Consider the following 144179-nt stretch of genomic DNA (forward strand, 5'->3'; position numbering starts at 1 on the left):
ATCCTTGCTTTGAAAAGGCTGGCAAGTACATGTGAGTTTGCACGATTTCTTGATGATGCTCTCCGAGACAAGTTTGTATGTGGTCTCACAGGTGAAGCATATCACAGAAGGCTCCTGTCAGAGAAGGACCTGACCTTTAAGAAAGCCTGTGATATAGCACTTGGACTCGAGCTTGCCCACAGGGATACTATTGAGCTATCGGGACATGCAGAACGTCAGAAAGGTGTTCACAAGGTCAGTGATGCACGTGGTGAAAAAGCTCACAAAAGTCACACTTTTTCAGTCCCGTCCTCAAGGTTACACAAGAACAAAGCAGCCCACATCTCAAAGGTCTAAGCCAAGTTGCTACAGATGTGGGGGAGATAATCATCAGCACAGTGAATGTCGATTCCAAAAGGAAAAGTGCCACAATTGTGGAAAGGTTGGACATTTACAGAGAGTGTGTAAAGCCTCGAAACGCACAGCAAGAGCGCACAAAGTGTCAGACGCAGCACAAGAAGAGGAAGGTACAACTGAAACAGTAGTGGAACTGTTCACAGTGTACATAGCTCAACAACTAAAAGATGGAATCTATCTCAACATGGAGTTAGCGGGAAAACCAGTAAAAATGCAGCTGGACACCGGAGCGTCTGTATCTCTGGTTCCAGAGAGACTCTACAAAGAAAAACTGAAAGAGTGCCCTCTTCAGCCCGCGTCCATCCGCCTTTCATCATACACTGGTGACACTATTCCTGTGTTAGGGCAGATCCAGGTACCAGTCCGGTATGAGGGGAAGGAGTGGACGCTACCACTTGTCATTGTTAAAGGAGAAAAATCAGCCTTGCTAGGCAGAAACTGCATACAAAAGATCAAGTTGAACTGGGGAGAAATCTTCAGTCTGAGAAATGACAAACCAGTGAGTCAGGCTACACTCACTAACGTGCTGGAGAAGCACAAAGAACTTTTCAAAGATGGCTACGGTGAAATACAAGACTTCACAGCAAAAGTCAGAGTGCAAGAAGGAACCAAGCCTATCTTTCTTAAACCACGTCCAGTTCCCTATGCTCTTAAGGAAGCAGTAGAGAAGGAACTGGACCGCCTACAGAAGAATAACATAATAACGAAAGTAGCGAGGAGCGACTGGGCCGCTCCGATTGTGGTAGTCCCAAAGAAAGACAAGACCGTCAGAATGTGCGGTGACTACAAGGTCACAGTAAATCGCTGCATACTACCAGAGGAATATCCATTACCAGACGCTGAAGATCTGTTTGCCACTCTAGCTGGTGGGAAGGTTTTCAGTAAGCTGGACCTGGCATTCGCTTATCAGCAACTGAAGCTGGATCCGGAGTCAGAACAGTATCTGACCATCAATACACACAAGGGGCTATTCAGATTCAATCGCTTGGCCTATGGAATCTCGACAGCTCCAGCGATATTCCAACAAACAATGGATCAGATCTTGGACGGTATAGACCATGTTGTGTGCTTCATGGACGACATCCTCGTGTCAGCACCAACCATTGGAGAGCACCTTGTAGTGCTGGACAAAGTGATGTCAAGACTGGAGAAATACGGAGTGAGAATGAAACGCAGCAAGTGTGAGTTCCTCCAGGACTCAGTGGAGTATCTCGGATACAAGATTGATGCACAAGGCCTGCACCCAACCAACAGCAAGGTGGAAGCAATCGTAAACGCTCCAGCACCCACAAATATCTCAGAGCTGAGGTCATTTTTGGGGCTCCTGAACTATTACGGAAAGTTTGTGGCAAACTTGTCCACATTGTTGCATCCGCTTCACCAACTGCTGCAGGCCGATACAAAGTGGAATTGGTCCCCACAATGCGAAGAAGCATTCAAGACTTGCAAACAGCGTCTGCTAAAGAGCAAGTGGCTTGCCCACTATAACACAGAGATGAAGCTGAGACTCGCGTGTGATGCATCTCCATACGGAGTAGGAGCCGTCATCTCACATGTTCTACCGTCAGGTGAAGAACACCCTATTGCATTTGCATCACGGACTCTGTCACCAAGTGAGAAAAATGATGCTCAAATTGAGAAGAAAGCTCATGACAGACACTCAAAGACTGTCAGAGAATTCAAAGAGGAAGAGAGGGTGATGGTACGTGATTTCAGACACCCCAAGGGCCTGTGGAACTCAGGTGTGATCTTGCAACGCAGAGGACCTTTGACTTACCAAGTCCAAATTGGTCATCGCCAGGTCAACGTTCATGTGGATCATCTACTACGGTCCAACGCCCCAGCAGAGACATACCGAGAGAACAAGAACAATAACGATCCCCAGGACTATTCTCCTGACTGTGGTCGTACGGAAGAGACAGAGCCTGACCTTCCACCCGAACCTGGCCCACCACAGGAAGCCCAGGAGGAGCGGAGATATCCTATTCGAGAGCGAAGGGCACCTCAAAAGCTTGACCTGTGAGTTGAGCTGGTTAAGGAGGTAACGGACAGTTAAACAAACACTGTAATATGTCCTAGATAAAAGGAAAGAAAAAGGACATTACCTGGGTTAGTTATTAGGACAAACTCCATCTTCGGGGCAGAATAATCCCCTGGATTTGTGCTGGGCTCTGAAAAGTCTGCTTCAACCCAGTAGTTGAAAAATGTTTAAGAATGCATTGTTCAGATATTGCATTAGTAGTTACCTAACATATTTACCTTGTTCTCTGGGAGTTAAACACTATGGGGGAGGAGTGTAGTATCTGGGATCTACATCTGTTTATATTAGTTACTGTGCTGTTACTAAGCAGTAATGCATTACGGCAGTGTTACGTTACTACACCTAATAGGAAATGCACATGCGCACTGGAATGCGAACTGTAGAGCACGAGTTTTTTTTTGACCAAACGACAACTAACTGTACTCCCGTCTCCTGCCTGGTCATTTCTCCACAACATAAATATTACAACATTGAGTAATGTTTTAGGTTAATTCGATATATTTTGAATATTAAAATGGGTGATAGTTTATTCTGATGTTGTAAATATGAGATTACACATGGAAACAATTGTATTTTTATTACTAGTAAATTATTAATTATTAGAAATGGTTAAATCGACTATACGATCACAATGACTTGATAGACATTTTTATAGGTTTTTTTGTTAGTATATTATACACCAGAATTATGGAAAATTGCTGTGGGAGTGCTATTTATATCCTGTCGACTACTGATAATTTATCCATACTGTGTGTGACCCATGATTGCAGCTTTGGAAATAATATATATATATATGCAAAGAGGTAGGGCTATGTTTAGGTTTTGTCATGTATCAGCAGGTCTGTATCAATTTCCGTAGCCTATTCTAATTGTATTTGTCACATGCGCGGAATACAACGGTGTAGTAGACTTTACAGTGAAACGTTTACTTACAATCCCCTTAACCAACAACGCTTAAAGAAGTTAAGAAAAATAGGTGTTAAGTAAAAAATTGAAAATTAAAGTAACAAATAATTAAACAGCAGCAGTAAAATAACAATAGCGTTATGTACAAGTAGGTAGAGTTAAAGTGACTATGCGTAGATAATAAACAGAGAGTAGCTGCAGCGTTAACGATGGGTCTGGGTAGCCCTCCTAATCAAATGTAGGCTATAGAGCACAAACGTGTATGGCCGAAAAAACTATTAAAAAGCCATTTCAACACCAGGGTATGCTAAACCATTAATTTAGAACATAATGGTTTCATTATTTAAAATTCTAACCTCTGACCCACATACAGCAGAGGACACAAGGCTCAACAGAAACCGCTCTCATTTCCACTCTGATTGGACGAAACGGGCCGCTCGGGAACGCGCAAACATTGCCGCGCTCCCATGTGTTTCCAGGAGATTTTCGTTTCCCCTTTGACCTCTAGTGCGCGTGCCCGCCCAAATCTGGACTCAAGCAGGGAGATGCGCGTGGCCGAATTTGACGAGATAATTGGGAATAGAGGACGTTAAGCATAGGACTAATACAGTAGATACAATAATTGTCCAAACGTTTGTCACATTATTGTCAGGGTAAAATATGAAAAAATAGCCTGGGAAGAATTGGAAAGGTGCAAGCTACCATGGAAGGGGATTGCGGTTTGCAAAGCGCACCGGCACTACACATCTAGATCACCATTCCGCTAGACGATGAGATTAATTACTTGGGTTTTATATTGGGTTGAAGCATTGTTTTGCAGACTAATTTAGCATCTCGATGGACTGTAAACAGTATTGCAAATTGCATGCATTTCAACGGATGATATTCTGAATAGGCAACAATGCCATTAATTTATATAAATTATATTTCTTAACCCATCTCTGGATCTGCGCACAGTTGAAGGATAAAATATAAACTAAAAGTGCGACTATTTGTTGTTTTTGTCGTTGTCCTCTCGCTAATGTGTTTACGTGTTTCATCTGATGGATTAGTTTAACTGTCGACTGTAGCCTATGTAGCTCGAAGGGAACTGTAGCCTTCACCAATATTTTGGGGGAGATTCATCGGACTTGCCATATCATGTATGCTGGACGTAAAAGGAGAAAACCAGTCCAGAGAGCGTAAGTACAGTTTATTTATACGAATTGAAAGGCCTTTTCGCAAACAGAAATAGCCAAATGTTCAAAGCCCTGCATCCATACCAGCTCGCCCCGTTTAGCGCTCAATCACTCATCTTATATTTGTGCAAATTTAAATAGCATATTTCACCTGAATTAAATTGATAATGTCGATGACACACGATAGGACACATATTCAGGTGGGCCACCTCCAGTCGTCAGGGGCCTGATTGGTATCACACTTGCCCCAGCCAGGCTAATACACCTGACTTTCAAAAATTAACTAATCATGATATGCAGTTTAGTATGCAATTAGTTTAATCAGCAGTGTTTGCTAGGGATGGAGAAAAAGTGTGACACCACTCCGGCCCCGGAGGACTGAAGAGACCCATCTGTGGATGAACTAGTTCCTTCGCGCCCTGTTTGACAGGCAGAAAGGCCTCGACCGGGCACTCGCATTGTAAAACAGTTTATTTGACTATAAGACTATTCATTTGTGAAAATATATATATATAGGCTACCTTAAATCAATAGTACAACTATTGTGTGATCGTGTTTTAAAAAATGATTTCGCAGTAAGCTAAAAGTTGCGTGCGCTCCAAAGTTGCACTTGTCGTCAAAAATAGTTGCTGCGTTTGTTATTTCGTTATCACGTGAAGCCATAATTTACTGTTAACGTCGTTGCATTATTTTTGTTCAATTTAAACCAACATAAACAACGTAAACATTTGTATTTTGAAATAATGTTTATACATCCAATTGGTTGATGATGCAATTCTACCACATAGCCGCAAATATGCTGCGCCATTTTAGGTTAGTCAACACGCCCCTTTATTGACTGTGTAACATACATTTTTGAATTAAACAAATGGCTGGGATGTCCAATGTTTGGTGGGTCGCAGGTGCATAAGGCCAACACTTTCTGATATTTGAGCGCAATCACCTTGCACCTGCTGAAAGGACACTGGAAGGATGTAAAACCATTCAAATTTTCACAACAAATGGCTTTGAAGTATTATTATGTAATAATTATAGTATTATTATTGTTACATTTTAATTTTTAGCCTGTGTATTATTATTTTGAAATAAGCCTATTTTATAATTGACTAATTCACTAGTGAAAATGTACCTAACATGTGTTTACATAAATACATCTTTGTTGAACCAACAGTATGTATGTTGTCAGTGGAGAATGTGTATGTTTATGACATAATTCTAGAAGTGCATTCAGTGCTCTGGTGCATTTATTTGCATGATTTGTTAACTCATGAGTGGATTGTTGAAGGAGTTCTATAAATTATGACTCAAAACATATTTACAATTTAAAATAAAATAAAAACATTGTGTTATTCACATGACGCAAATCAGGTTTTAAATTTAGCATTTATTTTTTGGCTGTTTTAATCATTTCAATTTGACTCTACTTGTTGAAGTATTTTATTAATGATTAATTTACCTATATTACAGGTATCATTACAAATTATACTTTTGTATTAATAATGCTAATAATGAATGAGAACTATAATCAACCGAAGACCCTAGAGTTTTATGTAAAACTGTCAAGTTAAAAATAATGATTTCTTCTCTCCTTGCAGCGTAAAACCGCCACAATCAGAAGGGGCCAAGTCGAACCCCTCGAAGCGCCACCGGGACCGTCTGAATGGAGAGCTGGAGAGGCTGGCCAGCCTCCTCCCCTTCCCTGAGGAGGTCACCACCAGCCTGGACAAACTCTCCATCCTCCGCCTTAGTGTCAGCTACCTCCGGGCCAAGAACTTCTTCACCGGTAAGAAGTGGTCCACAAAGAACCCTATTATTGCTCTGGAACTATTGCTTGAATAGGGCCCTTAGTTTGAGGTCCTCAATAGAGTGCTTCCTGAAATGTTGTGCTTCCTGTGTAGACATAAGGTCCTTGTTTTGTAAACAGAGGTCCAATGATCCCTCGCTGTGTACAGCACAAGGGTGTGTTAGCATAGCACACGGCCACTACAGTATGTAGCTGAAGCCTATCCTAAAAATATGCTCTACTTAAAGAGCATCAGAGCAGGGAGCTATCAAAGCAGTTAGCCTGATCCCCTTCTAGCATCCCTGTGCTGACTTGCTGTCTTGTCTGTACAGTTAGTAGATGGAACAGAGCAGTATGGTAGTTGCTATGCATAGTCATGGGAAGCACTGTGAGGAGCCACTGGGACTTTATAAGCCAAGCTTCCATCCCTAGAACTCTTATGAAGATGTCAAAACAGTAGAGAACCTGGGTCTTTCATGGCCTGTATTTCCTGACACCTTCAAAGTACATTTAATCAGCTGTGAAAGCCAGCCTCACTCAGCCAGCCAGCCTCACTCAGCCAGCCAGCCTCACTCAACCAGCCAGCTTCACTCAGCCAGCCAGCTTCACTCAACCAGCCAGCTTCACTCAGCCAGCCAGCCTCACTCAACCAGCCAGCTTCACTCAACCAGCCAGCTTCACTCAACCAGCCAGCTTCACTCAGCCAGCCAGCTTCACTCAGCCAGCCAGCCAGCCTCAGTCAGTCAGCCAGCCAACTTCACTCAGTCAGCCAGCCAGCCAACTTCACTCAACCAGCCAGCTTCACTCAGCCAGCCAGCCTCAGTCAGTCAGCCAGCCAACTTCACTTAACCAGCCAGCTTCACTCAACCAGCCAGCCTCACTCAACCAGCCAGCTTCACTCAGCCAGCCAGCCTCAGTCAGTCAGTCAGTCAGCCAGCCAACTTCACTCAACCAGCCAGCTTCACTCAACCAGCAAACTTCACTCAACCAGCCAACTTCACTCAACCAGCCAGCTTCACTCAGCCAGCCAGCTTCACTCAGCCAGCCAGCCAGCCTCAGTCAGTCAGCCAGCCAACTTCACTTAACCAGCCAGCTTCACTCAACCAGCCAGCCTCACTCAACCAGCCAGCTTCACTCAGCCAGCCAGCCTCAGTCAGTCAGTCAGTCAGTCAGTCAGCCAGCCAGCCAGCCAACTTCACTCAGCCAGCCAGCCTCAGTCAGCCAGCCAATTATTTCATCCTGGAGAAGAAGGGGCCTCAATTTTTCATAGCTGTGACTCTGCCTTCATTTGTAGTTAAGGATGGAAGAGAAAGCAAGGGCTCCATTAAAAACAGAGGAGAGTGTGTTTGGGGAACAAAATAATTGCATGCAAAGAGGACGGATTTGTATTTTTTCTCTCCTATGTTGTGGGGAAAAGATGCTATTTTAGGCAGAGCTCTTTAAAAGAGAATGCTGCAATGCGGGCGATGGATACTCTGGAAGCATTAATAATTAAGAGAAACCCCAGAGTTTAAAGAATTTATGAAATGGAGGGAGGACAGTGTTTGTTTAAAACTGTGGCTTCTTGAAATGGCTGTTTGGGGTGTGACAACTGTATCTCAATCCGGGGCCTGTGCTACCAGTGTGTTGGGGGGGAGATATTGCAAATGCGTGGCTTTTTTTGGTGTGAAGGGAGAGGACATGTACAAATACTCTGTGGGGAGGAATGGAGATGCTGGAAAGGGGTGGGGGGAGAATCCAGTCTTTAGTTCTATGGGACTAAATAGTCAGTAGCTTTAATCGTTTGAAAAAGCCATATTATTTGTATTATATATATATATATATATATATATATATAATATAATAAAATATTATATATATACACTTTGTTTTTACATTTGAACCTTGATAAATGTAGTAATTTCTTGGGTCGTCGAAGGGTTGATTCGTCTCTGAAATTGTGTGACTTTGCTTGATTGGATGCATGATTGGCACTATGAATATAACTGATTGTTGTGTTATGGGTCTAACAAATCTCGTCACCCTGTCAAAATATATTGTTTATATTGTATTGCAACGTCACAGGTCAAAGTGTCCTGCCAAGCCCTCGTGTCCTTGTTGTGTTACTGCATTAGCCTAGTTCCTTCCCTGACTGCACAAACAGTGAGTAATTAACAGGCCTCACGTTCAGGAAGTACATGATGAGAGAGTGAGCCTTAACCTGCAGCCTTATCAACACCCCTATCAGCCCATCATGTATGCCTGCCTGCCTGTCTGACTGCCTGAGGGCGGGCCCATGGCCTCCGTCTCTGTGTCTCCCATCATCATTTGTTGTATGTAAACAGAGCTGCTGCTCAGTGCGCTGGGATTAGGCCCAGGTACAGTGTTGGACGGGTGATTTATGAAGAGGTGGCTCAGCTCTGCCTAACCGTCCAGGTCTCGGTCTCTATGGTGGCTAGTAGGCCATTTAGCCACCACCATCATTACCCAACCACTTGCTGTTAATTAGCTGAGTTTGCCTACCGAATGCTGTGTAGTGTTGGTTTAACAACCACAGTGAACTAGCATTGTGCTCTGGTAGGGACACTATGTTCTGTATTTTTTAAGAATACCTCAGATGCCCTCTATTATAATATGTCTCTTTATTTATCTGGGTGTGTTGTACCATAGGCCAGTGTTGTTGCTATGTGTGGAATTAAATGTCTTGTACAAGTTGAACAAAGCCTATCAGAGCCTGTTTAATCCGTCTGACAATATTATCCATCCCAGCTGCCTCCTCTCCTCCTCCTCTTCAGGCCTACTGGCATCCGTCCTCTGCCAACCTGAAGGAATGAGAGCAGGAGTGCCTAAAACCTAAAGCACAGTAAATACCAGATAATTGTACAGTATGCATAGGCATTTCTCCCCGATAGGCAAAGCCACATTAGACAGTATTTGGTTTGTTCCATGCTAATGCCTCAGACAAGGACATCACTCTATGTTCTGGTCCAAATGTCCTGGGTGCTTAAGGAGGAGATTCTATCCTGCACCATGCCTCCTGTACTTAGCCGGTTACATGTACAACAATTCACTCTCAGGATTATCAGTAACCCGGGAATGAGCACTATACAACCACCAGGATCTCATCACAGGGAATCATGGGAGGCTATAACATCCTGGTCTCTGATGGGAGGCAGCTACCCACTAGGCACAGACATCAATTCAATGTCTATTCCACATTGGTTCAATGTAATTTCATTGAAATGATGTGGAAACAACGTTGATTCAACCGTGTGTGTGTCCAGTGGGTAGGCTGTTTTGTCCAACAAGGCACCCTATTCCCTATGTAGTGCACTACTTTTGACCAGAGCCCTATGGGCCTTGTAGTGCACTATGTAGGGAATAGGGTGCCATTTGGGATACCTGTGTGAGCTCTGTGACCCTGGGGTCCATGTAACACACCATGGTGGCCTCACACGCAAATTTTGGGTGCGGGAACGTTGCAAAATAAATGTTGTTAAATTATTTCAGCCATTCGCTCGTCTGCATCAACGAGCGCCTGCGTAGCCAGGCGCTAAAATATAACTGGGTTCTGTTTGAGCCGTTCTGCAAGTCCTCTATTGGATATCAGGAAGATACAGACCCACGTGGATACTTGAAAGACCAAGAAGGTGAGAATAATTAAAGATAACTGACTAGGTTTCCCTTTTTATCTGTGGATTAATCGTCGGAGTAGATCAACACAACATTTTGTATGACTCTGGGTCAACATTCTACAAAGAACCAGATAAAAAAAAGGAACATATGCATGTCAAGTAAAAGAACAACCCAATGTTCATCTCCTAGCAACAGCAAGCTAGCTAAATGTGTGTTTCGACCTCCCAAATTAGTATAGTTGTTTCACAGTTGGTTTTGATAGTTTAACCTGCATGTGATGATCGCGTCTGGTGGGGATAGACTAAATCAACATGCAGTCAGTATGTTCGGTAATCAGGATTTTGTTTGAATGTTAGTGTCCACAGAATGTGTTTCTGTGTAATGTGTCATGCACTTCTGTTGATGGCATTGTCTTGTGCTAGATATTTACTGCAGCGTAATGTAACGCTCAATGAGTGAATGGGTGTGGAGTCAGGCGCAGAGAGCAAAGGATGTGGGGAAAAACACGCTTTAATGTCCAAAATCAAAGGAACAAAATAGTTATACCGAACACAGGCGTAACTATAAAAACAAAATAGTACCCTTAGGTAAAATACCAGGACAGCGAGAAAACAAAACACTAACACCTCTCACAAATACCGAAGAACAAGCCCGCACAAACAGAAGTGGGCTAAACGAACTTAAATAACACCACCCTAACAACCAAACAATGAACAGGTGAAAACAATTAGACAAAACCAAACGAACACGGAACAAAGGATCGGTGGCAGCTAGTAGACCGGCGACGACGACCACCCGAACAAGAAGGGGAGCCACCTTCGGTAATATTCGTGGCACGTAAACGCTTTACTCTCAAACTGTCATAGTTTTGCTGGTGGCTTTGGAACTTTCTTTTTCAGTGAGGTCAAATCTCTATTCGAGCTGGAAACTTCGCGTCTGTGTTTTATTGTCATGGATAATTCACCCTGGAGAATCAATTATATGCTTATTAGTCAGCTATTGTGCAATCTTTTCCCCCTGTGTGTGTGTGTGTGTGTGTGTGTGTGTGTGTGTGTGTAATGTACTTAAATAAAATTACTTTAAAGTACTAAATATTTTTGGGTGTCTGTACTTTACTTCAATAGATTCCTAAGGAAAATAATGTACTTTTTACTCTTGACACCCAAAACTACTCGTACATTTTAATGCTTAGCAGGACAGGAAAATGGACCATTTATCAAGAGAACATCCCTGGTCCTACTGTCTCTGATCTGGCGGACTCACTGAACACACATGTTTTGTTTGTAAATGATGTTGGAATGTGCTCTTGGCTATCCATAAATTAATTAAACAAGAAAATGGTGCCGTCTGGTTTGCTTAATGTAAGGAATTTGAAATTATTTCTACTTTTGATACTTAAGTATATTTAAAACCAAATACTTTTAGACTTTTATTCTAGTATTATTTTACTGGGTGACTTTTACTTGAGTCATTTGCTATTAAAATCAACATTTTACAAAAAAATTACAATTGCATACTTTTTCCACGTGTGTGGGGGAGGGAATCATTGTGACACACAGTAACATAAAAACACACTATGGCTTTCCACGGCTGCTGTAAGAATGCAGCGATAAGAAGTGTGTATATATCTGTTCTGAAAGAAGCCCTCTCAGAGCTCTGGCTCTGGTCTCTAATGTTGCCAGTGTTTCCTCTGTTAATGGGCCACTCCCTCTGTGATGGAGGTCCCCACACTAACAACCACAGACAAGCCAAGCTCCAGTTGTGTTTCCTCTGTTAATGGGCCACTCCCTCTGTGATGGAGGTCCCCACACTAACAACCACAGACAAGCCAAGCTCCAGTTGTGTTTCCTCTGTTAATGGGCCACTCCCTCTGTGATGGAGGTCCCCACACTAACAACCACAGACAAGCCAAGCTCCAGTTGTGTTTCCTCTGTTAATGGGCCACTCCTTCTGTGATGGAGGTCCCCACACTAACAACCACAGACAAGCCAAGCTCCAGTTGTGTTTCCTCTGTTAATGGGCCACTCCCTCTGTGATGGAGGTCCCCACACTAACAACCACAGGCAAGCCAAGCTCCAGTTGTGTTTCCCTCTGGCTGGCAGGCAGTCAGATTATAAACATAGATGAGGACACAAATCCAATGCACTCATAATATTTTGTGCAATGTAAAAGTGTAAGCCCTTCATTTAGATGGGACAATAAGAAGGCTGAACTATATAGAAGGCTGATTAACTCCGTTGACATTACACAACCCCCCGTGTATCAACCCCCCGTGTATCAACCCCCAGCATTAGAAACCGCCTTCCACATTTTATATGACACTATTTAACAACACAATGCCCTAAATTTGCTTCCACCGTAGTTTTTTTCATTCGGTCATTCCATTTTTTTTCTTTCTTTTTTCTTCATTTTTACAAAGAGGTTTAGGGGCCCCCTGGGAGCGAGGAATGGCCCTTCCATTGTGAGTTCTTCTGTTGTAAAGACGGAAGGGTGAAAGGTGCCACCTTTATCACCACGTTTCTCCTGTGAGGTGGAAAATGCCAATAACTAAGCTAATAAGAGCGCTCCTGGGATTCCTGGAAGAGCTGTCTTTACCAGCAACCAACCAGGAACCTCTCTGTTGCGCAACTTCCTGGTCCATAGATAGCTAATGACCCAGTCCCTTTTTAAATGGAGTCATGTGCTTTTTGCTGTGAAGCTTAGTAATATCAAATGTTATTGGTCACATACACGTGATTAGCAGATGTTATTGCAGGTGTAGCGAAATGCTTGTGATTCTAGCTCCGACAGTGCAGTAATATCTAACAAGTAATATCTAACAAATCACACAACATATACCCAATACACACAAATCTAAGTAGGATTGAATTAAGACTATATACATACGGACGAGTGATGTCAGAGTGAAACGGACTAAGATACAGTATATACATATGAAATGAGTAATGCAAGATTTGTGAACCTTAAGTGACTAAGATACCGTAGAATAGTATTAAATACAGGATATACATATGAGATGAGTAATGCCAGATATGTAAACATGATTAAAGTGACTAGTGTTCCATTCCTTAAAGTGGCCAGTGATTTCTAGTCTATGCCTATAGGCAGCAGCCTCTAATGTGCTGGTGATGGCTATTTAACAGTCTGATGGCCTTGAGATATAATCTGTTTTTCAGTCTCTCGGTCTCAGCTTTGATGCACCTGTACTGACCTCGCTTCTGGATGATAGCGGGGTGAACAGGCAGTGGCTCGGGTGGTCGATGTCCTTGATGATCTTTATGGCCTTCCTGTAACATCGGGTGGTGTAGGTGTCCTGGAGGGCGGGTAGTTTGCTCCCGGTGATGCGTTGGGCAGACCACACCACCCTCTGGAGAGCCTTATGTGCAGTGTAGTCATTTGACATCATGACCAACATTCATAAATCTAAAATTGAATGTGCAATTTACACATCTCAACAATTAGCTGTTTCTTATCAAAATCTGCTTAAAGAGACTGTGTTGGGTATGCAGGTTCAGGATAACCGATGCAATCCAATTACAATATCATAGGGATATGTATGGTTGTTGTGATTGGGGGTATGGTTGCACTCTGACCTTTGGCCTATAATTGCTGTATATATAGATTTGAGATTAGAATGAATAATCTCAGTGAATTCTGAAAGGGTTCTGTTTGCTTTGGAGGGTTGTTCGCCAGCTTGTTCAGACTAATACTGGATTAGCAAGTTACTTCTGCTCCATGCATCGCTTCTCAATCACTACTTTTAAAATCTTGTTTCATTATCTCAACTTTCAACACCGAGAAAAAAAGGGGAGGGGGGGGTTTAGTAAGAATATCTTGAGGGTCTCTCTTGAACGGCCGAAATTCTTTTCTTTTTTTCTTATTGAGGTCATTCCTGTGTTCACCACAGTGAAAGGTTCTGATTGATGTCAAAGGCCTTACTCCTTAATATCCTCTCAGTTCTATAACTAAAACTATTCGCCTCTGGTTCAACATAGTAGTGTGAAGGAAAGAGATGTCAAGTACTATTGAGTAGGATAGGTTTGAATCCTGGTCTGTTGCTTAGTGGATCACACTGGAAAATAATGCTTGAAAGTCATGTGTTCAGTTCTCCCTCTTTTTGGAGCAAAAATACAGGAGTTTACATTCAGTATGTAGATAGGGGCGGCAGGGAGCCTAGTGGTTAGAGCGTTGGGCCAGTAACCAAAAGGTTGCTGGATCAAATCCCCGAGCTGACAAGGTAAAAATCTGTCGTTCTGCCCCTGAGCAAGGCAGTTAACCCACTGTTCCCCGGGCGCCGAAGACTTGGATGCCGATTATGGCAGCCCCCCTCACCTCTTTGATTCAGAAGGGTTGGGATAAATGCGGAAGACACATTTCAGTTGAATGCATTCAGTTGTACAACTGACTAGGTATCCCCCTTTTCCCCTTCCCTAGATAGGTAAGCCATGAGAAAACAATAAATGGATGGCTGAGAGGATATAAAAACACATGTCCATGTAGGTGGCCCATTCTATCCAAAGACAAGCTTAGAGTGGCTTTAGTATAGAAATAGACACAGGCAGCAATACTAATGGACATGTAGAACTAGGAGGACGTTATGCGACTCTCCATGGATCAGGACAGAGATCCAGATCATAGCCATATCCTCCAATGGGATAGCCGTGTTGTATGCATTCTCGTTAAAAAGAGTAGTTCGTAGAATTCTATGCTGCTGTATGTAAACAGTTGAAATGAGTTCAATATGGATTAGGTCAGCGCTTTTGCTTCACGTGTTGCTATAGGATACATCTGTACTGAAATGTGTTTGATTTAAAATCAAATCAAATGTTATGTCACATGCGCAGAATACAACAGGTGTAGTAGAGTTTACAGTGAAATGCTTACTTACAAGCCCTTGACCTACAATGCAGTTTTAAGAAAATGGAGTTAAGAAAATATTTAGTAAATAAACTAAAGTAAACATTGAAAATAAGTAACACAATAAAATAAAAAATGAGGCTATATACAGGGAGTACCAGTACCGAGTCAATGTGCGGGGGTACAGGTTAGTTGAGGTAATTTGTACATGTAGGTAGGGGTAAAGTGACTATGCATAGATAATAAACTATGCATAGTAAATAGTAATGCAAATAGTCTGGTTACCATTTGATTTGTTGTTCAGCAGTCTTATGGATTGGGTTGTAAACTGCCTGTTATTCAGGCCCAGAAGCTAGGATATGCATAGATTGGTAGATTCGGGTAGAAAACACTCTATAGTTTCTAAAACTGTTAAAATAATGTCTGTGAGTATAACATAACTGATATGGCAGGCGAAAACCTAAGGAAAATCCATCCAGGAAGTGCCATTATTTTGAAATGGTTGTTTTTCCATTGAAAGCCTATCCACCCTATAAAGGGATATGACCCAGATTGCGTTCCCTATGGCTTCCACTAGATTTGAACAGTCTTTAGACATTGTTTCAGGCTTTTATTCTGAAAAATGAGGGAGAATGACCACTTTGAATGAGTGGACAATGGAAAGTCCCAGAGCTGTTTGGTGCACACGACCTAGAGCGCTCCTGTAGTTGTTTTTCCTTTATATTGACGTTATATTGACGCTTTTGTGCGGTTGAAATATTATTGATTATTTAGACAAAAAACATCCTGACGATTGATTATAAACATCGTTTGACATGTTTCTACGAACTTTACTGGTACTATTTGGATTTTTCGTCTGCCTGTTGTGACCGCCTTTGAGCCAATCGATTACTGAACAAAACGCGCCAACAAAACGTAGGTTTTTGGACATAAAGCGGGACTATAAAATAAACAAACTTTTGACTGGTACTGTATATCATCCCGTATGTACGACTAATACAACGTCCCTATCATCCACTTGTAAATAGCTCATTAAAAACTGTCAAACACTTGCTAAATATTGTTGGTGTTTTGAAATGGGTTCCTACGGTTTTGCTGCAAGCAAGCCTGCCTCTCTGTCGGACAAATCCCAAACAACATAGCTGGATCAGGTCATGAGCTGTTCTCTACAGAAAGTGTCAGTAAGCAATGTGATGCCTCTATGCGGATGGCTTGGATCGCTCCCAATATGGCTTCTACCCATCAGTCCAGAGAGGGGATGGGGGAGGGGATGTTTGATGCCCATAGTTGGAGCTCGTCTCTCAGTCCCAGGTACCTCAGCAGTATAGAACCATATTTCTACCTTGCTGTTCTCACCAGGACTTCAACCCCCCCCACCCCCACTCCACTTCTCCTACCACACAAGTTAGAGTCCATTGCCCTTTCACAAGCTGTCAGATTTTCAGGGACACTGCTTATTTGTCAGGTTTGCTTCATCAAATTCTCAGCCTGCCTCAGCCTCACACATGAGGAGAGGGTGGCGATAGAAGACCGGTTCTGTCTAGTATTGCTGTAGCCTATAGGCTTTAAAAATGAGAACTTCCCCAGAGACAGTTTTATAAAAGAAGGCTGCAGGGTTGTGCAGTTTGGCTCAGCAGCGGTTTACCGTTCCAAAGGAGCATTTCTATTCAGTGGTAGTGTTGTACGTGCTGCATCATTATCGCTAGTTCCTCCGAAGCACATTGGTGGAGCCATAAGTCTGACAGCCAATCAATAATTCATATTCTGATTTAAGCTTAAAATCATGTATTTTGACTTAAGTGAAATGTTCCATTTATTCATAAGGCAAGGAAATATCAAGTAGTAGTGGAAGTAATGTGTCCCTCACAAAGAAAGCACATACATTCGTCTGGAGATCCTACAATGGTTTTGGGTGGAAACAGTGGTAGGACGAGGCAGTGGTAGGACGGGGCAGTGGCAGGACTGGGTAGTGGTAGGACGGGGCAGTGGTAGGACTGGGTAGTGGTAGGACGAGGCAGTGGCAGGACTGGGTAGAGGTAGGATGAGGCAGTGGTAGGACTGGGTAGTGGTAGGATGAGGCAGTGGCAGGACTGGGTAGTGGTAGGACGAGGCAGTGGCAGGACTGGGTAGTGGTAGGACGAGGCAGTGGCAGGACTGGGTAGTGGTAGGACGAGGCAGTGGTAGGACTGGGTAGAGGTAGGACGAGGCAGTGGCAGGACTGGGTAGTGGTAGGACGAGGCAGTGGCAGGACGGGGTAGTGGTAGGACGAGGCAGTGGTAGGACGAGGCAGTGGTAGGACTGTGCAATGGTAAGACGAGGCAGTGGCAGGACTGGGTAGAGGTAGGACGAGGCAGTGGTAGGACTGGGTAGTGGTAGGACGGGGCAGCGGTAGGACGGGGCAGTGGTAGGACTGTGTAGTGGTAGGACGAGGCAGTGGTAGGACTGTGTAGTGGTAAGACGAGGCAGTGGCAGGACTGGGTAGAGGTAGGACGAGGCAGTGGTAGGACTGGGTAGTGGTAGGACGGGGCAGTGGTAGGACTGTGTAGTGGTAGGACGAGGCAGTGGTAGGACTGTGTAATGGTAGGACGAGGCAGTGGTAGGACTGGGTAGTGGTAGGACAAGGCAGTGGTAGGACGAGGCAGTGGTAGGACTGTGTAATGGTAGGACAAGGCAGTGGTAGGACTGTGTAATGGTAGGACGAGGCAGTGGTAGGACTGGGTAGTGGTAGGACAAGGCAGTGGTAGGACGAGGCAGTGGTAGGACTGTGTAATGGTAGGACAAGGCAGTAGTAGGACTGGGTAGAGGTAGGACGGGCAGCCTGTGAAATATGAAGCATGTATTTTGTTGTTTTTATTACTTGTTTCCTTGTCTTATCAATAAATGGAACATTTCACTTATGTCTAAATACATTATTTCTCCATTATGCTCAGTTGAGTGTATTTGCCCAACTGAGCTGTTAAATTCCGCTTCAGCTAAATTCATGCCCTCAGATATTGCTGGAGCGCTATACAAATGTCAATCTATTGAGTTGATCTATAATTTCTTATAGTTCATAAGTGACAACAAAGCCCAGGCAACACCAGTAGGGCTTCAGTAATCAGTTTGGAGGGCGTACCTTTTTCCTCATGGATGCGTTGGATTGTCCACGTGACGGACCAGTACCAGAAAGCGCAGTGACCTACTACAATGGGATCAATAACATCAAAGCTTACCCTAGCAGACTGGCTGGCAAAATATCACTCAGGCCAAAGGACACGGCACTGACCTGGGGTCATACCACTGGCCACATCGCTCAGGCCAAAGGACACGACACTGACCTGGGGTAATACCACTGGCCACATACTGAGACGCTCCATTACGCAATGGATGTCAACAGACCATGAAAGGCTACTATTGCTCAAGGTCTGAATATCAATGTATGGTTACGTATTATGGAAGGAGATGCTTTCTACTTTCTGCAAGCAAGTTTGTAGCGTTGATGTGACAGTGGACTTAGACTATTTGTCTTTAGGGTAAATGGATGCTCGTTTGAGTTGGTACAGTAACGCAACAAAATCGTGGACATTGGCCAGAACTACTGAGACAAGATATACTGTAGCTGACATATTTTAAACTCACAAATACTCACAGTCCCGCTAATATGTCTGATATGAAATGTCAAACCCCTGATAGAGAGATTGGTATGGGAATTAGGTCAGGGTGTCCACTCAACGCCCTCCACCCAAGCTCCGTGTGATGGGGACAAGCCCCATCAGGTGTCTGGCCTTAGCATAGCGTCCAATCCTCTCCTACTCTGCTCTCTGCTGACCCCTCAGACAACGAAAGACCTGACCCGACCCCATTTACCCAGTCATGTCAAGACATCGCCTTAGCGGTCAGAGGTTGTTGCAGGTCACAGTACGGGTCGTCGTAAAGGTCCTATTCCCATGACATCATCAGTATTCCAGACTTTTCTTTCATTCTCCCATTTCTTCTCTGTTCGTTGGGTTCTTTTAAATTCTGCCGTTATTTCTTCTCTGTTCGTTGGGTTCGGTCATTGAATCAATGAGACACTGACTCAATGGATTGATTGAGTAGACAGCTCTCTGAAGCTGAAACGTCATGGTTTTTGCTTGGAAATCATACAGTTCTGTGTCTCTTCTGTAGAAATGTGTAGAACATGGCATGGCCCATTGTATATAAGACTAGTTAGTATAGTGTTATAGCTTAACAGTAAAACTTATGAGGTTATCAGACCAGAAGTCAGGCCAACTTCTAAGTCCCCCCACTTTGTCCTGATCTGTTCATCTATAGCTGTCCTGACCTGTTCATCTATAGCTGTCCTGACCTGTTCATCTATAGCTGTCCTGACCTGTTCATCTGTAGCTGTCCTGACCTGTTCATCTGTAGCTGTCCTGACCTGTTCATCTGTAGCTGTCCTGACCTGTTCATCTATAGCTGTCCTGACCTGGTCATCTATAGCTGTCCTGACCTGTTCATCTATAGCTGTCCTGACCTGTTCATCTATAGCTGTCCTGACCTGTTCATCTATAGCTGTCCTGACCTGTTCATCTGTAGCTGTCCTGACCTGTTCACCTGTAGCTGTCCTGACCTCTTCTTCTGTAGCTGTCCTGACCTGTTCATCTATAGCTGTCCTGACCTGGTCATCTATAGCTGTCCTGACCTGTTCATCTATAGCTGTCCTGACCTGTTCATCTATAGCTGTCCTGACCTGTTCATCTATAGCTGTCCTGACCTGTTCACCTGTAGCTGTCCTGACCTGTTCATCTATAGCTGTCCTGACCTGTTCATCTATAGCTGTCCTGACCTGTTCATCTGTAGCTGTCCTGACCTGTTCATCTGTAGCTGTCCTGACCTCTTCATCTATAGCTGTCCTGACCTCTTCTTCTGTAGCTGTCCTGACCTCTTCTTCTGTAGCTGTCCTGACCTCTTCTTCTGTAGCTGTCCTGACCTGTTCATCTATAGCTGTCCTGACCTGTTCATCTGAAGCTGTCCTGACCTGTTCATCTGTAGCTGTCCTGACTTGTTCATCTGTAGCTGTACTTTAAATGAAAAGGAAACACTGCATAATAATTTCTCCGATGCAATTATGTATTTTCCAACGTTTCGACAGCAAGTTGTCTTCATCAGGGTTTCAATACACTGCAGATCACCAGTATAGATTTTGATAGGTGTTCATAATCATGGCCGGCTATGGCCTGATATCATTGGTCAATATACAGATAATATAGAGAAATAAATGCACGAATGGATATACAATGATCACAGATGGCCTACAATTTCATCATAAATAGCCTAGTATACACATTGATTTAGAAAAGATAACAGAAATGGTTTCAGATTAAACTCAACATTCAGACTATAGGGAGCGAAGGTCTTTAAATTAAACATCCATGCGGTCTCTTGTTTTAAATTGTCACGGTCACTCCCTGTCCTAGGGAGGTGGACGTGTTCGATGCCAATATAGCGAAGGGGCGAAATAAGGTGGATCGCTTCTAAACAAAAGTGGGCAGCATCTGTGTATGTCAAGTTTTTACACCTAAAGGTGCTACGGTGCTCAGAGAATCTGACTTTTAGTTTTACCTTACTGTAGCCGCAACCACACACCCAGCAGTCTTCAATGTACTCAGTGTCTCAGCTCTCTGCATAAGCTCTCTGCATGGTTCTTCAGTTTAATGTGACCGTGGAGTTGAGACAAGTGTTTGGCGAGCTATTGCAATGGATCATATTGCGCTTAATGCTTGTTCTGCCCCTCCAGATCGGTTCTGGAACCACTAAGCTGCTGGAGCCAATGAGGATAGATGAACCGAGAGAGAGTGTGGGTGAGGGGAAGTGGCAAGGAGGAGCACGGGAGTGGGAAGAAGGGAGAGAGGGATTAGCTTGGCGAGCAGTGAAGTGCAAAGGAGTTGCCACCTCATTTCACTCTGATGCAGCGTTAATGCGAAACTGTCTCTCTCTGTGTGTTGCTTCTCCTGCAATGCTGTTTTCTGTCTCTCTGTGTTCTCTCTCTCTCTCTCAATTCTGCTACAGTATTCACAATAAATTAGGTGTCAGTGTGTTTGTTGAATATCATTGCGTGTCGAAGATGTTTCAATTTGCATTTAATTTCACTCCCCACTGTTGGACGACTTAGAATTTTCCAAAGACTTTTGTTGTGTGCTGCTACTGAAAGACTACTTTTAGAACAGTTACAGATCAGTGATTGAATATGTTTGTAACACCACATAAAGGGAAAGGGGGATACCTAGTCATGCAACTGAATGCATTCAACTGAAATGAGCCTTGAGGTGACAAACCACGTAGGGGCATTACCATGAGTCTTGAGGTGACAGACCACGTAGGGGCATACCATGAGTCTTGAGGTGACAGACCATGTAGGGGCATTACCATGAGTCTTGACGTGACAGACCACGTAGGGGCATACCATGAGTCTTGAGGTGACAGACCACGTAGGGGCATACCATGAGTCTTGAGGTGACAGACCACGTAGGGGCATACCATGAGTCTTGAGGTGACAGACCACAAAACATATGGGTGAAACATCACACTGTGAAGAATAGGCAATAAGCTCCATGCATCCTGTTATAGGAGGTCCCATCTCGCAGAACAGAGTCTGTTTAGAACGCTGAGCATGATGACCTCACATTCTTATTTTAGACCATGAACTTGCTGACGTGTTGGTTCCCAAGCCATTATGACGTAACCAGGTTAGGCAAAGATAAAAGGCCTGGATGTGGATCGGAATTTTTAAGATGCTATTTGATGAAACTTTAATGAGCTACAATCCTGTCCTGCATACAGTGCACTGAACATAAAGCTTTCTGACATTCACAGCAGTGCTTTGTAAACATTATTACAAGTCTAAAGCGTCTGTCTCTCTATCCCTCCCTCCCCTCTTTCCTCTCCTCTCTCTCTTCCTCACTCTTGCCTCTCTCTCCCTCCCTCTTCTCTTTTTCTCTCTCTGTGTCTCTCTGTCTGCAGTTGCCCTGAAGAACTGTACTTGCAGTGGTGGCAGCGCTGACAACAGCAAAGCCACAGGATTGGAGGACAGTTGGCTGCCCGAAGGAGAACTGTTGCTGCAGGTCAGTGCTAAAAGGCATGTGGAATCTTTAAAGATAAAAACAACAGTATTTGCTTTTGGTAATTAATTACAAGGCTTAATATCCAGTGATGAAGTGTTGGATATACCCCATAACTCACTGGCCTCACTTTGTCTTAAATCCAAAAATGTAACAGCTTGTTTGTATCTCCGGTTATCAATTCCCATAATACACTGCAATACTCCCATCATTTTGTCATACATTATCATTTCATTTAGTTTACGATTCTATCACAATTTCTAGGGAGCTATTTTCATGTTGTTTCTCTGTATGTGTGATTGAGTGGAGAGTGATCTAGTTGGCTGCCAGATCTCTTTTGGATAAGCCAGAGTCATTGATTTTCCAGTCCAGTTCCCCTGTTGTATGTGCAGCACAGTGGAATTCCAGAGCAGAACAGAGGAAACAGTCTGCCAGACATCCCTGCCCTATGAGCGAAGTTTCATTGTTATGATAAACCTACATCTCTCCAATGTGTTAGTAATGAAGCATGAAAGCTTATTCCGGGAAGGAGGAAATATTTTATTCAGATTGAGATAACAGCCACGGGACATTTTAAAAGACAGGGAGGCGGGACGAAAAGGCGAGGTTAGGGGAAGAAGCGGAGAAGGGGAGCGGTGAAGATTTCTCTCTTTGTGGTTCGACATCAGACACTTAGTAGTGAATTGTAGAGGAGCTGTGAGGTCATCCATTATTTACATCAGGAGAGGAGGTGGAAAATAGAGTTTTCACCTCTCACTGTCATTGTTGAAAATAGACTCAGACCACCTCTTATACTCAAAGTAGTCCCACAGAAGTCTGACACCCTCCACCATGTGGGCAAGTAGCCTGACACCCTCCACCATGTGGGAAAGTAGCCTGACACCCTCCACCATGTGGGAAAGTAGCCTGACACCCTCCACCATGTGGGAAAGTAGCCTGACACCCTCCAAGGTGCGGGAAAGTAGCCTGACACCCTCCACCATGTGGGAAAGTAGCCTGACACCCTCCACCATGTGGGAAAGTAGCCTGACACCCTCCACCATGTGGGAAAGTAGCCTGACACCCTTCACCATGTGGGAAAGTAGCCTGACACCCTTCACCATGTGGGAAAGTAGCCTGACACCCTCCACCATGTGGGAAAGTAGCCTGACACCCTCCACCATGTGGGAAAGTAGCCTGACACCCTCCACCATGTGGGAAAGTAGCCTGACACCCTTCACCATGTGGGAAAGTAGCCTGACACCCTCCACCATGTGAGAAAGTAGCCTGACACCCTCCACCATGTGGGAAAGTAGCCTGACACCCTCCAAGGTGCGGGAAAGTAGCCTGACACCCTCCACCATGTGGGCAAGTAGCCTGACACCCTCCACCATGTGGGCAAGTAGCCTGAGACCCTCCAAGGTGCTGGAAAGTAGCCTGACACCCTCCACCATGTGGGCAAGTAGCCTGACACCCTCCACCATGTGGGAAAGTAGCCTGACACCCTCCACCATGTGGGAAAGTAGCCTGACACCCTTCACCATGTGGGAAAGTAGCCTGACACCCTCCACCATGTGGGAACGTAGCCTGACACCCTCCACCATGTGGGAAAGTAGCCTGACACCCTCCAAGGTGCGGGAAAGTAGCCTGACACCCTCCAGCATGTGGGCAAGTAGCCTGACACCCTCCACCATGTGGGCAAGTAGCCTGACACCCTCCAAGGTTTGGGAAAGTAGCCTGACACCCTCCACCATGTGGGAAAGTAGCCTGACACCCTCCAAGGTGGGAAAGTAGCCTGACACCCTCCAAGGTGCGGGAAAGTAGCCTGACACCCTCCAAGGTGCGGGAAAGTAGCCTGACACCCTCCAAGGTGCGGGAAAGTAGCCTGACACCCTCCACCATGTGGGCAAGTAGCCTGACACCCTCCACCATGTGGGCAAGTAGCCTGACACCCTCCAAGGTGCGGGAAAGTAGCCTGACACCCTCCAAGGTGCGGGAAAGTAGCCTGACACCCTCCACCATGTGGGAAAGTAGCCTGACACCCTCCAAGGTGCGGGAAAGTAGCCTGACACCCTCCACCATGTGGGAAAGTAGCCTGACACCCTCCACCGTGTGGGAAAGTAGCCTGACACCCTCCACCATGTGGGAAAGTAGCCTGACACCCTCCACCATGTGGGAAAGTAGCCTGACACCCTCCACCGTGCGGGAAAGTAGCCTGACACCCTCCACCATTCGGGAAAGTAGTTCTGCAGAATGCAGACAGATCCTGTAAGTTTTGGTACTGTACCAGCATGCAAAAATGCAAAGCGATTGGGATTCTGGTCTCTTTTCTGTTCAACCAGGAAGTCTATAACCTAGTTTGCACACATTGTGGTTCTATGATTTCAAGAGTTCAACTGTGTTCATATGGGATCTGCCACTAGGGGCTTGTTACATTCATTTCACTTAAAAAAGGCTGAATGCCTGGTACATTAGACCTTGGAAGTTGGCTAATTACTTACAAGATGGTGTACAAACTATCCAAGCTGACATGATAGTGTTTATGTTTCACTGGACTGCTTACACACAGAGAGGATGTGCTGTAGATAATTGGGGTGAATCATTGATTATTAGTAAAAGAGCAACATGACATGCCTTAGTCATGGTTCAGCCCCTGGGAAGACTGAGGCTACTTTCTGTGGATGCACCCATTGCACTGTGTGTGTGTGTGTGTGTGTGTGTGTGTGTGTGTGTGTGTGTGTGTGTGGTGTGTGTGTGTGTGGTGTGTTAACAAATCAGGTGATGGATGAACATGCTAATGTCTGTTTTGTTTGAGTAAGGTAGACATGGTTGTATGTTTGTGCATTTGTTTACAAAATGTTCCTGTGTACGTGGGAGTGTGTTTAGTGGGGTGGAAACATGGGACCAGCTGTTCCTGTTTGGGATAAAACAAATGAGTGACTAATCCATCTATCTTTTATTCCTGACATTATTTGTGTCTCTCCCCAGTTCAGAACAAACCCTTCTTGCATGTAGCACACTGACAACCCCTCATCCACTCCAGGGTGCAGAGTCCACCAATATCCCTGTAGGACACCTCACAACCATTACCGTCACATGTTGCTTAAGTAATCAAAAAATGTCTCGTTAAGCTAAATTCAGTAAATATAAAACATATCGAAGTCTGTTTGAGATGCATGTTGGAACAGAACCCAGAGATATGAAAATACTCAGGAAGAACCAGACAAGGTACCAGGATAAAGGGACTAAGGGGGCAGTTGAAATCGGTTCTCGCATTGGAATTGTATTGAATTCTGCATATTTCACAATAAACATAAAGTTCAAATGCCCAGACTCTGAGACCATTGGTTAAGTGTTTTTTAAGTGACAGGATAGAGCGAAATCTGTAGCAGCACAATGGACTGCGGCCTACACACCACACGCCTTTTGGTAATGAATATAGGCTACAGGATAGATAGGGTAATTCACATATTACAAAGTCCCTATGTGAATACAGCCGTACCCACAGATGTCTTACCAAAATAATGCAAACTAAATGCTGAAAGTAATAGCCTAGTTATTCATGCATTGAAACAAACATACTGAGTAGCAGTTTGGCTTAGAATACTGACACAACTGTGATGCAAACGAATGAATGAGAACAGAATAAAGCAGCGGTACTAAATAGAAGGCCTAGTAAATAACATGTCAGATTTAAGACATGACACAATCTACATTTAGGCTAGTTACATTAACAGTAAACAAACGGTATACAAAAGATGAAAGGAGATCCAGATAACCAGAACATAGCCTACAGTGAGATGCAGCCTACAGTCTACTACAGTAAGATGCAGCCTACAGACTGCTACAGTGAGATGCAGCCTGCTACAGTGAGATGCAGCCTACAGTCTACTACAGTCAGATGCAGCCTACAGTCTACTAGAGTGAGATACAGCCTACTACAGTGAGATACAGCCTACTACAGTGAGATGCAGCCTACTACAGTGAGATGCAGTCTACTATAGTGAGATGCAGCCTACTACAGTGAGATGCAGCCTACTACAGTGAGATGCAGCCTACTACAGTGAGATGCAGCCTACTACAGTGAGATGCAGCCTTCTACAGTGAGATGCAGCCGTCTACAGTGAGATGCAGCCTACTACAGTGAGATGCAGCCTACTACAGTGAGATTCTGTCTACTACACTGAGATGCAGCCTATAGTCTACTACAGTGAGATGCAGCCTACAGTCTACTACAGTGAGATGCATCCTACTAGTGCAGAGCCTACTGCAGTGAGATGCAGCCTACAGCCTGCTACAGTGAGATGCAGCCTACAGTCTAGATGCTACAGTGAGATGCAGCCTACTACAGTGAGATGCAGCACTACAGTGAGATGCAGCCTACAGCCTACTGCAGTGAGATGCAGCCTACAGCCTACTACCCTGAGACACAGCCTACTACAGTGAGATGCAGCCTACAGCCTCCTACAGTGAGATACAGCCATGCACAGTGTCTTGCCAAACAAAAGGCCTATAAGCCCACTTTCAACCTGGAGAACCAGTCACGAGATGGACAATACATTTCTGTGCATCAAATTTTACTCGTAGTCAATTAAGTGCCAGCCTACTATTACGTCCAGTTCCGTTTACAACCACAAAAACCCCTAGGCTACCAAGAAAACCCCTAGGCTACCAAGAAAACCCCTAGGCTACCAAGAAAACCCCTAGGCTACCAAGAAAACCCATAGGCTACCAAGAAAACCATAGTAGAATGGATCTATTTCTATGATGAAACATACTGATATGTAGCTATACCCAGGGGCTTCATTTGGGTTCTTGCATTGGAATTATATTGAATTCTGCAGTAACAGTGTTCCAGCTACTCTATTCCTATGAACCAGTTGCTATTTAATGAATGTTTATGGACAGAGAACCTCTTATGATGATTCTAGGCTAACCTGGGCTGGCTCCTTTGTTCTAAGATCGTTAGGAAGAATCGGGAGGTGGAGCGCTGTGGAGCCATTATCCTTGCGGATTGGTGGGTAGACTCTTCCCGCAGAGCTAGCTGCCGCTCGGCCTGTTGCTTGGCAGCATCATGGCATCGGCATGGTGGCGGCCGGTGGAATGATGCTGCTGCTCATCTCTCTCCTTTTTGTTTGGGTACTTTGGCGAAGCCAATTTTGATATCCATTGTGGCACTGGGAAATTAGCTGGTTTGAGCTAGCTAAATAGGCTAAGGCTAATAACACCAAAGCTTTTTACAGCTAGCTAAGCTAACTAAACTCTGTAATGGTGAGGCAGAGTTGAGGGAAGGAGCTTCAATGGTAAACTTGACCCAGCCCTTTATAAATACATACAAAATAACAGGCGGGGCATATCCCTTTATTCACTGAGATGGAAACACAAAGCCTACCTAACTGCCCCGTGGCTTTCCACCCCCCTACAAACACAGCAACACGCTCTGTCCATTGTGCTGACACAGTGCAGCAGATACAGATTTTGAGCCAACCTGTCACTCAATCATTTGAAAATGATAGGGACATAAAACTAAAACAACTGAGGAGGCTAAGCCCCCTTTACCCCGTTGTGGAACTGGGTCTGCTAAGAAAGGAAGGACTAAGCCTAATGGAAAGACTAAGCCTAATGGAAAGACTAAGCCTAATGGAAAGACTAAGCCTAATGGAAGGACTAAGCCTAATGGAAAGACTAAGCCTAATGTGAGATGCAGCCTACTACAGTGAGATGCAGTCTACTACAGTGAGATGCAGTCTACTACAGTGAGATGCAGCCTACTACAGTGAGATGCAGCCTACTACAGTGAGATGCAGCCTACTACAGTGAGATGCAGCCTACTACAGTGAGATGCAGCCTACTATAGTGAGATGCAGCCTACTACAGTGAGATACAGCCTACTACAGTGAGATGCAGCCTACTACAGTGAGATGCAGCCTACTACAGTGAGATGCAGCCTACTACAGTGAGATACAGCCTACTACAGTGAGATGCAGCCTACTACAGTGAGATGCAGCCTACTACAGTGAGATGCAGCCTACTACAGTGAGATGCAGCCTACAGCCTACTAGTGAGATGCAGCCTACTACAGTGAGATACAGCCTACTACAGTGAGATGCAGCCTACTACAGTGAGATGCAGCCTACTACAGTGAGATGCAGCCTACTACAGTGAGATACAGCCTACTACAGTGAGATGCAGCCTACTACAGTGAGATGCAGCCTACTACAGTGAGATACAGCCCACTACAGTGAGATACAGCCTACTACAGTGAGATGCAGCCTACTACAGTGAGATGCAGCCTACAGTCTACTACAGTGAGATGCAGCCTACTACAGTGAGATGCAGCCTACTACAGTGAGATGCAGCCTACTACAGTGAGATGCAGCCTCTACTACAGTGAGATGCAGCCTACAGTCTACTTCAATGAGATGCAGCCTGCTACAGTGAGATGCAGCCTACAGTCTACTTCAGTGAGATACAGCCTACTACAGTGAGATGCAGCCTACTACAGTGAGATGCAGCCTACTACAGTGAGATTCTGTCTACTACACTGAGATGCAGCCTATAGTCTACTACAGTGAGATGCAGCCTACAGTCTACTACAGTGAGATGCATCCTACTATTGTGAGATGCAGCCTACAGCCTACTGCAGTGAGATGCAGCCTACAGCCTGTTACAGTGAGATGCAGCCTACAGTCTACTACAGTGAGATGCAGCCTACTACAGTGAGATGCAGCCTACTACAGTGAGATGCAGCCTACAGCCTACTGCAGTGAGATGCAGCCTACAGCCTACTACCCTGAGACACAGCCTACTACAGTGAGATGCAGCCTACAGCCTCCTACAGTGAGATACAGCCATGCACAGCTGTCTTGCCAAACAAAAAGGCCTATAAGCCCACTTTCAACCTGGAGAACCATGCCGCTCACGAGTATCGGACAATACATTTCTGTGCATCAAATTTTACTCGTAGTCAATTAAGCAATGCCAGCCTACTATTACGTCCAGTTCCGTTTACAACCACAAAAACCCCTAGGCTACCAAGAAAACCCCTAGGCTACCAAGAAAACCCCTAGGCTACCAAGAAAACCCATAGGCTACCAAGAAAACCATAGTAGAATGGATCTATTTCTATGATGAAACATACTGATATGTAGCTATACCCAGGGGCTTCATTTGGGTTCTTGCATTGGAATTATATTGAATTCTGCAGTAACAGTGTTCCAGCTACTCTATTCCTATGAACCAGTTGCTATTTAATGAATGTTTATGGACAGAGAACCTGCGGCCAGGTTATGATGATTCTAGGCTAACCTGGGCTGGCTCCTTTGTTCTAAGATCGTTAGGAAGAATCGGGAGGTGGAGCGCGCTGTGGAGCCATTATCCTTGCGGATTGGTGGGTAGACTCTTCCCGCAGAGCTAGCTGCCGCTCGGCAGCATCGTTGCTTGGCAGCATCATGGCATCGGCATGGTGGCGGCTTCGGTGGAATGATGCTGCTGCTCATCTCTCTCCTTTTTTTGTTTGGGTACTTTGGCGAAGCCAATTTTTGATATCCATTGTGGCACTGGGAAATTAGCTGGTTTGAGCTAGCTAAATAGGCTAAGGCTAATAACACTAAAGCTTTTTACAGCTAGCTAAGAAGCTAACTAAACTCTGTAATGGTGAGGCAGAGTTGAGGGAAGGAGCTTCAATGGTAAACTTGACCCAGCCCTTTATAAATACATACAAAATAACAGGCGGGGGCATATCCCTTTATTCACTGAGCCTACCACAGATGGAAACACAAAGGAGTCCTACCTAACTGCCCCGTGGCTTTCCATACCCCCCCTACAAACACAGCAACACGCTCTGTCCATTGTGCTGACACAGTGCAGCGGAGATACAGATTTTGAGCCAACCTGTCACTCAATCATTTGAAAATTGTTGCTGTTTTTATAGGGACATAAAACTAAAACAACTGAGGAGGCTAAGCCCCCTTTACCCCGTTGTGGAACTGGGTCTGCTAAGAAAGGAAGGACTAAGCCTAATGGAAAGACTAAGCCTAATGGAAAGACTAAGCCTAATGGAAAGACTAAGCCTAATGGAAAGACTAAGCCTAATGGAAAGACTAAGCCTAATGGAATGCAGCCTACTACAGTGAAGCAGTCTAATGTGAGATGCAGCCTACTACAGTGAGATGCAGCCTACTACAGTGAGATGCAGCCTACTACAGTGAGATGCAGCCTACTACAGTGAGATGCAGCCTACTACAGTGAGATGCAGCCTACTACAGTGAGATGCAGCCTACTACAGTGAGATGATGCAGCCTACTACAGTGAGATGCAGCCTACTACAGTGCAGATGTGAGATGCAGCCTACTACAGTGAGATGCAGCCTACTACAGTGAGATGCAGCCTACTATAGTGAGATGCAGCCTACAGTGAGATACAGCCTACTACAGTGAGATGCAGCCTACAGTGAGATGCAGCCTACTACAGTGAGATGCAGCCTACTACAGTGAGATACAGCCTACTACAGTGAGATGCAGCCTACTACAGTGAGATGCAGCCTACTACAGTGAGATACAGAGATACAGCCTACTACAGTGAGATGCAGCCTACTACAGTGAGATGCAGCCTACAGTCTACTACAGTGAGATGCAGCCTACAGTGAGATGCAGCCTACTACAGTGAGATGCAGCCTACTACAGTGAGATGCAGCCTACTACAGTGAGATGCAGTCTACTACAGTGAGATGCAGCCTACAGTCTACTTCAATGAGATGCAGCCTGCTACAGTGAGATGCAGCCTACAGTCTACTTCAGTGAGATACAGCCTACTACAGTGAGATGCAGCCTACTACAGTGAGATACAGCCTACTACAGTGAGATACAGCCTACTACAGTGAGATACAGCCTACTACAGTGAGATGCAGCCTACTACAGTGAGATACAGCCTACTACACCTCAATATACACATCAATATACACATCAGTACACACATCAGTACACATCAATATATACATCAGTACACATCAATATACACATCAGTACACATCAATATACACATCAATACACGAAAAGCAAAACACAATCATAGAAAACAAACACATTCTTCAGTAAAAGAGTCCTCAGTCTGCCATTTGAATTGCCATAGGGGCGCCACCATCCAATTTTAGAGAGCAAACAAACTAAAAGCTGCTTTTTCCTGACTCTTGTCATCAGTGAGTTGCATTGTGTTGTATAACAATCTTTTGTTATCTTGTGCATGTTTGACATACAGGCTCTGAACGGCTTCGTCCTGGTGGTCACTAATGACGGGACCATTTTCTACTCCTCTCACACCATTCAGGATTACCTGGGCTTCCACCAGGTACCGTACAGATTGTCCCTCCTCCCTTTCCGTACCCCCAGTGAAGGTTCTATTCCTAAAGCATGACCAGGGTGTTCTGTGCCTCAGCTCATTCATAATATACAAGCAGGCATCTGGTGAGGCAGCTGGATCGTCTCTGGGATCCTGACTGACTAATAGCATTAATTCTACTGCTGGGTCAGCCTGGTGCAGCATTCACATGCATGTTTGCAAACATTAAAGCATAATCCTCCATCGACACATGGTCATCTCTGCTTGAGGTTTTTATCATTAATTGCATGCAATACAAAACATAGAATGATCCCCTGTAGAGACACATGCCTATAGATGCTATGGCATCAAATAATTGGTTAGATTTGATCTCAATGAGACTAATCTGGATAAACCTGATTTAAATTAAAATAATATTCATTGGAGTTATGGTTGGGTTTGAGGGTTGCGTGCGGTGTCTGCTGCGAACTGTCAGGGGCCGTTGTCTGGGCCCTACCTGCTTGGTGAGGAGTCTGATTCTGCTCAGCAGGTCCACAGAGAGAGACTGGGTGAGACCAGTCTATTAATAGCTTGGCCTTTAGTGGAAAGAGACCACCAGCCGTGGTAGTGGGCAGTGGGCAGCAGCCCTGACCAGCACCACAGCATCACAGACCCTGCAGAGATGGATGGGAATATGGCGGGGGATGGGGAGATAGTGAAGAGGCACAAAGGATTGAAGCACTTCTCACACATTATGCAGTCTGCTGTATGACATTCAGGCTCTGGAGAAGTTCAGCACCCACTGAGACACTGGTAATTCAACACAATCTTGGAGAGATTTCACAGACCCCTTCAGTATAGCGATGTTCCCATAACGTCACTCCTTCAGTATAGCGATGTTCCCATAACGTCACCCCTTCAGTATAGCGATGTTCCCATAACGTCACTCCTTCAGTATAGCGATGTTCCCATAACGTCACTCCTTCAGTATAGCGATGTTCTATAACGTCACTCCTTCAGCATAGCGATGTTCCCATAACGTCACTCCTTCAGTATAGCGATGTTCCCATAACGTCACTCCTTCAGTATAGCGATGTTCCCATAACGTCACTCCTTCAGTATAGCGATGTTCCCATAACGTCACTCCTTCAGTATAGCGATGTTCCCATAACGTCACTCCTTCAGTACAGCGATGTTCCCATAACGTCACTCCTTCAGTATAGCGATGTTCCCATAACGTCACTCCTTCAGTATAGCGATGTTCCCATAACGTCACTCCTTCAGCATAGCGATGTTCACATAACGTCACTCCTTCAGTAAACAGTGCATTCGGAGTATTCAGACCCCTTGACTTTCCACATTTTGTTTCGTTTTTAGACATTTTTGCAAATTTATAAAAAGACAAACCAATATCCTAATTTACATAAGTAATCAGACCCTTTACTCAGTCCCTTGTTGAAATAACTTTGGCAGCGATTACAGCCTTGAGTCTTCTTGGGTATGACGCTACAAGCTTGGCACACCTGCATTTGGGGAGTTTCTCCCATTCTTCTTCTTTGCAGATCCTCGCAAGCTCTGTCAGGTTGGATGGGGGGGGGGGGGGTCGCTATTTTCAGGTCTCTCCAGAGATGTTCAATTGGGTTCAAGTCCGGGCTCTGGCTGGGCCACCCAAGGACATTCAGAGACTTGTTCTGAACCTTCGCCCCAGTTTGAGGTCCTGAGCGCTTTGGAGCAGGTTTTTGCATTTACCACAGGTGGACTCCATTCAAGTTGTAGAAACATCTCAAGGATGATCAATGGAAACAGGATGCACCTGAGCTCAATTTTGAGTCTCATACAAAGGGTCATAATACCTCTGTAAATAAGGTATTTTTGTTTTATTTATGTTTTATAAAAACCTGTTTTCCCTTTGTCATTATGGGGTATTGTGTGTAGATTGATGAGTATTTTTTAAACCCATTTCAGAATAAGGCTGTAACGTTAAAAAAAATGTGGAAAAAGTGAAGGGGCCTGAATACTTTCCGAATGCACTGTAGCAGTATAGTGTCTGAAGTTCCCATAATATAATTTACATAAGGATCTATCGTTTAGACATTGTTTGTGTCTGTATTGTGCATGCTTCCCATCTTTATTTTAACTGCCTCCATGTGATGGATATGTCTCTATAATCCCTCCTTCCTTTCGTACCCCCTCGCTCTCCCTACACCCTCTCTCTCCCCTCTTCCTCGCTCTCTCCCCCCCTCCCTCTTCCTCTCTCTCTCTTTCCTTCAGACTGATATTATGCATCAGAGTGTGTATGAGTTGGTCCACACTGAGGACCAGCAGGAGCTGAGGAGGAACCTCCACTGGGCCCTCAACCCACCTGCCATCATGGACACACTGGGAAAGTCCTCCTCAGGTGACTTCCTACCTCCGTGTTAGACCTTGAAACACCACCTCTCTGTTAGACCCTAAAACACCACCTCTCTGTTAGACCCTGAAACACCACCTCCGTGTTAGACCCTGAAACACCACCTCTCTGTTAGACCCTGAAACACCACCTCTCTGTTAGACCCTGAAACACCACCTCTCTGTTAGACCCACCACCTCTCTTAGACCCTTCTGAGACCCTGAAACACCACCTCCATGAAACACCACCTCCATAGACCCTGAAACACCACCTCCATGTTAGACCCTGAAACACCACCTCCATGTTAGACCCTGAAACACCACCTCCATGTTAGACCCTGAAACACCACCTCCATGTTAGACCCTGAAACACCACCTCTCTGTTAGACCCTGAAACACCACCTCTCTGTTAGACCCTGAAACACCACCTCCGTGTTAGACCCTGAAACACCACCTCTCTGTTAGACCCTGAAACACCACCTCTCTGTTAGACCCTGAAACACCACCTCTCTGTTAGACCCTGAAACACCACCTCTCTGTTAGACCCTAAAACATCACCTCTCTGTTAGACCCTAAAACACCACCTCTCTGTTAGACCCTGAAACACCACCTCTCTGTTAGAATACTGAAACACCACCTCCGCGTTAGAATACTGAAACTCCACCTCCGCGTTAGACCCTGAATCACCACCTCCGTGTTAGACCCTGAAACACCACCTCCGTGTTAGACCCTGAAACACCACCTCCGTGTTAGACCCTGAAACACCACCTCTGTGTTAGACCCTGAAACACCACCTCCGTGTTAGACCCTGAAACACCACCTCCGTCAATGAAAAAACATTAAGAGATTCAATCATAGAAATTAATGCAGAACTTTCAATAGCATTTCCTATGAATACCCTCTGCATAATGCATTACAAATGCAGTTATAACACCTTATGAAGTATGCGTAATGCATTACATAAGTATATAATAACTCATTATTATGCATTATATAAAACATCTATAATCAATAAATACTCAAACTTTCAAGAAAGGCTCAGGCCTCTGCACTGACTTAAACTCTCCACTAGTGGGTGGTGTTGCACATTTGTTCTTCCCCTGCAAGAGAGGAAGCCGTCACATGTCGAGCTAAGACGACATTAGCCTCTGCTGCTAATTACATAAGTGTATTTTCAACAGAGCCAGGAGACCACGCCCATTGAGGACAGGGCACACAGTCTGGTCAAAACAGAATACAGAGAAGAACAGTAGCAGAACAGTTAGCATTTAGAATGTGCTGAGGGATATTGAATAAGGCTTTGTTTAAAGTGTCATGACACATCTCTCAGCTGACACCCAAGCCAGACACCTCACGTCAGCTTTTCTTTCAAGCCCAAACATTCATGTCGACACACAGTCAACAATGTTGTTATTCATTTAGCTTTTTGTGTTGATGAATTCCTGTACTATCATAAAAATAATTATTATTTCATGAGATTACATAATCAGATTGTCACTGATTACCCGTTTGTATGACCATCTTAGAGAAGTTGCACACATTGTGTTCTGTTTCTACATGACTGACCTGTATGCTGTAATCTTGAGGATCGTTTCCAAATATAGTGCAATAGGTGGTTAGATGATTTTGATGATAAAAGCCTGGTCTGAACATGTCATATCTTCTGATCCATAGATGTGGAGCCGGAGAGCAGCACCACTGTGACCTATAACCCTGAGCAGCTCCCACCAGAGAACTCCTCCTTCCTGGAGAGGAACTTCGTGTGCCGCTTCCGCTGCCTCCTGGACAACTCCTCTGGCTTCCTGGTGAGTCTCTCAGCTTCCTGGTCTCTCAGCTTCCTGGTGAGTCTCTCAGCTTCCTGGTGAGTCTCTCAGCTTCCTGGTGAGTCTCTCAGCTTCCTGGTAGGTGTTATTGACACCTCACCCCGACCGAATGCCTACAACCTCCCAATAGTGTTGGTCTATTAGTATTTTAAGCTCACTCAGAGGAAAGCTCACACATTGACATAGGGTGATGTGATATACACGTTGAAATATAATTTTGATGGATGTAAATCAGATTGTTGTTGGATAGACTTTGGACAGCTATTCAAACACAGACAATCGAAGACGAAAAGATACATGTCTAAGACAAAATGTTTGCGTTCCCCGCCAGGCCCTGAGTCTGCAGGGCAGGCTGAAGTTCCTGCGTGGTCAGAACCAGCGGCAGGAAAACAGTGTCAAGGCGCCGCCCCAGCTGGCCCTGTTTGCCATCGCTACGCCTCTCCAGCCCCCCTCCATCCTGGAGATCAGGACCAAGAACATGACCTTCAGAACCAAACACAAGCTGGACTTCACCCCCATGGCCTGCGACGCAAAGTACGCTCACTTTGACTTCCCTGTTATTATGATAATGTTGTGGTGACAGTTGCAATCATCAAAATAAATAGACTACTATTACAATAGTATTGCATAGACTGTCATTTGTCAGTCATACTGCTATTGTTATGTAGTACTGGTTATTATATGATGTGAAAAATAATTGTTTATTGACATCATCCCTTTTGCAGGGGGAAAATTGTGCTTGGGTATACTGAAGCTGAACTTCGGGTGCGAGGCTCTGGGTATCAGTTTATCCATGCGGCGGATATGTTGTACTGCGCTGAGAACCATGTCCGAAGTAAGCCTCATCTCCATTATGTCTACCTAAAAATACAAAGATGGGAGTATTTATTTTGGATTGGGTTGAATTGGTTCTGTCCTCAAAACATTGGTGAGGCCGGGTCTGACCAGGTCAAAGATGGTGGTCACAGAGTTCGGACAGCTTTCCCAAGTAATCCCAGTGGATTACGGCGCAGATTGAGCAAAGCCGCAGAGCTGCTAGAGGATAGGATAGGCCACAGATACACTACATGATCAGCAGCAATAATCCATATACACTACAACAAATAGTATGTGGACACCTGCTCGTCGAATATCTCATTCCAAAATCATGGGCATTAATATGGAGTTGGTCCCCCTTTTGCTGCTATAACAGCCTCCACTCGTCTGGGAAGGCTTTCCACTAGATGTTGGAACATTGCTACGGGGACTTTCTTCCATTCAACCACAAGCGTTTGTGAGGTCGGGCACTGATGTTGGACGTTAGGCCTGGCTCGCAGTCGGTGTTCCAATTCATTCCAAAGGTGTTCGATGTGGTTATCATGCTGAAACAGGAAAGAGCCTTTCCCAAACTCTTGCCACAAAGTTGGATGCACAGAATCATCTAGAATGTCATTGTATGCTACAGAGTTAAGGAGCCTGAACCATGAAAACAGCCTCTGACCATTATTCCTCCTCCACCAAACTTTACAGTTGGCACTATGCATTGGGGCAGGTAGGTTTCTCCTGACATCTGCCAAACCCAGATTCTTCCGTCGGACTGCCAGATGGTGAAGCGTGATTCATCACTCCAGAGAACACTTTTCTACTGCTCCAGAGTCCAATGGCAGTGAGCTTTACAACACTCTAGCCGATTCTTGGCATGGCTCATGGTGATCTTAGGCTTGTGTGCGGCTGCTCGGCCACGGAAACCCATTTCATGAAGCTCCTGACGAACAGTTCTTGTGCTGACGTTGCCTCCAGAGGCAGTTTGGAACTTGGTAGTGAGTGTTGCAACCGAGGACAGATGATTTTTTACGCGCTTTGTGCTTCGGCACTCCGCTGTCCCGTTCTGTTATCTTGTGTATTTGTATTTATTATGGATCCACATTCGCTGCTTCCTGGGGTCCGAACACATTAAAGCACTTATATTACATATAAAACTAAATATAAAACAGTACATCATATAAAATTATTACACCACTACTTATCTACAATACAAAATACTACAATATTTTTATCTGATTCTACTGCTTGCATCAGTTACTTGATGTGGAATAGAGTTCCATGTAGTCATGGCTCTATGTAGTACTGTGCGCCTCCCATGGTCTGTTCTGGACTTGGGGACTGTGAAGTGACCTCTGGTGGCATGTCTTGTGGGGTATGCATGGGTGTCCGAGCTGTGTGCTTGTATTTCAAACAGACAGCTCAGTACATTCAGCTTGTCAACACCTCTTACAAAAACAAGTCATGATGAAGTCAATCTCTCTTCCACTTTGAGCCATGAGAGACTGACATGCATGTCATTAATGTTAGCTCTCCTTGTACTTGTAAGGCCCAGCCTTGCTGCCCTGTTCTGAGCCAACTGCAATTTTCCCGAGTCCCTCTTTGTGGCACCTGACATGACTGAACAGTAGTCCAGGTGCGACAAAACCAGGGCTGTAGGACCTGCCTTGATGATAGTGTTGTTAAGAATGCAGAGCAGCGCTTTATTATGGACAGACTTCTCCCCATCTTAGCTTCTCCCCACTTTTGGGCTCCCTAATGGTGCAGAGGACTAAGGCACTGCATCTCAGTGCTGGAGGCGTCACTACAGACACCCTGGTTCAAAGGAGAGTCAACCACTTATTAAATGCAAGGGTTCACGTACTTTTCCCACCCTGCACTGTGAATGTTTACATGGTGTGTTCAATAAAGACATGAAAACGTATAATTGTTTGTGTGTTATTAGTTTAAGCAGACTGTGTCTATTGTTGTGAATTAGATGAAGATCAGATCTAATTGTATGACCAATTTATGCAGAAATTCAGGTAATTCCAAAGGGTCCAAATACTTTTTCTTGCAGTAACACATATACATTTTTCCAGTAGCAGATTATTATCAATAATGTCAAAAGCTGCACTGAAGTCCAACAAAGCAGCCCCAACAATATTTTTATCATCAACTTCTCTCAGCCAATCATCAGCCATTTGTGTAAGTGCTGTGCTTGTTGAATGTTCTTCCCTAAAGCATGCTGAAATTCTGTTGTCAATTGGTTTACTGTGAAATAGCATTTTATCTGGTCAAACACCATTTTTACTAAGGGTTGGTAACAGGCTGGTTGGTCGGCTATTTGAGCCAGTAAAGGGGTTTGGTTAGCGTTAGGACTTTTGCTTTCCTTTAGGCCTGAGGGAACACACTTTCTAGTAGGCTTAAATCGAAGATATGTCAAATAGGAGTGGCAATATCGTCCACTATCATCCTCAGTAATTTTCCATCCAGATTGTCAGACCCCGGTGGCTTGTCATTGTTGATAGACAACAACGATTTTTCACCTCTTCCACACTCACTTAACAGAATTCAAAAGTACAGCGCTTGTCTTTCATAATTTGGTCAGATATACTTGGATGTGTAGTGTCAGCTTTTGTTGCTGGCATGTCATGCCTAAGTTATCTTGCCAATGAAAAAGTAATTAAAGTGGTTGGCAAAATCAGTGGGTTTTGTGATGAATGAGCCACCTGATTAAATCAATGATGGAGACGAGTTTGCCGTTTTCCCAAAGTGTTATTTAAGGTGCTCCAAAGCTTTTTACTATCATTCTTTATATAATTTATTTTTGTTTCATAGTGTAGTTTCTTTCTATTTAGTTTAGTCACATAATTTGTCAAGTGCAGCATCTGGTTGCTCCTAATTACACACCACAGACCAACAAATTTGATTTACATCATCAACATAAGAATCACTACAAAGCTTATTATATGACCTCTCCCAGAAAATATACCTCTCTGTTGATATCACATACATTATCAAGCATTTCACACGTTATCCATGTGTGGTCTAGCACTTGGTGGTCTATTGCAGCTTCCCACAAGAATGGGCTTTAGGTGAGGCAGAATAGCCTGTAGCCATATTACTTCAACAGTATTTAACATTAGATCATCTCTAAGCTTTACAGGAATATGGTTCTGAATATAGACCGCAACACCTCCCCCGTTGCCATTTCTGTCTTTTCTGTAGATGTTATAACCATGTGTTGCTACCACTGTATCATCAAAGGTATTATCTAAGTGAGTTTCAGAATATGGATGTCATATTAACTTCACAAACCTTGCTTCTTAGGCTGCATATGTTAATATGGGTTATTTTTAGCACTTTTCTGGGTTGCTTGGTTTGTTTTTAATGCTTTACTGAGAAGCTTATCAGAAGTAGACTTGTTCATGTTATTTATATTGGAGCTGATAGTGCACAGTGAGCTGCAAACGGGACTTCCTACTACAGCACACCGTCTCAGTGCTAACAGTGTAACTCTGATTCATAGGCACATGATTCATGCCTTCAATAGCTGTAGGATAAACAAGTATTCAGGGCAATTAGGAGGACATACATTAAGTTACTTACATTGTGTCTGCCAACGCCCCTGGGATAATGTACATTTGCTGCAGCATTATGACGACGAGGAATTAACTGAGCTGGTCTTGGGTCATTGATAAGTCATTGTCTCAACACAGCCTTGAAATACGTGGACAGAGTCCAGCAACCAAGATGATTTGGATGGACTCCGTCATTCCTGTCTTCTGTTTCCAGAAGGTGTCAAATGTATCTATAAAAGTGATTCCAACAGAGCTACAGTAATCTTTTAGCCAGATGTGTGGCCTACTGCTTCGCGGCTGAGCCGTTGTTGCTCTTAGACATTTCCACTTCAAAACAACAGCCCTTACAGTTGACCGGGGCAGCTCTAGCAGAGCAGAAACTTGACGAACTGACTTGTTGGAAAGGTGGCATCCTATGACGGTGCCACGTTGAAAGTCACTGAGCTCTTCAGTAAGGCCATTCTACTGACAATGTTTGTCTATGGAGATTGCATGGCTGTGTGCTCAAGTTTTGTACATCTGTCAGCAACGGGTGTGGCTGAAATAGCCGAATCCACTCATTTGAAGAAGGGATGATCACATACTTTTGAATATATAGTGCAGTTACCAACACAATATTACAGGGTACATCTAGTTACCCCCTCTGCCTTATGGAATTTGCTCTAGATTCTAGATTTCTATCTACCATTGCCTTATACTCCTTGCCAGAGTACAGAGTAAATATAACAGGCAATGGTACCTAGTTAGATATCTTCAGAGTTGATCCATGAACCTGATTCCTAATCTACTGTACCCGTTGCCACATCTGCCTACTAGGGCTGTAGCTTGAATTGAATATGAATGTGTACCCGCCCATCCTAAACAACTGTGTCCTGTGGTTCCAGTGATGAAGACAGGGGAGAGCGGTCTGACCGTGTTCAGGCTCCTCACCAAGGACAACCTCTGGAAGTGGGTCCAGGCCAACGCCAGGCTGGTGTACAAGAACGGAAAACCGGACTACATCATCGCCACACAGAGGCCTCTGATGTACGTGCACTCCCCTGGGCCCTGTCACTGTCTAGGAACAGTCGTTTTCCTTGTCAGGTCACCTGGCCAGAAAATACTCAGTCCTCATAGATGTAGGGACACAGTTATGACACAGTTATGACATCAGACAACACAGATGGAGGAAGGGATTATGTGGTCCTCTGTAGCTCAGTTAGTAGAACATGGTCCTCTGTAGCTCAGTTAGTAGAACATGGTTCTCTGTAGCTCAGTTAGTAGAACATGGTCCTCTGTAGCTCAGTTAGTAGAACATGGTTCTCTGTAGCTCAGTTAGCTCTCTGTAGTTCTGTAGTAGAACATGGTCCTCTGTAGTTCAGTTAGCTCAGTTAGTAGAACATGGTGTTCTCTGGTCCTCTGCTGGTCAGTTAGTAGAACATGGTCCTCTGTAGCTCAGTTAGTAGAACATGGTTCTCTGTAGCTCAGTTAGTAGAACATGGTTCTCTGTAGCTCAGTTAGTAGAACATTGTCCTCTGTAGCTCAGTAGAACATGGTCCTCTGTAGTTCAGTTAGTAGAACATGGTCCTCTGTAGCTGTTCTAGTAGAACATGGTCCTCTGTAGCTGTTCTAGTAGAACATGGTCCTCTGTAGCTGTTCTAGTAGAACATGGTCCTCAGTAGTTCAGTTACTAGAACCTCTGTAGCTGTTCTAGTAGTTAACATGGTCCTCTGTAGTTGAGGTTCTCTGTATAGTTAGTAGACATGGTTCTCTGTAGTTCTGTAGTTAGTTAGTAGCATGGTCCTCTGTAGCTCAGTTAGTAGAACATGGTTCTCTGTAGTTCAGTTAGTAGAACATGGTCCTCTGTAGCTCAGTTAGTAGAACATGGTCCTCTGTAGCTGGTGCTCTGTAGTTTAGTTAGTAGGCATGGTGCTCTGTAGTTAGTACATGGTCCTCTGTAGTTCAGTTAGTAGAACATGGTTCTCTTAGTAGTAGCTGTTCTAGTTAGAACATGGTTCTCTGTAGCTGTTCTAGTAGAACATGGTACTCTGTAGTTCAGTTAGTAGAACATGGTCCTCTGTAGATCAGTTAGTTAGAAGGCATGGTGCCTCTGTAGTTCAGTTAGTAGAACATGGTGCTCTGTAGTTTAGTTAGTAGAACATGGTCCTCTGTATTTCAGTTAGTAGGACATGGTCCTCTGTAGTTCAGTTAGTAGAACATGGTCCTCTGTATTTCAGTTAGTAGAACATGGTTCTCTGTATTTCAGTTAGTAGGCATGGTGCTCTGTAGTTTAGTTAGTAGAACATGGTCCTCTGTATTTCAGTTAGTAGAACATGGTTCTCTGTATTTCAGTTAGTAGGCATGGTGCTCTGTAGTTTAGTTAGTAGGCATGGTGCTCTGTAGTTTAGTTAGTAGGCATGGTGCTCTGTAGTTTAGTTAGTAGGCATGGTGCTCTGTAGTTTAGTTAGTAGAACATGGTCCTCTGTATTTCAGTTAGTATGCATGGTGCTCTGTAGTTCAGTTAGTAGAACATGGTCCTCTGTATTTCAGTTAGTAGAACATGGTTCTCTGTATTTCAGTTAGTAGGCATGGTGCTCTGTAGTTTAGTTAGTAGGCATGGTGCTCTGTATTTCAGTTAGTAGGCATGGTGCTCTGTAGTTTAGTTAGTAGGCATGGTGCTCTGTATTTCAGTTAGTAGGCATGGTGCTCTGTAGTTTAGTTAGTAGGCATGGTGCTCTGTATTTTAGTTAGTAGGCATGGTGCTCTGTAGTTTAGTTAGTAGAACATGGTCCTCTGTATTTCAGTTAGTAGGCATGGTGCTCTGTAGTTCAGTTAGTAGGCATGGTGCTCTGTAGTTTAGTTAGTAGGCATGGTTCAGTTAGTAGAACATGGTCCTCTGTAGTTCAGTTAGTAGGCATGGTGCTCTGTAGTTTAGTTAGTAGAACATGGTCCTATGTAGCTCAGTTAGTAGAACATGGTCCTATGTAGCTCAGTTAGTAGAACATGGTCCTCTAGTTCAGTTAGTAGGCATGGTGCTCTGTAGTTTAGTTTGTAGGCATGGTCCTCTGTAGTTTAGTTAGTAGGCATGGGTCTCTGTATTTCAATTAGTAGAACATGGTTCTCTGTATTTCAGTTAGTAGAACATGGTTCTCTGTAGTTTAGTTAGTAGGCATGGTGCTATGTAGTTAGAACATGGTTCTCTGTATTTCAGTTAGTAGAACATGGTTCTCTGTAGTTTAGTTAGTAGGCATGGTGCTATGTAGTTTAGTTAGTAGGCATGGTGCTCTGTATTTCAGTTAGTAGAACATGGTCCTCTGTAGCTGTTCTAGTAGAACATGGTGCTCTGTAGTTCAGTTAGGGGGGCGCTGATGAGTCATGGTACTTGAAATGCCAGGGTAGTGGGTTCGAGAAAGAGTCTGAGAACTGTCTGTTTTCTATCCTTTTAGGGAGGAGGAAGGAGGCGAACACCTACGTAAACGTTCCATGCACCTCCCCTTTACCTTCGCCACAGGAGAGGCCCTGCTCTACCAGTCCAGCCATCCAATTGGACGCTTCAACCACAGCACCCAGGGCTCCGAGAAGAACGGCAACAAGTCCAAGAAGGGCCGGATTGACAGGGTGTCCAGGGATGGCCTGGACCCGGGCTCCCTCTTGGGGGCGCTGATGAGTCAGGCTGAGTCTGTATATGTCTGCCAGCCGACCTTGGAGCCCCAGCTGTCCTTCCACGGCAGTCTGTTCGGAGACCGGGTCGGTTTCTCTGACTCCGACCCCACCGCCCTGCTCCAGGGCTGGGATGAGTCGTCCAATGGAGTGGTAGGTCCGGGCCTTCCAGAACCGGCGTCGAGCTTCGACCCTATGCTGGCGACCCTGGACTCCCTGTCCCTGGGGGGTCCGGGGGGTGGGGTGGACCGGAATGGGGATGGAGGCAATGGGAGAACTGTTCCAACGGGAACTATTTGGGGCTTTGGAGGGCCTGGGACTGAGCGCTGAGGACCTGGAGCTGCTGCTGCTGGACGAGAGGATGATCCGGGTGGAGATGGACCCTGAGCGGGTTCCCACCCTGGATGACCTGCTGACCAACGATGAAATCCTGTCCTACATCCACGACTCCCTGGAGGCAAAGACAGATGGGGCAGAGGACGGGGACCAGGTACCCTCCACTATCCCAGGAACAAATGGAGAATGGACATCCCTACACATTCTAGCCAATACAGGGGTACCGGTTGATGACTGTCACACCCCCCAGACTCTGTTAAATGGAAAGGCATCAGAGCCGGATGGGGACCATCACTGGCGGCAAGCCCACCAACGTCAACACTACCTCCAGCAGCAGCAGGCCCTGGTCCAGATACCGCTCCCTCACAGCCATGCCAAACATCCAGGCGCTATGCTCAACGGAGTGTGTGGCATTCCAAACACACACACAGAGCATCTCCCAGCTGGCAAACAGCAATGGCAGGACAATAGCTACTGCCCCCCTGGGGAAACCACCCTGAACAGTAACCCCCCTGGGCAAACCACCCAGAACAGCAACCCCCCTGGGCAAACCACCCAGAACAGCAACCCCCCTGGGCAAACCACCCTGCACAGCAACCCCTCTGGGCAAACCACCCTGCACAGCAACCCCTCTGGGCAAACCACCCTGAACAGCAACCCCTCTGGGAAAACCACCCTGAACAGCAACCCCTGTGGGCAAACCACCCTGAACAGCAACCCCTCTGGGAAAACCACCCTGAACAGCAACCCCTCTGGGAAAACCACCCTGAACAGCAACCCCTCTGGGAAAACCACCCTGAACAGCAACCCCTCTGGGCAAACCATCCTGACCAGCAACCCCTCTCGGGAAACCATCCTGAACAGCAACCCCTGCCTTAACGATGGCCAGGTACCTCTCCTCACACACACCACCGTAGACGCTTGTATGAATTACACTATGGCTGATGTTCCCACCATGGACTATACCATCAACAGATGTACATATGGGGGGAACGGGCAGCACCACGGGACCGGGGCTGCCGTTTCGTCCTTCCAGAGGATGAACCACAAGCAGCTGCAGCAGGAGAAGCTGCCCCCTCCCTTGGCTCAGGTGCAGTGCCCTCCTCCCTCTGCTACAGTAGAGCAGATCCTTGTGGTTGGACACTCTTCACTGGAGGCCAATGGCATGGTGACCTCTGACATCCCACACCACCCCAACCACAGTAAGGTGAGACCACATAGATTATATATTCATGCATTGAGTATACAAAACATTAAGAACACCTGCTCTTTCCATGACAGACTGACCAGGTGAATCCAGGTAAAAGCTATGATCCCTTATTGATGTCACTTGTTAAATCCACTTCAATCAGTGTAGATGAAGGGGAGCAGACAGGTTAAATAAGGAATGTTAAGCCTTGAGATAATTGAGACATGGATTGTGTGTGTGCCATTCAGAGGGTGAATGAGCAACACAAAAGATTTAAGTGCGTTTGAACGGGGGTATGGTAGTAGGTGCCAAGTGCACCAGTTTGTGTCAAGAACTGCAATGCTGCTGTGTTTTTCACGCTCGACAGTTTCCCATGTGTATCAAGAATGGTACACCACCCAAATGACGTCCAGCCAATTTAACACAACTGTGCGAAGCATTAAGGTCAAAATGGGCCAGCATCCCTATGGAACGCTTTAGACACCTTGTAGAGTCCATGTCCCAAAGAATTGAGGCTGTTCTGAGGGCAAAAGAAGGGGCAGGTGTTCCTAATGTTATGTACACTCAGTCTTCTAATTCTATTCCTTTGGGTGAGAGCTCCTGACAGTGGCATTAGGGTGGACTTTATGAATAGGATTAGAAATTGGTTAAGGTTCTGGCTGGTTTACGATTAATGGTAGGGTTAAGGTTAGGGCGGAGGTTACTGTAAGGGTTAAGGTTAGGGTTATGGGTCTGCTAGTTGAATATGCACTGCCTAAGAACTAGATTATTTACAGAAGGGTTCATCAGCTTTTATACATGTAGCATCTTAATTTGAGCCAGTTTGCTACAGCGGGAATTTTTTATTCTTATGTGGATTATAATGAATGGACATTTTTGTAGGGGTTGATACATTTTGTGTAAGGGAAAATCAGAAGCCTTTTTAAACCTCATACACTACACATTTTAAATGTCCTGCATTGCAGGAAAGTTATCTTGCATCTGGGTGATCAAATTAAGATTCTACATCTGTACACCTCTTCCTAAAATCTTCATATTGATTGAGGAACAGTGGCGGATACAACAAAGCTGGGACAATGGTCCCTAACAGAGGGCCTCAGAGGCCTTGCAAGCTGGACAGTGTCTCCAGTGAACATAATGGAGTTTATATAAATGGCCACTCATACAGTAAGACACAACACACAGTAGAAGCCCTGTAACGTCCACACTGACATCTGGTGCTAACTGTTCCTTGACTGATTCCTACTTTCACTCCTCCTCCTCCTGTCAACAATAACATAATTATTCCTCCCCTCATGATTATTCAACAATAAAAAATGTATAATGTAATTTTTGCACCCCTTTTGTGGCACTTGTTCTGTCTGTTCAGGGTCAGTACTCTCTTAGAAAAAAGTTGCTATCTAGAACCTTTAAAGGGTTCTTCGGCTGTCCCCATATGGATAACCCTTTGAAGAACCATTTTTGGTTCCAGGTAGAACCGTTTTTGTTTTTGGTTCCAGGTAGAACCTTTTGGGGTTCCATGGAACTCAAAAGGGTTCTACCTGGAATCAAAAAGAGTGGTCCTATGGGGACAGCTGAAGAACCCTTTTGGAACCCTTTTCTTCTAAGAGTAGCATTTAATTAATGGCCACTATTTAAAGGGAACTGACAAGCATTTGATTGTAAATGTAAGACAACGGGTTCTGTAGAGACAGTAAGGTTCCATAGTTCACACCAGGACAGGAGGTGCTATTCAGGGACGCAATGTGTTTAGATACATTACAATCACCATTCTTTCACAAATAACTTCCATAATTAATACTGCAAATCACAAAATTAATAAGCGTAAGTCAAAATGATTTTTTTAGATTGATGATGTTTGATATTGAGAATGTATCTTTCAACAGCTCTTTATTGACCTCTCTGGGATATGTGGGCTAGCGTCCCACCTGGCCAAAAGCCAGGGAAAATGCAGAGCGCCAAATTCAAATAAATTACTATAAAAATCTAACTTTCATTAAATCACACATGCAAGATAGCAAATTAAAGCTACACTTGATGTGAATCCAACCAACATGTCAGATTTCAAAAAGGCTTTTCGGCGAAAGCAAACGATGCTATTATCTGAGGATAGCACCTCCGTAAACAAAGAGAGAAACCATATTTCAACCCTGCAGGCGCGACACAAAACGCAGAAATAAAAAATATAATTCATGCCTTACCTTTGACGAGCTTCTTTTGTTGGCACTCCAATATGTCCCATAAACATCACAAATGGTCCTTTTGTTCGATTAATTCCATCGATATGTATCCAAAATGTCCATTTATTTGGCGTGTTTGATCCTGAAAAACACCGGTTCCAACTTGCGCAATGTGACTACAAAATATCTCAAAAGTTACCTGTAAACTTTGCCAAAACATTTCAAACGACTTTTGTAATACAACTCTAGGTATTTTTAACATAAATAATGGATACAATTGAAGATGGGATGATCTGTGTTCAATACAGGAAGAAAACAAACTGAAGCATGCTTTCTGGTCACGCACCTCTATCTAACAGTAGACTTCAAGTGACCCTCGTTCAAGATGGCCGTACTTCTTCATTACACAAAGCAATGATCTCAACCAATTTCTAAAGACTGTTGACATCCAGTGGAAGCGATAGGAACTGCAAGAAGGTCCCTTAGAAAGCTGGATTCCCAATGAAAACCCATTGAAAAGAGTGACCTCAAAACAAAACAAAATCTGAATGGTTTGTCCTCGGGGTTTCACCTGCTAAATAAGTTCTGTTATACTCACAGACATGATTCAAACAGTTTTCTATCCAAATCCACTAATAATATGCATATCTTATCTTCTGGGGATGAGTAGCAGGCAGTTGAATCTGGGCATGCATTTCATCCGGACGTGAAAATACTGCCCCCTGTCACCAAGAAGTTAAATTGCCAATATTGCTGACAATGCAGTCATTGGTATTTCAGGTGTCAATCTGCTGCTGGTAGTCAACCATCAACGTCATACCATTCACAAGCTGAAAAGCAGGTTCCCTTCATTGTCTCCATGTCTTCTTCCTCTTTTCTCAGATGGAAAATGGCTGCATTCTTAACGGGACCTACTCAGGAGGCTGTGTTCTGCCCAATAGGAGTGGTGCCCTCTAACGGCCAACTCCCCTGCCCTGACACTCTCCAGACCTCAGGATTTTACCTCTGACTGGGGACCTCCAGGGGACACTAACTGACTGGAGGGTCCCACCCACCCAACCTACCACTGGACCAGCTTGTTACTCTAGTTGACAACAAAAGCAACACTTAGGCCTAAATATTTTTGGTACTTTTGTTTGGTTGGGTTTGATGTTTCATAATAACATAATTATCATTTGAGTCCTTTGTTTACAATATCACGTCGGAGCGCTAAAGTTGAGTTTTATTCTGTTTTTAAAATAACTCAGAAGAAAATAATCTTAGTCTTAGAATTGTTGTTTCTGTTTTTTTATGTAAAAAAATATATATTTTTAGTCCTGGTGGAAGTACAACATGGTCATTGGTAGTCATGGAGACACCACCTAACCCTGCATGTATAGATGCTTACGGCACCATCACATTTATGATTTGTTGTGACACATGACATCATGATCGGTGTCATACAACAGGAATGGAACCTTCAAATGCAACGTCCAGTGCTCATGAGTTTCCTCTATTGGGGAACGTTAATGAATTGCTTTTAGAACATTAAGTAATGTAAAGGAAAAACAGGTCTAGAATATCCTGCACTTTATTTCAAGCACCCAGTATGCAGATACGGTAGTCTGTCAGGGAAACTAAGGTTATTTACGTCCCCAAAAAATGATAGAGATGGACCTTCTTTTACGTTTTAATATTTGAGGTTGGGAAATCTGTAACAATTGTCTTTTTGTTCTATTTTTGCGGTATTATATTTCAGGTGATCGGTTGATGTCCTCACACTTCTGTACAATTGTCATATTTTTGTTCACTTGAATTATAATTTTGTTGTTGTCGTTGACATCTTGTACCGTCCAATACTAAGGTCAACTGACTCTGAACTAGCTGAAGGCTGCTTTGAATTCAGTATTTATTCATTTGTGATTCATTCCTCTAACATACATTACAAGAAACCTTCTTGATGAGGTGGGAAGTACTGTATATCGTCAGAATCTAAACGTTGCCAGCAACTATTCCAGTCTTATGATGTTGATCTAATGACAGTTCACTGACACATCTGAAAACCAAATGATCTCTTCTGGAAGGATGCCATGTTGAATGTTTTATGTAAATACTAAATCATTTGGGCAGTAGTGCTAAATATAAGTATTTCATCATGGAGATGCTGAAAAGAGATTTCCTTGTAGTTGTTACAATAATTATCGTCATTATTTTTGTTATTATTACCATTATTGTAATTTATTGTGTTTTAAGTTGAAATGTGATACACATGTGGTTTCAGAATCAACTTGGTTTCTTTCCCCTTTCTTTTTTTACTATTACAATGTTTGATATATTTAATAATTAATTGATGTGGCCTATTAACAATATGATTAAAAAAACAAGTGTAAACAAACAGCAATGGTTTTGAGAAATACAGGTATGTAAAGTTCTGCGTCATTTCACTTGTTTTAAAACACTGCTGCTTATCGAACTCGTGTTGACTCCAGTGCATTCGGAAAGTATTCAGACCCCTTGACTTTTTCCACATTTTGTTATGTTACAGCCTTGTTGTAAAATGAATGACATTTTCTCCCCCCTCATCAATCTACACACAATACCCCATAATGACAAAGTGAAAACAGGTTTTTAGAAATGTTTGCAAAAAAATACTTATTTACATAAGTATTCAGACCCTTTGCTTTGAGACTCGAAATTGAGCTCAGGTGCATCCTGTTTCCATTGATCATCCGTTAGATGTTTCTACAACTTGATTGGAGTCCACCTGTGGTAAATTCAATTGATTGGACATGATTTGGAAAAGCACACACCTGTCTATATAAGGCCTCACAGTTGACAGTGCATGTCAGAGCAAAAACCAAGCCATGAGGACGAAGGAATTGTCCGTAGAGCTCCGAGAAAGGATTGTGTCGAGGCACAGATCTGGGGAAGGGTGCCAAACATTTCTGCAGCATTGGAGGTTCCCAAGAACACAGTGGCCTCCACCATTCTTAAATGGATGATGAGTGTGCAAATCTGTCATCAAGGCAACGAACGGGTGGCTACTTTGAAGAATCTCAAATATATTTTAATTTGTTTAATACTTTTTTGGTTACTACATGCTTCCATATGTGTTATTTCATAGTTTTGATGTCTTCACTATTATTCTACAAGGTAGAAAATAATCAACATAAAGAAAAACCCGAGAATGAGTAGGTGTGTCCAAATTTTTGGACGGGTACTGTATGTAAAGGTGATTTTTCAAACCTGTTTATGCTGTGCCATGGGGTATAGTGAGTAGATTGATGAGGAAAGATAACATTTTAATCCATTTTAGAATAAGGCTGTACAGTATGTGGAAAAAATGAAAGGGTCTGAATACTTTCCGAATGCACTGTACATGTACTCTCACATGTCACAAAAAAGTTGGACTCTTCTTGATATTCCAAAATGGTGCCATACTACTGAAACTCAATTCATTTAACATATTGAGAACTTTATTTTGAGTCTTTTACTCAGTCACATTGAATTTATTTTAACATGTGAACAGGAACAGATGTAGTTGTTATGAGCTACATTTTGACCCAAGGCCTTTGACTGCTTGTTTCAAATGTATTATTTTGGTCCTTTGAAATAAAGGATTTTTGCAATCACATTGATACAGGAAATGTTCATTATTGTGGATTAGAATTCATTAGAATTAAAGCAGATTTTTGTAGGGATTGATACATTTTTTTATTAGGACAAATCAAGTCTGACATTTTAAGTTTGAATACAATTTTGCATGGTAGGCATTTTGGGTCCATGAAAACACTATATAAATCCCAGGTATTATTATCATAATATTCACTGAGTCATCTGAAAAATAACTACTATGTCCAATGGAGACAAATATGAAAAGCATGAATCACATGAAAGAGGCAGACTAAAATAGCTCTTTATGATGGTTTGAACTTTGGCCCTTGCTCTACCACAGCAGTACTTCAGAATTATTCAGACAGGCTTTTAAAGGCATGGCCTGTTCACTGTTCTCTCCCCTCCATACTCATACTGCTATTTGGCCAGACCGCTCTCTCTCTCTGCTTCTTAATAAGATTTCAGAGTTGGCCAGGGCTGCTTTTTTCCCTATCTTATCCCCGCCTAAAACCAGACATGGTAAGTTTGAGTAGACCCCTTATTTTAAAAGGATGGCTCTAGTCCTCTTTAATTATTCTGGCAGTTTTTGACATGACGCTCCTACACTTCCCCCTTCTGAGTGATGGAAGCGGGGAGAACAGGCCATGGATCGGGTTGCTGGGGTCCCTGATGATCTTATTGGCCTTTCTGTGACAAAAAGGTTAGTGGCTAAGCAACATTCCATAATACTCCTTTCCCCAGGTTAGTGGCTAAGCAACATTCCATAATACTCCTACCCCCAGGTTAGTGGCTAAGCAACATTCCATAATACTCCTACCCCCAGGTTAGTGGCTAAGCAACATTCCATAATACTCCTTCCCCCAGGTTAGTGGCTAAGCAACATTCCATAATACTCCTACCCCCAGGTTAGTGGCTAAGCAACATTCCATAATACTCCTTCCCCCAGGTTAGTGGCTAAGCAACATTCCGTAATACTCCTTCCCCCAGGTTAGTGGCTAAGCAACATTCCGTAATACTCCTACCCCCAGGTTAGTGGCTAAGCAACATTCCATAATACTCCTACCCCCAGGTTAGTGGCTAAGCAACATTCCATAATACTCCGTCCCCCAGGTTAGTGGCTAAGCAACATTCCATAATACTCCTTTCCCCAGGTTAGTGGCTAAGCAACATTCCATAATACTCCTACCCCCAGGTTAGTGGCTAAGCAACATTCCATAATACTCCTTCCCCCAGGTTAGTGGCTAAGCAACATTCCATAATACTCCTTCCCCCAGGTTAGTGGCTAAGCAACATTCCATAATACTCCTACCCCCAGGTTAGTGGCTAAGCAACATTCCATAATACTCCGTCCCCCAGGTTAGTGGCTAAGCAACATTCCATAATACTCCTTTCCCCAGGTTAGTGGCTAAGCAACATTCCATAATACTCCGTCCCCCAGGTTAGTGGCTAAGCAACATTCCATAATACTCCTTTCCCCAGGTTAGTGGCTAAGCAACATTCCATAATACTCCTACCTCCAGGTTAGTGGCTAAGCAACATTCCATAATACTCCTTCCCCCAGGTTAGTGGCTAAGCAACATTCCATAATACTCCTACCCCCAGGTTAGTGGCTAAGCAACATTCCATAATACTCCTTCCCCCAGGTTAGTGGCTAAGCAACATTCCATAATACTCCTTCCCCCAGGTTAGTGGCAAAGCAGAGACCACATGGGGCTCATGCCCTAGCCTTTCATCAATCTTAAGATACAGATTTTATATACAAAATATACGAGTACAGTACCATATAAAGCTATGAGCGGAAGCCTCCTCCCTCTTGTCACTTTCAGCACGTAAAACACACACTCATTTTCTCTCACTCCCTCTGTCTCTGTCTTTCTCATAGGCTTAAACCAATCAACAAACACACTTAGGGAACTCTTCAAATATAACTTTTAATTGTATTGGATGGTGTTCCCCGATGCAAACTGCTGACATCACCACTGGTCTATTGCAACTGCATGGTGCATAGCCTACAGATAATGCAAGGGGAAGTGACAAGGAGCTGTCCCACACTAAGAGCAGAGGACTGCCGTGTCAGCTATGCAAAACTACTCCAGAATATCCCATGCATCCTGTGGCTGTCTGTCTGACACAGTATGGCCAAGGGAAACATCCTCTTTTTGTCTCATGTTTCATTAGAAAGGGGATGTTTCAGGTACTTTTAGGCATACAGTGCATTCAGAAAGTATTCAGACCCCTTGACTTTTTCCACATTTTGTTACGTTACAGCCTCATTCTAAAATAGATTAAATAATGTTATTCCCCAATAAGGACAAAGCAAAAACAGGTTTTTTAGACATTTTAACAAATGTATATATAATTGTTTTATTATTAAATATCACATTTACATAACTATTCAGACCCTTTACTTAGCTCTTTCCTTTGGCAGTGATTACAGCCTTGAGTCTTCTTGGGTATGACACTACAAGCTTGGCACACCTGTATTTGGGGAGTTTCTCCCATTCTTCTCTGCAGATCCTCTCAACGCTTCAGTCTGGTTTTAGGCCCCATCATAGCACTGAGACTGCACTTGTGAAGGTGGTAAATTACCTTTTAATGGCATCAGACCGAGACTCTGCATCTGTCCTCGTGCTCCTAGACCTTAGTGCTGCTTATGATTCCATCGAATACAACATTCTTTTGGAGAGATTGGAAACCCAAATTGGTCTACATGGACAAGTTCTGGCCTGGTTTAGATCTTATCTGTCGGAGAGTTATCCGTTTGTCTCTGTGGATGTTTTGTCCTCTGACAAATCTACTGTAAATTTCGATGTTCCTCAAGGCACCGTTTTAGGACCACTATTGTTTTCACTATATATTTTACCTCTTGGTGATGTCATTCTGAAACATAATGTTAAATTTCACTGCTATGCGGACGACACACAGCTGTACATTTGAAACATGGTGAAACCCCAAAATTGCCCTCCTTGGAAGCCTGTGTTTCAGACATAAGGAAGTGGATGGCGGCAAATGTTCTACTTTTAAACTCGGACAAAACAGAGATGCTAGTTCTAAGTCCCAAGAAACCAAGAGATCTTCTGTTGAATCTGATAATTAATCTTGATGGTTGTACAGTCGTCTCAAATAAAACTCTGTAGGACCTCTGCGTTACTCTGGACCCTGATCTCTCTTTTGATGAATATATCGAGACTGTTTCTAGGACAGCTTTTTTCCATCTACGTAACACTGCAAAAATCTGAAACCTTCTGTCCAAAAATGATGCAGAAAAATGTATCCATGCTTTTGTCACTTCTAGCTTAGACTACTGCAATGCTCTACTTTCCGGCTACCTGGATAAAGCACCAAATAAAGTTAGTTAGTGCTAAACACGGCTGCTAGAATCTTGACTGGAACCCCCAAAAATGTATCATATTACTCCAGTGCTAGCCTCTCTACACTGGCTTCCTGTTAAGGCAAGGTCTGGTTTCAAGGTTTTACTGCTAACCTAAAAAGCATTACATGGGCTTGCTCCTACCCATCTTTCCGATTTGGTCCTGCCATACATACCTACACATACGCTACGGTCACAAGACGTAGGTCTTCTTACTGTCACTAGAATTTCTAAGCAAACAACTGGAGGCAGGGCTTTCTCCTATAGAGCTCAATTTTTATGGAATGGTCTGCCTATCCATGTGAGAGACGCAAACTCGGTCTCGACCTTTAAGTCTTTATTGAAGACTCATCTTCAATATGATTACGTGAACAGATTATCTCCGCATGTGTGGTTCCCACCGTGAAGCATGGAGAAGGAGGTGTGATGGTGTGGGAGTGCTTTGCTGGTGACACTGTCTGTGATATATTTAGAATTGAAGGCACACTTAACCAGTATGGCTGTGACAGCATTCTCCAGCGATACGCCATCCCATCTGGTTTGTGCTTAGTGGGACTATCATTTGTTTTTCAACAGGACAATGACCCAACACACCTCCATGCTGTGAGGAGAGTGATGGAGTTCTGCATCAGATGACATGGCCTCCACAATCACCCAACCTCAACCCAATTGAGATGGTTTGGGATGAGATGGACTGCAGAGTGAAGGAAAATCAGCCAACAAGTGCTCAGCATATGTGGGAACTCCTTCAAGACTGTTATATAAAATATATTTTAATGTAGAAAATAGTCCAAATAAAGAAAAACCCTTGAATGAGTAGGTGTGTCCAAACGTTTGACTAGTAATGTATTTATATTAAAATATTAATATCATACAGTGGGCAAATAAACCAATAGGCCTTTGCATTTAATGCTCTGATACTTTTAGTGTTCAAATAACTGACAACTGAACCGTGAGATGGACAATTATTATGTTAGGCTGTACCAGGTTGGATCTGAATGCATATGGATGTCCATTACATTTCTCAAATGTCCGGTAAATGTAAATCTTCCCTGTCATGTTGTCCAGCGCCTATTTTTTACTAAAGGACATGAAGGTCAGTCATATTGTTTTTATGAAGATTAAAGAATATTCACATGAAAATCGGTCGTCAATTGAATAGAAACCTGGCTATAAGACACCTTAAATCAGGGTTCCCCAACTGGCGGCCTGCTGGTCGAATTTGGCCCGCGGGGGGTTTTCTTTGACCTCTCAAGTTGAAGTGCTCAAAGTCAGTATGCTTTATTTATTGGTTGTGTGGTGCATTGGCACAGAAAACTGTTGGTTGAAACTGTGTTGCATATATTGGATATAATTAGAAATATGGTTTCAAAATGTTGAATACCTGATTTCTCCCTAGCTAATCTGATTTCTCCCTAGCTAATCATTGTCTTCAACTGGCTCTGATCGTAGTGTAATGAAACAGGCAGGGAGAGTGAGCTCGTCTGTGGTGGTCAGCAAATCCTCAAACTTCTGGCCTGTAGCCCTGCATGGCATTGACAGTGCCACAAACACATGCTGAAGTGTTGAAGTTTATATCCAAGTTTATAAACACAGGGTCGCTACAGTTATTAACATTATTTTGAGTTAATTCTATGAGGGGGAGGGTGTTCAATTAATTTTAGAGTACAAGTGGAGGGTCATGTGAAAAAATAATACTTTGTGAGGTGGGGGCATTTATTTTTTATGACACCTTGAGTTGGACCATCCCCCCGCAGTACATTTCGATCTCTCTTAAATATATGATTTGTATCATTTTGATTTTGAATATGAGTATTTTTTTCTATTTCTATGAAAAGTAATGCTACTTTCATAACCAATGGAGCCATTATTGGTCATATTTTTGTTGTCATTAGATTTTTTAAAACAAATTATTACTTTAAATAATCAATTTTTTATCCAAAGTAATGTTGATCTCATGGAAAACGTTAGTTGAACACAGTACATTAAATCATAGAAACCAAGTGCTGTTTCTGAAAGTGTCATGGGAAGCATTTGCTCCATTTTATAAATGTTTGCTCAAATCACACCCTTTGATGCCATGCACATCTTGATCATTGATCAATAGTATTTTCAAGGCCCTGTGCAATCAGAAACTTGATTTTATTAATATTTCCACAGTATGAGGTTGGAATAATACTATGAAATTGTGAACATGATAATGCCCTTCTAGTGTAAGAGCTGTTTGAAAGGACTGCCTGACATTTCAACCTATTTTGGTGTTCGTTTTTAAATAACTGGTGACGTCACCAGGCAGTAAATTTGTCAATAAACCAATAAGAAAAAGAGTTCCAAACCTATCTTCCAATAACAGCTAGATTGCTCCCAGACAGTCCTAGAAAAATTATTTATTGAGAAACTATTCTTCGCCATTTTTGTCAATTCATTCAAACAATCACAGTAAGGTACTTAATTGTTACCCAGAAATGTAATATTGACATAAAAACAGCTGCATTGGTTTGGTTTATTCCACATTGAATTTGTAATTAAATTGAATGTTGAACTAAGTCTGTGCTTGTAATGTTTATTCCTCAATCCCAGTTTATCTTCCATGTAGATCCTTGTTAATGTGACTCCACTCCACTATTCTCTCTGGCCTCCTCTCATATCAGAAAACTCCCCGGCAGAGTCCCTGCTGCAGCTCATATAGTAATAATCCCTGTTGCTGCCCTTAGTGGAGCCCTCACAGACCCAGCTCCATTAGCAGTCCCTGTTGCTGTCCTTAGTGGAGCCCTCACAGAACCAGCTCCTATAGCAGTCCCTGTTGCTGCCCTTAGTGGAGCCCTCACAGACCCAGCTCCTATAGCAGTCCCTGTTGCTGCCCTTAGTGGAGCCCTCACAGACCCAGCTCCTATAGCAGTCCCTGTTGCTGTCCTTAGTGGAGCCCTCACAGACCCAGCTCCTATAGCAGTCCCTGTTGCTGCCCTTAGTGGAGCCCTCACAGACCCAGCTCCTATAGCAGTCCCTGTTGCTGCCCTTAGTGGAGCCCTCACAGAACCAGCTCCATTAGCAGTCCCTGTTGCTGTCCTTAGTGGAGCCCTCACAGACCCAGCTCCTATAGCAGTCCCTGTTGCTGCCCTTAGTGGAGCCCTCACAGACCCAGCTCCTATAGCAGTCCCTGTTGCTGTCCTTAGTGGAGCCCTCACAGACCCAGCTCCTATAGCAGTCCCTGTTGCTGTCCTTAGTGGAGCCCTCACAGACCCAGCTCCTATAGCAGTCCCTGTTGCTGCCCTTAGTGGAGCCCTCACAGACCCAGCTCCTATAGCAGTCCCTGTTGCTGCCCTTAGTGGAGCCCTCACAGACCCAGCTCCTATAGCAGTCCCTGTTGCTGTCCTTAGTGGAGCCCTCACAGACCCAGCTCCTATAGCAGTCCCTGTTGCTGTCCTTAGTGGAGCCCTCACAGACCCAGCTCCTATAGCAGTCCCTGTTGCTGCCCTTAGTGGAGCCCTCACAGACCCAGCTCCTATAGCAGTCCCTGTTGCTGTCCTTAGTGGAGCCCTCACAGACCCAGCTCATATAATCTACTTGCATGATTTCATATATGGCACAGAGCCAATTAAAATGTAAGGATAGAGGTTTTGGGGGAAATTATCTGGTAAAAAGATCTGAGTGTGTCCCTCTGTCTCTGCACCTCCATCCGTCTCAGGCTCGCTCTCTGCCGACCTCTTTACCTCAACGGCCATTGAAAAAATTGAATTCATGACAACATAACCAAGACCACTGCCCTCACTGTTTCCTTCCACCATTTCATCTATCATCCTCAGCAGCTCTAGGTCCTGAGTGATGACATTGTCCCTGGCAGTGGCTGGTCTAACTTGTATGGCTTCCTGGGCAAATCCACAAAAAAAACAACTGCTCTTAAACGCTAGTAAAACTAAATGCATGCTTTTCAACCGTTCGCTGCCCGCATCAGCCCGCCCGACTAGCATCACCACCCTGGACGTTTCTGACCTAGAATATGTGGACAACTATAAATACCTAGGTGTCTGGCTAGACTGTAAACTCTCCTTCCAGACTCATTTTAACATCTCCAATACAAAATCAAATCTAGAATTGGCTTTCCATTTCGCAACAAAGCCTCCTTCACTCATGCCGCCAAACTTACCCTAGTAAAACTGACTATCCTACCGATCCTTGACTTTGGCGATGTCATCTACAAAATAGCTTCCAATACTCTACTCAGCAAACTGGATGCAGTCTATCATAGTGCCATCCGTTTTGTTACCAAAGCACCTTATACCACCCACCACTGCGACCTGTATGCTCTAGTCGGCTGGCCCTCGCTACATATTCGTCACCAAACCCACTGACTCCAGGTCATCTGTAAGTCTATGCTAGGTAAAGCTCTGCCTTATCTCAGCTCACTGGTCACGATAACAACACCCACCCGTAGCACACGTTCCACTAGGTATATCTCACTGGTCACCCCCAAAGCCAACACCTCATTTGGCCGCCTTTCCTTCCAGTTCTCTGCTGCCAGTGACTGCAACGAATTGCAAAAATCGCTGATGCTGGAGACTTATATTTCCCTCACGAACATTAACATCAGCTATCTGAGCAGCTAACCGACCGCTACAGCTGTACATAGTCCATCTGTAAATAGCCCACCCATTTTACCTATGTAACGGCGTTCTTCGTTTGTAGAAAGAGAGTCGGACCGAAATGCAGCGTAGTGGTTACTCATGACTTTAATGAACAAAGTGACACATGAAATAACTTATAAATACAAAACAACAAACGGAACAAAACCTAATTACAGCCTATCTGGTGAAACTACACAGAGACAGGAACAATCACCCACGAAATACACAGTGAACCCAGGCTACCTAAATACGGTTCCCAATCCGAGACAACGAGAATCACCTGACTGATTGAGAACCGCCTCAGGAAGCCAAGCCTATACAACACCCCTACTCAGCCGCGATCCCAAATACTACAAACCCCAATACGAACCACAACATATAAACCCATGTCACACCCTGGCCTGACCAAACATATAACGAAAACACAATACAATGACCAAGGCGTGACAACCTAACTCATCCCCATACTGTTTTTATTTAGTTTTCTGCTCTTTTGCACACCAGTATCTCTACTTGCACATCATCATCTGCTCATTTATCACTCCAGTGTTAATCTGCTAAATCCTAGTTCTTCACTACTATGGCCTATTTGTTGCCTACCTCCTCACGCCATTTGCACACACTGTATATAGACTTTATTTTTTTCTACTGTGTTATTGACTTGTTTATTCTCTATTCCATGTTATTCCATGTGTAATTCTGTGTTGTTTGTGTCGCACTGCTTTGCTTTATCTTGGCCAAGTTGCAGTTGTAAATGAGAACTTGTTCTCAACTAGCCTACCTGGTTAAATAAAGGTGAAATAAAAAAAATACAAATAAATAACAAAATTTCACAACTAATTGCATTAGTACTGTACAAAGTTAGAGGTGTGTTATTTGATAGAATCCCCCGCTCCCCCTACCTCGGGCTTCCAGAGGGGAGACCTGAGGTCAACCTACCCCCGCTACCCCTACCTCGGGCTTCCAGAGGGGAGACCTGAGGTCAACCTACCCCCGCCCCCCTCGTACTTCTGAGTGGGAGACCTTCCCAGGCAGTAGCCTGCCTAGCTCACAAACTAGAATCGGGGCGTCCACTCCGACAAGGTTAATTGACCCACAGTCCCACATGGTGACATGATATCATTGACGTGACTTGCAAATGAGCAATAGAAAACCAATCGCGCAAATCTCACCATTCTGAATATTATTAAAAAATAAAAATAAAAATTGTGCGGGCGCCCTGTGCTGCACCCGGCAAGATGGCGCCCTGTGCTGCACCCGGCAAGATGGCGCCCTGTGCTGCACCCGGCAAGATGGCGCCCTGTGCTGCACCCGGCAAGATGGCGCCCTGTGCTGCACCCGGCAAGATGGCGCCCTGTGCTGCACCCGGCAAGATGCCGCCCTGTGCTGCACCCGGCAAGATGCCGCCCTGTGCTGCACCCGGCAAGATGCCGCCCTGTGCTGCACCCGGCAAGATGGCGCCCTGTGCTGCACCCGGCAAGATGGCGCCCTGTGCTGCACCCGGCAAGATGGCGCCTGTGCTGCACCCGGCAAGATGGCGCCCTGTGCTGCACCCGGCAAGATGGCGCCCTGTGCTGCACCCGGCAAGATGGCGCCCTGTGCTGCACCCGGCAAGATGGCGCCCTGTGCTGCACCCGGCAAGATGGCGCCCTGTGCTGCACCCGGCAAGATGCCGCCCTGTGCTGCACCCGGCAAGATGGCGCCCTGTGCTGCACCCGGCAAGATGCCGCCCTGTGCTGCACCCGGCAAGATGGCGCCCTGTGCTGCACCCGGCAAGATGGCGCCCTGTGCTGCACCCGGCAAGATGGCGCCCTGTGCTGCACCCGGCAAGATGGCGCCCTGTGCTGCACCCGGCAAGATGGCGCCCTGTGCTGCACCCGGCAAGATGGCGCCCTGTGCTGCACCCGGCAAGATGGCGCCCTGTGCTGCACCCGGCAAGATGCCGCCCTGTGCTGCACCCGGCAAGATGCCGCCCTGGGCAGCTGCCCATGTTGCCTATATGGAGAAAACCCATGTCTCGCTATGTGCTCATCTAGTGACCTGCCCCTCAGTGTCATGTGCCTCCACACTGTGGTTTAGAAGCTCGAGGAGGCCCTCTACTGTCCACTCCCTGCCTTTGTGTGAGTTTACAGGGATGACCATGACAAAGGCATGGGCACCTGGTTGACACATGGACATCCTGGCTTCTACGCTGCAGTGGACAGTGGTGGAAAAAGTCAAGAAACCTTAATAGAACATGTGAAAAGTCACCCAGTAAAATACTACTTGAGTAAAAGTGTAAAAAGTATTTGATTTTAAATATACTTAAGTATCAAAAGTAAATGTATAAATCATTTCAAATTCCTTATATTAAGCAAACCAGAAGGCACAATTATTATTATTTTTTGGACAGATAGCCAGGGGCACACGCCAAAACTCAGACATAATTTACAAACAAAACATTTGTGTTTAATGAGTCTGCCAGATCAGAGGCAGAAATGGTTCTGCCATTATCAGCTGACCTAAGACAATGACACCGCGGTCTCATTAGAACGACGTCATCGGTCTGAAGACAGTGTGGTTCTGCTGCATAATTCAAACAAAGTGAAAGAATAAGAATTGCCTGATTAAATCCTTTAATATTCTTAATTGTTTACTTAAAGAAACAACAGATACAAATAGACTTAGAAAAAAGACAAATGTAAGTTGAGTCGAGATGCAACTTTAACAACTTTCTTGCACCAATTTGTAAGTCGCTCTGGATAAGAGCGTCTGCTAAATGACTTAAATGTAAATGCCAAAAAAGGTTCAAATTTCAGTCTTGAATTTCTAACGTTACTTGTTTCTTTAGTTGAGAACTTTAACAAAAATAAGAAAATCAGAAATTAGTGGGATTTTTTTGCAGTACAAACCTCCAGTGTTAGAAAATGTCAAATAGTGTTAACTTCTCTGCATTTGTCCTGTTGCTCTGGAATAGATACACTATAGGCTGCGTTTACACAGGCAGCCCAATTTGGGTCGTTTCTCCACTAATTGGCCTTTTCACATCAAATCTGTTTCAGAGCTGATCCGATTGGTCAAAAGACCGACTAGTGAAAAAAATATCAGAATTGGGCTGCCTGTGTAAACACAGCTGACTGATACCTGAGGGAGTGGTGGGACTGCACCAGTGCCTGATGGGTACTGTAGTTTGGAATTACAGTATGGGAAGGACACTGAAGATGAGATAAAAACGTATGCCCCACAACTTAGAACAGGGCCCGTACCCACAAAGCCTCTCAGAGCAGGAGGGCTGATATAGGATCAGTTTAGCCTTTTAGATCAGAATTAATAAGAATATATGGAAAGATCCTAGATCAGCCCTCCTACTGTTAGACTCTGTGGATATGGGCCCAGATCTCTCTTAAGCTACTGAAGCAGTTGTATTGACAGTTGAGAGAATTAACAGGAGTTGTAACAGAGGTATCGAACACAGAAGCATCATGGGACACGGAGTCTATTACTAAAAACGGGGCCCTCTTAACTATTACTGTAACAATCAGCAGATTCTCATGGAACCCCCATATCTTCAGCCTTAACACTAACTATGCCTTATCAACTAACCCCCCCCCCCAAAATACTTGTTTCCAGGATTCTATATTGAGAAATAAACAGGAGTTATTTTTCTTTTTTTAACAGAGGGCAGATGTATGTGAACCTTACTAATTCAGTCTCCCACACCACTTGCCAATCCAAATGTACTATAAGGGGGCTGAGGAAGCGTGGTCTGCCTAAGTTCACACAATATAATGAAGCTGCACTCTGTTAAGGCTTGCATGAATCTGTCCTGGTTAAAAAAACAAACATTTAAATGCTACAATAAAATAAAATAAGAACAAAGGACATTAACAACACACGGTGAAAAGCTGGTGATGTTGTAACAGACTGGGTGTCTTCTCCAGACAAGGGATGATGACGACGACGTGTTGCTCCTATGTTTGCATGTTGCACTCGGGAAATACCAGTCACCTGTAATCTGACACCTGCTTTCATGCCAATCCCAGTTTGTAAAGGAAAGTCAGCACCCTCCCATTTACACTCATCAGAGTGCAAATAGACAAACAATGCGCGATGTGTTCAAAGCAAGTGCAGGTGTGTTGGATAGCAAGTGCAGTTGCAGTGCCTGAGCTCAGGGTGGTGCTGTAGCATGCAGGGAATAGCAGCAAGAAATAAACAACGGGGCAAAAACCTCCTTCCTGTGCAGCTCAGGACCTGGAAGCAGCTTTTAGTAACATATCGCTGGCTACTGAGATGTAGAACAGTACTGTTAAAGACGGTATTGTAAATTGCTCTGGATTAGAGCTTCTGTTAAATGACACATGTAATTGCAATTCAATAAGATCCTTTTGCTCCTGCACCATGTCAACATACACCAGGGCCTAATAAACATGCCAGACCTAACATGGAGAATATTCAACTACCCACAGTGCACCAAGACTTTGGTAGAGAAAGAGATGAGGTAGGAATGGAATTTAGTAACCAATCAAATCACCCTTGCTTAAGAGATGAGGTAGGACGGGAACTTAGTAACCAATCAAATCACCCTAGCCTAAGAGATAGGAACGGTGTAACCAATCAAACAATCACCTTAGCCGATGAGAACTTAGTAACCAATCAAATCACCCTAGCCTAAGAGATAGGAACGGTGTAACCAATCAAACAGTCACCCTTGCAGAGGCAAACATTACTAGAGTCTACAGCTGGAGAGAATCAGTAGCTAGTGCATTTCAACTATAAAAGGGTAGGTGGGGTTATAGTCTGTTTTGACTGGAATTGGTTATTATAAGAGTCACACTGACATGGAGGGTGGTTGAGCTGTGTAAAGACACCGGGAGTGGTTGAGCTGTGTATAGACACCGGGAGTGGTTGAGCTGTGTAAAGACACCGGGGGTGGTTGAGCTGTGTATAGACACCGGGAGTGGTTGAGCTGTGTATAGACACCGGGGGTGGTTGAGCTGTGTATAGACACCGGGGGTGATTGAGCTGTGTATAGACACCGGGGGTGATTGAGCTGTGTATAGACACCGGGGGTGATTGAGCTGTGTATAGACACCGGGAGTGGTTGAGCTGTGTATAGACACCGGGAGTGGTTGAGCTGTGTATAGACACCGGGGGTGGTTGAGCTGTGTATAGACACCGGGAGTGGTTGAGCTGTGTATAGACACCGGGGGTGGTTGAGCTGTGTATAGACACCGGGAGTGGTTGAGCTGTGTATAGACACCGGGAGTGGTTGAGCTGTGTAAAGACACCGGGAGTGGTTGAGCTGTGTAAAGACACCGGGGGTGGTTGAGCTGTGTAAAGACACCGGGGGTGGTTGAGCTGTGTAAAGACACCGGGGGTGGTTGAGCTGTGTAAAGACACCGGGGGTGATTGAGCTGTGTATAGACACCGGGAGTGGTTGAGCTGTGTATAGACACCGGGAGTGGTTGAGCTGTGTATAGACACCGGGGGTGGTTGAGCTGTGTATAGACACCGGGGGTGGTTGAGCTGTGTAAAGACACCGGGGATGATTGAGCTGTGTATAGACACCGGGAGTGGTTGAGCTGTGTAAAGACACCGGGAGTGGTTGAGCTGTGTATAGACACCGGGAGTGGTTGAGCTGTGTATAGACACCGGGGGTGGTTGAGCTGTGTATAGACACCGGGGGTGGTTGAGCTGTGTATAGACACCGGGGTGGTTGAGCTGTGTATAGACACCGGGGTGGTTGAGCTGTGTATAGACACCGGGGTGACACCGGGGTTTGAGCTGTGTATAGACACCGGGGTGGTTGAGCTGTGTATAGACACCGGGGGTGGTTGAGCTGTGTATAGACACCGGGGGTGGTTGAGCTGTGTATAGACACCGGGGGTGGTTGAGCTGTGTAAAGACACCGGGGGTGGTTGAGCTGTGTAAAGACACCGGGGTGGTTGAGCTGTGTATAGACACCGGGGTGGTTGAGCTGTGTAAGACACCGGGGTGGTTGAGCTGTGTAAAGACACCGGGGGTTGGCTTGAGACACCGGGGTGGTAAAGACACCGGGGGTGGTTGAGCTGTGTAAAGACACCGGGGGTGGTTGAGCTGTGTAAAGACACCGGGGGTGGTTGAGCTGTGTAAAGACACCGGGGGTGGTTGAGCTGTGTAAAGACACCGGGGGTGGTTGAGCTGTGTAAAACAGAGCGGAGACAACAGAAGAAGAGAAGTTCACTCAGGAACTGGCTAGTCATAAAATGGCATGTTAATGTGTGTGCAGACATCTACAAGCATGGGAGAAAGCGGAAAAAAACCTACATAAAATAATCATTAGTCAGAACTTGAGGGCGTTGGAACAGTGGAGTCGAATATCATGTCAAAGATAACAAAATGTGAGTAAGTAGTTAATTAGTGTGTAGTTAATGAATACAGAGCCCTTACTGTAGTCTTAACACACAGAAACCTGCCTCAGTATTTAAAACACTGGAAGTCCCATCTCTGCTGTTATACATAGCCCAGATGAAAATAAGTGCCGTGGACTTGTAGAATCATGGAAACCGCATTATATTTGATTTTGAATCTGGACAACAAATATAAAAGGGGGCGGGCTCCCACAGCAGAGATAGGAAACACAGTGAAAAAATAAACATATTTTTCTTAGAGGTTAAAAGCAAAGTGGAAACCAGGCTGAGCCTCAAGAAACTGGTTCCCATTTGAAGTCCAGTCATTTGGTAGAACGAGGGGGAGATGTACTGTATGTTGTTACAAGAGGTGAACACAAGTAAAAAAAGGACCAGAGCATGTGACAGGAAAAGGAAGTAGTTAGCTCAGAACAGGAAGTGGGCTTGTTTCTGTGTGGTGAGCTGACTAGTTGTCCGGTGGTGAGGACCCCAGTGGTCAGGAGGTGAAGGAGTGGGCGTGGCCGGGGACATCCGAGGGAGTTGTTAAGGGGGCAAAGAGCCTGGTCTTAGCCTCTCCTTCTGCCCTCTCCTACTCCACAGAGAGCTGGCTCCAGACCGTCTTCCTGTCTCTCTCTCCACACTCCTTCCATGGTCATAATGCTCTCTCTCTTTCTTTCTCCAGATCTCTCCGTTTTATCTCTAGGTGTAATGTTTTGGCCCCCTACAGATCTGTTTTATCTATCTGTAATGGTTTGGCCCCCTCTAGATCTATCCATTTTATTTCTAGGTGTAATGGTTTGGCTCCATCCAGATCTATATGTGGTATCTCTAGGTGTAACGGTTTGGCACCCTACAGATCTATCCGTTTTATCTCTAGATGTAATGGTTTGGCCCCCTCCAGATCTATCCGTTTTATCTCTAGATGTAATGGTTTGGCCCCCTCCAGATCTATCCGTTTTATCTCTAGGTGTAATGGTTTGGTCCCATCCAGATCTATCGGTTTTATCTCTAGGTGTAATGGTTTGGCCTCCTCCAGATTTGTTTTATCTCTAGGTGTAATGGTTTGGCCTCCTCCAGATTTGTTTTATCTCTAGGTGTAATGGTTTGGTCCCATCCAGATCTATCGGTTTTATCTCTAGGTGTAATGGTTTGGCCCCCTCCCCGGCGTGCTGACTGCACCTGCAGGACAACAGAATAGAGGGAGGGGAACCGCAGGAGGACCGTACAGCAACCAACAGGGGGGAAGTAGAGGTCTAGTTCTGTTTCTTGGACCCCTCGTCGCCGTAACTGGAGCCTGTCTTCTTTACCTCGGTGACACCGATCAGGCGCCGGATGGCTATGGAGGCTGAAGAGGACCAAAAAGAAAAAAACAGAGATGGCCCAAATCTCAAGAGGCAAAAAAAAAAAACTCACAAAATGATAATATTTACTGACATGTAACTTTGTTTTCAGGACCTATACACATTAGTCAACATTTCAGTTACATTCATGTGTATGTTGGAGTTAGCTACTGCATAAAGCTCATTGTTATTGGATCAAGGTCCCATGCCAAGGCAACAGTGGAGAGGAAGTGCTTGCGGCTGTTGTGTACCCTCTTACTCACCTACGATGAGGAAGAGGCTGAAGCCGAGGATGAGGAGGGGGGAGCCGCTGACCACCACCCCGCAGGCGAAGTTGATGAGGGGTGAGAGCAGCAGGGCCGCCCAGAACAGGAAGTTGAGTAGCGTCCACAACCGGCGAGGAGGGGTGATGGTGGGACCCGGGAAAGTGCCCTCTTTATGGTAGTGCTCCTGCAAAGCATCCTGGAGAGAGACAATGTCAAGGTACAGTAGGTGGCTACTACCAAACCTGGTAAAACATTGTGCTGTTACTTCAAAATAAAGGTAGGTATAACTCATCTGATATGAGTTTATATGTCTGACTTCTACAGGAAAGAAAGCATCTCTACATTTAACACTATTCAGTTAAACCTCAAGCACCAAAAGAGCCTTACCTTCTCCTGGTAGAGTTTATGAAGCCAGTTGGCACACTCCTTCTCATCCTCTGGGATCTCCTCTACAGGGAACCGCCTGCAGGCCAGAGAAGAGGAGACAGGCAGTCAACACAATGCAGGAGATAGCAGGGGGGTCTGCTATGACAACAGAATGCAGGAGAATGAGCGTCTGCTGCGGCAACAGAATGCAGGAGAATGAGCGTCTACTGCGGCAACAGAATGCAGGAGAATGAGCGCCTGCTGCGGCAACAGAATGCAGGAGAATGAGCGTCTGCTGCGGCAACAGAATGCAGGAGAATGAGCGTCTGCTGTGGCAACAGAATGCAGGAGAATGAGCGTCTGCTGTGGCAACAGAATGCAGGAGAATGAGCGTCTGCTGTGGCAACAGAATGCAGGAGAATGAGCGTCTGCTGTGGCAACAGAATGCAGGAGAATGAGCGTCTGCTGTGGCAACAGAATGCAGGAGAATGAGTGTCTGCTGTAGCAACAGAATGCAGGAGAATGAGCGCCTGCTGTAGCAACAGAATGCAGGAGAATGAGCGTCTGCTGTAGCAACAGAATGCAGGAGAATGAGCGTCTGCTGTAGCAACAGAATGCAGGAGAATGAGTGCCTGCTGTAGCAACAGAATGCAGGAGAATGAGTGTCTGCTGTAGCAACATCTCACCACCAGGGAGCAAACTGACTCAAGGTTCAGATGGGGGTTCCTCATACAGTAAAAGTAGGACTGGGCCATAAAACAAGCGTCTGTTTTTGCCACACCAGGCTACTTTTCCCATTTAACCTCACACAGGGCTCATTCATGCAGGCTACTTTTCCCGTTGAACCTCACACAGGGCTCACTCATGCAGGCTACTTTTCCCATTGAACCTCACACAGGGCTCATTCATGCAGGCTACTTTTCCCGTTGAACCTCACACAGGGCTCATTCATGCAGGCTACTTTTCCCATTTAACTCACACAGGGCTCATTCATGCAGGCTACTTTTCCCGTTGAACCTCACACAGGGCTCATTCATGCAGGCTACTTTTCCCGTTGAACCTCACACAGGGCTCACTCATGCAGGCTACTTTTCCCATTGAACCTCACACAGGGCTCATTCATGCAGGCTACTTTTCCCATTGAACCTCACACAGGGCTCATTCATGCAGGGGAGGTGTCTTGATCTGCCATCTAATAAAAAAGACAATGAAACAGAGCCTTTGAAGGTCTCTCAATGTTGTTATTCAAATGGTTTGTTTTTACACGACGCAATTAGAGATATGCAGGGCTGAAAGAAGAAAGGAAATCCCATGACTGACAATTTCAGTTGATCTCAGATCAATCGTCTGGGCTCAAGTTAATAACCTCCCCTTTCATGTCAGGAAGTCATGACCATCATGCATTTAGGCAGAGGATCATTTTGTGCATGTATCAAACTGTGAGTTTGGCCAATTCCCGTCCCCTGATCACGGGGTCTTCCCCGGGATCATTTTTATGAAGGACTGAGAAACTCAGTTCTGTTTACTTTTTAAATGGGACATTATACTCCAAAATTAAATTTAAATTAAATCATGCTGACACCATCTAAAATATAATTTCCACCTCTAGAAATGGGCCTCAATATGCATGTCAGTTGGGAGTCCCAATCATGGCCTATGGGAGTCCCAATCACGGCCGGTTGTGATACAGCCTGGAATCGAACCAGGGTCTGTAGCGACGCCTCTAGCACTGAGATGCAGTGCCTTAGACCGCTGCGCTACTCGGGAGCCCCCCAACTCCCTGTAAGAGTTGAGGTCTCTCTGTAATCTTACAGTATAGTGTCCTCCCTGTAAGAGTTGAGGTCTCTCTGTAATCTTACTGTATAGTGTCCTCCCTGTAAGAGTTGAGGTCTCTATGTAATCTTATAGTAGTGTCCTCCCTGTAAGAGTTGAGGTCTCTATGTAATCTTACAGTATAGTGTCCTCCCTGTAAGAGTTGAGGTCTCTCTGTAATCTTACAGTATAGTGTCCTCCCTGTAAGAGTTGAGGTCTCTCTGTAATCTTACAGTATAGTGTCCTCCCTGTAAGAGTTGAGGTCTCTATGTAATCTTACAGTATAGTGTCCTCCCTGTAAGAGTTGAGGTCTCTATGTAATCTTATAGTATAGTGTCCTCCCTGTAAGAGTTGAGGTCTCTATGTAATCTTACAGTCTCCCTCTGAGGTCTCTATGTAATCTTACAGTATAGTGTCCTCCCTGTAAGAGTTGAGGTCTCTATGTAATCTTACAGTATAGTGTCCTCCCTGTTACAGTATTAGTGTCCTCCTGTAAGAGTTGAGGTCTCTAATGTAGGTCTTACTATGTAATCTTACAGTATAGTGTCCTCCCTGTAAGAGTTGAGGTCTCTATGTAATCTTACAGTATAGTGTCCTCCCTGTAAGAGTTGAGGTCTCAGTATAGTGTCCTCCCTGTAAGAGTTGAGGTCTCTATGTAATCTTACAGTATTAGTGTCCTCCCTGTAAGAGTTGAGGTCTCTCTGTAATCTTACAGTATAGTGTCCTCCCTGTAAGAGTTGAGGTCTCTATGTAATCTTACAGTATTAGTGTCCTCCCTGTAAGAGTTGAGGTCTCTCTGTAATCTTACAGTGTAGCTGATGTTGTAACAGAAGCCTGATACTAACCCTGGTATTTAATGATGGTCTCCGGGATATGAGTCAGAGTCATGCTTTTCCCTGCAGCTTTTCTGTGACCTCACTGCCCTCTCTCCCTCTCACTCCTCCTGTCTTCACCCATGTGTGTTGGTTAGGACAGAACACGACTACCCCAGCAGCATTACCCATGTGTGTTGGTTAGGACAGAACATGACTACCCCAGCAGCATTACCCATGCGTGTTGGTTAGGACATGACTACCCCAGCAGCATTACCCATGCGTGTTGGTTAGGACATGACTACCCCAGCAGCATTACCCATGTGTGTTGGTTAGGACATGACTACCCCAGCAGCATTACCCATGTGTGTTGGTTAGGACAGGACATGACTATCCCAGCAGCATTACCCATGTGTGTTGGTTAGGACAGAACACGACTACCCCAGCAGCATTACCCATGTGTGTTGGTTAGGACAGGACTACCCCAGCAGCATTACCCATGTATGTTGGTTAGGACATGACTACCCCAGCAGCATTACCCATGTATGTTGGTTAGGACATGACTACACCAGCAGCATTACCCATGTGTGTTGGTTAGGACAGAACATGACTACCCCAGCAGCATTACCCATGTGTGTTGGTTAGGACAGAACATGACTACCCCAGCAGCATTACCCATGTGTGTTGTTTAGGACAGGACATGACTACCCCAGCAGCATTACCCATGTGTGTTGGTTAGGACAGAACATGACTACCCCAGCAGCATTACCCATGTGTGTTGGTTAGGACAGAACATGACTACCCCAGCAGCATTACCCATGTGTGTTGGTTAGGACATGACTACCCCAGCAGCATTACCCATGCGTGTTGGTTAGGACATGACTACCCCAGCAGCATTGCCCATGCGTGTTGGTTAGGACATGACTACCCCAGCAGCATTACCCATGCGTGTTGGTTAGGACAGAACATGACTACCCCAGCAGCACAAGACTTCAGCTGAGTTAAGCAGTCCATTGTCTCTCTCTGATAAACACCAATGTGCTTGGAACAGTGCCAACGGGGCTAACAGAGCATCATGGGCTTCCATTCTAAACAGTCCCAGTAATAATCACAGGGTCGTATCTATTGATCTGTTCCCACCTGATTCTCATATCTGCCATGTATTTCTTGCCGTTGATGATGCCCAGCAGAGTGGGGACTTGGTGGTCTTTAAAGTTCAGTGTGACGTCATACACAGCAGACACTAAAAACAGAAGATGACAGACACAAGAACAGAAAATCAGTGTGTGTGTGTGTGTGTGTGTGTGTCGGGTTCACCCCAGGATGTTTTTAAAAGGTGGTGCTGCAAAGTACAGTGTTTTTGAACAGCTGTAACTGACATTTTCTGCAATCTAGAGCAAAAAAAACAAACCTATTAGGGTATGGTGCCGGGCCTTAAATGATAAAACATTAAAATATGTACAAGGGGGCGCGGCCAGACATTACAAGGGGGCGCGGCCAGACATCACAAGGTGACGCGGCCAGACATCACAAGGTGGCGCGGCCAGACATCACAAGGTGGCGCGGCCAGACATCACAAGGGGGCGCGGCCAGACATTACAAGGGGGCGCGGCCAGACATCACAAGGGGGCGCGGCCAGACATCACAAGGTGACGCGGCCAGACATCACAAGGTGACGCGGCCAGACATCACAAGGTGGCGCGGCCAGACATCACAAGGTGGCGCGGCCAGACATCACAAGGTGGCGCGGCCAGACATCACAAGGGGGCGCGGCCAGACATCACAAGGGGGCGCGGCCAGACATCACAAGGTGGCGCGGCACCCTTCTTCCATTCTTCGGGGAGAACCCTGGTGTGTGTGTGTGTGTGTGTGTGTGTGCTTGAATGCATGCCACACCTGTGCCCTGGAGGCATTTGAGTGCGGTGGTGAAGCCTTTGGTTCTGGGCAGCAGGTGGTATTTGAGCTTGGGCAGGCCTTTACTCTCTGCCACTTCCATACTGATCTGGTGCTTCTTCTCTGTGAAGCGAGTGCCTTCACAGTACAGCAGGAACTACAGAGAGAGAGTAAGAAAGAGAGAGCGAGATACATTGAGCTTAAAAAAAAAACACACTAAGACAAACAAAGTTTTAAAAATACAAACAGATAGACAAGACGCACACAACAGGTTTAGACAACACTCCCAAACCAGTTAAGGCTACGCAGAATACTGCCCCCTTTGGAGGAATTGCGTGCCCATAGTAAACTGAAAAACAATCTGTCCAAAATTGATAATATATGCATATAATAATTATTATTGGATAGAAAACACTCTAAAGCTTCTAAAACCATTTGAAATATGTCTGTAAGTACAGCAGAACTCACAGGGCAGCCAATCTCCCAAACTATTTCTCTCATCAGGAAAGTTGGGCCAACTTTGACGTCATCGCCCCCATCCTTCCCAACCAGCTATGGATCTGGGAATATTTATGTTGTAATTTTGTGTTTCTGTTGACTCCAACATAGCGGAGAAATATTGCTTATGTCTGAGCGCCGTCTCAGATTATTGAAAAATGAACGATTTCTGTAACGTTAAAAAGAAATGTGACAAAGCGATTGCATTAAGAAGCAGTGTATCTTTCTAACTATATGTAGAACATGTATATTTAGTCAAAGTTTATGATGTGTATTGCTGTTATCTGGCGGAGTTATATATAATTTCTCCGGACATTGTTTCGCATTTTCTGAACATGGCGTCAATGTAAACGTTGATTTATGGATATAAATGGCATATTATTGAAAAAAACAAATGTACTGTGTAACATGTCCTATTACTGTCATCTGATGAAGATTTTCAAAAGGTTAGTGAATTATTTTTCTTTTAATCCTGCGTTTGTGATTGCATCTTTTGTTCGACAAAATGGCTATATATTGGCTGTGTCTTTGGTGGTGGTTTGACATAAATATGTGCTATGTTTTCGCCGTAAAACATTTTAGAAATCTGACTCGCTGGGTAGATGAACAAGGTGTTTATCTTTCATTTGAGCTATTGGACTTGTTAATGTGTGGAGGTTAAATATTTCTAAGAATATTTTTGAGTTGAGCGTAGGGGGGGGGGGGGGGTGCCCTAGGGGAACGTGGTAGCGTGAACAAGTTAAGGTGGCCTCCTCTCATCTCTGTCCCTATCAAACTCCCCAGCAGGGCCATGGTGAGTTACAGATCAAGTGCATCTCCATTAAAATCTACTCTAAATAAAGTCCTCATCTTATCTCAATCTCCATGGGGGCTGTGCTTTGGCAAAATGGGTGGGGTTATATTCTGCCTGTTTGGCCCTGTCCGGGGTATCGTTGGACGGGGCCACAGTGTCTCCCGACCCCTCCAGTCTCAGCCTCCAGTATTAACGCTGAAATAGTTTGTGTGTCGGGGGGCTAGGGTCAGTTTGTTATATCTGGAGTATTTATCCTGTCTTATCCGGTGTCCTGTGTGAATTTAAGTATGCTCTCTTTAATTCTCTCTTTCTTTCTCTCTCTCTCTCTGGGGACCTGAGCCATAGGACCATGCCTCAGGACTACCTGACCTGATGACTCCTTGCGGTCCCCAGTCCACCTGTTCGTGCTGCTGCTCCAGTTTCAACTGTTCTGCCTGCGGCTGTGGAACCCTGACCTTTTCACCGGACGTGCTACCTGTCCCAGAACTGCTGTTTTCAACTCTCTACAGACAGCAGGAGAGGTAGAGATACTCTGAATGATCGGCTATGAAAAGCCAACTGACATTTACTCCTGAGGTGCTGACCTGTTGCACCCTCTACAACCACTGTGATTATTATCATCTGACCCTGCTGGTCATCTAGGCCATGTTCTGTTATAATCTCCACCTGGCACAGCCAGAGAGGACTGGCCACCACTCATAGTCTGGTTCCTCTCTACGTTTCTTCCTTTCTAGGGAGTTTTTCCTAGCCTCTGTGCTTTTACACCTGCATTGCTTGCCATTTGGGGTTTTAGGCTGGGTTTCTGTACAGCACTTTGTGACATCAGCTGATGTAAGGGCTTTATAAATACATTTGAATTTAGAGTGGGCACAGCATTAACAGACCCAAGGTCTTCCATTTAGAGTGGGCACAGCATTAACAGACCCAAGGACTTCCATTTAGAGTGGGCACAGCATTAACAGACCCAAGGACTCCATTTGGGCACAGTAAACACTCAACATGACCTGTCCCCGTGTCAAAGTTGACCTGTCCCCGTGTCAGAGTTGACCTGTCCCAGTGTCAAAGTTGACCTGTCCCCGTGTCAGAGTTGACCTGTCCCCGTGTCAGAGTTGACCTGTCCCCGTGTCAGAGTTGACCTGTCCCCGTGTCAGAGTTGACCTGTCCCCGTGTCAGAGTTGACCTGTCCCCATGTCAGAGTTGACCTGTCCCCATGTCAGAGTTGACCTGTCCCCGTGTCAGAGTTGACCTGTCCCCGTGTCAGAGTTGACCTGTCCCCGTGTCAGAGTTGACCTGTCCCCGTGTCAGAGTTGACCTGTCCCCGTGTCAAAGTTGACCTGTCCCCGTGTCAAAGTTGACCTGTCCCCGTGTCAAAGTTGACCTGTCCCCGTGTCAAAGTTGACCTGTCCCCGTGTCAAAGTTGACCTGTCCCCGTGTCAAAGTTGACCTGTCCCCGTGTCAAAGTTGACCTGTCCCCGTGTCAGAGTAGAGTTGGTGGGGGGTTTTCGAGGGGTCACTTAATTAGCCGAAGTCCTCTGGTAGTTCCTGGTAACCGCTAACAAGCGTCAGACGTGGAATCTGCAGCCCAAGCGACAGCACGTGTCTAAACCTCTCTAAAGAGCCTTTAGGAAGAAGGCCAGAATCACACTGACCTACATTCCCGTGGTGTCTCGGCCAGTTGAATAGCACCAGAGATACAGTAACCAGACCTGATCGGGACAAGACTGAACTCCTGGACCTAGTCCAATGACTTGTTATAACAGACTGAAGCTAGGTGCGCAAGGATAAATCCTGTGTGTAGATTCACTGCCATCTGGGCCTAATGTACAATGTATTTTCAGTGTTTCAAATGGCTGTTAAGAGCCGACTGAATGACAAGAATTTGAACAATCTTGGCCAGGATAGAGAAATGTAGCCCTATGACTAAGGAGCCTGAGTAATCTGGGCCAGGATAGAGAAATGTAGCCCTATGACTAAGGAGCCTGAGTAATCTGGGCCAGGATAGAGAAATGTAGCCCTATAACGAAGGAGCTATACTCACCCACATAAACTCAGGGTAGTCTCTGAGTCTTTCTAGCCCTCTGAACACGGTCTCTCGGTCCTCCTCCCACTTCCTCTTACAGAACACGATCTCCAGGAAATACCAGGTCCAGCCAATCAGAGGCACCTTCAGCAGCTCGTGTTTGGCCAGCACCTTGGAACTCTGGGTAAACAAACATGGATCATCAGGTCAGAAAAAAGGGAGAGATGTGAAGAACGCCGGTCCACCTCAATGGTCTACAGTGGCTCCCTCAACTACTGTCCTGTTGATCTGCACTGAAAACAAGGGACAAGTCAACAGGACAGGCCAATAGAGTGACAGAGAATTGGAGCGAGCCAGTGAGGGTTGGATATCATTACTGACCCCTAGGACTCCGTATCGCTCACAGATAGTCCAGCCGCACAGGAAGTCAATCTCATAGTTGTGGTTGAGGATGATGATGACGTGTTCCTTGCCGAACTTGTCCACCGTGGCCTGATCTGTGTAGAGGGTGCACTGTGTTCCCGACCACCACTCCAGCAGCATCACCAGCTCTGTACAGGACAACAGGGTCAACACAGTCACATCTATTCACAGCTCTCTGGTCAACTTTACCCCACCAAGATCCTTGTTGGATCGAAACATTGTCCATAAAAAAAGGTGCCGTCACCACTAAATCTACTCTGTCAACATCAGGACACAACTTGCTTTCTATTACACAGTCTCATACAAAACAACTCCATGGCCAGAAATAGAAATGATTGCCTCTACTAGTCAACTGAGTCACAGTTGTCAATATCACAAGATCCATTCTGTTACAAGTTCTCCCTTTGAGGTGTGACAAATAAACTTCATATTATACACACAACGCATTACATACTAACGAGGTCACACCAGGATCTCACAAATACCTAGTCAAACACACACCCATACACATCAGGATCTTACACAGACAAGGGACAATTGCAGCGTGGTGACTCACGGCTCCAGAGGGAGTAGGAGAGCCTGGTGTTGATCCTGCGGTACAGCTGCTTGTCGATAGGCCACAGGACGCATGTCAACAACTGGATGAAGTTGATGAGGAGGCCGCTCACCACGAACACAAAACCCAGGAGGAGCTGCAGAACAAACTGGGTCTTCAGGTAAGCTACCAGGCCCATGGCTGCTGCTACTACTGAGGAGCACTCCTCTCCTCTGCACACTACGACAACCTGGGAGAGGGGAGAGGAGAGGGTGGGTGCAGGAGGAAGGAGAGAGGCAGGGAGGAGAAGGTAGGTAAGATAAAAGGTGTCATGGAGAAAGAAAGACATTAAAAAAGAACAGAAGAGGAGAAATTGGTCAAAAACGAAACAAAGCCCAGGATGCTACATTAGATGTGGTTGTAAATGCAGAAATGAAGCCCAGGATGCTACATTAGATGTGGTTGTAAATGCAGAAATGAAGCCCAGGTGGCTACATTAGATGTGGTTGTAAATGCAGAAATGAAGCCCAGGTTGCTACATTAGATGTGGTTGTAAATGCAGAAACGAAGCCCAGGTGGCTACATTAGATGTGGTTGTAAATGCAGAAATGAAGCCCAGGTTGCTACATTAGATGTGGTTGTAAATGCAGAAATGAAGCCCAGGTTGCTACATTGGATGTGGTTGTAAATGCAGAAATGAAGCCCAGGTTGCTACATTGGATGTGGTTGTAAATGCAGAAATGAAGCCCAGGTTGCTACATTGGATGTGGTTGTAAATGCAGAAATGAAGCCCAGGTTGCTACATTAGATGTGGTTGTAAATGCAGAAATGAAGCCCAGGTTGCTACATTGGATGTGGTTGTAAATGCAGAAATGAAGCCCAGGTTGCTACATTGGATGTGGTTGTAAATGCAGAAATGAAGCCCAGGTTGCTACATTGGATGTGGTTGTAAATGCAGAAATGAAGCCCAGGTTGCTACATTAGATGTGGTTGTAAATGCAGAAATGAAGCCCAGGTTGCTACATTGGATGTGGTTGTAAATGCAGAAATGAAGCCCAGGTTGCTACATTAGATGTGGTTGTAAATGCAGAAATTAAGCCCAGGTGGCTACATTGGATGTGGTTGTAAATGCAGAAATGAAGCCCAGGTGGCTACATTGGATGTGGTTGTAAAATGCAGAAATGAAGCCCAGGTTGCTACAAATCAAATCAAATTTTATTTGTCACATACACATGGTTAGCAGATGTTAATGCGAGTGTAGCGAAATGCTTGTGCTTCTAGTTCCGACAATGCAGTGATAACCAACAAGTAATCTAACTAACAATTCCAAAACTACTGTCTTATACACAGTGTAAGGGGATAAGGAATATGTACATAAGGATATATGAATGAGTGATGGTACAGAGCAGCATACAGTAGATGGTATCGAGTACAGTATATACATATGAGATGAGTATGTAGACAAAGTAAACAAAGTGGCATAGTTAAAGTGGCTAGTGACATAAGAATGCAGTCGATGATCTAGAGTACAGTATATACATATGCATATGAGATGAATAATGTAGGGTAAGTAACATTATATAAGGTAGCATTGTTTAAAGTGGCTAGTGATATATTTACATCATTTCCCATCAATTCCCATTATTAAAGTGGCTGGAGTTGGGTCAGTGTCAATGACAGTGTGTTGGCAGCAGCCACTCAATGTTAGTGATTGCTGTTTAACAGTCTGATGGCCTTGAGATAGAAGCTGTTTTTCAGTCTCTCGGTCCCAGCTTTGATGCACCTGTACTGACCTCGCCTTCTGGATGATAGCGGGGTGAACAGGCAGTGGTTCGGGTGGTTGATGTCCTTGATGATCTTTATGGCCTTCCTGTAACATCGGGTGGTGTAGGTGTCCTGGAGGGCAGGTAGTTTGCCCCGGTGATGCGTTGTGCAGACCTCACTACCCTCTGGAGAGCCTTACGGTTGAGGCGGAGCAGTTGCCGTACCAGGCGGTGATACAGCCCGCCAGGATGCTCTCGATTGTGCATCTGTAGAAGTTTGTGAGTGCTTTTGGTGACAAGCCGAATTTCTTCAGCCTCCTGAGGTTGAAGAGGCGCTGCTGCGCCTTCTTCACGACGCTGTCAGTGTGAGTGGACCAATTCAGTTTGTCTGTGATGTGTATGCCGAGGAACTTAAAACTTGCTACCCTCTCCACTACTGTTCCATCGATGTGGATAGGGGGTGTTCCCTCTGCTGTTTCCTGAAGTCCACAATCATCTCCTTAGTTTTGTTGACGTTGAGTGTGAGGTTATTTTCCTGACACCACACTCCGAGGGCCCTCACCCTCCCTGTAGGCCGTCTCGTCGTTGTTGGTAATCAAGCCTACCACTGTTGTGTCGTCCGCAAACTTGATGATTGAGTTGGAGGCGTGCGTGGCCACGCAGTCGTGGGTGAACAGGGAGTACAGGAGAGGGCTCAGAACGCACCCTTGTGGGGCCCCGTGTTGAGGATCAGCGGGGAGGAGATGTTGTTGCCTACCCTCACCACCTGTGGGCGGCCCGTCAGGAAGTCCAGTACCCAGTTGCACAGGGCGGGGTCGAGACCCAGGGTCTCGAGCTTGATGACGAGCTTGGAGGGTACTATGGTATTGAATGCCGAGCTGTAGTCGATGAACAGCATTCTCACATAGGTATTCCTCTTGTCCAGGTGGGTTAGGGCAGTGTGCAGTGTGGTTGAGATTGCATCGTCTGTGGACCTATTTGGGCGGTAAGCAAATTGGAGTGGGTCTAGGGTGTCAGGTAGGGTGGAGGTGATATGGTCCTTGACTAGTCTCTCAAAGCACTTCATGATGACGGAAGTGAGTGCTACAGGGCGGTAGTCGTTTAGCTCAGTTACCTTAGCTTTCTTGGGAACAGGAACAATGGTGGCCCTCTTGAAGCATGTGGGAACAGCAGAATGGTATAGGGATTGATTGAATATGTCCGTAAACACACCGGCCAGCTGGTCTGCGCATGCTCTGAGGGCGCGGCTGGGGATGCCGTCTGGGCCTGCAGCCTTGCGAGGGTTAACACGTTTAAATGTCTTACTCACCTCGGCTGCAGTGAAGGAGAGACCGCATGTTTTCGTTGCAGGCCGTGTCAGTGGCACTGTATTGTCCTCAAAGCGGGCAAAAAAGTGATTTAGTCTGCCTGGGAGCAAGACATCCTGTTCCGTGACTGGGCTGGGTTTCTTCTTGTAGTCCGTGATTGACTGTAGACCCTGCCACATGCCTCTTGTGTCTGACCTGTTGAATTGAGATTCCACTTTGTCTCTGTACTGACGCTTAGCTTGTTTAATAGCCTTGCGGAGGGAATAGCTGCATTGTTTATATTCGGACATATTACCAGACACCTTGCCCTGATTAAAAGCAGTGGTTCGCGCTTTCAGTTTCATGCGAATGCTGCCATCAATCCACGGTTTCTGGTTTGGGAATGTTTTTATCGTTGCTATGGGAACGACATCTTCGACGCACGTTCTAATGAACTCGCACACCGAATCAGCGTATTCGTCAATATTTCCATCTGACGGATGTGGTTGTAAATGCAGAAATGAAGCCCAGGTTGCTACATTGGATGTGGTTGTAAATGCAGAAATGAAGCCCAGGTTGCTACATTGGATGTGGTTGTAAATGCAGAAATGAAGCCCAGGTGGCTACATTGGATGTGGTTGTAAATGCAGAAATGAAGTCCAGGTTGCTACATTGGATGTGGTTGTAAATGCAGAAATGAAGCCCAGGTTGCTACATTGGATGTGGTTGTAAATGCAGAAATGAAGCCCAGGTTGCTACATTGGATGTGGTTGTAAATGCAGAAATGAAGCCCAGGTTGCTAGATGTGGTTGTAAATGCAGAAATGAAGCCCAGGTTGCTAGATGTGGTTGTAAATGCAGAAATGAAGCCCAGGTTGCTAGATGTGGTTGTAAATGCAGAAATGAAGCCCAGGTTGCTACATTGGATGTGGTTGTAAATGCAGAAATGAAGCCCAGGTTGCTACATTAGATGTGGTTGCTCAGAGAGAAGATTAAAGAAATCCATTTCAAAAAGGGAGGATGTTGGTTCTGAGAGTGATTTGAGAAGACATCAAAGTTTCTTTCATTCTTACCTAGCAAGGTGGGTTCTCTTTTATAAGTCCCTCTCGCACGGCCCTTCACTCAGTATTACAGATCTGAGACAGAGAGTGTCAGAGGTTAATATAAGGACAGGAGACAGACAAAGTCTACTGTAAACCATACAGTACGGTTGCACAACAGGAAGAGGTAACCAGGAAGCTGGTGTAGCCAACCTCATTACCAACCAGAATCTACTGAACTGGAAGCTATCAGAGACCAGAGGGGAAACTAAATCTTAATCTCACTAAATCTTTCTGGCAGAGCATGAGAATGTGCTATATTGTGTGTGTGCGCGTGCGTGTGTGTCACAGAAGAGTATGAGTATAGGTCCATCACAGACTGAAGTGACTGAGTGTTTGACAGACAAGGAGGATTACATTTTGTGTCACAGCAAATGCATGCGTTTCGGTGTGTGTGTGTGTGTGTGTACAGTGACTATCAGTCTTTGTGATTTAGACCAACGCTCACTCAAACAGAGCACTGAGTCACAACATCACGCAGCCCTCCAGTCCACCGTGACCTCCAGTGCAGGCTAGCCTGGTCCCGGATCGGTTTGTACTCCCCTGTCATTGCCAAGACAATTCCATTATGCAGCTGAAATCAGAAACAGATCAGTCTTCATGCACTGAAGACAGGATCAACTCTGAATACCAAGAGCTTCCTCTGCACACTCCACCTCTCCTTTTCATTCTATTACATCCCTCTATTCGACTAACTCCTTAACTCCTACTCATCCTCCCCTTCATCCCTCTAATCTCACATTCAACTTCCCATTACCTCTCCATCTCTTCACTTGTCTCTCATCTTTCCCTTCTGTTCTCCGAGGTGTTTAAGCTCTGGTTTGGGTTATAAGACCAGACAATGCCTGGAGGCTGCATGCTCTCATCTCATAGGGGATAGAATGTGACGTAAAGGTGTGTATCAGTGAGTATATCAGTGTATCTCAGAGGGAAAAGTATTTTGTTCCCTCACAGGACAGGACAACCACGTCGTCTCCATTTCTCAGGGACGATAAACACCAGCTAGCCAGATAGGGAGGAAGAGAGACAGAGATTGTGTGCAAGTGTGATGATATGTATGTCTGTTCGCGTGTAGAATAATTTGAACGAGTGGCAGAAATAGCAGACGGTCATTCCACCTCAAAAAGCACCAGAAATGGGACTTGGGCACCCACCATCTCAGACTGTTCTGTTAGAAACAGAAAAGATAAAACATTCCTGCAACATTATTCTGTTTAAATATAATTAGATCTCTGAGAAATGAATCTGGCTACACCCAAATTGGCCATTACATATGATAGGATTCACATAATATATATATATATATAGTACCTTGCTAGTGCTGCGTAGTCTAGCTCTCCTCTTCCCTGAGAGATATCATCATCATCACCTTCAGCTCCTGGCTTCAGCTAAATCAGACTTCTAAATACAGAAATGATTTCAGAACAATCTGAGATGGCGGGTTTGTCATGGCCTGCTGAAATGACATGGAACGACCCCAGAGTCTCTAGATGACAAACACGGTTCCTTCCGCAGTACAAATAAGTTCTAAGAATCGGTTGTCTTGCTCTGAGAAGGTCGCGGGTTGTCTTCTCACAGCTCTGAGAAGGTCGCGGGTTGTCTTCTCACAGCTCTGAGAAGGTCGCGGGTTGTCTTCTCACAGCTCTGAGAAGGTCGCGGGTTGTCTTCTCACAGCTCTGAGAAGGTCGCAGGTCTACTTGCTGTATTGAACCACCGGCTCCCGGGTGGGCGGAGCGGTTTAAGGCACTGCATCTCAGTGCTAGAGGCGTCACTGTAGACACCCTGGTTCGATGCCGGGCTGTATCACAACCGGCTGTGATCTGGAGTCCCATAGGGCGGCGCACAATTGGCCCAGCGTCATCCGGGTTAGGGGAGGGTTTGGCCGGGGTAGGCCATCATTGTAAAATAAGAAGTTGTTCTTAACGGACTTGCCTAGTTAAATAAAAGGTTAAACAAACAAAAAAAACATCACTGACCGAGTGTGAAGCTCCATGTTGAGGTTTGTCCACTACACAGCAGGTCATGGTGCTACTTGGCCTGTAAACAAATTCAAACAACCAGGGAACTCAAGGCTCATTTTTGTGTGGCTTACAAAGGTCTGGGAGGGAACTTAAGTGTTACCCTCACAATTGGCTTAGCTTAGATCACAGGGATAGGCCTAGATACCGTCGAATGTACAATAGAATGTCTGTCATTCTAGTAGATCAGGAGGGGACTACTAACAGGTGAATAATGGCACCGGAGGAAATGGCTGCCGTTTTAAGGTTTCCTAACCAGTTGTGCTATTATTGTGTATGTTTTTTTGCATTATTTGTAACTTATATTGTGCATAATGTTTCTGCCACCATCTCTTATGACCGAAAAGAGGTTCTAGATATCAGGACAGCGTTTACTCACCTCGTAATGGACAAAGTTTTTTTTTCTTTAACGAGGCAGACAAAGGATTTCCTTCAGACACCCGACAAGGCCCAAATCCCAGAGATTCGCAGGAGAAAGAGACAGAGATATCGGGGACGTAGGTCAGGGTGCCTTGTAAGGATCTGACGGAAAGTGGGTAATCTGCCACTACCATCCGTCCTATTAGAGTACACCACAATCAAAATAGACTAACTACGATCACAAATATCCTACCAACGGGACAATAATAAAAACTGTAATATTTTATTTTTCACCAAGTCGTGGCTGAACAACGACATACAGCTTGTGGGGTTTACGCTGCATCGGCAAGGTAGAACAGCCGCCTACGGTAAGTCAAGGGGTGGTGGTCTGTGTATATTTGTAAACAACAGCTAGTGCACAAAGTCTAATAGTAAGGACGTCTCAAGGTTTTGCTTGCCTGAGGTAGAACACACTATTTACCAAGAGAGTTTATCTTTATCCAGTCGAGCTAAATGACTTTATGCTCACGTCGTGGCAAGTAACACTGAGACATGCATGAGAGAATCAGCTGTTCCGGACGACTGTGTGAATACGCTCTCCACAGACGATGTGAGTAAGACATTTAAACAAGTCAACATTCACAGGGCCGCAGGGTCAAACCTGATTACCAGAACGTGTGCTCCGACCAACTGGCAAGTGTCTTCACTGACATTTTCAACCTCTCCCTGTCTGAGACTGTAATACAAACATGTTTCACGTAGACCACCATAGACCCTGTGCCCAAAGACACTAAGGTAACCTGCCTAAATGACTACCGGTCCGTAGCACTCACGTCTGTAGCCTGAAGTGCTTTGAAAGGCTGGTCATGGCTCACATCAACACCATTATCCCAGAAACCCTAGACCCACTCCAATTTGCATGCAGCCCCAACAGATGATGCAATCTCTATTGCACTCCACACTGCCCTTTCCCACCTGGGCAAAAGGAACACCTATGTGAGAATGCTATTCATTGACTACAGCTCAGCGTTCAACAAGTGCCCTCACAGGTCACCCCCAGGTGGTAAGGGTAGGTAGCAACACATCCGCCACGCTGATCCTCAACAGGGGGGACCCTTAGGCGTGCGTGCGCAGTCCCCTCCTGTACTCCCTGTTCACCCATGACTGCACAGCCAGGCACGACTCCAACACCATCATTAAGTTTACAGATGACACAACAGTGGTAGGCCTACAGGAAGGTCAGAGACCTGGCCGTGTGATACCAGGACAACAATTTCTCCCTCAATGTGATCAAGACAAAGAAGATGATTGTGGACTACAGGAACTGGAGGACCAAGCACGCCCCCATTCTCATCGACGGGGCTGTAGTGGAACAGGTTGAGAGCTTCAAGAACCTTGGTGTCCACATCAACAAACTAACATGGTCCAAGCACACCAAGACAGTCGTGAAGAGGGCACGACAAAGCCTATTCCCGCTCAGGAGACTGAAAGGATTTGGCATGGGTCCTCAGATCCTGACTGGTTGCATCACTGCCTGGTATGGCAACTGCTCGGCCTCAGACCGGAAGGCACTACAGAGGGTAGTGCGTACGGCCCAGTACATCACTGGGGCCAAGCTTCCTGCAATTCAGGACCTCTATACCAGGCGGTGTCAGAGGAAGGCCCTAAAAAAATTGTCAGACTCCAGCCACCCGTCATAGACTACCACACGGCAAGCGGTACCGGAGCGCCAAGTCTAGGTCTAAAAGGCTTAACAGCTTCTACCCCCAAGCCATAATACTCCTGAACAGCTAATCAAAGGGCTACCCAGACCCCTCTTTTACTCTGCTGCTACTGTTTATTATCTATGCATAGTCACTTTAACTCTACCTACATGTACATATTACCTCAATTACCTTGACTAACCGGTGCACATTGACTCTGTACCGGTACCCCTTGTATGTAGCCTGGCTATTGTTATTTTACTGCTGCCTTTTCATTATTTGTTACCTTGATTTTCTACTTAACACTTATTTTTCTTAAAACTTCTTAAAAGCATTGCTGGTTAAGGGCTTGTAAGTAAGCATTTCACTGTAAGGTCTACACCGGTTGTATTCCGCGCATGTGACAAATAACTAACATTTGATTTAGTGTGTCTGCTCTATCCAGAAGTGTCTGCTCATTATTTAAACCATGGCAATTAAATAACCCAACAGTAAATAGGGGTTCTAGTCCACATACTCCTTAGTGAGCAGCTCACATAGGCTACTGAGTGACTAGTCCACATACTCCTTAGTGAGCAGCTCACATAGGCTACTGAGTGACTAGTCCACATACTCCTTAGTGAGCAGCTCACATAGGCTACTGAGTGACTAGTCCACATACTCCTTAGTGAGCAGCTCACATAGGCTACTGAGTGACTAGTCCACATACTCCTTAGTGAGCAGCTCACATAGGCTACTGAGTGACTAGTCCACATACTCCTTAGTGAGCAGCTCACATAGGCTACTGAGTGACTAGTCCACATACTCCTTAGTGAGCAGCTCACATAGGCTACTGAGTGACTAGTCCACATACTCCATAGTGAGCAGCTCACATAGGCTACTGAGTGACTAGTCCACATACTCCTTAGTGAGCAGCTCACATAGGCTACTGAGTGACTAGTCCACATACTCCTTAGTGAGCAGCTCACATAGGCTACTGAGTGACTAGTCCACATACTCCTTAGTGAGCAGCTCACATAGGCTACTGAGTGACTAGTCCACATACTCCATAGTGGATTGGCTTCTTCACTGATAGGATTCCTAAATACTTTAAATTCCTCATAATGAATTAATAGTAGGCTACATTCACATCAGTAGCCAGCTGGCCCTTTGCACTAGGAGGAATCTTGGTACTGGTTCTTCCTCTTCAGACACGAGGTAGCCGAGCCAACTCGTTAGGTGACTACCCCGACAGCTGCTGAGTAGGGCCGGGCCCATGCCAGTACCGCAGTATTCCTTAGCATCGTTGCAAGGAAACAAAACACATAATATATTTAACTCCTTTAGGAAAACAGCCCTGACATTGTTGTCATCCAGAGTCAACATTTATTCATTTTCCAGGCTATAGAACAAAATATTTGACATATAACAGGGTTTTAAAGAACCAAAAAAGAGTTGCTTTATGTTTTTGCCATGGAAAAAAACATTGCGATAATGGTATTGTCACAGCCTATCTGAAGATTCCGTCTCGCTCTGGCTGGCCAGACACCATCTGGAACAAACAGAGTTACGACCATGACCCCAGAGGAAGGGAGAGTGGTGGGATACTGTTACAGAGACAGACTCTTCTCTCACACAGGCTGAAATGATCCCTTAGCCCCAATCCTGAGACACTTCTAAACCATGTGCTATAGATAATGTATTCAGAAAGCATGCACACCCATTGACTTTTTCCACATTCTGTGGGGTTACAAAGTTGGTTAGGACTTCACTAAGGTCACCGGTTGTAGTCATGAAATGACCTTCTCCTCTGCATGCAGCTTTCAAAGACTTGACCTCTCATGATGTATTGCTTTGTTTTTTTGATGCTCGAGGCACTTTGAGATTCTATGAAAAGCTCTATATAAAAATATTTAAAAATCATGTTAATGCCATATTGGTTAGGACTACCCCCACCCAATCATCTCAGATATAGGCCTACAGGAAAGGTCAAGCCCAGTGGTGTCCAAACATTAGGACTGTGTGTATCTGTGTGGGCCAAATTGGAATCTCAGTGGTAAGGCCCAGATGGTCCAGGCAGATGTAGGGGTGGATTTTGAGCATCTGTGAGAAACTGCCAGTCAAACCAGTGGGATAAAGAAAGCACGTGGTTGGGAATAGACACAAGACTGGGACCAGGTAGCCAAACAAGTCAATTCCTAGCCACTTTGAGAGAGACATCATTTGGGAGGGAATCTCCCCACGTCCCACCAGGTGAAATATAGAAAGGCATTGAAATGCAGTAATAAAATCACCTACATTCAGGGCATTAACCAGAGAGTATCAGAATGAGAGCTGCCTGTGTATGCTTGTAGTCAAAGCTTCCAACTGAGACCAAAGGACAAGGCTATGTGCTTTGAGGTGAGAGAAAGTAAAGAGCACGTTCTCTCTCTCTCACACACACACAGAGTTCAGGTGTGAACACTGGATCAATTTATTTTCCAACTCACTGCAATAAATATTGGAATAAAATGCTTCCGGTGTGCATTCGTGCACTTACAGTGAGAAAAAAATAAAATAATTGGATCACCTGAAAGAATCCACCCCCTTTGACATATTATCACATAGTTGCCATGGTAACAGACCCCGGTGTAACACACTAGGGTTATGGGTATTATATGTGATCTTTCTGCATCTTTAGCTTCCAGTTTCTCTTTCCCTCTCTACATCAGTCTGTCTTTCAAGTCAACCAGGGCTGAAAGGGAACAATGTAACACACCTTGTTCCAGGATCGGTTATCACTGCCTCAGGACTACCCTCAAAGCATCACATAGTAGGTCATCTCTATGCGAAGCAATACCAGTGGGATCCAACTCAAGTAAACAGCCAGCCTGAGCTCGGGCTCCACTCCAGCCTGAGCGTGAGCTCCACACCAGCCCCTCGCACATTCCTGGGAGAGGATGACAGACACTGGGTTAAAGTTGCGTAGGAAAAGAACTGCTGCCTGTCCTCGATCACCTGGCAGCAGGTTCACTGGGGGTTATGGTTATCTATTCTATTTAAAAATCAGTTTCAATTTTTGCCTGATTCTGTTCATTTACACCGCATTCCGTTTTTTCCTCTCCCAGGTATCTGTTTTCCCCCCATTTTTCAGGTTTCCGCTCTCCAAAACAATGCTTAAACCACATCAGGACACCACTTTTGAAATGTTGACCAATGTAAGAAATTTAGATTTTTGGGTATAGTTACCCTTTAATTTAACTGTGCCAGAGACGGGCTGGTCTGGATAGCGATATTTCTGTAGCACTCATGTGATTGCAGAGTTTGCAAAACAAATGACCACTGGTTTTATGCAAATAATCATGACTCCGTTCTGCCAGGTAGGCATAGGCTTTTGGGAAGCATTTCCATCTACCAGAAGACTGTTTATGACATTAGCATCATCACTAACGGCTACACAACGTGGTAGACACACACACACCCACACCTCTTCAGAAAGTTGCAGGAAAATACAGATCACTGATGCATTTAGTTCATGTCTTCAACACATTTAGTTCAATACATTTACTTCAATTTAACTTAAATAAATCAGAAATTAAATAAAGTAATAGATCAACTTGGGAAAATGTATGTATTTTCTAATACATTTAGTTGATTTCCTACTAAGCTATTCAAAGTAAAGGAGGCTCATCATATAGTCAGACTAAGCAGAGAGCAGAGCAACCCCTTGGGTTGAACATACAGTACCCGTGTCAAATTATGATTCACACAAGCAGGAGGCGAGAGACAGAAAGCCTGTCAAAGTACCACTGATGTGATGCACAGCTCAATAGGTGGTTCCGTTATCCTCATGACATGGGACACGTGGGGAGATGGGCACTGTCAGACAAATGCCTTGGCCCACTCCTTGAGGCTTGCTGTTGTGTCCAAAAACACTAATTTTGCTCAAAACATTTATCTACCCTAACACTTATTTAACTAGGCAAGTCAGATAAGAACAAATCCTTATTTATAATGACGGCCTACAGGGGAACAGTGGGTTAACTGCCTTGTTCAGGGGCAGAACGACAGATTTTTACCTCGTCAGCTCTGGGGTACGATTTAGCAACCTTCCGGTTACTGGCCCAATGCTCTAACCACTAGGCTACCTGTCGCCATGAAAGCTGAAATAAGTGATTTTTGGGGCGGCCCGATCAAATTCACATAGAAATGTGAGTGATAGATCAGTCACTCATTGAAGGAAAGTCTAAGAAGTGGTAAGTCTGTTCTGTGCTCTATTTCTGTTTCCCGTTCTTAAAATGTATTTTTTGCATCTTTTACTTTCAGATGTGCACACCAGTTTCAAAACAGCTGAAAACACAAAATTTTTGGTTATGTAAAATATATTTCACAGCGGTTTAGATGCTGCAATGATTTTCTACACTATAGTTGCTTGTTTTGTCAAAAACTGAAAATAGGCAAACTATTAAAATGCTAGCAACCGGGAAATAGCAGAGCGATATGACCATAGTGCACATTACTGCAGTCATTAGTGATATATTGTTTTAAAAACAGGAAAAGTTCAGAAATAGCTGGAGTGTGTCTTTACCTTTATTGTCCATAACTGTTGGTTACAAGACGATAGGATTATTGTGCCTGCCCTGTGTTTGTGTGGCTATGTCTTAGAGCGCAGTGAACAGGCTAGCTGTCCGTCTTGGCTCACCCTTTCAGTGTGCTTTCTAATTCACCACAAGGACATGCTTCGTAAACAACAGGTGTAGACTAACAGTGAAATACTTACCTTGCTTACTTACTTAGAAAAATAATAACAAGGAATAAATACACAATGAGTAAAGATAACTTGGCTATATACAGGGGGTATCAGTACTGAGTCAATGTGCAGGGGTACGAGGTAATTGAGGTAGATATGTACAGAAAGTGTCTGTTCTTTTGCCCATCTTAATTTTTTTTTTTTACTAGACACTTTGAGATATGGATTTTTCTTTGCAACTCTGCCTAGACGGCCAGCATCCCAGTCGCCTCTTCACTATTGACGTTGAGACTGGTTTTGCAGGTACTATTTAATGAAGCTGACAGTTGAGGACTTGTGAGGCATCCGTTTCTCAAACTAGACACTAATGTACTTGTCCTCTTGCTCAGTTGTGCACCGGGGCCTCCCACTCCTCTTTCTATTCTGGTTAGAGCCCGTCTGTGAAGGGAGTAGGATACAGCGTTGTACGAGATCTTCAGTTTCTTGGCAATTTCTCGCATGGAATCAGCCTCCATTTCTAAAAACAAGAATAGACTGACGAGTTTCAGAAGAAAGTTCTTTGCTTCTGGCCATTTTGAGCCTGTAATCGAAACCACAAATGTTGATGCTCCAGATACTCAACTAGTCTAAAGGCCAGTTTTATTGCTTCTTTAAATCAGAATTTTTCAGCTGTGCTAACCTAATTGCAAAAGGGTTTTCTAATGATAAATTAGCCTTTTAAAATGATAAACTTGGATTAGCTAACACAACGTGTCATTGGAACACAGGCGTGATGGTTGCTGATAAAGGGCCTCTGTACGCCCATGTAGATATTCCATTAAATTATGTTTTTTTTTTAAATTTTATATCTGCCGTTTCCAGCTACAATAGTCATTTACAACATTAACGATGTCTACACTGTATTTCTGACCAATTTGATGTTATTTTAAAATGGACAAAAAAAAAGTGTTTTTCTTTCAAAAACAAGGACATTTCAAAGTGATCCCATTCCTTTGAACGGTAGTGTGGGTAGGGAAAAAGTGACTAGGCAACAGGATAGATAATAAGCAGAACCATCAGCGTATGTGATGAGTCAAAAGTGGGGCACTGCAAATGGTTAACTATTTAACTAAATAGCGACCCGGACTATGTAGCAGTCTTATTCCCTGGCGGTAAGAAGCTGTTCAGGGTCCTTTTGGTTCCAGACTTGAGGGAAGAGGTGTTGTCGTGCCTTCTTCACAAATGTGTTGGTGTGTGTGGACCATGTTAATTCCTTAGTGATGTGAAGCCAGAGGAACTTCAAGCTCTTGACCTGCTCCACTACAGTCAATGTGGATATGAGCATGCTAGTCCCTCCATTTCCTGTAGTCCACAATCAGCTCCTTTGTCTTGCTGACATTAAGGGAGAGGTTGTTGTCCTGGCACCACTGCCAGGTCACTGATCTCCTCCTTACAGGCTGTCTCATCGTCATCAGTGATTATGTCCCCATTGTGTAGTCAGCAAACAATGGTGGTGTTGGAGTTGTGAGCGATCACGCAGTCGTGGGTGAACAGAGTACAGGAGGGGATCAAGAACACACCCCTGAGGGGGGGCCCCACCCAGTGTTGAGGGTCAGCGTGGCAGATGTGTTGTTGCCTACCCTCACCACCTGGGAGAGGCCCGTCAATAAGTCCACGATCCAGTTGCAGAGGGAGGTGTTCTGTCCCAGGGACCTGAGCTCAGTGATGAGCTTGGAGTTTCCTTGGTCTACCCCCAGTCACCATTCATTCACTTCTCAAGGGTAATGGGATTAAGCCTGGTCTTACTATCCCCCTCCGAGTCCTTCTCCGTAGGTCCGACCACCTCTCCTGCAATGACAATGCTAAAGTGGAAACGTTGGACTAATTAAACGGTCCCTCAATGTTACTTCACTCCGTGCCAAGTCCTTTTCAGTGCTACCATGACATGTTCAGCGTGTAACACACCCTACAATCCCAGAAATATAGCCTGAAGGTTGTAGCTTCAGTCAAAGGAGAAGTGTACCCAAAATCCAGAAACTATCAAGTGATTCCATACATTGAAACTAGTTCCGTGGAGTTTGCACTCTGACCCTTGCTGGATGCAAGCTTCGCTCTGCTCCGTTGCCAGTGAACAAATTAGTTTTATTGAAAGCGTAAAGATAAACGAGGTACTTTTGTCAAAAGTACTATCAGTTTTGAGTCCGGAAATAGGTACCTTTCCACCTAAAACATTTGAGTATTTTTTAATCGTTGTTTTATTTCCCTGATTGCCATATGTGCCCCTGTTGGGGAGACTGCTGTGTCAAAAACGTCACGATGTGCTCGTAGATGAAGCTTGATGTCTTTTGGGGGTGAGAAGGTGCATATGAACAAGATATGTAATCTAAAATTATGGGGACAGAAAATCGAAGGTTGCTAAGATACCGCTGTTGCTACTGTACAGCTGTTGCTATATGTCCAAATGAAAAAAATAATAATAATAATAAAACAAAAACATACATGATTAACAAAAACAATGTTGTTGTACAACAAATGTTACTAATAGGCTAGCCCATTAATGGACTAAAGGAGTCTAACACTAGTCCTTATTGTCCAAGGACCTTATGTGTTCTGTTTAGAGGTGAATTGGCTCTGGATGCCAAAACACCAAATGCTCCATCTAAACATGAATCGATTCTGGTTCTAGAAACATAAAACCCTCTCCTTTCGTATCACATCAAAATAATTTCACAAGTGCAAAATAGACACTTGTGGAACATGGTCGAAACACAGTTTCAGCCAACAGTATTTTTCAGTGACAACACGTTTGTGGCATCCGTCTTCTGTTTACACAGGTGTTCGGAGTCACAGATAGCTAAATAGCACAGGTAGTCCACTGTCTGCCGTCTGTTTTCCTTAAACATGTTGGCACATTTATCAGAACATTTTGCCATATGTATGTAGTTTAACAAGTGATTTATTTTGCTCTTCACTCCGTCGCTTAGTAGCCTAGCCTACTCCCAACCAAAAGCCTGTGATTGTAGGTAACTCCAAAAGCCCTTGAAGGTTGTGAGAAAAAAAATGCTTTCAAAAATAGAATTGCTATCAATTTCTATCGGTATTAAGATAAGACCCTTCCCTCAACATGTGAGAGGGTAGGAATGAAATGAAACATCCATCAAAAAAAGCATCAGCTTGGGCTCTGAATATCACTTTTTGATATGACAGCGATTCCACACGTTCCTGTGACAAATGTATGGGAAAAAATATTTTAAATTTGATTCTGTTATATTCTTACTATAAAATAAATGTGTGTTGACTGATTGGGGTAGGTGTGTCTTGTCTGTTCAACAAAACAACTTAATTTGGATGTAACATAATTGAACTCAAAATATGCTAGGCCTGTTTTAAAATGGGGTCGTGTCCACCGGTTTCCCCACAAGGTTGTGTGCCCTCTCCTCTACTGTACATACTAATGACTGGCGTAGCAAATATGGGAGAGCATGGCCTGTGGCAGATGACTGTGTCATGGGGGAGCATGGCCTGTGGCAGATGACTGTGTCATGGGGGAGCATGGCCTGTGACAGATGACTGTGTCATGGGGGAGCATGGCCTGTGGCAGATGACTGTGTCATGGGGGAGCATGGCCTGTGGCAGATGACTGTGTCATGGGAGAGCATGGCCTGTGACAGATGACTGTGTCATGGGGGAGCATGGCCTGTGGCAGATGACTGTGTCATGGGGGAGCATGGCCTGTGGCAGATGACTGTGTCATGGGGGAGCATGGCCTGTGGCAGATGACTGTGTCATGGGGGAGCATGGCCTGTGGCAGATGACTGTATCATGGGAGAGCATGGCCTGTGACAGATGACTGTGTCATGGGGGAGCATGGCCTGTGGCAGATGACTGTATCATGGGAGAGCATGGCCTGTGACAGATGACTGTGTCATGGGAGAGCATGGCCTGTGGCAGATGACTGTATCATGGGGGAGCATGGTCTGTGGCAGATGACTGTATCATGGGAGAGCATGGCCTGTGACAGATGACTGTGTCATGGGGGAGCATGGCCTGTGACAGATGACTGTGTCATGGGGGAGCATGGCCTGTGACAGATGACTGTGTCATGGGGGAGCATGGTCTGTGGCAGATGACTGTATCATGGGGGAGCATGGTCTGTGGCAGATGACTGTATCATGGGGGAGCATGGTCTGTGGCAGATGACTGTATCATGGGGGAGCATGGCCTGTGGTAGATGACTGTGTCATGGGGGAGCATGGCCTGTGGTAGATGACTGTATCATGGGGGAGCATGGCCTGTGGTAGATGACTGTATCATGGGGGAGCATGGCCTGTGGTAGATGACTGTGTCATGGGGGAGCATGGCCTGTGGTAGATGACTGTGTCATGGGGGAGCATGGCCTGTGGTAGATGACTGTATCATGGGGGAGCATGGCCTGTGGCAGATGACTGTATCATGGGGGAGCATGGCCTGTGGCAGATGACTATCATGGGGGAGCATGGCCTGTGGTAGATGACTGTATCATGGGGGAGCATGGCCTGTGGCAGATGACTGTATCATGGGGGAGCATGGCCTGTGGTAGATGACTGTGTCATGGGGGAGCATGGCCTGTGGCAGATGACTGTATCATGGGGGAGCATGGCCTGTGGCAGATGACTATCATGGGGGAGCATGGCCTGTGGTAGATGACTGTATCATGGGGGAGCATGGCCTGTGGCAGATGACTGTGTCATGGGGGAGCATGGCCTGTGGTAGATGACTGTATCATGGGGGAGCATGGCCTGTGGTAGATGACTGTATCATGGGAGAGCATGGCCTGTGGTAGATGACTGTGTCCTTTTTAATCGCATTGTTTCATGTTATGTGTATATCGGTTGTATGGTTGTCACCCAATTGGGACAATTACGTAAGATAACATAAGATGGTGCTGACAGAGAGGGCTGCCTCGCTTCTTCTAGTCCTTAGGAAAATGTTTTTTTAACAAGCATTTCGCTACAGTTGTAATAACATCTGCTAACCATGTGTATGTGACCAATAAAAATTATTAATTTAAACTTAAGTGCCTTGCTCAAGGGCAGAACGGATGATTTTCCCACCTTGCTAACTAACTGAATTGTTTGAAATTAACATTTAAATCTCAATAAAAACGAAAATACATTTTATTAGTCTTAATGTTTATTTAACATTTATTTAACTAGGCAAGTCAGTTATTAACAAATTATTATATGCAATGATGGCCTACCTTCTTAGCAACCTAACAAACAACAAATGAATAATGTATTTATTTTTGATGGTGTATATTAAATGGATTTACTCAAATAAAACACTCACCCACATCTGCACATCACTATTACCACTCAGCAGCACCTGCATTCTGGCATGGGCGGTACAAAAATGTGTATGCGGGCAAGAACGGGGTAAAAATGGGCCTATTTCAAAGGGTATCGTAAACAATGCCCACATTTCTTTTAAAGCAAAATACCATAAATCCTATGTGAAAACAGTATGAGAGTCACGATCAAGGGCTACAACTACCAATAAAACAAATACCTTTAATATTTACATACTTAGGAATATATCCATCCACATGGTGATGTTTCTAATAGTTAAAACACAAACAGAATGTTCTTAGTTAAACATTTCAAAAAAGTGCTTTCTTAAATTCACTCAAGGAGATTCCTTTTACTGGTGCAATAGCATAAAGGGGATTTTTACACCGTTCAGAACCGCAAAGGCACGCAGGAGAGTTTGCACTAAAGTAACCCCGAGGTGGTACGACAACGTACGCATGCCAAGTCAGCGCTACTGACACAGAAGAACACATGCCGTGTCACCGGAACCCAGAGAGTGTATCAGGAATTGCATATTATTTTAGCACGAAGATGTTTGTTATATTCAGTTTGCGAATTCTTCATCAATACACTTCGCACATAACAACCTTAGCTGCATAGCAAGCTTGAAACTCACCAGCTAGACGATTGGTCAGCAAACGTAACTACAAACATCAAATCATGATGCATGAGGAGACCAATCTAGTTAGCCAGTTATACGTCTAGGAAACTAATACGAGATTGTATTGCTGTAGCATGGAAGGTATACAACTTCACAATAAATGTTTTTCTTCTAACTATATAGCGTTAGCTAGCTACCCAACAGCAAGACAACGCTAGCTAACGTTAATTTTAACCCTTGCTGTAATACGGGGTGAAACGTTAGCTAAAGTTGACGTTACCTGATTTCGCCGTGGGTTGGATCTCCGGATTTGTTTCAGTTTTGCAGATGCTAGGATTTTCACTAGTGCTGCCACCTTGATTCCTATATAAATTATTCTCAGTAGCTAGCTAATTCACTCAGAATGGTTGCTATTGTTTAGTCGTTGAAGCTCCAGCAGTGTGTGATTGCGGGCCGCAATTCGGGGCGTTCAAGCATGTGGGCATTCCTGCATATGCAGGAACGCCCCCCCTCGAGCATCCCATTGGTTCTTTCATGAACGCCCCCTACCTCGATCATCCGATTGGTTCCTGCATGAACATCCTCATCGAACATCCCATTGGTTCCGGCATGAACGCCCCCCCCCCCTCTTTAGCAAGACATCTTCAAGCTTGTGTGACTCTTTTGAATGTGGGTCAAAAGGGAAATAAAACTATTATGGGAGTTTTTGCCCCTGCCTCTGGTATACTGGAGTCCTCCTAGCCGTTATAATACGAATCATGGAGACCGCATCCAAGGTGTTCAACTGTTGTTTTCAACGTAATCTACTCACGTTCACATACGCCAATTTCCGGACCTTCAAAATAAAATTGAATTTATCACATGCACCGAATACAACTAGTGTAGACTTTACAGTGAAATGCTTGCTTATGAGCCCATGCAGAATAGTAACTAACACACGAGGAATACAATTAAATACACAAGAATGGAGCTCTATGCAGGAAGTACCAGTACCAGATCAATGTGCAGAGGTACGAGGTACTTGAGGTAGATATGTACATGAAGACAGGGCAGATAATATGTACATATCTACCTCAAGTACCTTGTACCTCTGCACATTGATATGGTACTGGTACTTCCTGTATTTGAGGTAGACATGTACATGAAGGCAGGATAAAGTGACTAGGCATCAGGATAGATAATAATAAGGTATTTGAGGTAGACATGTACATGAAGGCAGGGTAAAGTGACTAGACATCAGGATAGATACTAATAAGGTATTTGAGGTAGATATGTACATGAAGGCAGGGTAAAGTGACTAGACATCAGGATAGATACTAATAAGGTATTTGAGGTAGACATGTACATGAAGGCAGGGTAAAGTGACTAGACATCAGGATAGATACTAATAAGGTATTTGAGGTAGACATGTACATGAAGGCAGGATAAAGTGACTAGGCATCAGGATAGATACTAATAAGGTATTTGAGGTAGATATGTACATGAAGGCAGGGTAAAGTGACTAGACATCAGGATAGATAATAATAAGGTATTTGAGGTAAATATGTACATGAAGGCAGGGTAAAGTGACTAGACATCAGGATAGATAATAATAAGGTATTTGAGGTAGACATGTACATGAAGGCAGGGTAAAGTGACTAGACATCAGGATAGATACTAATAAGGTATTTGAGGTAGATATGTACATGAAGGCAGGGTAAAGTGACTAGACATCAGGATAGATACTAATAAGGTATTTGAGGTAGACATGTACATGAAGGCAGGGTAAAGTGACTAGACATCAGGATAGATACTAATAAGGTATTTGAGGTAGACATGTACATGAAGGCAGGATAAAGTGACTAGGCATCAGGATAGATACTAATAAGGTATTTGAGGTAGATATGTACATGAAGGCAGGGTAAAGTGACTAGACATCAGGATAGATAATAATAAGGTATTTGAGGTAGATATGTACATGAAGGCAGGGTAAAGTGACTAGACATCAGGATAGATAATAATAAGGTATTTGAGGTAGACATGTACATGAAGGCAGGGTAAAGTGACTAGACATCAGGATAGATACTAATAAGGTATTTGAGGTAGACATGTACATGAAGGCAGGGTAAAGTGACTAGACATCAGGATAGATACTAATAAGGTATTTGAGGTAGACATGTACATGAAGGCAGGGTAAAGTGACTAGACATCAGGATAGATACTAATAAGGTATTTGAGGTAGACATGTACATGAAGGCAGGGTAAAGTGACTAGACATCAGGATAGATACTAATAAGGTATTTGAGGTAGACATGTACATGAAGGCAGGATAAAGTGACTAGGCATCAGGATAGATACTAATAAGGTATTTGAGGTAGATATGTACATGAAGGCAGGGTAAAGTGACTAGACATCAGGATAGATAATAATAAGGTATTTGAGGTAGATATGTACATGAAGGCAGGGTAAAGTGACTAGACATCAGGATAGATAATAATAAGGTATTTGAGGTAGATATGTACATGAAGGCAGGGTAAAGTGACTAGGCATCAGGATAGATACTAAGAAGTGTAAAATAAATAACAGAGTAGCAGCAATTGATGAGTGTAAAAGTATGTTTGTTTGTGTCAATATTCATTTTTAAACATTTTACCAGGGAAGTCAGTTAAGAACAAATTCTTATTTTCAATGACAGCCTAGGAACAGTGGTTTAACTGCCTGTTCAGGGGCAGAACGACAGATTTGTACCTTGTCAGCTCGGGGATATGAACTTGCAAACTTTCGGTTACTAGTCCAACGCTCTAACCACTATGCTACCCTGCCACCCCATATGCATGTAGTGTTTAAATGTGTTTGGAAGTGACAGTGTGTGGAAGTGAATGTGTATATAAAGTCTAGTGAGTGTGCTTGAGGTCAGTGCAAGATAGTGCAGATAGTTTGGGTACCAATAATTCACTCTTTAGTAGTTTGGCTATTTAGCAGTCTTATGGCTTGGGGTAGAAGCTGTCTCGGAACTGGTTGGTGCGAGAGCCGATGCTCAAATCAAATTTTATTGTGCAAGTTCTACATTGTAGGATTTTTAATGAATTTAAAATAAGTATTTGGTCAATAACAAAAGTTTATCTCAATACTTTGTTATAAACCCTTTATTGGCAATGACAGATGTGAAACGTATTCTGTAAGTCTTCACAAGGTTTTCACACACTGTTGCTGGTATTTTGGCCCATTCCTCCATGCAGATCTCCTCTAGAGCAGTGATGTTCTGGGGCTGTTGCTGGGCAACATGGACTTTCAACTCCCTCCAAAGATTGTCTATGGGGTTGAGATCTGGAGACTGGCTAGGCCACTCCAGGACCTTGAAATGCTTCTTACGAAGCCAATCCTTCGTTGCCCGGGCGGTGTGTTTGGAATCATTGTCATGCTAAAAGACCCAGCCACGTTTCATCTTCAATGCCCTTGCTGATGGAAGGAGGTTTTCACTCAAAATCTCACGATACATGGCCCCATTCATTCTTTCCTTTACACGGATCAGTCGTCCTGGTCCCTTTGCAGAAAAACAGCCCCAAAGCATGATGTTTCCACCCCCATGCTTCACAGTAGGTATGGTGTTCTTTGGATGCAACTTCTTTGTCCTCCAAACACGACGAGTTGAGTTTTTACCAAAAAGTTATATTTTGGTTTCATCTGACCATATGACATTCTCCCAATCTTCTTCTGGATCATCCAAATGCTCTCTAGCAAACTTCAGATGGGCCTGGACATGTATTAGCTTAAGCAGGGGGACACGTCTGGCACTGCAGGATTTGAGTCCCTGGCGGCATAGTGTGTTACTGATGGTAGGCTTTGTTACTTTGGCCACAGCTCTCTGCAGGTCATTCACTAGGTCCCCCCGTGTGGTTCTGGGATTTTTGCTCACCGTTCTTGTGATCATTTTGACCCCACGGGGTGGGGTCTTGTCAGTGGTCTTGTATGTGGTCTTGTATGTCTTCCATTTCCTAATAATTGCTCCCACAGTTGATTTCTTCAAACCAAGCTGCTTACCTATTGCAGATTCAGTCTTCCCAGCCTGGTGCAGGTCTACAATTTTGTTTCTGGTGTCCTTTGACAGGTCTTTGGTCTTGGCCATAGTGGAGTTTGTCATAAGGTGAACGCACCAATTTGTAAGTCGCTCTGGATAAGAGCGTCTGCTAAATTACTTAAATGTAAATGTAAATGTAAGCAAACCACAATATCCAGAATTCTTAGCGATTTTCAGGACGTAGTAACGCCCTTGTCGAGGTGGATCCCTTTGAGAATGGGTGTCAACAGGTAGCTAGCGTTACTCACTGGACCAGTAACTTGTTTATAAAACATCAGCTTGTGAATCACTATTTACTTTCTTTTGTGTAGACAACAGTAAAGTTTAGTCGTGGTGTGGTGCTCAGTACTTGGATGTGCAAACTACAAGCAAGCACAGGCTGCTGGGGCAACATTTAATCGGTTACCTTGCTAAGAAGTCGAGCAGCGGTAACGTAGCTAACTAGCTAGCGAGCTACAATCGTTTATCTAAACCAGGGGTGTCAAACTCAAATACCCAGTGGGCCAAAATGTAAAACCTGAACAAAGTCACGGGCCAACATTGAACAAATTAACCTTTTAATATGGACCCAAACAAGTTTTGCTTTAACATTGAATATGGAACAAGCATCGCTTATTACCATACAATATATAATTTAATAGTGGAGACATGCAAAATCGAATTTCAAATGAAAAAACACATCAATGGCATTCATTTATTAAATAAATAAAATTTAAATAAAAATTGTATGCCTCTTTTCTATTTGCAGCCTTCTGATTTAAATACCAAAATAAACTTTTTCCACTGGCTAATAATTTTACAAATAAAATGATAATAAATCAATCAACCATTCAAGCCCATGCCTTGTAGCAAGAAAAAGTGCATAAAGAAAACGTTAATTATTGCACACTGGTCTAATCTGATGTGCCCAAGCCAGATACCTGGCATCTCTTCTTGGATGCTAGTTCATCAATGTCTGGGCTCAAGCTCTGAGAAATCCTCTGAAGAAATCAGACTCAGTATTTTGGTCATCTTCATCGAGGAGAAAAGTTCATCAGTCAGACATGGAGAGCATCTCCTGTGAGTTGTTTTGGTCATCTTCATCAGACAGCTGTGTGTTATGAAAAGTTGCTCGCATAGATAATCAACCTGTGCTGCCAATCACAATGGAATGTTCTGAGCATCTGGTGGTTGGTGGAGCAGGGGGTTGGGCATTGGAAGTGACGGTTCAGCCTTTGTTGAGGCATTGTGTGGGTTATCTATTTGGGATGAACCCCAAACAGTAGCCTGTGTAAACAATAAACCGTGCAAGCTCAGGCCTCTGTCCAATTGTTCACAGCATCATACTTTGACTTCAGCGTGTCGTTGCACTGGAGTTCAATCAGCTCCATTTGGATGTTGGTTGGTGCATTTTCCACATCAACTGCGAAGGGATTACTAAGCAGTTCAAACTTGCATTTCTGGGCATCGAAGTCGGCAAATCGCCGGCTAAACTCAGCGGCGAGAACACTGAGTTTTTCAGCAAACTGTGCGCATGGGAACACGGCGGTAGAGATCTGCGCTTTTATGGATTGGCAGCAGGGAAAATGGCAAGGGTGTCCTTGCAGCATCTGATTCTCCCACAGGCACAGTTTAGTTTTGAAGGCCCTCACTGCAGCGTACATGTCTGTGATGATGCGCCCCCGCCCCTGAAACTGCAGGTTCAGCGCATCGAGATGGCTCGAGATGTCACAGAGAAAGGCCAGCTCACACAGGAACTTTTGCTCCCGGAGCTCTGCTGTATCCTTCCCTTTGGTTTCCAGGAATTGACATATTTCCTCACGCAGCTCGAAACATCTGTTCAGTACTTTTCCTCTGCTTAGCCATCTCACCTCTGTGTGATACGGCACGTCTGCGTATTCCGAACCACACTCCTCCAGAAAAGATTTAAACTGGCGGTGATTTAGACCTTTGGCTCTTATAAAGTTAACTACCTGTGTTACTGTGGTCATAACATGTTCCATCTTTAGGGCTTTGGCACACAGTGCTTCCTGATGTATGATGCAGTGGTAAACAGTTAGCTCACCTGCACAGTTCTCTTCCCGCATCTTCTCCCGAACCATGCCCACCAGTCCACTCTTTTTACCGCACATCGCTGGCGCGTTTCTGGGTCCTGTCCTGATTGGCGCGAGAAAACAGCAGAGCATTATGGGATTCGTAGTATTAGTGGTGAATGCGCTGTATAATACCGGCGGGCCAGCTCTAGTAGTAATTTGGTATTGTCTCGCGGGCCAAATATAATAACCCCGCGGGCCAAATTTGGCCCATGGGCCAGAGTTTGACACCCATGATCTAAACCAACATCTAGCTAGCTATCATAATACGCTGGCTAGACATTCCAAAGCAAATCAATGTATACTGAACAAAAATCTAAACGCAACATGTAAAGTGTTGGTCCCATGTTTGATGAGCTGAAATAAAAGATCCCAGAAATTGTCCATACACACAAAAAGCGTATTTATCTTAAATGTTGTGCACAAATTGGTTTGCATCCCTGTTAGTGAGCATTTCTGCAGAACAGAGAAGCTACGTCTGGTAAGACGAGGGGTGGGGGTGTGTCTTTTTGTCAATAACAGCTGGTGCGCAATGTCTAATATGAAAGAAGTCTCGAGGTATTGCTCACCTGAGGTAGAGTACCTTATGATAAGCTGTAGACCACACTATCTACCAAGAGAGTTCTCATCTATATTATTCGTAGCCATCTATTTACCACCACAGACCGATACTGGCACTAAGACCGCACTCAACCAACACTATAAGGTCATAAACAAACAAGAAAATGCTAATCCAGAAGTGGCGCTCCTAGTGGCCGGGGACTTTAATGCAGGCAAACTTAAATCAGTTTTACCAAATTTTTACCAGTCACATGTGCAACCAGAGGGTAAAAAAACTAAATGAAACTACATGTATTTAATTATTATTATTTATTTTTTAGTAGGGGGGAAAGTAACAGAACTTTAAAAAATCATCTATTTTTATGTTTATCTCACATATAATTTAAAATTATGCTTTAAGGTGTCTGTAATAGAATAAAAGTGGCAAAAACAAATGTATACATGAATAGATGCATTTCTACAGCTTACAAAATATTATTTTACAATGGCGGAGTGCCAAGATGGAGGCACGGTGGCTTAAAACAGTGCCACGTCAGTCATCTAGCGTAAATAAAAAGCAATGGTGACAAGCATCAACGACCCATCACTAGAGAGCACCATCCCTCCCGCAAAAGAAAATCAGAGCAGAGAAGATATCAAACTTCCTGTCCGGTCCCTATCATTTAGCAGTTCCCATGAACTGAGACAGCAGTTCAGATACAGACAAATGGAGAGAGACTTTTTAAAAGACAATTCTGGGAATGTTGCATTGTATTGCTTCATTGTTAGCCACAGTCAAGAAGATTCATGCTATCCCCTTATGATTATTGATGGTCCTCTGTACAGTCCAGGCCTGAGTAGCAAGGGATGGATCAGGGAGATAACTGTGTCTCAGAGGCCCTCTGCTGGTTACTGTAACTAACCACAACCTCCTCTACATCCAGTGGGGCTCAGGTGTTGGTGGTGTAACTACAGACAGTGTTGTTGCTAGGCAGACACCCCAATCAAAAAGCATGACTTGTCATTTTGGTTGGAGTTCCCTTGACACAGCAGAGTGATCATCTTTACTTGGCGTGCCTGTTTATTTGGGTCGTTGCAGGCTATCCACATTGGGATTAGTGCAGCGAACTATGATGCTGTGAAACCTGACCCTATAATCTCACCAGAATACAGGCCTCCACCCAGACGGTAAAATGATTCTCTGTAATATTCCTCCAATTTATTTAATCTCCAACATTCACCTTTTGTGACATCGTCATTTCCATTAGTTCAAGCACAAACAAAATAATATAGAAAATAGAGATTCACTGGTGGCATAAATCATTAATTTCCAGGCACCAATACCTGTAGGATCAATTAGTGCAAAACGAAGCTAAAGCCTGCCCCTATTCACACTCTCTTATAGGACTGTAGAACAGAACACTACTGATCTCACTGTAATCCCACTCAAGGGACACAGAGCAACAGGAACATGAGGCATAGAGGCCCAACTACAACAGAGACCGGTGGGTTTAATTAAAATATTTTATTATTCCTCATCATTTATCAGAGCTTCAGTTTTGGCACTTATCTTTCTAACATTGTATAATAAATATTTATTTCATTACCTTTGCAGGCATAGATACAAAACATTCAACGACGGTATTCCTCTAAACGACTCCTCTAAGGCCAAATTGTACTTTTTCATACCAACACAGGCCTGTGTTCTAGTAACGATATGAAAATAGTAAGACAATCAAGACCATGAAAAGCATTCAATGATTAACATTAATAATAAACATGTCTATCATGATTATCTGTGCAAATATTGTTACCTCAGTTAGAAATGTGTAAAAGACATTTAAGAATGACAAGCATTATTATTAGGACAAAGTACATTAATAGTCCAATACATGTATGAATCATTCACATCATAAAAAGTATGAAAACAAAAACGTACAATTGTCAATCTATGAAATATTATACTTTTTGCCTAAAATATATTTTTTTAAATGGATAATTGAAGATCTGATGATCAAACGTGCACGGATTAGTACTGCATAACATGCTTCATGGTAGCACAAATATAATGCGTCACTGGATCTGATAAAAGCCTATGATGTATCACCAACCCATAACCGAAGCGCAGAGATTTTCCTGGTCAGCTCACATTGTCAGGGGAAATTCAGGGCCCATGCAAATACCTATGCCGTATTGAGGGCCAATCAGGTATCAATACAGTCACTTCACTATTCTGATGTATGGTAATATTCACAACCTGTGTGTGTACCTCTAAGATAGGGTTTCTGAAACTATGGGTAATGTGAGAGGTGGGTTGTGAGTTATGAGAATACATCTATAAAATCACACACTATTCTTAATTTGGGTCGTTAGAGGATTAATTGGGTCACGGAAGGACGGTCAATTTCTCAACTGGATCTCAAGCTGAGAAAAGTTAAACAACCCTGCTCTAAGACCATCTATGTTTTCAAATGGGTGACAATGCTCAGGTCATAGTAAAGACACATGGCAGTGACTAAGTAAATGTGTGTGTGTGTGTGGTGTGCAGGTCAAATAGTCTGATGTCCATCATGAAAACAGTGCTCTCTACAAGATCCTATAAGGCAAGATGACACCTCATGATGTTAAAGTCCTATATGTCTATTTATGAGGCGTTGGGTGTTATAAGATGGTGGCCTCCACTACAATGTCCGGGTCCTCAATGTCTTTTTTGCTCTGGACCATCCTCAGCTCCAACTGAGCAGGGTTGGGTCTCTTACCAGGGCCGGCCATCTCTGATGGAGAGGAGGAGAGATGTTAGACTGGAATATACACTGAACAAAAATATAAAACGCAACATGTAAAAAGAGTTGGTCCCATGAAATGAAAATTTTAAAAAATCCCCAAAATGTTTCATACGCACAAAAAGCTCTCAAATGTTGAGCACAAATTTGTTTACATTAGTGAGCATTTTTCCTTTGCCAAGATAATCCATCGAACCTGACAGATTACACAGGTGCTACTTGTGCTGGGGACAATAAAAAGCCACTAAAATTTGTAGTTGTGTCATAACACAATGTCAAAGATGTCTTAAGGTTTGGGGGAGTGGGCAATTGGCATGCTGACTACAGAAATGTCCACCAGAGCTGTTGCCAGATAATGTAATTAATTTCTCTACCATAGGCCGCCTCTGTCGTTTTGGAGAATTTGTCAGTACGTCCAACCAGCCTCACAACTGCAGACCACGTGTAACCACGCCAGCTCAGGACCTCAACATCCAGCTTCTTCACCTGCGGGATCGTCTGAGACCAGCCACCGAGACCGCTGATGAAACTGGGTTTGAACACCTGAAGGATTTCTGCACCGTCTTAGGGAAGCTCATGTGCGTGCTCGTCGTTCTTCCCAGGGTCTTGACCAGACTGTAGTTCAGCGTCATAACCGACTTCAGTGAACAAATGCTCTCCTTCAATGGCCACGGGGGGCGGCAGGTAGCCTGGCGGGTAGGAGCGTTGGGCCAGTAACCGAAAGGTTGCTGGATCAAGTCCCCGACCTGACAAGGTAAAAACATGTCATTCTGCCCCTCAGCAAGGCAGTTACCCACAGTTCCCTGGGCACTGATGGCGTGGATGTCGATTAAGGCAGCCCCCCCACACCTCTCTGATTCAGAGGTGGGTTAAATGCGGAAGACACATTTCAGTTGTACCACTGATGAGTTATCCCCCTTTCCCTTTTCACTGGAACGCTGGAGAAGTAAGATCTTTAACTTCTTCGAGATAGGGGGCGCTCTTTTAATTTTTGGATAAAAAACGTTCCCGTTTTAAACAAGATATTTTGTCACGAAAAGATGCTCGACTATGCATGTAATTGACAGCTTTGGAAAGAAAAAACTGACGTTTCCAAAACTGCAAAGACATTATCTGTGAGTGCCCCAGAACTAATGCTACAGGCGAAACCAAGATGAAATTTCATACAGGAAATGGTCCAGATTTTGAATGCGCTGTGTTCCAATGTCTCCTTATATGGCTGTGAATGCGCCAGGAATGAGCCTGCACTTTCTGTCGTTTCCCCAAGGTGTCTGCAGCATTGTGACGTATTTGTAGGCATATCATTGGAAGATTGCCCATAAGAGACTACATTTACCAGGTGTCCGCCCGGTGTCCTCCGTCGAAATTATTGCGTAATCTCCAGCTCCATGCGCGTTCCATTTTCTTCAGAGGAGAAAGTCAACTGCCACGAATGATTTATCATCGATAGATATGTGAAAAATACCTTGAGGATTGATTCTAAACAACGTTTGCCATGTTTCTGTCGATATTATGGCGTTAATTTGAAAAAAAGTTTGCGTTGTAATGACTTAATTTTCGGGGTTTTTTCTTACCCAAACATGATGAACAAAACGGAGCGATTTGTCCTACACAAATAATCTTTTTGGAAAAACTGAACATTTGCTATCTAACTGAGAGTCTCCTCATTGAAAACATCTGAAGTTCTTCAAAGGTAAATTATTTTATTTGAATGCTTTTCTTGTTTTTGTGAAAATGTTGCATGCTGAATGCTAGGCTTAATGCTATGCTAGCTATCAATACTCTTACACAAATGCTTGTTTAGCTATGGTTCAAAAGCATATTTTGAAAATCTGAGATGACAGTGTTGTTAACAAAAGGCTAAGCTTGAGAGCTAATATTTATTTCATTTCATTTGCGATTTTCATGAATAGTTAACATTGCGTTATGGTAATGAGCTTGAGGCTATAAATAGGATCCCGGATACGGGATTGCTCGTCTCAACAGGTTAAGGATGTATCCCGGTTTCAACTGTACCGGGCAGATGGCAGACAGCGTGTATGGCGTTGTGTGGGCGAGCGGTTTTCTGACGTTGAGAACAGAGTGCCCCATGGTGGCGGTGGGGTTATGGTATGGGCAGGCATACGCTAAGGACCACGAACACAATTGCATTTTATCAATGGCAATTGGAATGCACAGAGTTACCGTGACGAGATCCTGAGCCCCATTGTCGTGCCATTCGTCCGCCGCCATCACCTCATGTCGCAAGGATCTGTACACAATACCTGAAAGCTGTAAATGTCCCAGTTCTTCAGTGGCCTGCATACTCACCAGACATGTCACCTATTGAGCACGTTTGGGACGCTCTGGATTGACGTGTACAACAGTGTGTTCCAGTTCCTGCCAATATCCAGCAACTTTGCACAGTCATTGAAGAGGAGTGGGACAACATTCCAAAGGCCACAATCAACAGCGTGAAGGAGATGTCGTGCTACATGAGGCAAATGGTGGTCACACCAGATACTGACTGGTTTTCTGATCCACGCCCCTACTATTTTTGATTTTTTAAGTTATTTGTGACCAACAGATGCGTATCTGTATTCCCAGTCATGTGAAATCCATAGACCAGGGCCTAATTCATTTATTTCAATTGACTGATTTCCTTATGATCTGGAACTCAGTAAAATCTTCAAATGTTGCGTTTGTTGTGTAGATTAGACAGTCATACAAACAGGCAAGTAGAGACTTGTATATCATCTCACCGTTGGCATAGGTGATGGTCCTCTTGATAACATGGTGCAGGACTGAGACAGTCTTCTCACAGGCAGCCTAAGAGAGACATGTATGTTTGAAAATATAGGCTAGTCCATGGATCAAACCACATTTATTACACCATTAAGGATAGTGTAGCTTGGTTGTTATCTCTGCATTGATAACCTCCCCAGTCCCCTGTATTACTGACCTTCAGGTAGTTAAAGCAAAACCGAGAACACCATCGTGTTTGTGAGAGTCTCATCTTTCCGAAGAGAGGTCATAAAATGTTCTATGCCAAGCCGTTCGGACACTACGGATGATTTTGTGAGAAGACCGTTTTTTTCAGGATGTCTCGTAGTCTGACCTATCCAGCTCTATCACCTTTCACCACAGATGCGGATTGATACCCATCCAATGCAACAAAAAAAAAACATTTCTATCTTAAAACTGACATTTTTATGTTGTGGAGTTTGATATGCTCATAGAGAATGTTAAGCTCCTCTGCCATCAACTAGCATAGCCTTGGAAACAAGAGAGGTTAAGGGTCAGAGGTGAGGGATCACCTTAAGACCTAAAGCATACTCAACTTTACTCAACAGATTGATAGGTCTGCCGATGCCTGCTATTATCCTGAAAGAATAAAAAGTTCCAACAACAAAGGGGGCTGTTGTTTATGGAGGGAGAGTGTGGGACTGGTAAATTGGCAAGATGTTTAAGGAATTCCAGAGGCAGATTTGGATGCTGAGGTAATTATAGAAACAGTGATCTCTCAGTCATCAATCAATATCGTCTCATCAGTTCTTCTTATGACCAGCAGGGGTCAACGTGAAGTAGAAGTCAACAAGCAGTTATTCAGGTATGGATTTGGTAGATTTTTGGGAGAGATAAAGAGGCTAAAAGACAATCAAACATGCTGAGAGGAAGACTGATTACAATCTCCATTGTTAGACATTCAGTTACGTGCATCAATCATTCACTAGCATCCCTCCCTTTGACATTGGGCTGAGGACATAGCAGCTCATTGAAGAAAACAAGCCATTCACAACTGAGCAAGAAACAGGCCCAGCAACGAATCTAATCTCTAAACAATTCTAATAAACCCCCTGCTGGGGGTATTACTGACCTTCAGGTCATTGGGGTGGTGGTGGCTCCAGGCAAGGAGCATGGCAGTGAACAGGTCCCCCGTGCCCACAAACACTGCATCCACCTTGGGCATCTCAATACGAATCTTCTGGGTGGACTTGCTCCCATCTGTCCTAACTGAGGAAAGGACACAGTAGGAGTCTGTTACCCTTTAACATGTTGGCAAGTTAAACTTTCACCCTCCCTCCCAGCCCTTGCCTTACCCATTTTCTGGCTCCCAAGGGCCACCAGGAACTGGTCTCCATGAGGAGAGGTCAGGTCTGTGCTGGTGAGGACCACCGTATCAGGACCCATCTGATGGAGCAGCTCCATCACCTGAGAGGGCAAGAAGCCTTCATTATAAGTCCAGATTAAAACCATCATCATGTGTAATAGCTCTACAATGGACAATGGAACCCACGTCAAGAGCGTCTTTTTCTGTGCTGATCGTCCTCCCCGTCAGCAGCCTAAGAGACACACGCAGAGAGGTTACAGTACAGGCACAGAGGTGCTAGACATACTTGCACACATGCCCATTGTAATTCCACATTAGTCCAGAGGGTGTATTTTGCAGGCAAATCAAGTCAAGCTATGTGTGATTCTGAATACATAAACCAGGACACAGTTCCCTTAAAGGGTTGGGGAAAGGTTTGGTCTGCTGCTTTATGAATAAAACATTAGGGAAGAAAGAGTTTGTGACCTATAAGAGTTATTAGAAACTGGGTGCTTTGAGCCCTGAATGCGGATTGGCTGAAAGTCGCGGTATATCAGACCACATACCATGGGCATGACAAAAAAAAATGTCTACTTACGTTGGAAACCAGTTTATAACAGCAATAAGGCCCCTCGTGGGACTTGTGAGATATGGGCAACATACCACGTCTGTGGTCAGCATTCCATACAAGGACTGTATCCAGGTACTCCACATTGAGTCGTGCTTAAGAACAGCCCTTAGCAGTGGTATATCGGCCATATACCACACCCCCCCGGGCCTTACTACTTCACTTTACAAAGGGCTGAGAACAGCAACCAAGTTTTTCTCTGAGGTAGTACAATTGTAGTAAGCATTGATGGTCCCATTACTGTAACAGCTACATTATGACATGTTGTGTAGCACTTAGCAACTTAATGCATGTAACCCGATGTATCCTAGTAGCCACTGTACTCACACTGCCTCAAACTGTTTGGGTGAGGATATCAGTCACTGTACTCACTCTGCCTCAAACTGGTCGGATGTGAGGATATCAGACACTGTACTCACACTGCCTCAAACTGGTCGGATGTGAGGATATCAGACACTGTACTCACACTGCCTCAAACTGGTTGGGTGAGGATATCAGCAACTGTACTCACACTGCCTCAAACTGGTTGGGTGTGAGGATATCAGCAACTGTACTCACACTGCCTCAAACTGGTCAGGTGTGAGGATATCAGCCACTGTACTCACTCTGCCTCAAACTGGTCAGGTGTGAGGATATCAGCCACTGTACTCACTCAGCCTCAAACTGGTCAGGTGTGAGGATATCAGCCACTGTACTCACACTGCCTCAAACTGGTCAGGTGTGAGGATATCAGCCACTGTACTCACTCTGCCTCAAACTGGTCGGGTGTGAGGATATCGGTCACTGTACTCACTCTGCCTCAAACTGGTTGGGTGTGAGGATATCAGCCACTGTACTCACACTGCCTCAAACTGGTCAGGGTGTGAGGATATCAGCCACTGTACTCACTCTGCCTCAAACTGGTTGGGTGTGAGGATATCAGCCACTGTACTCACTCTGCCTCAAACTGGTTGGGTGTGAGGATATCAGCCACTGCTACGACTTGGTCTCTGTAAACAGGCAGTATATTCTCAGGGACATACTGGAAAAGAAGAGGGTAGAATGTTCATGGTTGGTTTGAACAGGACTAGAACAATAATAACGGACTATACGCATTGATACATCTATAATAAAAAGTGCTTTAAAAGCATGAATACTAACCATAGAGCCTTGGTCTCCCATCACTGGATCACACACTGATAACACAAAGAAACAAAATATGGAATACACTCACACCCAAGCTCTACATCCATCCACAACCTTGCTGAGCGTAGCTACAGTGTATGGGATACACATCTGTGTAGCAATAGTTACTCACCATATACCAGTTTGGGATTCAACCTCTTCAGCTCTTGAACAATGTCTACCACTGACTCTAAGAAAGAGGTGTCCCTGGTGTACCCTTGGGGAAGAAGAGATCTGAGTTACGCAAAGGTCACAAACCTCATGTGTAAACTTAAAAAAGAAATAAACGTATTCCTATCTTTACAGAGCATAGGTTAACCCGTAAGAGTCTAAGCTCGGCGATTTGGAATTTTAAGATCCCTTGAAGTAACAAAAAAATATTTAATCATGGTAATAATTATTATTATTATTTGATGACAAATTATATTTGTCCTTACTGCTACACTACATCTCATTCCATAATCATGGGAATTAATACGGAGTTGGTCCCCCCTTTGCTGATATAACAGCCTCCACTCTTCTGGGAAGGCTTTCCACTAGATGTTGGAACATTGCTGCGGGGACTTGCTTCCATTGAGGCATGAGCATTAGTGAGGTTGGGCACTGATGTTGGGCGGTTAGGGTCGGCTAACAGTCAGCATTCCAATTCATCCCTAAGGTGTTTGATGGGGTTGAGTTTAGGGCTCTGTGCAGACCAGTCAAGTTCTTCCCCACCAATCTCGACAAACCATTTCTGTATGGACCTCGCTTTGTGCACAGGGGCATTGTCATGATGAAACAGGAAAGGCACAAAATCATCTAGAATGTCACTGTATGCTGTAGCGTTAAGATTTCCCTTCACTGGAACGAAAGGGGCCTAGCATCTGCACGCACAGTGAGGCAAAGACTTTTGGAGGATGGCCTGGTGTCAAGAAGGGCAGTAAAGAAGCCACTAATCTCCAGGAAAAACATCAGGGACAGATTGATATTTTGCAAAAGGTACAGGGATTGGACTGCTGAGGACTGGGGTAAAGTCATTTTCTCTGATGAATCCCCTTTCCGATTGCTTGTCCGGAGGAGACAAGGTGAGCGCTACCATCAGTCCTGTGTCATGCCAACAGTAAAGCATCCTGAGACCATTCATGTGTGGGGTTGCTTCTCAGCCAAGGGAGTGGGCTCACTCACAATTTTGCCTAAGAACAAGCCATGAATAAAGAATGGTACCAACACATCCTCCGAGAGCAACTTCTCCCAAACATCCCGGAACAGTTTGGTGACGAACAATGCCTTTCCAGCATGTTGGAGCACCTTGCCATAAGGCAAAAGTGATAAGTGGCCAAGAAACACCCCAGACCTTAATCCCATACTAAACAGTTTCCATTTATACTTCCATTTATGTTTTGAACTGGCATATGTTCACCATCAGACGAGTCTTGTGAGGCCTGTGGGCATACTAGAGCAAAACAATGTGTTCGTGAGTCTCACCTTTGCACCGAGGGGGTCATATTAATGTGTAGCCCAAACTGTTCGTACCTTACAGACAGAAGTTGGCAGATCGGCTGTACCGACTTCAGACAAGTCCCAAGACGCTTGTGGGCGCCAGAGCAAAACGGAGAACACCATCATGTTTGGGTTCATTATATTTTCTGGGCCAAACCATTAAGATGCTACAGATGACTTTGTGAGAAGACCGGTTTTCAGGATGTCTCATGGTCTGACAAACACTACTCTAGCTCTGTCACCTTTCACCGCAGATGCGGAAGGGCAACATAGGCGGATGTGGTGGATTGAGGCGCATCCAATGCAAAAAAACAAAACATTTTTACTGGGATTTGTTTGTTTCCGCGGGGGTGCGGCCATCGACCTTAGGGGGTTGAATATCAACACAGCCATAACAATCATACATACTATCCTAGGAATTTTATTTTAACAAAACTGCTTATAAATGGCAGAACCATATTGACAATAGAAACAGCTGCAAGTCTCACCCGTGAGGATGTAGTCATAATGGTTGACGTTGTTGAGTTTGATACCCTCATAGAGAACGTTAAGCTCCTCTGCTGTCAGCACTTGCCCTTTCCAGTGAGCATAACCTTGGAAACAAGAGAGGTTAAGTGTCAGAGGTGAGGGATCACCTTAAGACATAAAGCATACAGACTTAAGTCTGCCGATGCCTGCTATTTTCCTGAATAAAAAGTTCCAACAACAAAGGGGGCTGTTGTTTATGGAGGGAGAGTGTGGGACTGGTAAATTGGCAAGATGTTTTTTGTAAGGAATTCCAGAGGCAGATTTGGTTGCTGAGATAATTATAGAAACTCTGATCTCTCAGTCATCAATCAATATATCGTCTGTATGTGATCAGTTCTTCTTATGACCAGCAGCAGGCAACGTGAAGTAGAAGTCAGCAAGCAGTTATTCAGGTATGGATTTGGTAGATTTTTGGGAGAGATAAAAAGGCTGAGAGACAATCAAACATGCTGACAGAGGAAGACTGATTACAATCTCCTTTGTTAGACATTCAGTTACCTGCATCAAGCATTCACTAGCAGCTCATTGAAGAAAACAAGCCAAGAAACAGGCCCAGCAACGAATCTAATCTCTAAACAATTCTAATAAACCCCCTGCTGGGGCAAAAATAATACAATCTCGGGTTTCAAAGTTCAAACGTCTAAGGAATGTGTTTATTCACTTCTAACCCTGAACATGAGTTGAACACATTTAATGGAAATTATAGTTAATCATGAGCACCCCCTAGGACTTAAACAGTTGGTCAGTTGTTTGTATTTATTAGGGATCCCCATTAAAATGCTGCCAAGGCAGCTACATCACATAAAATAAAACATGACATCATCTAATATTATTACACCACTATATATCTACAATACAACATGTACGTGTGTAGAGTGCCTGTGCTAGCGTTTGTGACAGGGAGGGGACACAGTGGGGTGAAACTCCAAGAAAATGATGCACTTACACCACTACCCAAATCACTTGTTGATGGCAATAAGTGATTTGCACACAAAGGAATCTAGGTTTGAGCACAGACCTTATTGAGGCCAAATTGAAGTGTTTGGGCTACAAAATGTCTGTCTGCTTTTTATCCCACAATATCGCTCTCCCTCTTTACAGTCACTCCTTCCTTGTCCTCCCCAACATCTTTCTGTTAGTCCTCCCTGTAGGTAGTGAACTCACTGACACGCATTCAGGTTTCACTTCAGCCAGATAACTTCACCGGATTACTCTATAAAACATTAAACAGACAGGAGAGCAACTCACTGAACTATCAAATTAGATACTAACTACACTGTGCGCAAGATAACAAATATGGTGACCACAAGCTAGGCCTATTTTGTTGAATCATGAAGAGACATTCCAGCATTAAGAAAAATAAATGTTTCAACCATGAAACACACAGGCTTCCCACTGAGTTTAGTAGAGGCCCCCTTGGCCCAGACCCAAGAACAGAGAGATAAGGGGGACTTCTGGGGTGAAAAGGAAAAGTAGAGGAACAACAGGGCTCCTATAGCTTGTTCCATTAAACAGATTGGGCTGAGGGCTGTAGGCCTAACTTGATACTGATCTTCTCACCATGAAAGGATTCATTGCAGAACATTTTGCCCTTTCATCAGCTACCAAGCCCCATATTGGGAGGTCAAGTCATTATTTAACATCGATAATGTAGCCTACTAATAGTTAAAATGCAACAATCCCAGATGTGATGGCGGACTGAAGATGGCGGTACAGAATGCCTCATGAGACATCTCAATATTCATTATCTCTAAAAACAGACTAAATAGTAGCACTACACCATTTACTTGTGGCAATAATATTCAAGCTGGATAACAACCCCCCAAAATGTATAAGGCTAGAGAAGTTCATTGATAAATATTACGGAAGCAGTAGAGGTCAAAACATGTCTGAGAGGAACCATGGAAGAAAAAAAAACAGAACCAAACTCCATGTGAAAACTACGAGATTCCTCATCAGACACTGATGATTTATGCTTTTCACCACCTGGTACGGTAAGAGTGGAAACCCACCTGCTAAAGTCAATAAATGATGAAATTGGGCGTACTTGAACGTGTCAGTAAAGACTTAAAGGAGAGCCTCGAAATGAGTACTTAAAAACATGTGACATTGGAGAAAAGAAACAAACAAGCTAAAAAAGGTACAGTCAATACTATTGAAACAGATGTTAATGAACTTAAAAAAGGTACAGTCAATACTATTGAAACAGATGTTAATGAACTTAAAAAAGGTACAGTCAATACTATTGAAACAGATGTTAATGAACTTAAAAAAGGTACAGTCAATACTATTGAAACAGATGTTAATGAACTTAAAAAAGGTACAGTCAATACTATTGAAACAGATGTTAATGAACTTAAAAAGGTACAGTCAATACTATTGAAACAGATGTTAATGAACTTAAAAAAGGTACAGTCAATACTATTGAAACAGATGTTAATGAACTTAAAAAAGGTACAGTCAATACTATTGAAACAGATGTTAATGAACTTAAAAAAGGTACAGTCAATACTATTGAAACAGATGTTAATGAACTTAAAAAAGGTACAGTCAATACTATTGAAACAGATGTTAATGAACTTAAAAAAGGTACAGTCAATACTATTGAAACAGATGTTAATGAACTTAAAAAAGGTACAGTCAATACTATTGAAACAGATGTTAATGAACTTAAAAAAGGTACAGTCAATACTATTGAAACAGATGTTAATGAACTTAAAAAAGGACATGTTTCTGAGAGAAGCCTTACTTGGTACACAGACTAGATCCATGCGAGAAAATCTGGTACTTACTGGTATTAAATCAAATGAGGGGGAAGAGTTTGAAAGCGTGGTGAAATAATTCCTCCTTAAAATGCTACAGATCCCAGGCCAAACTGTCGACAAAATCACATTTGAACGTGTACACTGCTTCAGACACAGGACAGCGATACGAGCACCCAATCGTTGCCAAATTTGCATTCTTCAAAGATAAAATCATGGTTAAAACCCTGGGCAAAATAGTCGCTGGCACGAAAATAGGAATGAATGATCAGTTCCCAAAGGAAATTGCAGAACGGCACAAAGTTTGGACCCACTCTTCAAGGTTAATAGATTTAAAAGCGAAACGTGTAGAAAAAAAACTACAAAATGTGACATGTGGCTCGATTCAGTCTTACGTAGCAAAATTTGAAATGTTTTTTTTTTATACATTAGATAAAAGTAGAGACTCAGAGCAAGAAATTGGTAAATCAAACACTACAGTTGAGGAACAATGGCAAAGTAATTCTGCTTTGAAAGTTGATAAACTTGTAACCTCAATTTTGAGAAAATGGCACTTGAATGTCTTGGTAAACCTACTGGAGAGCTCTTCTTTGTCTACACCCATTCAGCATCGTCCACACCCTCTTAAGCGTTAGCCCCACCCATCTCTAACAGGCTGACCACACCGCTCGCGTCGCTTGAGCGAGCTTTGCAAAATACATTTAGAAATCTGTGTTATTCAATTATTGCACACACACAATGAGTGTCTGCGTTGCCAAGGGATAAAATAGAAATCAGTTCTATTTCTGATGCAGATCGCGCTGCAAGTCCTGCCTCTCCCATCTCCTCATTGATTTATAGAACCAGGTACCCACGTGCCATCTCCTCATTTGTTATACCCACGTAGGTGACTGAAAGACGATGAGGTCAGTGGCGGTAATGCACCTAATTTATGAAAGTTGCCAATCGCAATATAAAGTCAAGAGAAGAAAAAGCCTGGAAGGAAGAGAGATGACTAGAAACGATTTGGTTGACTGTTTTATGTGTGGATTAATTGGCGGAGTAGAGGACCTTGTGCATTTCAGGTAAAATAACAATGTTTATATCCCAGAACAAATTAACTAGCAACAGCAAGTTAGGTAAATAGGACAAATTAGTTAGCTTGCACTTGCTAGCTAGCCATAAATGTTTAATGCTTTTCAACCTGTCCCCAAATTAATATAATTGGTTCAGAGTTTGTTTTGATATGTTAACCTGCGTGTCGTGATCGCGTTTGGTGTGGGGGGACAAAATACATTTATTCACGATGGCACACGCGCGCAGCCGGTTTGTATTCTGTGTAAGAATTGACATGTGAGGCCACGTACTAAAAAAACTAAGATTTTAAGACTAAAGGCTGGTTTATACTACGGGTGTGTTAGTAAATTTAATTTGTAAATTCAGAGCGTTTCACTCTTGGAGTGTTCAGAGCGCACACTGGATGCTCTGGCTGAGGAGTAGGGTGTTCTGACCTAACAACAGCAGTCAAGCACCCAAGGTAACTGGCTAATGTTGGCTAGCTTGCCAGCTACTTCCAGACACAAATGAGAGAACAGCTCACTCTGACCATTTTACTCGCCCTAGTAGAGCTGGTTAGGCTGCTTTTATGTTATCCATGGCATTTCTGACTGTAGCTGTGCTGCTGGCAATAATTTAATCATGCTTTTTCCCCCAACGTTTACCGACACCAACCATATTCAACGGGTGTTGAGCGTTAGTAAATTCATCACGTTATTCTGTGCTCTGGCACACTCAGACGACCGAGAGTGCTCTGAAATCGGAGTAGAGCGAATTTACCAGTTCGGCCTATCTACAGTTGTCGCAGTGACATCATGAACATTCTATTGAAATGGTTACTTGCATGTTCAATGTTAGCTAGCTAACATTATGCTATAACTAGCAATGCAAATGGCTCTGAGATACAAATAATATTACTACACAGATGCTACACGTAACATTAGCTAGCTTGCTAACAGTACACTTTAACTTGAAATGAAAACAACTTTCTGACAAAATTAGAAACATGTAATATCGGAAAATGTAGCTAGCTAGACTATCTTACCCATATACATGGGATGGACACTTCTCCCTCTCTTTCACAGATGCCATGGTTGCCCTTAGTTTGAAGATGTAATCTGGAGACAGGTGTTTTATACAAGAGCCTTCTGTGTGTTCTCTTTTCGACTCCATCTGCATATTTGCAATCAAACGCCCGAATGTTCTCCATCTCCTTAGCGATCGTACTCTAATTCCACTGATTTCAAAACTCAGTCCTCCAGAAAGTGGAGAGCAACACTTATACAGTTCTACTACAAGATATCTTTAAAACAAAATCTGCGTTAGAAAGGATTACCTACATGGCTACATGGCAGACCAATCCGAACTCATCTCTCGGCATGTCCAGCCCACTTATTTTGTCAGCCATGGCTAGCGGGAAGGTTGTGTCACTTTTTCCGTGGCTTGTAAATTTAACAATTTTTTATTTGTATTTACATATGGCATACAAGTTTGTTATTAATAAGGCACATGAAAGTTCACATGTTCCAGAAGACATTTCTGCCACCCCCAAAAAACGCATTTTGATCAAATAAATTAAGTTTACATTCAAAAAGTAGTGACGGGCAACATACGCAGAGTTTCCTGAAACGAGTCACAAATACATTCCCTATCTTGAATGGTATAGTGTTGTCAAATAAATCATATTCGACTTTCTATTCATAGTATTTATAAATAAATAAAAGACAGCATTAGAAGGATAATTATTGAAATAATAAATCTTCAAATATAAGGAACAGGAAAACAAAGTACTTAAAAGCCTGAAATGAGGTAGGAATCAGCATGGTAGGGATAAAAACAGCAAACAGAGGACAGAAGAAGTCACAGTATGTGGGTATATTGTCATGGAAAGTGGGGTGTGTGTTTTTGTGTTTGGAAAAGTCTGGAGTTAAGAGAGTGAAAAAAAGAAAATGGTTGCAAATGCCAGAGAGCCCATGTGTGTCTGCGAGCAGGAGTTGTGACAGAGAGAGCTTTTAACGTTGTGCCGATATGGGATATACATTTAAAAATAGATTATATATAAAACGTTTATTTATTTGTCTTATCATAATGGAGCGGTCCCCAGGCCTGTACCCTCATCACCCACCTGAGCGACCCACACACGAAGGAGAAATCCTTATCTGTTTTATAGGCCTACTGCAAGTATATGCAGCCAAGACAGAAAGATAAACGCTGTCAGAGACCCACTAAAGCAGTACTTACCCCTCAAGAGTCTGAGCCTGCCTGGCAGGGTTGGTACAACAAAGCCAAAGCCCCCTGATGGGTGAGCATAATAAGGAATTTCTCAAAGCTGCTAATGAGAACCTTGATGACCTTGTACCTAGCAGGTGGGGATTCCGGTGGGGTGCCCCCACCCTGGTAGTGTCAGTGCTGGCAACACTAGCTGCAGTAACCCATGGGGAGTGGGTCACACTCGGACAATCAGAGAAGGGGCAAATTCTTGTGTCCCTAGTGGCACAAAATAATCATAAGTTCTGACTGCACAGAGAGGCTTGGGAAAATGGTCACAACAGGGGACCAGTGTGTGTGTGTGTGTGTGTGTGAGTGCCATCAGCTAGAACTTGAGATTGATTAATCAAATCTCACCATTCTAGCATGCCTTCTCAAACAACTACAACTGTATTTGCATTCGCACATCACGTATTCTCTTGAATTGGGCTGGAACATCTGAGCTTGTGGTTGTTTGAGGGGGAAGGGCAGGGAGTGTGTGTGTGTGTGTGCATCCCACATCTGTTGCTATGGGGTAATGATGTAGGAACAATACAGGATGAATCACAATAATTGTTTGCTGAAATAATATTTGCTTACCAAATGTAATTTGTCATGCCAATCCTGAATATAGGTAACACTCTAGGTTATAGGTAACAATCCTGGTTATAGGTAACAATCTTTCGAATGAACTGCCAACATTATGACGCATATTATTAGTTAATTGTGGAAATAAAATAAGATATGCAAGATTTTTTTTATATATACACACAGTACAAGTCAAACGTCTGGATACAGCTACTCATTCAAGGGTTTTTCTTAAATTTGTATTTTTACTATTTTCTACATTGTAGAATAATAGTAAAGACAAACTATGAAATAACACATATGTAGTAACCAAAAAAAGGAGTTAAACAAAATAAAAATATATTGAGATGAGATTCTTCAAAGTAGCCACCCTCCGCCTTGATGACAGCGTTGCACACTCTTGGCATTCTCACAACCATCTTCACCTAGAATGTTTTTCCAACAGTCTTGAAAGAGTTCCCACATATGCTGAGCACTTGTTGGTTACTTTTCCTTCACTCTGCGGTCCAACTCATTCCAAACCATCTCAATTGGGTTGAGGTCGGGTATTTGTGGAGGCCATTGGCCCAGTTTATTTGCAAGGAATTCTAATTGGTCAACCACAGGTTAAGGCTGGGTTATGAAACTACATCCAGTCCCTTTGTTCTGTGGAGAGAATCACTGAGGACAGGGGAACATGAACATCTACCATCTACCTCTCGCGTGATTTGTTCTCTTTGAATACACCTATTTTCCACCCCCTGATTTGCTTTGGGGTCTGTGTTATTGAAGAGTAACATCAACTGCAAACACTACTTTAAAATATATTTTGATTTGTGTAACACTTTTTTTGGTTACTACATGATTCCAAATGTGTTATTTCATAGTTGTTGATGTCTTCACTATTATTCTACAATGTAGAAAATAGTAAAAATATAAATTAAGAAAAACCCTTGATTGAGTAGGTGTGTCCAAACTTGACTGGTAGTGCATATATATATTTTTTTAAATAACTATGCAATACAATGGAGGTGACTGTGTTGGAAATGCTTTTGGCAGTTAATCTGATTCTGTTCTGTGGGTGACACTGTGTGCTCTTCATAAAGGATGGGTCCCAATCTCTCGAAGGCCCTGGGATCCAGGTGGACAAATGTGGTCTGCCAGTCACTGGGACGACAATCCAACTTGGGATGGGGGGAGGTTTTAGAGGTTGGAATAGTGGAGAACAATTGGAGGTTTACTCAGTAGCAGTGCGAATACCATGGTATAGCTATGGTAATATCATTATAGTACTTTTTATTAAAGTAAGTTTACAACAACAACAAACAAAAAAATATTATGATAAATACAATTGAAACTTCTATATCATTATAGTAAATGGTGAACTAGATATAGACAGTTATAATTGTAATGGGTTGGCAGATAATAAGAAAATATGATCAGAATTTACCTGGCTAAAAGAGAAGGAATATAATGTCTATTGTTTACAGGAAACTCATTCAACTATTTTAGATAAAGTTGTGGAGAAAGGACTGGGGAGGCGAAACATACCTCTCCCACGGGCAAAGAAACTCAAAACAGATGATGATATTAATTAACAATCATTTTGATCCGAATGTGCAAATTGTTCAAAACAATCTGCAAGATGAATAGATTATTTTAAATATGTTATTGGACCATAAACAGATTTGGCTCATTAATCTATACAGTTCAAATAATGGTGATCCACCCTTATTTGAAAATATATTTAATAATGTATAAAGCACACAAGCAACACAAGACTATTATTATGGTGGGAGATTATAATCCGGTTTTAAATACCTCAATGGACAGTAAAGGAAATCACACTTCAAACTATCACCCTTATGCACTTAAGGAAATCCTGAATATGATGGCTATAATGGAACTAGTGGATATATGGAGTCTTAAAAATCCTGATCTAGTGAGATATACAGTTGAAGTCGGAAGTTTACATACACTTAGGTTGGAGACATTAAAACTTGTTTTTCAACCACTCAACAAATGGATTGTTAAAAAACTATAGTTTTGGCAAGTCGGTTAGGACATCTACTTTGTGCATGACAAGTAATTTTTCCAACAATTGTTTACAGACAGATTATTTCACTGTATCACAATTCCAGTGGGTCAGAAGTTTAATAACACTAAGTTGACTGTGCCTTTAAACAGCTTGGAACATTCCAGAAAATGATGTAATGGCTTTAGACATAATTGACATAATTTCAGTCAATTCGAGGTGTACCTGTGGATGTATTTCAAGGCCTACCTTCAAACTCAGTGCATCTTTGCTTGACATCATGGAAAAATCAAAAGAAATCAGCCAAGACCTCAGAAAAAAATTTGTGGACCTCCACAAGTCTGGTTCATCCTTGGGAGCAATTTCCAAACGCCTGAAGGTACCATGTTCATCTGTACAAACAATAGTATGCAAGCATAAACACCATGGGACCACGCAGCCATCATAACGCTCAGGAAGGAGACGAGTTCTGTCTTCTAGAGATGAACGTACTTTGGTGCGAAAAGTGGAAATCAATCCCAGAACAACAGCAAAGGACCTTGTGAAGATGCTGGAGGAAACAGGTACAAAAGTATCTATATCCACAGTAAAACGAGTCCGATATCGACATAACCTGAAAGCAAGGAAGAAGCCACTGCTCCAAAACAACCATAAAAAAGCCAGACTACGGTTTGCAACTGCACATGGGGAAAAAGATTGTACTTTTCTGATGAAACAAATATAGAACTGTTTGGCCATAATGACCATCGTTATGTTTGGAGGAAAAAGGGGGAGACTTGCAAGCCGAAGAACATCATCCCAACCGTGAAGCATGGAGGTGGCAGCATCATGATGTGGGGGTGCTTTGCTGCAGAAGGGACTGGTGCACTTCACAAAATAGATGGTATCATCATCAGTAAAATTATGTGGATATATTGAAGCAACATCTCAAGACATCACTCAGGAAGTTAAAGCTTGGTCGCAAATGGGTCTTCCAAATGGACAATGACCCCAAGCATACTTCCAAAGTTATGGCAAAATGGCTTAAGGACCTCAAAGTCAAGGTATTGGAGTGGCCATCACAAAGCCCTGACCTCAATCCCATAGAAAATCTTTGGGCAGAACTGAAAAGCGTGTGCGAGCAAGGAGGCCTACAAACCTGACTCAGTTACACCAGCTCTGTCAGGAGGAATGGGCCAAAATTCACCCACTTTATTGTGGGAAGCTTGTGGAAGGCTACCCGAAACATTTGACCCAAGTTAAACAATTTAAAGGCAATGCTACCAAATACTAATTGAGTTTATGTAAACTTGTGACCTACTGGGAATTTGATGAACGAAATAAAAGCTGAAATAAATTATTCTCTCTACTATTATTCTGACATTTCACATTCTTAAAATAAAGTGGTGATCCTAACTGACCTAAAACAGGGAATATTTACTGGGATTAAATGTCAGGAATTGTGAAAAACTGAGATTAAATCTATTTGGCTAAGGTGTATGTAAATTTCCAACTTCAACTGTACATGACGGAGGCTCAATGAAGCTAGTCGTCTTGACTACTTTCCTATGTCATTTTCGCTGGTACCAAAAGTTAAGTGTGTTGATAGGGGAGAGAATGCGGTCGGACCATCAAATAATTGGTATATACAGTGCATTCGGAAAGTATTCAGACCACTTGACGTTTTCCACATTTTGTTACGTTAAGACTTATTGTTACGTTAAACTTATTTCTAAAATGGATTAAATTATTATTTATCTAAATATCCTTAAACTACACACAAGTAATGACAAGAGAAACCCTTACTTACATAAGAATTCCGACCCTTTGCTATGAGACTCGAAATTGAGCTCAGGTGCATCTGGTTTCCATTGATCATCCTTAAGATGTTTCTACAACTTTATTGGAGTCCACCTGTGGTGAATTCAACTGATTGGACATGATTTGGAAAGGCACACATCTGTCTATATAAAGGTTCCACAGTTGACAGTGCATGTTAGACAAAAACCAAGCCATGAGGTCAAAGAAATTGTCTCTGAGACAGGATTGTGTCAAGGCAGAGATCTGGGGAAGGGTACCAAAACATTTCTGCAGGATTGAAGGTCCCCAAGAACACAGTGGCCTCCATCATTCTTAAATGGAAGAAGTTTGGAACCACCAAGACTCCTAGATCTGGCCGCCAAGCCAAACTGAGAATCGGGGGAGAAGGACCTTGGTTAGGGATGTGACCAAGAACCTGATGGTCACTCAGACAGAGCTCCAGAGTACCTCTTGAGATGAGAGAACCTTCCAGAAGTACAACCAACTCTGCAGCACTCCACTAATCAGGCCTTTATGGTAGAGTGGCCAGACGGAAGCCAATCCTCAGTAAAAGGCACATTACAGCCCGCTTGGAGTTTTCTAAAAGGCACCTAAAGGACTCTCAGACCATGAGAAACAAGATTCTCTGGTCTGATGAAACAAAGATATAACTTTTTGGCCTGACTGCCAAGCGTCACGTCTGGAGGAAACCTGGCACCATCCCTACGGTGAAGCATGGTGGTGGCAGCATCATGCTGTGGTGATGTTTTTCAGCAGCAGGGACTAGCAAACTAATCAGGTTTGAGGGAAAGATTAACAGAGCAAAGTACAGAGAGATACTTGACAAAAACCTGCTCCAGAGCCCTCAGGACCTCAGACTGGGTAGAAGGTTCACCTTCCAACAGGACAACAACCCTAAGCACACAGCCAAGACAATGCAGGAGGGGCTTTGGGACAAGTCCTTGAGTGGCTCAGCCAGATGCCGGATTTGAACCCAGTCGAACATCTCTGGATAGACCTGAAAATAGCTGTTCAGTGACACTCCCCATCCAACCTGACAGAGCTTGAGAGAATCTGCAGAGAAGAATGGGAGAAACTACCCAAATACAGGTGTGCCAAGCTTGTAGCGTCATACCCAAGAAGACTCGAGGCTGTAATCACTGCCAAAAGGTGCTTCAACAAAGTACTGAGTAAAGGGTCTGAATACTTACGTAAATGTGATATAAGTTTTTTAAATTCTTAATATATTTGCAAACATTTCTAAGGGGGGCTGTGGGGAGGAACAGTAGAGGAACAACAGGGCTCCTATAGCTTGCTCCATTAAACAGATTGGGCTGAGGGCTGTAGGCCTAAATTCACATTGATCTTAATGTCTCACCATCAAAGGATTCATGGCAACAACAACAAAAAAAATCATCCACTACCAAGCCCCATATTGGGAGGTCAAGTCATGATCTAACATAGATCATGTAGCCAACTAGAAGATAAAATCCAAACGTCCCAGGGTTCAATCTCTGAGTGAATGGCATGTACTCTATGAACCCATTACTTAACAGTTCAGTATCTCCCTTCTTTCAGTACAGTTAACAGATTATCAATCATTAACTGTAGGACTATCTCCAACACCTTACTGTATTTAATGTAAGTGCAATTGCTCAGATACAAAAGTACTTTCTCTGAGTTCATGTAAAAAGAAAGAGGAATTGTTTACAGACTGCAGGGTAATGTACGAGTTCACTGCCTCATCATTTCACTCCAAACATGGTCTTTCATGACTTAACTTTAGAAAAATAGTTTTGGGAATTGCACTAGTTAGAGCCAAAACCACATTTTGAATAAGCACAAAAGGCTCAATTCTTCTCTCCGAGTGAACATTGTTGAACTTTACAACAGATGGGTGGAAACCCTCAAATTGGGGGGAGGGATTAAAAAAATTGGGCTCACCAAAAATGAAGAGGGTGAGGCTAGTGCTACACACTGTGGTTACTAAATACAGTCACTGGAATCTTGAATGTGGGCCGAGATGATATTGGCTACTGATATGGGCCAAATAGAATCCCACAACCAGAGATACATTCCATAAGTGACTCGTTTAAGGAAACTAGGCACGTCACTACCGCACAGGAGGCATTTGAACATATATGTTTTTTGGGGGAGGGGGGCAGAAATGCCTTCTGGAACATGTGAACTTTGCCAGTCACATTTTGTTAAAGGTCCCCAAAGCACACACATCCCTGGGTCGCTCCTCTTTTCAGTTCTCAGCAGCTAGCAACTGGAACTAGCTGCAACAAACACTCAAAATGGACAGTTTTATCTCAATCTCTTCATTCAAAGACTCAATCATGGACACTCTCACTGACAGTTGTGGTTGCTTTACTTGATGGATTGCTGTCTCTACCTTCTTGCTATTGTCTGTGCCCAATAATGTTTGTACCATGTTCTGTGCTGCTACCATGTTGTGTTGCTACCATGTTGTTGTCATGTTGTGTTGCTACCATGCTGTGTTGTCATGTGTTGCTGCCTTGCTATGTTGCTGTCTTAGGTCTCTCTGTATGTATCATCCCTGCAGGAGGCCTTTTGCCTTTTGGTAGGCCATCATTGTAAATGAGAATTTATTTAACTGACATGCCTAGTTAAATAAAAGAAATAAAAATTATAATGTGCCTTAATAACAAACTTGTATGCCATATGAAAAAACAAATAAAACAAATTAAAATGCCAATTTTACTTGGTTTAGCCACAGAAAAAGACAGGAATCTTCCTGCTAGCCATGATTGGCTGAAATGAGTGGGCTGGACATACCACGAGATGAGTTTGGATTGGTCTGCCATGTAGCATGCTTCTGTCTATAACACAAGCTGCGCTGTATGTGTAAGTAATCCTTTGTAATGCTGCTTTTTTGAGAGATATCACAAACTGCAGAAGTGTTTTTTAATGCTCTCCACTTTCTGGAGGACAGAGTTTTGAAATCAGTGGAATGCCCAGTGGAAGCAGTGTATAAAGGGATGGAGAATTAATGCGTTTGTTTGCAAATATGCAGAAGGAGTCGAAAAGAGAACTCACAGAAAGTTGTTGTATAAAACACCTGTCTCCAGATTACATCTTCAAGCTAAGGGCAAACATGGCATGCGTGACAGAAAGGGAGAAGCATCTAGCTAGAGTCTAGCTAGCTACATTTTCAGATATTATAGGTTTAAAATGGTCAGAAATTTATTTTCATTGCAAGTTAAAGTGTACTGTTAGCTAATGTTACATGTAGGATCTGTGTAATAATATTATTCGTATCTCAGAGCCATTTGTACTGCTAGTTATACTCTAATGTTAGATAGCTAACATTGAACATGATTGATTAGTTTGAGCTACCTGTAGATTCATGCAGGATAATAATGTTATGAGTTGGGATTATGGTTCACTGTTTAGCTAGCTAGCTACATGTGTAAACAAAAGACTCCATTATGCAAGTAACCATTTCAAAAGAATGTTTATGATGTCACTGTACTGTTTACACCTTCTGTATCATGTGCATGTGAAAAATAAACTTCGATTTTATTTGATATAGTGTGTGTTTACCAGAGACAGTAATGTGAAGAATAACATGATCGTCACCAAAGTGAAATTAGGATATAACGTTAGGCCAACGAGACAATGCCCTGCTTTTATTTTGTCACACTCATAACCGTAAACTATTTTCTGGAATTAGCTCGCCATTAACTTGGAAATAATGACCTTGTTGTGAGTTTGTGTGTAATAATGAATACAAATTATCTAAAGTTAAGGCATTGTCAGCTATACGGTATGGTCATTATTTGACCTGGCTAGCTAACTTAACATGCTAGAAACTAAACAAAACATTGTTTAGAAAGATGCTTTTAATTGCCTGGTTTTCTAGATTGACATTTACTAAATTCATTTTTAAACTGATTGGTTTATTGGTGTTAAAATACACCAAATATGCTATTTTGGACCACCAGGCTGCTGATGTCATGCAGCCTGTCATTTGAGTGTTTATACTTTTCTACTGTTGTCCGACAATGATCATGTCACTGTGACAACTGTATACAGACATATCGATAGTCATAGTATTAAATCAGTCTTTAGTCTTGAAATCTTTGGTTGTTCACTACACTACCTTACTCACTCTGTTTATCACATGGCCTCACATGTGAATCCGTAACTTCTTATGGCTGCGGAGGCACTATTGAGTAGCTTGGATAAAAAAAAATCTGAGAAGAAATCCAAACAGGAAGTGAAAAATCTGAGGTTGGTCGATTTTTTTTTTTAACCCAGCCCTTATTGAATTCACAGTGGGATATGGATGAAGTTGCACTTCCTTGGGATTCCACTTGATGTAAACAGTCTTTAGAAACTTGAATGAGGCTTCTACTGTGTGGTGGGGCTGAATAAGAGCTGAATGAGTCAGGTTACTGTCAGAGAGCCATTTCCTGGTCACGCGACTTGCGTTCCATGGCTTTTCTACACACAAAGGAATTTTCCGGTTGGAACTTCATTGAAGATTTATGATAAAAACATCCCAAAGATTGATTCTATACTTAGTTTGAAATGTTTCTAAGACCTGTAATACAACTTTTTAAAGTTTTTGTCCGAAGTTATGCGGGACCTGCACGAGCATTTGGATTTGTATACCTAAACCCTAACAAAAGTAGCTACTTGGACACAAATAATGGACATTATCGAACAAATCAAGCATTTATTGTGGAACTAGGATTCCTGTGAGTGCATTCTGATGAAGATCATCAAAGGTCAGGGAATATTTATAATGTTATTTCTGGTTTCTGTTGACTTCAACATCGTGCATAATCTGAGCGCCGTTTCAGATTATTGCATGGTTTGCTTTTTCCATAAAGTTTTTTGAAATCTGACACAGCGGTTGCATTAAGGAGAGGTAGATCTATAATTCCATGTGTATAACTTGTATTTTCATCAACATTTATGATGAGTATTTCTGTTGAATCGATGTGGCTATGCAAAATCACTGGATGTTTTTGGAAGTAGTGAATGTAACGCGCCAATGTAAACTCAGATTTTTTTTATATAAATATGAACTTTATTAACCTGTTGCTTCTACTCGGGACGCTTGCGTCCCAACTAGAGCTCTGGAAATGCAAATGCGCTACGCTAAATGCTAATAGTATTAGTTAAAACTCAAAAGTTCATTAAAATACACATGCAGGGTATCGAATTAAAGCTACACTCGTTGTGAATCCAGGCAACAAGCCAGATTTTTAAAATGCTTTTCGGCGAAAGCATGAGAAGCTATTATCTGATAGCATGTAACACCCAAAAAGACCCACAGGGGACGTAAACAAAATAATTAGCATTTCGGCGTTACACAAACCGCACAATAAAATAGAAAACATTCATTACCTTTCACCATCTTCTTTGTTGGCACTCCTAGATGTCCCATAAACACTATTTGGGTCTTTATTTCGATTAAATCGGTCCATATAAAGCCTAGATATCGTTATATGTAGACTGTGTGATAAACGAAAAAAACATCGTTTCAAAACGTAACGTCATTTTTTAAAATTCAAAAAGTCGACGATAAACTTTCACAAAAACACTTCGAAATACGTTTGTAATGCAACTTTAGGTATTAGTAAACGTTAATAAGCGATAAAATTCATCAGGAGGCGATGTAAAGATCATTAGCTGTCCGTCTGGAAAAATGTCCGGCTAGAAACTCAACGAAAATATCCGGTCCTAGACCATAGGAGATACGGTGCCCTGCATGTGTTTGACCAAGAAAAAACTCGAAGGGAAATGACAAGACTCTAGACACCGTGTGGAAGCTGTAGGTACTGCAACCTCAGTCAATTAATTGTGGTTCACCTTTATCAATGGGTTCAAGTAGCGCATGGATATATTTTCCCATTTTCAGTGATCAGTTTTTCCTGTGCTTTTCGATGTAAATGCCGTTCTGGTAAAGCCACAGCAGTGATTTAACCAGTTTTATAAACGTCTGAGTGTTTTCTATCCACACAGACTAAGCAAATGCATATACTATATTCCTGGCATGAGTAGCAGGGCGCTGAAATGTTGCGCGATTTTTAACAGAATGTTCAAAAAAGTAGAGGGTCGACTTAAGAGGTTAAACAAAACAAATGTATTGTGTAACATGAAGTCCTATGAGTGTCATCTGATGAAGATCATCAAAGGTTAGTGATTCATTTTATCTCTATTTGTGCTTTTTGTGACTCCTCTCTTTGGCTATGTTTTTCTGTGGCTTGGTGGTGACCTAACATAATCGTTTGTGGTGCTTTCGCTGTAAAGCCTATTTGAAATTGGACAATGTGGTGGGATTAACAACAAGATTACCTTTAAAACGATATAAAATACATGTATGTTTGAGGAATTTTAATTATGAGATTTCTGTTGTTTCGAATTTGGCGCCCTGCACTTTCACTGGCTGTTGTCATATCGAACCCGTTAACGGGATTGCAGCCCTAAGAAGAGATGGGTGGGGCTAAGGCATAAGAGGGTGTGAACGATGCTGAACGAGTGTAGACAAAGAAGAGCTCTCCAGTAGGTATACCAAAATATTCAAGGGCCATTTTCTCAAAAAGTGGGGTTTATCAGCTTTCAAAGCAGAATTACTTTCCCGTTGTTCCTCAACTGTAGTCTATGATGTACCATTTTCTACCTCTGAGTCTTTACTTTTATCCAATATAAAAACAACACCATTTCTAATGTTCCTACATAAGACCAAATTGTGTTGTGATAGGATTTCATTATTGATAACATTTTCTTCTAGTGTACTTCTTATACATAGCCTATTGTTGCCTCAGCTGTTTCTGTCAAATGTTATATTGAAAAACGAGCACGGAGTTACTGCACTGCACACACCTGTGTGATTGGAGAATTGCACTGAGTTGATGGAGTCCACTTCGAACCCAAGCACCTGTGAGGGGAGACAAGCAAATCATAATAATGCTTGCAAATATTGCATCACTTTTGTGGGTTTATGACATGAACACACACAATCATGTGAGTACAACAACATAAACCCCATTGCATTGATTCATTATGTCTGCATGGTTTGGTTGAGGCACTATGAGCAGTCTGTGGAATAGATGTGACACGTCATTATAAGAGCCTTGTGACACACTGTATCCTGTTTTTTTCTATTGTTGTTACTGACTGTACGTTTGTTTATACCCAGTGTAACTCTGTGTTGTTTTTGTCGCACTACTTTGCCTTATCTTGACCAGGTCGCAAATGTAAATGAGAACTTGTTCTCAACTGGCCTCTACCTGGTGAAATAAAATAAATAAATAAAATCCTCCGGCAAGTATAGGCTGCACTATTGTTATTCTGAATGACTAACGTTATTCAGAGCTTCTCCAATCTCTTCTATTCGCTAAATACACTACAGGTTACTGTACACCCATGTAATTGAGCTAATTCTGCTAATCTAACCAGTTTTACGAATCTCTCCTAACCCTTGGATACTGTATCTCCTCTTTCTCAGCATGTAGCCAGGCTAGTCGATCAGAGTTGTCGAACGTGCATACATTGAAGTAACGTAAACATATTCATTTCTTACCTGCAATGGAAATGTTGCCGATTTATTCCCGACGTATCCCCTGACAACATGACTCTGAATAGATAACACACGACACTCCATTTCAAGGATGAAGTTAAAAATGAAGCTACGAGGGCTGTGGAATAAGATGTGTTCCGTGCACGAGCTAACGACGCTCACTAATCAAACAATCCTGTAGGCAACACGAACGTATGCGAAAACTCCACTGTATTCAACTGTAGGCTACAATAAGGACACGACGATTCAAGAAGACTGACTGGCTGAAATATCGCAGGCAACTATATGGACACCTAAGAAAAGTCACCGGCGCCTTAAAGTGGATAATGATTTAAGTTTTTAGTACAAATAAATGATTCACACAAACTATTCCAATGTAAACTGACATCCAACCTGATTAAATCATGGTTTACATAGGGTCGGAGTCAAACACTTGATAATAGAAATGCAGGGATACAGAAGTGTGGTCCTTTGAACTAGAAATTCGTTTATATTGCAAGCTGTTGCTACTGCCACTGGCTGTCAGCAGGGGTCAGCCTAACATACACTGCACATTCAGTATAGCTACTTCTCTGATTATAACATAACATAATGATGAAAATAAGAAAGCGCTTAAAGGGTTGTCATTGTTTATCATCAGCAATTATTGCAGCTAATATTTAAAATTAAAATAATTAAAAGAATGATCACCGTGTTTTTAAAAATTATCAATCAACAATTCACTTGTCAGAATGATATGATTTCTCTTGTCAGATGTTGTTGTCTGTTTAAGAACACCGCTCACACACATACGTCAGTCTCATAAAGATGAAGACAAGAGGGTCCAAGAGTTTTCCCTTGTTTTATCTCAATGATCAGTCTCACTTTTTACAGACTGAGGGTCTACACAAGAAACGTCCTGTATCACCACCAGTCTTGAATCTGGTCGTAGAGATTAAATCAGCAGCCTAAATGCACTGAATCACACTCTCTGTGTGTCTCTGACTGCAGGCCAGTTTAGAGCAGTGGTTATGCCTGATATTCAATCTCAGTGATACTGATACTGTAGTGTACAGTAGGCTTACGCATGTCAGGTGGGCAGAGTGATATAACATGTCAGGTGGGCAGAGTGATATAACATGTCAGGTGGGCAGAGTGATATAACATGTCTGGTGGGCAGATAATGATGATGAGTGATATAACATGTCTGGTGGGCAGAGTGATATAACATGTCTGGTGGGCAGAGTGATATAACATGTCTGGTGGGCAGAGTGATATAACATGTCTGGTGGGCAGAGTGATATAACATGTCTGGTGGGCAGAGTGATATAACATGTCTGCTGGGCAGAGTGATATAACATGTCTGGTGGGCAGAGTGATATAACATGTCTGCTGGGCAGAGTGGTATAACATGTCTGGTGGGCAGAGTGATATAACATGTCTGGTGGGCAGAGTGATATAACATGTCTGCTGGGCAGAGTGGTATAACATGTCTGGTGGGCAGAGTGATATAACATGTCTGGTGGGCAGAGTGATATAACATGTCTGGTGGGCAGAGTGATATAACATGTCTGCTGGGCAGAGTGATATAACATGTCTGGTGGGCAGAGTGATATAACATGTCAGGTGGGCAGAGTGGTATAACATGTCTGGTGGGCAGAGTGATATAACATGTCTGCTGGGCAGAGTGATATAACATGTCTGCTGGGCAGAGTGATATAACATGTCTGGTGGGCAGAGTGGAATAACATGTCTGATGGGCAGAGTGGTATAACATGTCTGGTGGGCAGAGTGATATAACATGTCTGATGGGCAGAGTGATATAACATGTCTGCTGGGCAGAGTGATATAACATGTCTGGTGGGCAGAGTGGAATAACATGTCTGATGGGCAGAGTGATATAACATGTCTGATGGGCAGAGTGGAATAACATGTCTGCTGGGCAGAGTGGAAAAACATGTCTGCTGGGCAGAGTGGAATAACATGTCTGATGGGCAGAGTGGAATAACATGTCTGCTGGGCAGAGTGATATAACATGTCTGATGGGCAGAGTGGAAAAACATGTCTGCTGGGCAGAGTGGAATAACATGTCTGATGGGCAGAGTGGAATAACATGTCTGATGGGCAGAGTGATATAACATGTCTGGTGGGCAGAGTGGTATAACATGTCTGCTGGGCAGAGTGATATAACATGTCTGGGGGGCAGAGTGATATAACATGTCTGATGGGCAGAGTGATATAACATGTCTGGTGGGCAGAGAATGATGATGAGTGATATAACCCACCTTTGTATTCTTTTGATCTGGTAAACCATTAATCTTCCCCGTCAGAGGCAATATTGTAGTTTATTATGTAGATACAGTGGCTTGCGAAAGTATTCACCTCCTTGGCACTTTTCCTATTTTGTTGCCTTACAACCTGGAATTAAAATGGATTTTTGGGGGGGTTTGTATCATTTGATTTACACAACCACTTTGAAGATACAATTTTTAAAATTTATTTTGAATTACAGCTGCAAGTCTCTTGGGGTGTGTCTCTATAAGCTTGGCACATTTAGCCACTGGGAATTTTGCCCATTCTTCAAGGCAAAACTTTTCCAGCTCCGTCAAGTCGGATGGCTTCCGCTGGTGTACAGCAATCCACCACCCCCCCCCCCACACACACACACACACAAACCCACTGGCTCCAGGTCATCTATAAGTCTATGCTCAGTAAAGCCCTGCCTTATCTCAGCTCACTGGTCACCATAGCAACACCCACTCATAGCACGTGCTCCAGCAGGTATATTTCACTTGTCACTCCCAAACCGGCCTTTCCTTCCAGTTCTATGCTGCCAATGTCTGGAACGAATTGCAAAAATCAGTAAAGCTGGAGTCTTACATCTTACATATTGTGTTATTGACTGTACATATGTTTCTGTGTAACTCTGTGTTGTTTTTGTTGCACTGCTTTGCTTAATCTTGGCCAGTTCGCAGTTGTAAATGAGAACCATCATTCCTTCAATTCTGATCAGTTTCCCAGTCCCTGCCGATGACATACATCCCCACAGCATGATGCTGCCACCATCATGTCTCATTCCATGTTGGATTGTGTTCTTGGGGTAATGAAAGGTGTTGGGTTTGCGCCAGACATAACATTTCCCTTGATGGCCAAAAATCAAAATGTTAGACTCATCTGTCCAGAGTACCTTCTTCCATATGTTTGGAGAGTCTCCCACATGCCTTTGAACACCAAACGTGTTTGATTATTTTATTCTTTAGCAATGTTTTTTTTCTGGCCACTCTTCCATAAAGCCCAGCTCTGTGGAAAGTGGTCCCATGGACAGATACTCTAATCTCCGCTGTGGAGCTTTACAGCTCCTTCAGGGTTATCTTTGGTGTCTTTGCTGCCTCTCTGATGAATGCCGTCCTTGCCTGGTCCATGAGTTTTGGTGGGCGGCCCTCTCTCGGCAGGTTTATTGTGGTGCCATATTCTTTCCATTTGTTAATAAATGGATTTAATGGTGCTCCGTGGGATAGTAAATGTTTCTGATCTTTTTTTATAACCCAACCCTGATCTGTACTTCTCCACAACTTTGTCCCTGCCCTGTTTGGCGAGCTCATTGTTATTCATGGTGCCGCTTGCTTGTGTTGCAGACTCTGGGGCCTTTCAGAACAGGTGTATATATACTGATATCATGTGACAGATCATCTGACACATAGATTGCTCACAGGTGGACTTTATTTAACTAATTATGTGACTTCTGAAGGTAATTGGTTGCACCAGATCTTATTTAGGGGTACCACTTTTCCATTTTTTTAAATCATGTTCTTTTTTTCATTTCACCTCACCAAATTGGACTATTTTGTGTATGTCCATTGCATGAAATACAAATACAAATACAGTTAAATTACAGGTTGTAATGCAACAAAATAGGAAAAATGTCAAGTGGGAGGAATACTTTTGCAAGGCACTGTTTTGCCTTTGGAAACACCTATGTATGTCAAAGACAAACTGACACGAATACGCATACCCAAACAACGTCATTAGGTTTATCTGTATCCATACTTTTCCCTGATAAACGTATTAAAAAAGTATATTATACCAACTAAAGTCAGGTTAGTAGTACAGCATTCTAATGGTCTATCTCTGAACATGAAACACTGTATCAGGTTCATCTGGATTTAAACAATTAGTCACATCGGAAGAAGTGGAGGCTTCTGAGGGGAGGATGGTTCAAAATAATCTCTGGAAGGGAGTCAATGGAGTGTTATCAACCACATTGACTAGGACAAGTATCAAGGGTTGGATGCACTTTGACAGCCGTAACACCACAATTTGGCTGGTGGGTCTGTTAAAAGAGTGGGCCAAACGGAGGGACAGTGAAGTTAGGCACACATACTGTCCCTCTGTTTGGCCCACTCTTTTAACAGACCCACCAGCCAAATTGTGGTGTTACGGCTGTCAAAGTGCATGAGTGGGGCTTTGCAGTCAACATGGCAAAATGGAACTGGTGCCCATTGAAATGTATCTAATGATGCTCACCAGCTGTGCCCCGCCTGATGATGATGTTACTGGCTATGTTTATACTGTGTTTATACTGGCTGTGTGTATACTGGCTGTGTGTATACTGGCTGTGTGTATACTGGCTGTGTGTATGGATTATCACTGTGCAGATACAAACAAGGACCAGGGCAGTCGACTGCGAGGCCTATGGAGGTTGTCTATGAAAGACTCAAAGCAGATAACCAATAAGGTGAGAAAAGCATGGGATGAAATATCAAGAATCTTGTGCCTTCTTGCAAGAGGCCAATGTTATTACCAGGTCCAGAGTTTTTCCTGTAAACTCTTGGCCCTAGAAACTGTAAGTTAATGACCTCCCTACCCGCGGCAGATGATTTGTAGATGTTTGTTCATTAGGAAGTTTAAAGGTTGAACAATCAATCACCTGCTGTGAAATTTCTCTGCCAGACAGCTTTTAACTGCTGTGACTGAGGTCACTTTGTTAAGATAAATATCTGTATATTATGTAACTGTGTCTGGGCCAGGCTGCCATGATCAGATATTAAAATACATTAACCTTGGTTTTGCGGTCACCTTCCCTACCTAGTACTCTTACTGTACAGCAAACTTAAACAAAAGAGGAGGAAAACAGAACTATAGATCCACTGATGAGATGAGTGTGTCCACCATTTTAACATCCCCGCTGTCTTTAATGGTAGGTAAGGGACCCCGCTGTCTTTAATGGTAGGTAAGGGACCCCGCTGTCTTTAATGGTAGGTAAGGGAACCCGCTGTTTTTAATGGTAGGTAAGGGACCTGCTGTCTTTAATGGTAGGTAAGGGACCCTGCTGTCTTTAATGGTAGGTAAGGGACCCCGCTGTCTTTAATGGTAGGTAAGGGACCCCGCTGTCTTTAATGGTAGGTAAGGGACCCCGCTGTTTTTAATGGTAGTTAAGGGACCCCGCTGTCTTTAATGGTAGGTAAGGGACCCGCTGTCTTTAATGGTAGGTAAGGGACCCCGCTGTCTTTAATGGTAGGTAAGGGACCCGCTGTCTTTAATGGTAGTTAAGGGACCCCGCTGTCTTTAATGGTAGTTAAGGGAGCCCGCTGTCTATAATGGTAGGTAAGGGACCCTGCTGTCTTTAGACATACTCTCTGATCTCTCTCCATGTGTCTTTATGAAGGGATGGAGGCTTTGTTTCTGTATCAACCTTCCCTCCAACCCTGGTTTTCTCCCACACTGCCCACTCTTTATTTTAAACTGACACACCCCCTTTTCTCTCTGGTCACCTGTCTGCCTCTCAGGCTCCCCTGGGCTCTCAGGGTCACCTGGGCTCTGACAGCGACGTCATTATGTGTATGGTCTGTCTGTGATTGAGGCCACAAGGCTCATCTACACCCATACTCTTGTTTCCCTGTGACCCTGCATCTCTGCTCCAGCTCACTTCTCACTATTGAATGCGTTGCTTAGTAGCCATGTGTTAGTTGCCCCAGGAATAAGAATCAGGTCCATAGTAAGTAGTCAATAGTCTCAGTGAACTCTCACTTTATCACTATTTTAAACCCAGGTGTTTCTGGGAACTTTAGTTTGTTTCTCTGAACCGTCCTCCCTGCTCCAGGTGTAGTGGAGCCCATCTGCCTACCTAACTTTGGGGAGGACTTTGAGGACGAGACCATGTGCTGGATCTCAGGCTGGGGGGGGGGGGGCACTTCATATGGGGGTGAGTCAAGGCTGTTATTAAGCATGTCACATGTTGTTTCTTTATTCACACTTACAGACCAGTAGTCAGTCTTGGAGTCCTAATGTTTTTCATAAGTTTAAGCTCTGTCTGAGTGTAGTCTGCTAAGGATTCATTACTCTCTGTCCAGGTCGCTTTCCTCTCCACTAAGGTGTGCAGCACTCCAGGGGTCTACCATCAATATATCCCCCGGGATAATCTGTGCAGGTTACCTGGAAGGAGAAACAGACTCCTCCCAGGTACTGTAAACCCATGGTGGTGAGCCTTAGTGCAGAGTGGAACATTTCTGTCAATTTGGTGTTAAATATACACATGCTGATATGTTTTCATTAATGTTAAATATTTGTTGTTAAACATACTTATACCATGGCATTGTTGAATACTTTTTTCTGATTGGCTTGAAGGGCATTCTAGAGTGTGCATTACTTCCCTACAGCACACTGTATTTTTGCATGGTAGAATTCAATGGCAACAGTTCATTTTTACATGTTTTGTTTGAGTTGTTTTTGAAAGCAAAAGTTGAATTGAACAAAAGTTGAATTTGTTTTTACATAATAGCAAGCTATGTTTGATGGTTCGGTTAGCTAAACTAGCAAGCCTGTTTGTTTGGTTACCACGGTAACTACTGTAGCTATCTAGTAAACTTGCTCGCTACTTCAGTGGATGTTGAACACATTTATATTGGCAAATGAACACATTTCTAGCGGCAAATGTGTTAAATTATAACCATGGTATGAAAGGGATAATCAACTCTGGGATCTATAGCCCCTCGTTGATCATCCCTTACATAAAGGCTGATATGTTTTTATAGCTGTTAAAATATTAGCATGCAGGTGTCTTTTCCGGTTGTCTGTTCCCCTGTGTAGCTGTTTGTTGTTGTGTCTGTGAGGGCCTGGGGTTTTACTGTTGTGTTTGTGGTCCCCAGGGGAACAGCGGGGGCCCTCTGGCCTGTGAGAACTCGTCAGTATGGAAGCTGGTAGAGGCCATTAGCTGGGGTCAGGGCCGTGTTGACAGGAACAAGCCTGGGGTGTACACTCGCGTCACCCCAGTCCCTCAAGTGGATCCACCAACAGATGGAGGTTAGGAAGGGGAGCAGGGGTTGGGGATTGGAGCTGGCAGGGTTTAGTGAGCATAGGTATTTTAGGGTTTATGAGAAGGGCGGGAGTTTTGTCCTGACCAAGAACTCTAATCAGGGGACCCATTTATTAGGGGTTAGTGAGGAGAGAGCCAGAGAGTTGGAATTAAATAATTAATTAATGAAGGAGCAAATAACTGAGAAATAAATTCCTCAGTGGGTGTTCAACAAAGCACAGACTACTTGAAACAGTGAACCAGAGAGACTTGAACCATAGGCAATGCGGCGGTCGAGGGAGAGAAAGGCAATGCGGCAGTCGAGGGAGAGAAAGGCAATGCGGCGGTCGGTCGAGGGAGAGAAAGGCAATGCGGCAGTCGGTCAAGGGAGAGAAAGGCAATGCGGCGGTCGGTCAAGGGAGAGAAAGGCAATGCGGCGGTTGGTCGAGGGAGAGAAAGGCAATGCGGCGGAAAGGCAATGCGGCGGTCGGTCGAGGGAGGGAGAGAAAGGCAATGCGGCGGTCGAGGGAGAGAAAGGCAATGCGGCGGTCGAGGGAGAGAAAGGCAATGCGGCGGTCGGTCGAGGGAGAGAAAGGCAATGCGGCGGTCGAGGGAGAGAAAGGCAATGCGGCAGTCGAGGGAGAGAAAGGCAATGCGGCGGTCGGTCGAGGGAGAGAAAGGCAATGCAGCGGTCGGTCGAGGGAGAGAAAGGCAATGCAGCGGTCGAGGGAGAGAAAGGCAATGCGGCAGTCGAGGGAGAGAAAGGCAATGCGGCGGTCGGTCGAGGGAGAGAAAGGCAATGCAGCGGTCGAGGGAGAGAAAGGCAATGCGGCAGTCGAGGGAGAGAAAGGCAATGCGGCGGTCGAGGGAGAGAAAGGCAATGCGGCGGTCGAGGGAGAGAAAGGCAATGCGGCAGTCGAGGGAGAGAAAGGCAATGCGGCGGTCGAGGGAGAGAAAGGCAATGTGGCGGTCGAGGGAGAGAAAGGGTGCAATGCTTGAGCCTCCCCTGCTTGTCTTTCAAATTCCGTTTCACGAGCCCAGTTGTTCTCCTGTCCATATATTCAATGAACTAAGATGGTCAAGGGAGAGAAAGGCAATGCGGCGGTCGGTCAAGGGAGAGAAAGGCAATGCGGCGGTTGGTCGAGGGAGAGAAAGGCAATGCGGCGGTCGGTCGAGGGAGAGAAAGGCAATGCGGCGGTCGGTCAAGGGAGAGAAAGGCAATGCGGCGGTCGGTCGAGGGAGGGAGAGAAAGGCAATGCGGCGGTCGAGGGAGAGAAAGGCAATGCGGCGGTCGGTCGAGGGAGAGAAAGGCAATGCGGCGGTCGAGGGAGAGAAAGGCAATGCGGCAGTCGAGGGAGAGAAAGGCAATGCGGCGGTCGGTCGAGGGAGAGAAAGGCAATGCAGCGGTCGGTCGAGGGAGAGAAAGGCAATGCAGCGGTCGAGGGAGAGAAAGGCAATGCGGCAGTCGAGGGAGAGAAAGGCAATGCGGCGGTCGGTCGAGGGAGAGAAAGGCAATGCAGCGGTCGAGGGAGAGAAAGGCAATGCGGCAGTCGAGGGAGAGAAAGGCAATGCGGCGGTCGAGGGAGAGAAAGGCTAGCGTTCTGTGGCTAGCTACTGTATGATTAGTTCATTTTCATCTTCTGGCAGCGGAGGCACAGCAAATATATAGACTGCACGACATCCAATCCTGATGTCCCCTTTCCTTGCTTTTGAACTGTGATCATCATATGGAGATACTGTATGAAATATGTCTGTTTTTTTTCTAATCATGAATCAGTTCTGTGTCAGAGTAAATAGCCATTTGGCTCCTTCATTGAACTATGTTACAAGGTTTTTCATTGAACATCCTTTTTAACATAGGATTTTGATATGCTATTTGTAACAGTATAACTTTAGACCGTCCCCTCGCGCGAACCAGGGACCCTCTGCACACATCAACAACAGTCACTCACAAAGCATCGTTACCCATCGCTCCACAAAAGCCGCGGCCCTTGCAGAGCAAGGGGAACCACTACTTCAAGGTCTCAGAGCAAGTGACGTCACCGATTGAAACGCTATTTAGTGCGCACCGCTAACTAAGCTAGCCGTTTCACATCCGTTATACTCACCCCCCTTTTGACCTCCTCCTTTTCCGCAGCAACCAGTGATCCGGGTCAACAGCATCAATGTAACAGTATAACTTTAGACCGTCCCCTCGCCCATACCCGGGCGCGAACCAGTCACCCTAGAAGCATCGTTACCCATCGCTCCACAAAAGCCGCGGCCCTTGCAGAGCAAGGGGAACCACTACTTCAAGGTCTCAGAGCAAGTGACGTCACCGATTGAAACTCTATTTAGCGCGCACCACCGCTAACTAGCTAGCTATTTCACATCCGTTACATATTGATGGTATTAATTAAGAACATGGTTCATATTTGTACAGTACATGTGATTTCATAGCTCTTTTTAGGGTTAAAGACATATAAAGGTTTTCAAGACCTTAAAAAATTGACAATCCAAGATGGGAGCGGAGTAGGATGTGTATATCTGTCTTTGTCTTATCCCTTGTAAATAGCCGGTCTTTATCGTATACATCTTTATCTCACTTTCTATCTACGAACTAAATGTACTTTCCTGCAACCCGCCTCACTCAATGTGGTACTGATCTGCTATTTTTATTCCTTATAACTGAAACTTCCATCAGGAGCTAGCCAGCTAACTAGCTCCTCGCCCCCGGCATCAGCCAGCCTTAGCTTGGACAACACCTGCCAGTCTTGCAAGGCGCAATATCAACCCAGAGCATATCTGACTGCTTTTCTCTACCATATCACCGGATTTCTGCAGCTTTGGATCATTACACCGGATCATTACTCCGGATCATCGCAGCTAGCTAGCTGCAAACGAGTGGCTACAGTTAGCTAACGCCTCTGTCCCAAAGCAAGCACCAGCTAGCCTCGAGGCCCATATACCAGCTAATTCTAGGGCTACATTACCTCCTTTGCCAATTGGCCTGGACCCTTTATTGTCGACACGGAGAACCGCCGATCCATCACAACTGGACTGCCGACGTGATCGCCCGATGTGATCTCAACAGGCTATTCTGTTACGATATCGCCACAGAACCATCTACTAGCCCGGCCTGCTAGCTTTTCTGAACACTGTGTCCCCTGCTCGCCCAGAATAGTAGTGACTACCGAACAGCACCCTGACTCACCTATTGCTGCTCTTTGCTGCTCTATGATCACTCGGCTCAATAACACGGTAGCTCATTTTGTTTACCTGTCGGCCCCAGCCTTGAACTCAGGTCCTGTATGTACCTAACTGACCCGCTCTGCCCATTCATTGCCATTTACCCGTTGTTGTCTTAGCTCTCCTGATCAACACATGTGATTGCTTTATGCCTCTCTCTAATGTCAATATGCCTGGTCTACTGTTGTCTTACCGCTCAAAATACCTCAGATAGCTCTTTCGTTCCACCCCACACACATGCGGAGACCTCAGCTAGGTTAATGGATGCCTCCAGAGATGAAACCGCTCTCATCGTCACGCAATGCATAGGTTTACCTCCACTGTACTCACATCCTACCATACCCTTGTCTGTACATTATGCCTTGAATCTATTCTACCACGCCCAGAAATCTGCTCCTTTTACCCTCTGTCCCCAACTCACTAGAAGACCTGTTCTTATAGCTTTTAGCCGTACCGTTATCCTACTCCTCCTCTATTCCTCTGGTGATGTCGAGATTCACCCAGGCCTTGTAGCCCCCAGTTCCACTCCTATTCCCCAGGTGCTATCATTTGTTGACTTCTGTAACCATAAAAGCCTTGGTTTCATGCATCAGAAACCTCCTCCCTAAGATTGTTTTTTTCACTGCTTTAGCACAATGCCAAATCTGATGTCCTAGCCATGTCTGAGTCCTGGCTTAGGAAGGCCACCAAAAATTCTGAAATTTCCATCCCCAACTACAACATTTTCCACCAAGATAGAACTGCCAAAGGGGGTGGAGTTGCAATCTACTGCAGAAACAGCCTGCAGAGTTCTGTCATGCTATCCAGATCTGTGCCCAAACAGTTAAAGCTTCTACTTCTAAAAATCCACCTTTACAGAAATAAGTCTCTCACTGTTGCCGCTTGTTTACAGCCCCCCCTCAGCCCCCAGCGGTGCGCTGGACACCATATGTGAATTAATTGCCACTCATTTATCTTCAGAGGTGACCTAAACTAGGTGACCTAAACTGGGATATGCTTAACACCCCGGCCATCCTACAAAGGCTTCTCAACAGTTTTTACCCCCAAGCCATAAGACTCCTGAACAGGTAATCAAATGGCTACCCGGACTATTTGCATTGTGTGCCCCAACCCACCCCTCTTTTACTCTGATGCTACTCTCTGTTTATCATATATGCATAGTCACTTTAACTGTACATTCAAGTACATACTACCTCAATTGGCCCGACCAACCAGTGCTCCCGCACATTGGCTAACCGGGCTATCTGCATTGTGTCCCGCCACCCGCCACCCACCAACCCCTCTTTTACACTACTGCTACTCTCTGTTCATCATATGCATAGTCACTTTAACCATATCGACATGTAGATACTACCTCAATCAGCCTGACTATCCGGTGTCTGAATGTAGCGTCACTACTTTTATAGCCTCGCTACTGTATATATCCTGTCTTTTTACTGTTGTTTTTATTTCTTTACTTACCTATTGTTCAACTAATACCTTTTTTTGCACTATTGGTTAGAGCCTGTAAGTAAGCATTTCACTGTATTCGGAGCACGTGACAAATACACTTTGATTTGATCTAAGCTGGATGCCCTCAATCTCACCCAAATTATCAAGGAACCTACCAGGTACAACCCCAAATCCGTAAACACGGGAACCCTCATAGATATCATCCTGACCAACCTGCCCTCTAAATACACCTCTGCTGTCTTCAACCAGGATATTAGCGATCACTGCCTCATTGCCTGCGTCAGTAATGGGTCCGCGGTCAAACGACCACCCCTCATCACTGTCGAGCGAGCAGGCCTTTCTAAACGACCTGGCCCGGGTATCCTGGAAGGATATTGACCTCATTCCATCAGTAGAGGATGCCTGGTTATTCTTTAAAAGTGCTTTCCTCACCATCTTAAATAAGCATGCCCCATTCTAAAATGTAGAACCAGGAACAGATATAGTCCTTGGTTCACTCCAGACCTGACTGCCGTCGTCCAGCACAAAAACATCCTGTGGTGTACTGGATTAGCATCGAATAGCCCCCGTGATATGCAACTTTTCAGGGAAGTTAGGAACCAATATACACAGGCAGTTAGGAAAGCAAAGGCTAGCTTTTTCAAACAGAAATTTGCCTGTTGTGTGGACCTCTGGCAGTCTCTATGGGGGTGCCACAGGGTTAAATTCTCGGGCCGACTCTTTTATCTGTATATATCAATGATGTTGCTCTTGCTGCTGGGGATTCTCTGATCCACCTCTATGCAGACGACACCATTCTGTATACTTCTGGCCCTTCTTTGGACACTGTGTTAACTAACCTACAGACAAGCTTCAATGCCATTCAACTCTCCTACCGTGGCCTCCAACTTCTCTTAAATGCAAGTAAAACTAAATGCATGCTCTTCAACCGATCGTTACCCGCACCTGCCCGCTCGTCTAGCATCTCTACTCTGGACGGTTCTGACTTAGAATATGTGGACAACTACAAATACCTAGGTGTCTGGTTAGACTGTAAACTCTCCTTCCAGAATCGGCTTTCTATTTCGCAACAAAGCATACTTCACTCATGCTGCCAAACATACCCTTGTAAAACTGACTATCCTACCGATCCTTGACTTCGGTGATGTCATTTACAAAATAGCCTCCAACACTCTACTCAGCAAATTGGATGCATATTAGAAGCCCCATATACTACCCACCACTGCGACCTGTATGCTCTCATTGGCTGGTCCTCGCTTCATATTCGCCACCAAACCCACTGGTTCCAGGTCATCTATAAGTCTTTGCTAGATAAAGCCCCGCCTTATCTCAGCTCACTGGTCACCATAGCAGCACCCACCCGTAGCATGCACTCCAGCAGGTATATTTCACTGGTCACCCCCAAAGCCAATTCCTATTTTGTCCGCTTTTCCTTACAGTTCTCTGCTGCCAATGACTGGAACGAATTGCAAAAATCACTGAAGTTGGAGACTCACATCTCCCTCACTAACTTTGAGCATTAGCTGTCAGAGCAGCTTACAGATCATTGCACCTGTACATAGCCCATCTGTAAATAGCCCACCCAACTACCTCATCCTCATCCCAACTGGGTTGGCGCCCCCGCTTGGGTTGTGCCGTGGTGGAGATCTTTGTGGGCTATACTCGGCCTTGTCTCAGGATGGTAAGTTGGTGGTTGAAGATATCCCTCTAGTGGTGTAATATTATATCTAGTAATATTGTTATTTATTTATTTTTCTCTCCTTTGCACCCCAGTATCTCTACATGCACATGCGTTATTGTCATGCTGGAGGGTCATGTCAGGATGAGCCTGCAGGAAGGGTACCACATGAGGGAGGAGGATGTATTCCCTGTAACGCATAGCGTTGAGATTGCCTGCAATGACAACAAGCTCAGTTCCGATGATGCTGTGACACACCGCCCCATACCATGACGAACCCTGCACCTCCCTCCACCCTCCACCTCCGAACCCTCCACCCGCTCCAGGGTAAACGCCTCGGTGTAACACTCATTCCTTCGACGATAAACGTGAACCCGACCATCACCCCTGGTGAGACAAAACTGTGACTCTTCAGTGAAGAGCACTTTTTGCCAGTCCAGTCCTATGCCCATGGGCGACGTTGTTGCCGGTGAGGTCTGGTGAGGACCTGCCTTACAAAAAATCAAATCAAATCAAATCGAATTTTATTTGTCACATACACATGGTTAGCAGATGTTAATGTGAGTATAGCGAAATGCTTGTGCTTCTAGTTCCGATAAT

General features: G+C 44.0%; 2 protein-coding genes and 1 pseudogene across 4 annotated transcripts; 1 reads left to right on the forward strand and 2 right to left on the reverse strand.

Moving 5' to 3' along the window:
* The first annotated feature begins 3059 nt into the window (after nucleotides 1–3059).
* LOC115130455 (aryl hydrocarbon receptor-like) lies at nucleotides 3060–50675 on the forward strand (annotated as a pseudogene).
* A 15012-nt stretch (nucleotides 50676–65687) lies between these two features.
* LOC115130461 (1-acyl-sn-glycerol-3-phosphate acyltransferase gamma-like) lies at nucleotides 65688–95113 on the reverse strand. Of its 3 annotated transcripts, XM_029661636.2 has the most exons (10): nucleotides 94926–95113; nucleotides 79902–79964; nucleotides 75802–76030; nucleotides 75204–75373; nucleotides 74841–75002; nucleotides 71515–71668; nucleotides 70759–70861; nucleotides 67016–67091; nucleotides 66626–66824; nucleotides 65688–66367 (listed from the first exon to the last, which is right to left on the reverse strand). In XM_029661636.2, exons 3-10 carry the CDS (start codon nucleotides 75977–75979, stop codon nucleotides 66276–66278), a joined length of 1134 nt encoding a protein of 377 aa, XP_029517496.1. In that variant the 5' UTR covers nucleotides 75980–76030; nucleotides 79902–79964; nucleotides 94926–95113; the 3' UTR covers nucleotides 65688–66275. The 3 variants fall into 3 exon arrangements, with proteins under 3 accessions (XP_029517496.1, XP_029517501.1, XP_029517510.1); XM_029661641.2 differs by lacking the exon at nucleotides 79902–79964; XM_029661650.2 differs by lacking the exons at nucleotides 79902–79964; nucleotides 94926–95113 and having other exon boundaries at nucleotides 75768–75857.
* A 7711-nt stretch (nucleotides 95114–102824) lies between these two features.
* Nucleotides 102825–130388, reverse strand: LOC115130476 (pyridoxal kinase-like). The gene is made up of 11 exons (XM_029661663.2): nucleotides 129955–130388; nucleotides 129255–129309; nucleotides 111926–112030; nucleotides 110092–110175; nucleotides 109935–109969; nucleotides 109730–109815; nucleotides 108374–108419; nucleotides 108177–108288; nucleotides 107954–108090; nucleotides 106839–106905; nucleotides 102825–104088 (listed from the first exon to the last, which is right to left on the reverse strand). The coding sequence occupies exons 1-11, from the start codon at nucleotides 130033–130035 to the stop codon at nucleotides 103976–103978; spliced, it is 921 nt and encodes a 306-aa protein (XP_029517523.1). The 5' UTR covers nucleotides 130036–130388; the 3' UTR covers nucleotides 102825–103975.
* Nucleotides 130389–144179: the final 13791 nt, after the last annotated feature.

Source organism: Oncorhynchus nerka, linkage group LG1 (genome assembly GCF_034236695.1).
Source record: "Oncorhynchus nerka isolate Pitt River linkage group LG1, Oner_Uvic_2.0, whole genome shotgun sequence".
Lineage (NCBI taxonomy): Eukaryota > Metazoa > Chordata > Actinopteri > Salmoniformes > Salmonidae > Oncorhynchus > Oncorhynchus nerka.

What these genes read in the sequence shown, in the direction of transcription:
- LOC115130461 (XM_029661641.2), bottom strand. Translation starts at nt 75,979, where the DNA reads ATGGGCCTGGTAGCTTACCTGAAGACCCAGTTTGTTCTGCAGCTCCTC. An exon ending in CTCCTACTCCCTCTGGAGCC is followed by an intron (nt 75,374 to 75,801) that starts GTGAGTCACCAC and finishes TGTCCTGTACAG; the next exon opens with AGCTGGTGATGCTGCTGGAG. An exon ending in AGCGATACGGAGTCCTAGGG is followed by an intron (nt 75,003 to 75,203) that starts GTCAGTAATGAT and finishes TTGTTTACCCAG; the next exon opens with AGTTCCAAGGTGCTGGCCAA.
- LOC115130476 (XM_029661663.2), bottom strand. Translation starts at nt 130,035, where the DNA reads ATGGAGTGTCGTGTGTTATCTATTCAGAGTCATGTTGTCAGGGGATAC. An exon ending in ACCACCCCAATGACCTGAAG is followed by an intron (nt 106,906 to 107,953) that starts GTCAGTAATACC and finishes TGTCTCTCTTAG; the next exon opens with GCTGCCTGTGAGAAGACTGT. An exon ending in GACCATCACCTATGCCAACG is followed by an intron (nt 104,089 to 106,838) that starts GTGAGATGATAT and finishes CCTCTCCATCAG; the next exon opens with AGATGGCCGGCCCTGGTAAG.